The sequence below is a fragment of the Larimichthys crocea genome, chromosome III (genome assembly GCF_000972845.2).
Source record: "Larimichthys crocea isolate SSNF chromosome III, L_crocea_2.0, whole genome shotgun sequence".
Lineage (NCBI taxonomy): Eukaryota > Metazoa > Chordata > Actinopteri > Sciaenidae > Larimichthys > Larimichthys crocea.
Window position 1 is genome coordinate 15,370,293 of NC_040013.1, and position 122,972 is coordinate 15,493,264.

Sequence of the window (122,972 nt, forward strand, 5' to 3'; positions counted from 1 at the left end):
AATACCCTTTCTTTTGTAGCCTGTGCTTTAAGGTTTCAGGAACAGTCCACAATGTCCTCTTGTCTTTGTTTTCCTTCAGTTCAGATATCAAATTTCAAAGGAATATACTATCATTTTCCCCTCATGATAAAGGCAAAGAAAACAAACAAACAATACAAAGGTCATAAATCATTAACTTAGAGGTAGCATGGACTGTATATTGGATGGTATACACATGGCTTATAGGTCTCTATGGGGGGAAGACTGAAATTGATTAGTAATGGTTAAGATCCTCATCCCATGGCTGTGTAGTGGTTATTGATCAGACAGTGTTTGTGCCCTCTGGGTTCCAGCTTTGACAAGGGATGTCCTTTCATATAAACTCATAACAGTGGGAACACAATATGTGAACATGCACATGGAAATGCCTTGTTATTCGAGATCACATGTACAGTGCACACAAATTAAATCCTACTTAATCTTTACACCTGTGAGAGATCACTGTGGGAGTAATCAATACAAACCTGTAGTTGAATCTTAACATCTTGTTTCTCAGGGAAAGCATTGAAGTAAAGAGTGGGAATGAGAGTGAAAATGAAGTAATCTCAGTGGCCTTATATCCCGAGCTAAAGAGCTGAATATTCCACCTCTATGGTCTTCCAAAGAATCCTGATGAATTATTCCCTTTATGCCAGGAAAAAGTCAGCGAGTATGCATTATCCAAAGGCCAGTAAGCACGTTTAGTGAGTAAATGCCATATGTAAATGGCTTTAGTGTATGTCTGCCATGCCATTTTATCTGAGGGGGGGCAGGGGGAAATGAGCCCTTGTTTCCTTCAGGCCAACGCGAGCTGGCAGACTGATCAGGTGAATGCATGATTGACAACTTAGTGGGTTCGCCCCACAGACTGCCAGACAGCCGGGAGGAATGAGAGGTGTTGGTTGTAATAGCTCAAATGGACATGCAATTGTTGACTGAAGGATTGCTGCCGACATTTACTTATTTGGATGCGGAACATTTTGATTTCTATCCAGCCTTTAAAAACATTGTGTATTGATGATATAATATGTGATAGTATAATAATGTTGCATAATAAGTGACTGCTGAGGGAACAAGTTTGCCAACATGCCAGATGAATGTGCCAGAGAAAAAATATATAAATTGGGCTCTGCTGAATGGGTTTAGTTGCTTTTTATTTTGGTTGATCGGTCGTTTGGTCCACCACTTTGGTCTAGACTGAAATCTCAGGAAATTTTGGATTGATTGTCATGAAATGCATCAACATGTCACCATTGTTATTTTCATTTTCTCGTTTTTCAACCATGCATATCTGGACTGTTTAAGCCCCAACCTCAACAAACCACAGCCATTCGTTGCACTCTCTGTATTTCACAGGCCACCACTTTCATCTGTGAAAGCAGCTGCTATCTGTTCCCTCATTCCACTCTTCTTCATCCACGACCTCATTCTCTCCTTGTATAATAGTCTGCTCTTCTCTGCACCACGTGTAGCTTTCCTCTCCTGCAGCTCGTTTATCAAGAGTAGGGGGAAGCCTCTGCTCTACAGGCTTTCTAGGGGAGGAGAGGGGATGAGTGGGAGGGAGAGGAGAACTGTTGATGGCTAAAGGAATTGTGGACTTCCACTTCAGGGTGGCTGCAGTTTAGCAGAATTAGGGCAGGATAAGTACTGCATTTAAAAGTATGCCGTACAAATGCCGTACCATAGTAGATGGTAGATATTAAGTTGAATACTCTTGTATGTATTTTTCATATTTTATAATAATTAATTCACAGTTCATTTTAACAGGTAATTTAGATTTTTTCTTTTTGGTTTGTGTATTATTTGCATTCGTTTGGGACACTATTTCTTTATTGCTGGATTTCATTTTTGCGTTTTGCTTGGTACTCATTTTTCCTTGTGTTTTGTTTGCATGGTTGGTATTTTGGTTACTCCACCCTTTGTTCAGCTCACCCTTAATTAGTCATTGTTTACAGCTGTGCTCTCCCTAATGAATTTGATAGGCATTTTGCAAAGCCTATGGAAGAGCTGGAGAGGCGGACCTGTTGCCCTCAGGTACAAGATAAGTAGCAGTCAGCAGCAGCAGTGCAAGCTGCTGACTGCTACTTAGTGCAAGTATTTTAAAGTTTCTCTAAGCGCTTTAAGGCCATGTTAGCAAGTATAGTGAGCAAAAAGTTAGCAAACAATTACACATCCAGCAAGCATGGAGAACATTTACTTAGATTTCTGGCCTCCTTACAAAAGTCCCATTGTTCCTTTAGCCCTGTTTTGCTCTCTACATATCCCTGACGTGTCTTTAACTTGCTAATTGTTGTGTTTTTCAGAAGTATTTTTTTTTTTTTTGCTGACAGCTACCTGCTGCTGCTGGGTCGCTGAGGGACTGAGCAATGATGTAAAATTTCAAGGCATGAAAAACAAAAAGCCATAAAACCAAAGAAAGGCAAAAGAATTCAAGGCCTGTGAGGCTGCAGGGTTGGTAGCCAACGCCCTGTTTCTGCCACGGACAGCAACATATATATAGTGACATATATTTCAGTTACTTATTGACTTACTTACTGAAACATACTATACAAAACATCAAAACTTTTTGCAGGAAGCACTTTTTATATAAACTTTACCGATGGATAGAACTGATAGGACAGTATTCAATACCTTGATATTGGCTATGGACATACTGACTGTCTACTCTTGCTACTCTGTGTTTCTGGTCTCTGTTTCATTCTTCATTTATGCTCTGAAACATTATTCCCCTAGCTTTTGTTTGTGGAAGCATTGTTCACAAAACAGCTTATTGTTGAGGAGACCAACCTGAGTGTGAAGCAAAATGATGCCGAACATGTCGGAAATAGATACAAGGCAAATACTTTGTTTCCCTTTTTTCTGCTATTTAAGCTTGTCTTGTCTTAAAATGTATCAAAGTCACCTGTACCTCTTTCATGTTCTCTTTTTTCTTTTGTCTGTCATTCATCCACAACCTCAAGTTCTGCCTCTCAATAGCTCCTGATGAGTTCCTTTCTCTGCAGCTCTTACTTTTCAATTTCCCTCTCCACCCACCTTGTCCCTGCATTGTATCACTATTCTCTTTCATTTGCTCTTTTCTATTCTCCTTTTCTCCTGTCTGTTCGGCTGTCTATCAGCGTCAGACCCAGGGTCAGTGCCACAGGGAATGCTGTCTGGCTTTAGATGAATCTAACTCAATTACGAGTTCTAGCCTGTCCGTATTTGTAGCTCTGCGTTATCTGTATCATTCTTTAATGTCCTCTTATTTGGTGTGTGTCCTGTTCAATTTGTTTAGTCTTACTCTTAATGCATTGTGGCAAGGAATTGGTCCCCTTTTTGAAAATGAGTTGTGAAAATGAAGATTTAGCCCTGAAGGAATTTGGAGTGTTTCCAGAAAATGAATAAAGTGACTCCACTGGAGAAACTTAAGTTCTCCACAGATAGGGTTTTAACTTATGCCTTGTGGTTCTAGCAGCATAGGAGAAATGGCTGGAGCAGTTAACCATTAGTCATGTTCATTTAAAAGCCACTCCATATCCTCTGAACTTGCTGGTCACCTCAACATCCCCTAAAAATAGCTTTGTTTTCCATTATTTATCGAATTCCCTGCAGCCGAGTGACTAAATATGAATTGCAGCACAGCTTTACTGCAGTATCATTAGCTCAGCTATGATTAAACACTCCTTCCACTCATTGTTTACCTCTTATAAGAATGGAAAAAAACTCCCATTTGATAAGTGGTGCTTGCAAAGTGTAAAAGTAATAGCCTGACGAAAGAAAAGTGCAAAGTTTACTAGGCCTACACAACTTCTGAATGCTTAAAATGAAGTGCTTGTTGGGTTGTTGAACAGCATCAATCCAACAAGTTCTTCACCCCACACCTTCCTGACATCAAATTTGGGGGGCTGAATCTATAACATGAAAGTTGTTGTAGCTTTCCAAAACCAGTAATCAGGTCAGAGTGAAAGTATACAGGGTTTAAATGTTCTCTTAGGCTCTCTTTCTTCATCCTTCACATTCAGTCAACACTTGTTTTTGCTCCCATTTCTCATGAGTTTAAGTCAACAATCTAAGACTTCTTCTAAGCAAACAAAATGGTTTTTTTTTTCTCAAATTTTGCACAGAAATTTCTCAGAGGCAGGAGTTGGGCAGGTCATGACTTTGCCTTCCTTCTACAGTATCTGTAGTTTTATGTGTAACAATTCAACATGTGAACTAATAACTAATGAAAAATGAAGTCAAAATCTAAAGTGTTTAAGTTCGTTTATATTTTGGCCATTCAGAATGTATTAAAAACTTCATTGGCTGTCATTAGACATGGTTGCTGTGGATGCCAGTGCAAAAGGCTTAAGGCGAAAAAAGTTTCTTCCCTTCTGGACTTGATGTCTGTATCACTTTGGGAAAGTGGCTTATGGAACAAAAAACATGAGATATGATCAGTCCTAACTGAAATCAGATTGGATATTATTAAACCAGTTACTGGTGCATTAATAATGCTGAACCTTTAGTCCACCAAACCTCTTCATCCTACATATTCCCATCCATCGGGGAATCAGCAACTCTACATAAATGTCTCATATCACAGATACAAAGATCTTTGTACTGTATATTGCCCACTGCATAAAAATTATTATGTTTAGTCCAGCCTACTGCTAATCTATTGGAGATGTTCAATAATATTTAACTGTTTGTGACTATTCAACCTGGTTACATATTGAATTTTAATCTCCAGAAATATTGTACCCAAACAAAAGCAATTTAAAGACATGTTCTTGAGTGTAAATACTTTTCCAGGTTAAGCTCTGTCCCTGCTTAATCTTGTATCTGTGCAACCAGCTCATACTGCTAGATGCATATCTTTCACTGCTGGTCATGGCTCTGTTCCACTGCTGTGCACTGCTTGAGTTTGACCTTCAGCTTCGCTCCAAGCTGAGAAGTAGCTTTTGCCCCTGCCCCTCAGACACAGGGGGGATTAATCTACACACCTTCATGACTGATTTCACACTAGATTAGAGAATTTCATTCACTTATCCTTCACTCCCGTCATCACTCGTTTCTCTGCTGCTGAGGTGGAGGGCGAGGATCTCTGAACACCTTGGGATTAGAGGGGCAGTCTTTATTATGTAACGCCTGCAACAGTGTGAGTGCGGCTGTGTGTGAGTGGACATTTATCATTGCATGTGTGTGACAGTCTTACACATGCCTTTAGACATCAAGTGTGTGTGTGTGTGTGTGCTAAGTACTGTACTGCATTTCTCTGTATGTGTAAGTGCGCAGGTGTGCCCTAGCAAACGTAATCCCTTGGAGAAAACTCCATGATGGTCTGATTTATTTGTGGAGTAGATTCATCTTCCCGATGGCACATCTGCCTCTCGCCAAGGGCACTGTGCACACTCTGGATTTGTTGGCCCTGCGCTATGCAAACCTAATGAGTATGCATGTTCAGTGGCTATGTGTAAGGAGTTAAAGCCCTGCCTAACTGTAATTGCGCGTATATCAATGCACAGCAGCTCATCCTGGCTTGCCTCAAACCCTTCAATGTGGGTGAGATTGAACCTGACTCATCAACACTCACTAAATATAGAACCATCATCCAACACATAATCCAGCCAAACACTGTACATAAACTGGGGTTTTAAACCCTCAGGAGCTTCTGAGTATTAACAAATCATTTCTGAGGGGAAAGTTGCTGTTTCCTCTCACTTGATATTTCACTTATACTAAAGCCGTGACTGTAATTTACAATTGATAATGTTTATCTTGTTGTGTATGTGTGTGGGAATGCCTGTGTGTTTGTGTCACTTTGAGTGCTGTTGCTTGTTTGCGTGGGGGATCTTTTCTTGACACGTTTCTTGTGCTGTCAAAGCATATTGTGTGTGAGTGATTACCTGTCATCGCAAGCCTTGAGCTCTCCACGCCCCAATCACGCCACTGCTGTTGCTTTTCCATCACTCTCCCTGTCTTTGTCTTTCTTTCTAACCTCTGCTAACCCTCTTTCTCTCCTTTTGTCTTTCCTCTCTCTCTCTGGGTTTCTCATTTTCTCCTTGTCTTTCAGTCGGTGTATCCTGCCAGAAAGGTGATATCTGGGTTTTGAGGTTGGTGGTTTCTTTGATCTGTTTATTTTATTCTTCGTTTTCATTTTATCTTTCCTGAAGGCATTCAACCACCAAACACCCAATGTAGATCTTCATGAAATTCCTGTCAAGCCTGGCTGCAGCTTCCATTTGTAAAACATGTAACAAATGGGCCCATAGGTTGTCCTGATGATGACAAGTCCGCTGGCAGACTCCTTCCTTGGATGTTGCATACTACCGCCTGGAAAAACTTCTTTTTTGTTTGAGGTTTCAGAGACATACTGTGCAATGTGGGATCATGGCACTTTGTCTGCTTTTTGAATTGATCAGGTTTATTTTCAATAGTCTCTTCTTGATTTATTCCTTTTCTTGCTATCCTTTTACGGTCTACTCTCAGGATGATAGTATGTGTATACACAGTACTGTGCACCGGGCAGTTTGAATTATGTTTCCAGAGAGTGAGTGAGATTTTTAATTAACCTCTTTTCCACTTCTCTTTGGCTTGGATGTTGCTGTGCAAGGGTACTGTTGCATCTACATTATAAGAACAAATGGCCTCAGCTTTGTGTCTCAGATAACAATCAGACATAAATATCTGCAGCTAATAGGAGGTAGTGCAGCGGCATTGGTGTATTGATTGTGAGGACCACCCTTTGCTGTGACACAGTTCCTACAAATCTCTGCCTAATTGCAGAGTCTAAATCTCATTACTGTGTATGTGTCTGTTTGTACTTTTCTAAAATACTGTGATCATTAGTCTGTAATAAGTCAAAATGAGAATGTTAATTCATCTTTGGCAAGAGCAAAACTATGAGTGTGGAGTGTGTGTGTGTGTGTGTGTGTGTGTGTGTGTGTGTGTGTTTGTGAGTGGGGTTGACCATGCCATCTGTGTCAGGTTTGGTGCCAGGTCGACCTCATGCTAGGTGGTAAGAGAGCTGTCTTGACTGTGTGTCTGATTTTGTGACTGACGCTGCCTCTGATACTTTGTGACACCTTCTTATTGTCTTCTGGGTAAAGAATGTCACCATCTGTGTTAAAAAGACTCGGATCAGTGATTTGCTTCAGGCAAAATTGAGGAATGTGCTGATGATGGGAATGCCCGTGCCTCATTAAGGATCTAGGCCGGCTCAATGATATGCTACAAGAACAAACTTAAGGTTCTTAAGACAGGAATATAGACCTTAGGTAGACTTTTATCAGTGAAGACATGTACAGTAACAGCAGGAAAAGCATTGGTGTAGATGATGAGTTCCATTTAGCTGCTTTTGTTTTAAGGTTGCAGCAGTTTTTATGTTCTTCGTCTGTAGGTGGCATTGAGTGCTTTTATTATTACTTCATTATCCGAAAGGCCTAAAGGTGACATGTGGAACTGTAGACAATGACAGAACTATAATTAAGTCATTTTTTCAGGTACGGGCAAGGAAACGCACTATGAGCCAATGAAAACCACAAGGAAGAACATGCTGCAGTAGGCACAGGTTTGGCGCAGTGACTGCACTGACTAGAATAGAACGTGGGTGTTGGGAGTATGGAATAAAAATTTGGAGAAACAGAAACCAAATGGAGACAGATTGTGCCTTGGCCTGGCTGTTTGTTTGCAGTGCATTGGGAGAAATTTGTACTAATGACATGCAGGTTTTAAAAAATATTTTAGTAGCTTTTCACAGACAAAAAAGCTGCTTTATCTGTATAGTTGTTTAGAAAACAAATTGCCTCAGTTCTATTCATACTTTTTATCATTTATCAGAGAAATGTACTTTCATGGAAGAAAATAGATATCTCCTGCCTGTAAATTGCATTATAATAATGCATTAAACATCAATGATACTATCAGTAGTTTTACTTGTAGTTGAGTAATATGTCAGTGATCTATAAGTTATTCTACTTGAGTACAGATTTTCTGTACTTTTTGCTTATTATCCACAGACTTTAAATCGATAGCCATTGTTCTGGGTGGTATGCTTCTTTGCTGTCACTGTTTCTTAGTTGTGTCTAAATGTGCAAAATAAGCAGTAAATCTGCTGTTACAAATTAGGTACTCATTGACTCAGTTTTTAATTTAAACCAGCCACACTGTCGGAAATGAAAGTTATGTCACTGCTGAGAGCATCAGCCAGTTTAGATAATTAGATATTTATCTCTATGAGGAAAATATAATCACATGTGGGTCTTTCTTTTGCCTATCTTACATGGTCACAGCCAGGAATCAGCTACACCATGATTGTTTAACTCTTTCTTTATTTACTGCATTGTTCTCCTGCAGAGAATATGCATCTTTTGAAACACTCCTTCACTCGGTGCTGGCTTTTCTTTGCTGTAAGTTGTTACACTAGAGTGAATACCTATTTTGTCTTTTTGTGTTTTGATTGGTACTACATGGTGAGGGCCACCATATACATCTGGACCAAAATGTCACTATCTTGCTCTTCAGTCTGTGTGGCCATGTGGCACTAAACTGTTGGTTAGGCGACAGAGGGGGCGAACTCCACTGAAGCATCCCTGTTTGATAACTCTGCCCTGTGGGAGGAAACAGCAGGCGCCTGAGACAGCTTGGCTCCGGTGCTGCTCCTCTCTCAACAGGTACAGGAGAGTAATGAGTCGAATGCTGATTATCTGGTGGCATTTTGTGTGAGGCTAGAAATAACAAAATAATAATAAGAGCAAACACCTGGGAAAAATGAAATCCTCAGAGACTCAGTCAAACGAAGGTCAAATTACTAAAATATTAATCTTGACTTATTTAATATGTTTGAATAATTTCTTTGATTTTAGGAGCTCTTTAGGATATAATGGAACCATTTCAACAGGCGAAGGATTTGTGAGTGCCAGTGGGATATGAAAAATGTATTCTGCTCATCCCATCCTTTATTGCTTGGTCATTATAAGTCTCGCACACACACTGTCAGCCGACATTTAGGGACAGATGGAAGCCTTGGGGCAGACGTTTTCTTGAATTCAAACAATGGCTGGGGAATCTGTTTTCATTCCTTGTGTTGATCAGGGACACAACTCGCATAAATTAAAATTGATGACACTTCACTAGTTTATAATGGTATCGACCACACAGAGTAAATGCCAGTCCTAAGTGGGAAGACACACAGAGATGGAGACTTTATGGATGGCAAAGCAGATTGATTACAGTATGCACTGTGATTTGAATCAATAGATCACAGAGGTTTGGAGCTGAAATTTCATGCATAAGTTGGGATGCTTAGAGAGCTCTGTGATTAAAGGTCCTGTGTCTTACAAGCCCAGCGTTGCTGTTACGCCTCAGGTCAAAGTAAACAGCAACAACACATCCTGTGTTTTACACCTTATCCATCACAGTAAATCCGACAATTGCCCGGCCACACCTGATGATTTTATACCCTAAAGGCCTCTTTGTGTCAGTGTGCATGACTGTGCACCTTTACTGTATGAGTGCTGTTCAGAAGGTTATCATAGTGCTACATATGTATTGCATTAGGAGACCAGTGGTGTGCTTCGGTGCCTGACATAAAGAATAACTATGGTTGGTAGTTTAACCATGTCTCAGGTGCAGCTTTATGCTTCTCTGGGTGGATGTAAAGCTTAGATAACCTTATACAGGTTGTGGTTAGGTTGTGAACAATAAAATCCACCGTGCATCCTCTCGTAGGCAATACAATAAAAAGCTGTGGTCTCCAGATGTCTAAGGGTTGTTATTGGAAACAGAAATCAACCTTGTACTTCTAAGTCCTGTTCACACTTTGCATTGTTAAAAGTATAAACAAGGGGAATCAAGTTGTACTGTACACTTGGCCCATCAATCAAGTGTACAGTATGAGCTCTACTTTCTAGCCTTTTCCTGTGTAACCCCCTTCTGTCCTCTAGTTTCCCCCATAAGTTTGTCCCCTGTGGTTTTCTCCTTTCTGCAGATTCTCCCCCGTGTGCTGCCCTGCCTGTCCAGCCAATGTCCTCTTCTGTTCCCCATGTTTCTGCAATCAGATACTCAACCCACTCCCATTGTGTGTCCTTCCCATTTAGTCTGTCTACCACAGTTAGTCTCACAAGCTTGTTTGCTCTGCATGCTTGTGTTTTGCTGAATTGTCCTGTGTACCTGTCACTCGGACATCCCTGAAGTCTTTGAAATGGGATTCCTGCCTCTTATTTCTCTTGTGATTCAGTCTATTCTTCCTGGATGTTGACCCCTTGTTTGCTTTTTATCCAGGAGCTTAAAAAATGGAATTGATTACTGATTGATTACTGTTAAATCTCTAAAATAGAGACATGAAAACAAATTCCTTGTAAGTGAAAACCTACTTGACAATAAACCTTTTTCTGATTCTAAATTTGAAAAAGTGTCTATCACAAGCTCAGAGAGTCCAAGACAACCTCTTCAGATGCCCAACCTGAAGTCCGAACCCAAGAATGTTTAACTTGAAATATTGTAAAACACAATAGTTGTAGATCAACTGATGATAAACTATTCGATCAATTATAAATGTAGCTAACTTTTCCTCAAATAAATCATGGCGCACACACATGCATACACTATTTTTATCCGTCTCTCATCCCACACACTGCTGTATTTAGAAATATTACATCTCTGTTTCTCTAACATTAAATGATGCCCTGACTTATGTCTGACCTCTCCATCTGGAATTCTTGTCCCTGCTTGTGTGTGTGTGTGTGTACATATTTTTTTACTCAAAAATTTGTGCATTGTCTTGGAAGTTTGAGCCACATTTTCTTTACTGTAAATTACAGCGACATCAGCACTCATTACTTCCAAGTATTCAGAATTATTCCACAGCAGCTCGACCCCACTGAGGAGGAAAGCTGTTGCCAAGATTAGCGGTAAGAGCTCTTCCTGACGACGACGTGTGGTGAATAAAGCAGAGGCTAATCCTCCCTCCATAGCTGTTGGCTACATGGCCATTTATGGGTGGTTTGGCTGTTGTGTTCTGTTTCCATCTCCTCTGTTAATCCACAGGCAGCTGAAGTGGTTGATGAGACGCTTCAGCACTTGGTATATACACAAACAAACCGTCGCATTCACTGGCGCCCAAGCTCAGTCTGAGCATAATGCACTCGCATTGAAATGCTTTTGTATTTTCTGTTTGTGTGTGCATGTCGGTGCACTGTATGTACACATGAGTGTGCGTTGATATACTTTGTGTGCAAAGAAGTAATATCCTCCAGTATGAGTCACAGGGTGGAAATTAAAGCTTGGGATGATCCCTTCTTCAATGAGCAAACACTTCATTTTGACAGATCATTAACTAGACATTATCTTTCATTAGGCGCCTCTGCATTACTTATTCAACACCCCTAGGACACACATGTTCATCCACAAGTGCCGACTCATACACACAGATAACCCCCTCACACAGAGCTAAATCATGGACCGATTCGATACAATGCATTCGAAACATTCGAATTATCTGTCGCTGGATTTGACACTTACTGGAAGTATCTTCTGCCCACTGATAAAAGTCTTCATGCACCTTGCTGTGGTTAGACTTATCTAATATACACTCAAATCTAATTTCTGAAGCTCCCATTCATCTCATCCATTTCCCACTGGTATCATAGCACACAGATCACGCAACCACTTTACAGATGGGCCGAGTAATTAGATTGACAATGAGTTTTACAAGAGAAGAGCAGGCAGAGTTGTAAAGAGCATCCAGATAAAAAGAGGGACGCTCTTAAGAGCACCACGAGAGAGGAAATGATCGCATCGTGTAGTGGTAATTCAGATGCCTGCTGCTCACAGTGGAGACAAGTGGAGAGGTACCGAGCTAAAACACCAGCAATGCAAACCTCCCCCTCCTTTACAATAGTATTGGCAACGCAACTTTTGTTTCAGCTCAAAAACAACCCTCTGGCGACAATAATGGGACAACACATTTCAGGGTAGAGGCTGTGGTGGTTTTCGGCCTACAAGACTCAATCCATCTGTCTGCTCTGCACATCGGCACTCTTCCTGTTTACTCTCTCCATCATATCCTGCATCTACCCACCAGCCTCTGCTCTCAATCCATCTCCTTAGCAGCTTCCCACACCCCCTCCCCCCCGCCTATAAAAACCCCATGTGCCTGCCTCGGCCAAGCACACCCCAGCGATCTATCAGAGGCTGATTTTATGGGCTTTTCCCCCTACTGATGGCTATTTAGCCGGCCTCGCCCAACCCTTGACAATTTGTTATTGTAAACATTTGTCCAACACATTTAGGCTGTTTGCTTTGACGGCACACTGATGAAAAACAAGGACGCTTTATGGAAAGTTATGACAATTCATTGCACGACCGATCAATGACACATCAGGGAAACAGGAAGTGATAATGAGCCTTGTTGCGAAAGCATATTGAATAGATAACAAAACGAGATGAGGGATGTGATGAGCCATTGAGATAAATGGGATTCAACAACATGTCTCTTGATTCACCTTTTAGTCGATGAGATCTTAAAAATGTCTCCAGACTTTAATCTCACCTCTTCCTCTTTATTTATTGTTTTTCTCTCTGTTGTTGACCATATTGGTTTTCGTGAGCGTGAGGAGGACTTTAACTGGATTCTGTGCGCTTGGTTGCTGTCAATGCTTCAATACACAAGCCCGGGTTGCATCGCGCTGATGGAAGGGCGCTTACACACACGAACACTGCTAGCAGAACATGAGAGGCTGTCCCCTCAGAGCTGAAGACCATTAAATGTCTATGAAAAATCACTTTAAATCAGCTGTTATACCTTGTGAAACATTCGTAGGTGACTATGGGGTGGGGTTTCCAATCGTGTATGTCAGTGTCGAATTTCAACTGTGTTTTCATTTGGAAGGATGGTATTGAGAACAATTCAATCAGGTATAGAATAAGCAAATCAATTTGACTGGTTTGTAGCGGAACAAGCCTCTTGGTTCACTGAGCAGTACTTTTCATTACACCGGGGCAGCGATAGAGGTGCATGTGTAAGTCTGAATACACAAGTGTATACATGTGTTTTCACGCAATGTGACTCTTGAATAAGAGAAGCAGAAAATGGGTTGAAGCAACTGTTTTTTTCCCCCTCTCTGTACAGGCACATTAAAGCATTATGATGCACTCTTTCTAAAAAACAACAACTTATCTTCAGCAAATAATGAGGGAAGAGAGAGAAGGGCACTGACGTACAAAAGGTCCTTAGCGGTCCACAAATCCAGGACATTGTGGTTCGTGGTCAGTGCCCTAATCCTGAGACCTGCAGGACTCCTAACCACCAAAAACCTTTTAAAAGCAGTGTAATGCCTCTTATGTCATGTTTTTTTTTTTTTTAATTAACCTTATGAGCAATCTTTTTAATAAACACATCTACAATACAATATCTGCTCATTGTTAATGTTTTTCTGGTTATATTTAACCAAATTAAAATGCTTTGTCAAGGTTAGGGAAAGATCATTCCTCATGGATAAATATTTTAAAATGTCAATAGGAAGAAAACATTGTGTGACAAAGCCCAGTCCTTCCCTGACCTTAATCAAAAAGTTTTAATCAAAGTAAAGCTTGATCCCGAGCTCCTGCTTTGTAAAAGAATGTCACACTTTCTGTACTGGAGAGCTGCTGCCCGTCAATGTGATCCAGGCAACAATAAGGTGTCCTCCAAAAAATACTGTATTTGACAAAAACATGCAACAGTCTATAAAAAAATGTTTATGGTACTACGAAACTATGAATAAACGCACTACTGGACATCTTATTTAAACTGACACCCCACCAAACTAACTTTGAGTTTTTCTCTGTCAGACTGTATTTAAATGATGAATGTGGCACATAGCAGATGGATGATTTGTGTCAACACCAATGATCTGTTGATTAACCGTCATAGAGGGCACCTCTATGGGATAATATGCTCCAGTATGAATGTGTGTGGGTGTGTGAGTCTGTTTGTCTGCCTTCCCACAAAAATGACTTCACTGTCTGAATGGAGAGGACACGTCTAGGACAAACTCCACAAGGACACATGGCAGGAACAAAGAAGGTGGCAAAAAATTTGAAACAACATAGTAAGAGGAAATGGAAATAAAGGCGAGAGAGTAAAAGAGAGAGAGAAAGCATGCACTTTACTCTCATGAGTAATTCATACAGGTTTCTATTATGCCTGATTTTTCCTTCCTCCAGGCCAGTAAACATAAAGAGACATTATTCAGCTGCTCTCTATAGTAGACCTAAAACACAGGCATTATACACTGTCATTGAGATCCCTGTCTGTGTGTCACTCTCTGTGGTTCTCGGTGGGTGTCATCCCTCAGGCAAAAGGTGACGTGGGTAGCAGCAGCCCAGCTGACATCTGTCAAAAGCTATCACAGGTTTTAAAAGCTCGCTGAGACAGCAAACGTACCTGCGAGAGATCAGGGGTTACATTATCCTTCTTATCCTGAGACAGCACCATAAAACAAAATAAAAACAATTACAGTCAAGGGAGAAAAATCTGACACACGTGGAGACGGAATCTGTTTATGATTTCTGAAGGTCACACACTCGTCCTGTTCTAGATGGTGTTATCACATATCTCTGGCTTAGGGGAGAAAGATGGAGATAGAGGAAAGAGAAGAGAGTGTGGACAGGCGCAGAGCGAGAGCGGACAGTCGCTTTGGATTAGAGTTACAGGGGGTTTGATGGAAACAGTTGAGATAGGAATAAACACACAAAGAAGGGGAGGATGGAGAGAGAGAGAGAGAGAGAAATTATGATTCTTTTAAAGCTCAGATGATGGTATGTGGTTTGGAGCCAGGCGGTAGCTGTTGTTATTAAAACTGTATATAAGAAAATGAAGTTTATGGATCTAAAGGACATATTGTAGATAAAATGCCCTGCAGAAATACAGTCGTTTAGTACAGTTTGGGGTTTTATGGTCAAATGATGGCATGATGCCTTTTCATCACTTTCCTTATAGCCAATACTTAGAATATATGGTTTAATCAACATAGAGGTTCATACAGACAAGATAGGCTTTGAAATAGAAAAAGAAATGCACTTTGCTGTTATTATTTTTTTTACATGAAGACCCTAAAATAATAAAAACATTTGTTATTATATTTTTGTATAGCCAGACACTTAGACAAAGAATATAAATGGCTTTTCAGTTGTAAGTCTCTGCTTATTAGGTGCTATGCAGCAATCATTTGTCTGGCTTTTAAACATGAATATTAATAGCAGTCCTTTAGTGGTATTTAAAAAAAATATATAATCCCACAAGGGATAGCCATTAGTCATAGTATGACTCAGTGCTATAGCGATTATGAAAACAAATAATTTAGAATTGAATTGTATTCTTGCATCTAAAATTTGTATTTTTTATACCAAAACCAAAGAGTTTTCACAGAATATGATTTCTGTTTTCATCCATTTTTTTAATTTCCATTTAAAGTAAGAAACTTTATTGAAAGACCACAGAAGCAAAATGAACTAAAAGAACAGATGCATAGTTTATATTAGTAGCCTTAAAAGCTGTTTACTGTATATTATTAGCATCTAATATGACAACATTAAGCAGTAAAAACAAAAATGGTTCCATATATGCACCATAAAATATTTAGAACAACAAAGATCTACTGACGGACAAACTCGGACAAAGTCATATTTATTAAAACTGACAAGGCGTGGATCATTTATTGTTTGTTCACGTGTTGTTAATGCGTAGTTGTGTGTGTATATTGTGTGTATATTGTTTGGTGTGTGTGTGTATCCAAGTCTCGCTGGACATCATCAATCAGTCACTCAGCCAGTATTGGCTGTGTGACTGAGGCCAAGCTGACAGCTCTGTGCTGGAGGTCGCGGGCTGTGGTGAATAATGAAAGGAAGTGTCATTTAGACATATGAAGTGCTTTTTAATGCAGCTTAACAAGCAGGGTTTTCCTTTAGCTTTGGGAAGCTTGAAGCTATGCAATATCATCAGAGACAGTTTTTTTTAAGTTAATCCTTTTTATTCTGTCTTTTCCACTGAAGAGCAGAATTGTTCTGGCAGTGAATCTTCACCCTTCTCTCGCATGATCTCTGAGAAACCGCAAATATTGAACAAGGTGTTTGAAGAAAAACGTTAAGCTTTACATAGAACATTTCTGCTTTGTTTTGCTGTTACAGTGCAATATCTGACATTCACACGCACACACACACACACACACACTCGCACCTTGGTTTGGGAATCCCGGAGTTTTGTGCTATTAATATGCACAGCACATTTTGGCTCATGAGAGAGTTGCCAAGGACAGGGGACTAACCTTGGGGTTGCAGTGAGAGCCAGACGGTGCATCTCAATACTTTGATGAGTGTGTCTCCCCCTCCTTTTCCTCTCCATTGTTCATCTCTCCCACTATCCCAGCTTATCAATTACTTGCAGGCACCAGCAACCTGTACGTCGGAGTGTCTGTTTGAGCTTTTGAGTAGGCGTGATTAATCCGGTTACAAGGTGCTGGTGGTTCATGGGGAGACATGGGTGGATATTAAACGGCTAATTCGGACTTGACTTGAATTTTAGCAATGTGCAGCTGCACTCACCTGCACATCGACAAGTAGTTTTTTATGGTAAGTTGCAGCTGAATAAGGTTATAGGCTAATGCTGTCATGAGAATAGCTCAGAAAAACTGTAGGAAATTATCTTTAATCTGGAAAATGACAAGACCCCTTAATGTTTTGTGCTGGTAAAAATATTGATGCAAACAACGTCTTGCTGAGAAAACAGCAGACCTCCATACTGGCATCATGCCCGGTATCTGCAATTCTGTTCTGGGATACAACAAGGTTGTCTCTGGGTCACTGCACAGCTATAAAGTGTATGTCCACATCTAGGTTTGTCTAGAAGTCCCGACCCTCCAACTAAACCCTGCAGTCACAGGCAGCCTCTTCAACAATGACTCAACCGATTCCCTTTATTTTGTCTCTGGCTCGCTAAATCCCCTCTAACTCAACATGAATCGATCTCCCCATTTCCCCTATCCGTCATTCTTGCACACTCCTCCTCGCCTTCATTTAGAATCCACCTCTCCTTGTCTCCTTTCATTTACCACACACAGAAATCCAATCACTATTCAATCGTCCGTATCTGTGAAATATTTTGTTGGTATTAGATGACAGAAAAAGCAAGCTTTGTGGTTAATGTGGGTCTCCCTTTGTTTATTGGCAGCACACAGGGTTCAAATGAGGCTTAGCAGCGGGAGCATCCAACTCCTCATGACCTTAACTCACCTCTTTTTCAGGGTGTTTTGGTGCCTTTCAGTCATACTATACACTCAAAATTGTAACTGATCACAAAAAAACAACAACTATGTATCTGGGATTGAGACGGGTTGCCAGGCTACTATCAGGACATGGTCATCCACCTGCTGCTTCTGAAAGGGTAACTTCAGTATTTTCCCCATGTTTTTGTAGCAAAATGACAAATGGGGACAACAAGTTTGGGATTTATTGACTGAGAGAGAGAGAGCACTGTAGCCTGCAGCTAAATGGACTACAATATAATCCTTATGGACGACTGTGCCCTGTCAAAGCACGCTGGCTTAGATTGTTATTAAGAATGTCTGACAATACGACCCTACAGACAAATAAATCTGTTCTGTTCCTTTCACCTGATCCGCTCAAGGAAGAACATAAATGTTCAAGCGAACAAGAGTGTTTTGTGTTGGAGTACAAAAAGCGTAGCTGATGCCTTGACTCTGCTGGGAACGACTCTGTGATGTTGAGGCCGCAATGCTGTTTTGGTGCTTTTTCCACACTGCTTCATGCCCCACCAGTTTCAGAAGATGAGCGTTTTGCCTGCCTGATTTTGTTAACTTGCTCTGAATTGGTTATTTTTCCTTTATTTACACGCTTCCACCATGCATAAGTAGGCTACGTAATTAAATTGTTACCCTACTATCTGTTTTGTTTTTAATGATCTGCACGGGTATTTTATTTCGAAATACACTGGATTCTCTATGATGTATCTGTGTCTGACTTCCTGCCAGCTTGAAGTACTCTGTGTTGCTTGACTTGCCTGGTCACGGCTTCCATCAAAAATCATCAAGTCATGGCTGAATATTTAGCTGTTTACAAAATGGGGATAGGTGACTGTATTCAATTTGGTCAGGAAATACTCATACTAATAAAAGACCACCAAGCAGTCTGTGAAGCTTTGGAGGCTGGTGATGTTCCTTTGGGTGCTGTGACCCTGTGCCAACAGACTACTGGAGATTCCTCAAACTGGATCAAGCGTTTCCATAATGTTGTCAAATATGTATAACAATCTGATAGTCAATGGTAAAGACAAAAACATGTAATGGATGTTCGTAAATTGACAGAATGCAAGGTTTATGTGGTAGCCTGTTTTGCAGCCTCAGCAAACTTGTCTTTGGCAGGTTTGGCAGAAAAACCCTGAAGTTTCATCATATAAGCAACGCCAAAACAGGCGAGATTAAGGTTTCCTGTTGTGTGATCAGTAAAAAAAAGTAATCATAGATCTGACCAAACAGAGTTGGCCTAATGTACCAAGGGAAAAATCATTTGTGTATGCATCACATTATTAATGCTTGTTTTCAGCAGCAGTTTTCAGAAAGATTCTTACCAAGTCAAACCCACATGTCTTCCGGTCTGCTAGTAAAAGGCAAACACACAAGAACAAGATAATTTTAAATGTGCTGTATAATTACAGAATTGCGAGTTCAATCAGGAGTGACTTTAAAATGACTTTCTGCTGTAGCCAGCCTTAGTTCATGTCAGTTATTGTGGATTTAAAAAGTGTCCAATTGCAAGTAGTCACAACTAATCACATCTGATTAGTTGGGGCGGCTGTGGCTTGGCGGTAGAGCGTGTTGTCTACTATTCAGAAGATTGGCGGTTCAATCCCCTTCAATCTGAATGTCGAAGTGTCGTTGGGCATGATACTGAACCCCAAATTGCTCCTGAAGGCTGTGCCATTGGCGTATGAGGGTTAGCTCCTAAAACTGATAAGCTTTTTGAGTTGACACCTTGCATGGCAGCTAATGGCACCAGTGTATGAATGGGTGAATGAGATACGTACTGTAAAGTGCTTCGAGTGGTTGGAAGACTAGAAAGGTACTATATAAGTACAGTCCATTTACCATCTGCTACGAACCAGAGTATTTAGCCATACTTTTGGCAAAATCATTTGAACATACTAACCGCGATGAATAAAGAGGAGGCAGAGGTTGACAGTCCACCTTGAAAATGTGCATTCCATCTTCACAAAGGACGGAAGTTCTGATGCTGTATGATGCACAATTAAACATTTTCAAGGACGGAAGTTCTGATGCTGTATGATGCACAATTAAACATTTTCTGTACCTTTTGCGATCCAGTCTGAGAGTCACCCACAGGAATCCCACCAGTCTCCAGAGCTTCAAAGCCTTGTTGGTTCACCCCCTGCCTACCGCCTCTGTCTCTACTTGTCTACTCTTTTCGGAGCTCTTCAACTGTATACTACATGACACAAAGTTGAAAATGTCATACGTAACACTTAGCTATGCTTTCTGTATTCCAACACAACAAACTCTTCCTGGCGGGTGCGTTACTACACTCATTTCCACTGTAGTCTTCCTGCAACAAGTCACCTTGCCTCTCAGGACGAGACTTCTCCTTGAACGAGACTTGGACACACACACATACAAGCAAAAGTAACAGAAAATATTTCATTTCTCTGTAGGGTTGTGTTGTCAGACACTTTCTGAGTTGGTTATAAGCAAAAACATGCACTTATAGTGGACCTGTGACGGTGCATAATTGCTGCAGCACACTCACTCAATACTGGACCAAATTCAAAACTTATTGTCCCCATTAGTCACTTTGACACAAAAACATCCAGGTTGAAAAATTCCAAAGTTATCCTCTAAAGGCTTAGTGTACTTCAGATTAGAGTTTCCACAGGCGCCCTTTGCTTTCTGTGGAGAAACAAAACCAACCAACCAACTTTCACCAATAGTCTCTGAAGGCATATTTGATGGCAAAAACAATTTTTGCTGTGGTATCACTCACTCTGAGACCTCATGAGGAACGAAATTAACAGCATGTTATCTCTCACAGAAGCCAAACCATCATCAGCACCATCATCTCTTTGAACCAGTCTACATATCACATTGTACTACAAGCTCTCATGGTAGTTCATGGGCTACATAACATATGTATTTTCATGTAGGCACTGCATGTAGGGAGTGCTACATGAGACATGCATGGTTGAATGATAATTTCAGTGACAGATATGACACATAAGGCAGCCCCATCTGAAGACAAGGTCTTCTGGCCAACCTTTTAGTAACATGTGTCTGATTCAGATGCCAATTGATTCCTGAGAGATCAGGATGGATGACTGAGCCAAGTGGTGAATGAGGCGGGAATCTAGCACCCAGCACAGTTTACACCCTATTTTAGCAGGGCGGCAAAGGGCATGAACATCTGGAAAAAAAGAATAACTTCTCCACACAGTAACAGAGTGACCGCTCATGCTTGAGATAAATGAATGAACGGATGGATAGAACGCCCGAGAGAGCGTCATTGATGCAAACTCTGTTATAATGTAGGGAAAATATGGCATCAAAGACAGATTGCTTGACAGATTGTGACCAAATGTCATGCTGTAGTACGCGACTGAAGAGTGAGGCAAAATGAGGCGAAGACACAGAGAGGGAAAAGAAGTGAGGAAGAAAAGGGATAGACACAAGGCTTCCCAGAGCCAGTGAGTATTTATAGATCAGATATAGTCAGAACCTCTGCCTGGCAGCAGCAGTGTGCTCCTTGTTGATGTCTCTGTACACATCCGACACGGCTCTGACTCAGTGGAGAACATTAGCAGAGGATGTGATGGTGATATTAATGGCAGAGAGGCAGTTCTGACGACCCGCTCACTGAATGAGATTCTGCACATGAATGGAGACAGTTAGTGCCGGTCATACTTTACAGTACTGTACAGACACACGTGAGTAAGCATAAGGAGGAGGGAATACCTGATAATTAATTAAGTCATAAATAGTTCATGGATAACTCTGGTGTATGGGCTGTATAGTAAATGATGAGTTATTGGAGAACACACTGGGAAATACTATATTAGTAAATTAATTATGTGTAAAGTGTTACCATGTCATTAGGACATTTCATTGTCATATTCATGTTTTGGCTATATTTATGCTTATTAGAGCTCCAAAAAATGTGAACAAATACGTTTATTATATAATATTTCGCTTCTTTCTGAGTCTGTTTCTCTCCGTCTTTGTGCGTGTGCGCGTTCCAGCCCATGTGAGAGAGTGGCGCGCTCGGTTTCCTCAGCTCCTGGATGCTGAGAGCGCACACAGAAACAGACACGGGAACTTACATGGCTTACATTTTTTTTTATCCACGACATATCAACTATGACTTGTTAACGTTTGTATACCTTTAGCCGTCCTCTCTGAAGGCGAAAACCTACTATCATTTTAAAAGTCGCCAACATATCAGCTGTTTCTCACAGTTCCACATTCCGGCGCACACACGGGGGGAAAATGAAGGCGAAAAACCGTGACCAAAGCTTGTCGGACTCAAGAGAGCTGGACGGATCCTATGACCAGCTTACGGGTAAGTAAACCGGTGTTTGAAACACCGGTGGATGTTGTTGCCTGCAGAAAAAAAAAGATTCACTATGTAAAGCTGATAATCTGATCCGCATAACTTCAGGTGGCTTTAAAAATGTCACAACCTGTCCGTCATTCCTCTCATCACCCACAGAAAAAGGACTAAATATTTGTTGGTTTATCATAGATATTGAGTTTATTTGTAGTGCGCCCCCACAAGTTTATATGCAAGTTTATATAGTCTTTGTCGTAGTTTAATTTTCAGCTTCCATGGTAACACATTTTTTCTGTTTTATTCCTGTAGTTGCCGTGTTACCCTACTAAAGTGGTGAAGCATTTCTAGTTCTTTACCATAAGGGATAAAAGAGAGAGTTGAAAAACAAATTTTAATCTGAAGAAACACACATATTGAATCTTTTTAATGCCTGTGTTGCATGTCGGTGTTGTTGCATAACGTCGTGCGTAAAATTGGTGAATGATGGTTGGTTTATTCTCAACAATTAAAAAAAAAAAGAAAAGAAAAGAAAAAAAGGTGATATTGCTGGATTGCTCAGCTATGGGAGACCACCTTGCTTACTGTCGTCTGCTATGAAAAGCGCTGCGGGATAGATAACACCTGTCTGACCGATGTGATGCCCACATTGTGGAGCTCGGACAGATTCCACTGCTTTGGCGTGTTATCGCTTGAATCTCTCATATGGTGGTGAGCTTTACCAGATGAGTCTGGGTCTGTAGTTTTTGTTTTTAATGGCTGATATTACATCTGAGCGACACTTAATAATGCCATGTGGATTTTCAAACGGGGTAAATTCGTGCGTAATTTTCGAGTGTCTGCTGTGTGGTTTGAATAAAATATGAACTTGGACCTATATGTGTTCGAGCTCATGACAGTACTTCCACTTTATCAGATGAGACTTGACACACATCAATGTCAACGCGATAGAATGAAGCCGATCATTGACACATACCTGTGTTCCTCTGTGCGCTTGAGGTATTTCCCTGTCACCACAGCCTCCCTCCCAATGTCACATTATAGCCCGCAGCTCTCCCCGAGTATGTGAGCACCGTTTGCCTCTTAAGTGCCAGCTGCCTAAATGAAATGCCTGCTTGTATGCCTAAACACATCTCAGGCCTGCAGAGGCAAACTGTGCCTGTCCAGACAGCTGTGTGCCTGGAGCTCCAGGGGACACCCTAATCTCATTAGTGCTATAGTCCTCATATTAGCAGCACAAATTTGATGTATCTGAAATTAAGGAAAGATTGCAAGGTGTCTCATTGAATCCACGAGTGTTTGCAGCAGATGTGCACTGTGTGGATCTTTTGCTGGGTTTATCTGTGAATATCAAAGCGTGTGTGTGGGCTATGTGTGTGTGGGGGTGAGTTAAGAAGCAGCGGCTTCACTTTTCTACAGCCCATTGTTGAAAGTTTAAAAAAAAAAAGAGAGAAAGAATTTGTTCTGCTGTATTCAAAAACATCCATCAGACTTCACAATTCAATATTGTAAGTCACGTCAAGCAACCCACATAGCGTGCTGACCGCCAAGCTTGGACAAACACTGAGCTTTGCAGAGACACACTTCAGTAGCTCGACTGTCTTTTCTCCTGGTTTGCTCTCTTCAGATTGTCTTCGCTTTGCAACTTTACCTTTTGGTTCTGTAATTAGATGCAGATCAGTATGCAATACACACAAGATGATCAGTGAATGTGACAGTGGAGGAGAGCAGGCTGTCTGTAATGTAAATTTTCAAACAACAACAACAACAAAAAAAAAATCTGCACTTTCCTCTTTTTATTTTCTTCCTCCATCGCCTCCTCTCTCTCTTCAGTCTAGTTTGTTGAAATGGTCCCTTGTGTCTTACTGTCCACAAGAAGTCATATTGCTTTTTTAATAGTTGGGAGAGGGAGAGAGAGGGGGGGCCAAGTCACTCAGTGTGGCGGAGCAATTTACTCCTGGCATAGTTTTTAATGACTTTTTCAAAGCTGTGAATTGCATGGTTAATTCATCTTTTGTGAGACGCTGTCAACTCTAAAACATACTTAGCCCTGATATAGTTTGCATGGTTATTAAGGCTGCCTTTTGCCAATACGAGTCAGTGTAATGAAGATGTGATTCAGCTAAAGCTGTGGAGAAATATTGCTGCTCTTTTGTTTATGGCATTTTTCATATTATTTAAGTGGCTGACTGTAAAGTGGCCCAGCGTACACTGTGTGTGCATGCATGGATGACAGAGAGAAAACAGGTGCACAGGTGATATTCTGTGTAATCTCCACTCAAGTGAAAAAAGTATACAGTGCCATGTGAGGCCATGACTTGTGAGAATGGATTCTTAAGTGGGTTTTTGGGTGGGAAGGACAGCTACAGGTGAGTCATTCTTCTTACTTACGCGCAACCTGTGTGTGCTAGATGAGAGAGAAAGAGAGAGTATGTGTGTGTCTGTGTGTGTGTGTGCTTAAAGCTGACCTACGCCGCTTAAAGGTAGTGTGGGTGGTCTCCAATCACCATTGGAGTGAAATGTAACCCTGTAGAAATGGCTCGCTCTCAGCCTGCTACATCGAGCCGACGTGCGCCCCACTGTGTGTGTGTCGGAGTGTGTGGTAGCCTGGCATTCCCCCGTTGTGTTAAAGAGCACCGACTGAGATTTGAGAGGTAATTATAGAAGCGTGGTGCAGTAATCTCCTCATCCACCTCGCAAGCTACACTCAAGAGGAATCATATCACCTACACACACACACACACACACACACACACACACACACACACAGTGGCTTTTCTCCACATATGCATATTATCTGTCATGCTTCCTTATCCTCGCTTCAAGTCCAGAGTATTATCTAAAGTTTAAATCGGTAGTGGTTGTCAATCATCCCTTTGTCCTGTCTGACAGTAATAATGTGCCTCACCTCATGTGCTAGTGAAGAAGATGAGAGTGTTTAATAAAGTTCACGTTTTAAATATTTCATCGAACCTTATACTTTAATAATGTGTGTAATAATGATGTAGTGATGATGACTGTAGAGGAATAAGAAATACATTTTTAGAAATGTATCTGTGTTTAGCTGTGTAATCTTTAATAGTTGATTGACAATCATGTAAGTCTGTATAGTGGTTCTACATCCTTAAATACAATATTATACTGTATATGTAAAAAATATATTTTTTTTAAAAGAAGTAAAATATAATATTTGATGGTTTCCATAATCTTCTACAATATAATTTGAGTATGTCTGGGGTTTAGACTGGCGGGATGTATTAAAACAAGACATTTATAGAGGTCTCCTTGCTCTCTGAGAAACTGAAACGACATTCTTCACCATTTTATGGACAAAATCCTAAAATTATTATTAAGTCATATAATAATTGTTGTATTTTATGAAAATAATTAAGCCCCATCTGTGTTTAATGTTTTATTTCTGAGATATTGCACTCTTTGTTTTGAATCAGACCATATGAGGATTAGCTGAATGTTGTTCAAACATTGACTTGTTTGTGTGTTTGTATTCAGAGGGTATAAAGTACAGAATGCGGAGGACAGGTTAGGTGATGATGTCCGTCTCTTAGATTAACTCGTTCTTGGCAAAGAGAGCTGATCGCCCACTTGCTGACAGTCAGCACAATCCTACAGATGCACCAGTCTTGCGCACACAATAACAGACAAAGATTCAAAATATTATTGCTCTTACAGTAATTTCATCTATGGTAGGTGGTGCTGCACAGAAATGATCTCATAAGGTAACTTGAGGTGAGATCTTTTTTTCCTTGACTCCTAACTCAACAAATATAGGGAACTTCCACTACAGTTAACTTGTCTCATGCATCAGCTCAGCTCTCAGCTTGCGTTTGATAGTTCTGGACAGTTTGTTTCTCACACACACGCAGCTCTTAATGAGCAATGTTAAAAGCACTGGCATGCTAGAGTCTAGCCAGGCTTGCGGCCAGGATAGACCTCTCCTTTGGCTAGGAAAGATAGCCATGAGAGAGAGTAGAGGTGTTGAGGTGAGGTGAAGGGTATTAGCTAATCTGGGAGCCACATGACACACACACACACACACACACACACACACACACACACACACACACACACACATCAACAGATGAAAGCCCCCATGGTGAAAATAATAATTTACCCCTGCTAGACCGATTCCAGAGCTAAGATTGGCTTTATAATTGAGCCTGTCAGAGGTAGTTTAGTCTAGAGTCACCTTCATGGCATGACAGTTTTTCTGTATTTAGAATTATAATGGCCACTGGCACTAATTAAAAGCCTTGATTTGAATGTGTCATCTGATGTGCCGTATGACAAGTTTCCTCATCAGGGATCCTCTCTGGATTCACAAACTCAGTTTCCTCCAGGAAGTGCCAGAATTGCTGATGTGAAATGACTGGATTCCTACATGGAGGGATGCTTGGAGTGGTTCACTTTGACTTATCTGTCACATTGGTTACATCATTGAGGGAGAGAAATAAAAAAAAAAAAGAAAAAGAGGGATGGCATAACAAAAGAAGATGGGAAGGGAAGGGACAAAGGAAGGACAGAAGCAAAGAGCAAGAAGATGAATTATGCTGCAGACAGGATTGCATTTTCAGGCAAATCCCAGTGATGCTCTTTGGTAGTCTGTAGGTGTTGTTTGCCCTGTTATAAAATAAAATAAAAAAAATCCTCCTGCCAATCATTTTCTGCTAATGCACAAGTCCTATCCATCAGGATAGTCCTGTAATGATATGCCCACCTGAGGCCGGAGTTTGTTCGCCATTCCCTTACAGTAAAGTGGATTAGATGTTTGCTTGTAAAAATGAATAAGTTCTCTTAATTGCCCATCCATTCCTCACTGTCCTCGCCCCAATGACCCCGCTACATTTCTAAATAATCTGACTGACAGTCCCCACTTAAGCTGCACTCTCCTTCTCTCTTTTTCTCTAACTCTATCGCTCTATCACACTCCACCCCCTCACTCTGTCTCCACTCTCACAAATCAGATTATATAATAATATCATATATATTTCTGTCTCTAACAGAGTGTCTTCAGTGTCCTTATTCATCCCGCCTCCTCTTCTATGCTCTCCCCTTTGTCAGTGTCTGCTCGTCCATCCACTCCTCTTCCTCCCTTCTCTCAAACTCTCTCATGCAACAGCGGGACTGTAGCTTAACCGGGCCTGAAAGCCAGAGTCAATCCTAACGAGTTTTCATCGTTGACAGAACCTACGAAGGGCCGGGCAATCGTTAATTAAAATAAGACCTGCTCACCTCTCCCTTGCCGCCACCCCCCTCTCCTTCCACTCTACTCTGTAAACACATTCAGTTTTAAATACCTGCAGGGAGATGGGAAAAGGATGGAGAACAAAGCAATGGAAAATGGGAAGACAGGAAGGAGGAGCATAACTTGGGAACTGGGAAGATACATGGTCTATGCGTGTCTCAGATTAAAGATGAAGGAATTAAGAGGCAGCGGGGAGCCAAAACTCAAAGACATGTTTGATTCTAGTCAAATATGTTCATCAATAAATTCATCAATGAGTGATTGACTGATATGTGCCATTCCTTGTGTGCGTCTCTCTCGCTGTACAGTCACCTACAACATCTGATGTGCATTAGAGGGTTATTTTCTGTTCATTAGCTCAGCCATTTTTCATTAGACTGATAGTAGCTCATCAGTATGGTGAGGAGGAGAGACCTGCCAGATAGCCAAACAATGTTACCATGTTTTACTATGTGGGTCACAACCTTTTTTGCTTTCCTTGCACATTTTGACTCAATGTGTATGTGAGGGTTTGTCTAACAGAGTCCTGTGTCCTCAGAGATCGGATTAAATGTCTCAAATGACTCAAGATCGAGGATCAGTGTGGGTGTCTGTGTGTGTGTGAAGCTCTAAACATGGGTAGAGGATGTCTGAAGGTCATGTGAGACTGCCATCAACAGAGGGTTTCACGGGATGTCAGGAGGAGTGTCTGGGTGTGTGCTGCTTTTTTCCCCTTTCTATTTACTAGAGGTGTAACGGTACGCAGTTTGGTATGTACCTTGGTTTTGGTGGTCAAGATTTGGTATATTTTTTTGGCACAGCAAGAAAAACCCACAACATTTTGTGGCCATAATTCTTACTTTAAGAATTTAGGCGCGGATACTGGCATATTTTTAATAAAGATAAATAACACACTCCGACCTGTTGATAATTCCTGAACACCTGCATCTTCCCTATCCTCTTGTGTGTGTGTGAGTGAGAGAGAAAAGTACAGACGGCACAAACAAGCAGACAATAAGTGAGTGTAATTTAGTTTTGAACAGGCCTGCCGAGGCTCCATTCACTGAAGCTTCTTCGGTAACAACTTCAGTCTAACTGACAGCACAGCAGAGAGTGATAAAGAAGGAGGTGGAGGTGATTAGAGGAAGCCTGGGGTTTTCTCTTGTCAAAAGCAAAATCTCTCACACAATATAGGCATAAAGACACACACACACACACTTAGACACACACACTTAGACATAGGGTTTTGCCCTGGGGCTTGAGGGATGGCAGTGCGAGAGATCTCTGCAGCAGGTCTAACAATCAATCAGTTCGTTTTGACAGAAATTTGGACAAGATGTAGTCAATAACACACACGAGTGCACATTCACTCTAACACGAATAAGTACACACACAGACACACACACACACACACACACACACACACACACACACACTTACAGACTCACATATGCGTGTGTACAGCTGTGAAACAGGACAAAGCCTGGTCAATATCCATCAGTTAGCCTACCAGTCAGAATAAACTAAACGTCTCCCACTGCACACAATGTCTAACTGATAGCCTAATCAAGCCAAGTTTGATGGAGGTTGCTGTCTGCAGTGTCTGGTCTGTAGTGAAGAAAAATGATATGGTTTCAACATGGTTCTAAACAGTCAGGAGACTTTAACCTGGACTGTAGATGCTGAAGCTATGTTTTAAAAAGGTCACTGAGGGTAAAACTTGTTCTGTTGTGATTTAAGGGAAAGACTGAGGTTTAAGGGCAAACCAACTTGTATCAGCTTTTTACTTATGATTTTGAGGTTTCCTTCCTGAAGCTTGAAAGAGACCATACAGAACTGACTGATTAAATACAGAGGATTACACACTGGATGACAAAAAGCAACCCCCAAAAAGCCCACAAGAGCATGACTTTTTGCGGAAAAGTCAAACAGATTTAGAAAAAAAATTATGTACTACATGGAGAAAATCCAGACCCAATATCTATGATTGCTACATTGTATGGTATTGTCAATCGTGCTGAGTGCAGAAATTGTTAAGCCAGCTATTAAAAATGTCTCCCAAACAATGTGATATTGTCCAGCATCATTAGCTCGCTGGCAGGCCTGGCTGCCCTTGCTCTGGCCCCAAAATGGCTGCCTTCATCATCGCTGCTCTGTCAGCCCGGGGCCAGGTTGTCAGAGGGGACACTTCCTGACAGCTTGGTCTTTATCTCTCCCAGGAGAGACGCTGAAGTCAGCCAAATCCTAAACCAGTTAAATATGCACAGTGTGACAAGGTAGAAGGAAACAGGACCCGTTGCATTTTGTAGGCTACGATATGGTTCAAGGTATTACAATTGTATGAGAGACGGTTATTGAGAAAGGTTGAAATGCTGAGGTAGGAGTTTTGCGTTCAGCTTCACAGAGCTGTGCCACCGTGTCCTGACTCGAATGTTGAACCAGCCCGCACTCCTTCTCAGGCAGCGGCGCTACACTACACACTTGTAAATTCTGAAGACGCGGACTTTAGAAGTCCAACAACATATTTGTGTGCTCGAAAATCCATTTGCTTTAATCATCTCCATTGCACACTGCTCGCTCTGGGTGTTTGCTTGTTGGCTGCAGGGCTTGAAAATCCTATTTTCCCCCCTGCTATCTCCCTCTGGCACTGGTAAACCGATTACTCACACAGCAACCTGACATTCCATAAGTGCTTCTCCCCAGGCACCATGGCCTGGCACCAGAATTTCATAAGAGTTAATGGAGTCTACTAATCAACACACACGCGCACACACACACAAACTCACACACAGGCAGGTTTGATTGATTGGTGGCGTGACAGCCATGACAGCAATGGGATCGTTACCGACCTGGAACAGCCACCGAAATTACCATCAAAGGTGGACCCTGAACGTCATATATAGAGTGAAGAAAGGGGAAGCACTGATAGCCAGAAAGAGAGGTGATGAGGCAGAAAGGACAAGAGAGAATACCCGGCGGAAGAAGTCAGATTGTCAAATTCTACTGAAATATATTTGACTGATATGTATAATATACGCTTAATCTCACTCAAATCTCTCGCTGATATTTGATTAGATACATTTGATTTGATCATTGTTAATTGCCAACTTATCTTACAAATGCAGAATCATTATACACCTGCCGACACTTGAGTCTTGAGTCACTTGAGTCACTGTCAACATGTTGAGCACCTGCTCACAATCACGAACAGCTCATTTCTGCTGCGATTTGACATTTTGTTAGCAACGCTGCAAGTTTTGTCACGTTCACTGGAGATGGCTGTACTTTGTGGTACTTGAAGAACAAAAAAAGTAGTTCCATCCTTCCAGTTCTCCAGACAGATTTGACACTGGACTTTGTAATATTAGCAAACAGCTTGCTTGGTTGGATAGTATTTCAGTTAATACCAGTTAAAACCAGTTTCTGTGTGATCCACCTCAGCACATAAATATGATTCTCTTCTCTCTCAGAGTTGGATGGCAAAGTTGGCAACGCTTCTTTAATCTTTAGTTGATTTACTGGTCTTACTGGATTTTTTCATTGTGGCAGGTGTCACCTCAAGGTGAAAAAAATGTTGTTACTCAAATTCCTTGTATTACCAGAGTAGTATTTTATTTCTGTAAGGCAGACAAACAAGACAAAGTATCACTGTTCCGGGTATTATCGCGATACTGCAGCCTTTTTTTATTATTATTATTTTAAGTTATAAATACTTAATTACTTATAATGTTTTTTGGTGCATGGTAAACATAATACTGGTGAAGTAAGAATTATACTGAAACAAGTTTGAAACAATGAGTTTGGTTTTTTGAGCAAAGTTAGTGGAGCCACTGATGACGACACCACAGCAGACTTGGTGCCATGGTGAGTGTGTTGTCTCGTGTTTGTGACTGTAAGCCGACAGAACTTTAGCTTGTTGTTTGTTTTGAAGCGAGTTTCTATGGAAGCGGAGCAGTCTTCATGGAGTTCGTTCTTGCTGGCAGAAACACACAAACAGCCAATCAGCTAACAGACAGGCGGACCCAGCGTGTGGAAACAGCCTATCATATTCCCGGACATCACCATTAACAGGCAAACAGCCAATCATTCAGCAGCTGTGTAGTTCGGTTGCAGTAGTTGCCATGTTGGTTTGTTTACAAGGGAGTAGAATGCAGTAAAGCCGCTATGTAGCGGAAACTGGCACCGGTAATATAGTAATCCACGGTAGTACCGTCATGTAGAATTTCTAGTATAGTAGAAACCGTTACGATTTGGTACCGTGGGTATCGTGCAACTCTAGTAACTATACATCTTAATTTACCGGACAAGGCTTAAAAAAATAACCACCAATGTTAGTCCAGTAGGTTATAATTTTATGTAAGCTTCAAATGTCTAATTATATTCTGTCATTGCAATGATCTTCCATGTCCATGTAAAATGCACAACTAGGGTGGAATATTAGTGTTCACGCGATACGTTCATTGACCTTCTTATGAAAAGCTTTTTTAGAATGTATGGGATGCTTAGGGAATTTATTTTCATTTATTTTGTAATATAACAGTCTGTCTCAACAGTAAACAGTAAGTCTCAACCCGTGGACACCAAACTTGTGGCACAGTGCAGGGCTGTCCTCAGTGGCCTACTGGGGCTGTGTTGTCAGAAGAGACACTTTCTGACAGTTTGGTCTTTATCTTTCCCCTGGAGAAAAGCTAATGTCAACCCAAGTCTCAGCCAGCCTTCCGTTAATTATATTTTTTCCTGGCATTTCAGGTCATTTTCCAAAGCTTAGGGTTGACGGGTTGAAATGAAAACACACAATAGGATAAACTTAGAGGAAATGAGTTGCATTTGTATTCATGGAACACATAAAAGATAAAAGCTGAGCTGAAATGCTTTTATTGTATTTGTAAAATCAAGTTTTGCATGCATGAAAAAGCGTGATACTAAACTGTGACACCACATCTTGCCCAGCAGCAATACTCATTTTAAACCAATATTACATGTAATTTTAAAAGCTATGATGAAGAGTGTACATGAAGAAAGTCATACAGTAGCACCTGCGTGAAGGTTGTTTTTTTCGGTCACCATCTCTTTTAATTTTTTACAGCCGCAAGATGTTTGCTTCTAATGAGGGTGATTTTAGAGACATGGCGCACACATTCTCAAGCACACTCAGGGAAAGTCATTAAGCAGGCTAACGATTATTAATGATGCCAGTATAAATTTCATGTGCTGAAATATGGGCCTATTGATTCCTTTCTTGCATGTTCATAACTGAGAGAGGCTCTGCTGGATTTTGGCATCAAAGGAGACATTACTGATGGTATAATGGTACTCCTGACTTACTAAGCAGGATGAGCACCATTTGGGGCTTGAACCAGTTAATTAAAGTTTCATTTTTACGTACGTTAATATGGCGGGAAGGTTCCCACGATGCTTTAACCTGCCAATCATGTTCTTATTTGCAGTAGTCTCAAGCACTTCCAACCCTCTTTCCTCCCTTGGTCTCCTTGGTTCCTTACTCCTCACTTGCCACCATAATTACTTTCATCCTTGTGAGTAATCCTATGGCTTTAATGGTGGAATATTATATTTAACTGTCAACTGTCAGGACATTTCTTTCAGTATTACTGGCATGCAGTAATAGCTAACACAGTAGTATCCTGTGAGATAAGAAGAATTTGGTTCCAGTACCAAGTTTTATTTTGAGTCCTGTTACAGGGTGATAAAATATACATTTTTAGTTCAGTCCAGAGGCTAACAGATCTCTTATTGAATTTAATCTCTCTTGTTTCGAAAACGAGTAATGTAGAAACATTCAGGTAAGCAGGCTTTTAATTTTTAGCCAGTGCTGACTGTCACTGAGAGAAAGACGCCACCTGTTTGATGACTCTGTAATGTGTGCTTCTGCAGTTAAACAAGACTAACACAAGACTTTTGGGACTTAATATTTGGAGAGAAGTTAGTAGGCAACAGTGTCAGATACACATTTAATTAACACTTTATATCTTCTGCTGCTTATGTGATTTTCAGGTTTTGGCTGCTTGTCATCTTATACTGGACTACCACTCAAACCTGCAGTGTTTTTGCCTTCTCTTCTAAAAGCTAATATAGCTTATAAGTTATTTTTTTGGGGGGCTTTAGCCTTTTTATTGAATAGGACAGCTTGAGATAGATGGGAGGCTGGGGAGAGATTGGGGGTGGCATGTGTGCAAAGTACATGGGGTGCTTGCTCTACCAGGTGAGCTACTGTGCAGTTATAATTATGTATAACTTTTAGAATGGATGAGGGATTGGAAAGGAGTTGGAGATGATAAATAGATTCAACCCAAGCCTTATTCTAGGCTGATAAAATATGAGGATAACCAGTGTCTTTACAAGTCTTTTATCTCATCTCTAATGTACAAAACATACAGCTACAGATATATCAGATATAGCAATAATTCTGTCAATAACTTGCCTAAAGACCAAAAAGATAATTGGCTATAAAGTCTAGTAACTGTAGTAACACTCTATAAGTCTGTACTCAATCAAAGATTATTTTATTTCTAGGGTTACCACTCCGTAACACGATTCTGAGAAGGTAAGGATGTCTTCTCTGGTGAAACGATTTTACTGATTTCATTTTTCAAATGTCAGAATCTACCAGTTTTTTTTTTTATCCATACACTCAAAACTTTGTTTCAAAACTTGCTCCTGCCTTCTCAGCAACCAAAAAGTGATTACATCTCAAATCTTCCAGACATTGAGAGTCAACGTGAGTGGGATCAATAAAGGATTCAAAAGGATTTTGATTCAATAGGCAATGCTTGAATTCATTTTATTGCACTTTACTGTATTTAAGTTTTACTTAGTTTACTTGTGGTAGTTACATTTAGAGGTCAGTGAATCTGCAGTACAGGGAAACATCTTTGTGTGGCGTGTGTGCTTTTGTGAATGTGTTGGAGGAGTGTTTGTGTGTGTCTGCGTACAGTACTCATCGATATTCCTGACTAGATCTTGACATTAGGGAATCATTAGAGTTCGACAAAAGAGAGGCACAGGGGCCACTGCAGATTCTTCTCGCCAACACTTTTCAACCTCCTTCATGTCTCCTTCCAAGTTTTTCTCCTCCTCCTGGCATGCTTTTATGAAAGAGAGGCAGTATCATATAATGGTGTTTTCCTACTTAACCCTCCTGTCTTCTCTACTTTCCACTCCTTAGAGGTGGAAAAGGTGATTAAAGTGGATGTTAAATTAATAGTTTCAGCTCCAGCTCTCATGCCTGGGTAGGCACAAGTCGTAAGTGCATTGGGCACCGTAATGGAAAATAATGTGTGCAGGGGTTGTTTGTCACTAAGGGAGATTTATTCATATTAGCACCTCAGTTCATTGAGGGCGACAGGGTGAAGTCAGATCAAGGTCGCGATATAGTTAAAGTAGTGAAACTCAGACATCGTTCTGCCTGTCAGACAACAGAGATGAGTCAGTTTTAAAGAACACAAGAGAAAATAAGAACTTTAGAAAAAATGTTACCTCCCATGCATTGAGCTTTTTAGTGACATCAACAATACAGACAGGCCATTTGGGGCTTTTCCAAGGTATCTCATTTCTAATGCAGCAAGCTGTCCTTTATTATCAATCCAAAGTCCAAAATAAATTTTTTACATTTCAGTCTGAGTGCCAGTATGAGACATCATCACAGACATCAGCACGATTGCACAATTCAGGGTTTGTGTTTTTTCATTATTTTTTAATTTCTCTTTAATTATCCATGCCCTCTTAATCTTAGCATGCACATGTAGCGTTGCCTCTCTCTATTCAGCTCCATGTCATAGCTATTTGCATCATCAGCTTGTTTGTGAATCCAACCTGCTTGAAGTATTGTTGTGTGAGAGCAGACACCAGTAATTACCAGGCTGCTGTCTGTATTTGTGTTTTCTGCCCAAAGTAACAAATATCATACTTTGTCCTTTTTGCTTTCGGTTTCTAAACTGAGCTAAATTTGAGTTGACAAGGGAACAGTAGGTGTTCTCAGGCCTGAAAAATTAAGCTTACGACCACCCACAGAGGAAACTGCATCATTAACATACACAGATGCTGACTATCTGGAGCACAAACACACATACATACACACACTGTGCCACATTTTTCCACTATTTCCATGAAAGCAAATTGTCCCTGTTTTCTAACTTGTTTTTATTTCAGGTTATTTGAATGAAAACTTTTGTAGACAAAGTTAGACTAGAAGTTAGACTAACTGCCAGGTATTCAGCCGATCTGTTGATATTATCTTTTTGCAGATAGATTGGTATTTGGTATTGGTCAGCATGCAACAGGAAATTGCAGAGCAGAAGTTCTAAATGCTGTATGTTATCAAAACCATTAATCTCAACGTAGTTTGTCGATCAGTTTTCAGCTGTAAAATGTGCCCCAAAATAAACAAATTTAAGGGATCCTTGATTAATATGTAAAAGCTACTGGCCAATATTTACTACACGTACTGTATGTCTCTTTTAGCATGAGAAAAAAATTGAATAGAAATCAATAGAATACTGTTCAATTGTCTGTTTACATAGATGAAGACAGTACAACCAATCAAATATTCAGTAAAGCAACGACATCAGCCCGTGACAGCAGCTACACAACACAAGATCCTCAGATTCTGAACAGCAAACCACATTAGTTTTCCTGCTAGTCTCCTTCCTATGACTTACAAACATAAACACGTCTTGCACTTTAGCTAGTTGAATGAGCCACCAAACATTGAGTTGGGAAAAGTGCAGTAAACATACCTGAAAATGTCACTTCAGAAAGACAGAAAGAAGTTGAAAATCTTTTAAAAATCCTCTTTAATTTGGTACCAAATATGTGGCAATAGAGCGTTTTAAACTGAATTTGATTCAACACATCAGAAAGAAAAAAACAAATGGCACTGAAATGTTTGTAAAAAGCTATTTCCTTTATAACAACAGTACAGCTACATGAGAAAGAATCGCTCAAATATTTATATGTGGGCCCACCTATTCACCCAGCTGAGACGATATTGCCTCCAGAGTAAGAGAAAGGACTATTGAATCATCTCTCCAGACTGTTTGTGATAGTGACTGTGGTATAAAAACTGAAACAGAGTCTAGCTATCTGAACGTCTCCCATTTCTATTAAACACTTCCAGAAAAGTTAAAAAAATAACAAACATCTAACATGCAGTTAAATGTGATAAGGGCAAGCAGCCAAACAAAAACACACAATACTACACAAACACACAGACTATGTGCAACAGCGATTTAATAAGCTGAAAGACGACCCTGCAGGTCAATTCTTTCACAAAAAATGAAATAACTTGGCAGGCACTGATTATAATCTGGTCTTGTATCTCCTGTTTTTTTCTTTCCAAGCAGTGAAACCAAATCAAAGATTTATGGACTAATGCAGCATCCATTTAGTGAGTACAGTTTCTAGCCGTCATTTAGTTGAGACACAGCAGACACACATGCAATACAAACACACACGCACTCTGGAGGTGAGTTTGATGCCTGTTGATCTGTTGATCCAGAACTATAATACCACAGCTGCTCTCTGTCAGCACCTCCAAACAGCTAGAAAAGAACCTCTGTCACCACTCACCTGCCTCTTAGTCCGGCGTTATGTCAGCGCAATGCTTATGGGAAATATTTTTAGCACCTCTCTCATTTTGTCCTTGACTGAAATGCAGTATTACCAAGGCTGGATGCGATGGGTTATTGCATGAATGCATACAGGAGTTCCTAATAAACCGGACAATTTGTGTAAATTTCCCTTAAAAATAGGCAGAATTTCATAATCTGATGTCATCTTGTGCAATGCAACAGTAATGTTTTCACTTCACAGACATTTGTTGACTTCAGCCAATTTTCTGTCAACAAACTGATGTAATCCTGTCAAGTCTGCTAACTTGCAGTTCAGTGACTCAGTGAAGGAGAATTCACTTTCTATATTATGATGTGTCTGAAAGCTAATGATAGGATGTCAGCCTCTGTCAGTATATTTATTGGTAGTAATGTCAGTCCATCAGTTTCGATCATATCATGACATTTGGTCTCCTTCTGGGCTGCACAGTCTTCACAGTCCAAGATGAAGATGATTTTAACAGTAGGTATCATTGGCTTAAAGACATTTTATATCTCAAGTTTGTTACCAACAGTTTTGGCCTGACAACTTCACAACTCTTCAATAAAACTGCAGTCAAATTGGTTCTTGAGCTGACCTCTGCTTAGTAAGGCCCCATGATAAGACGCAGTGCACCACTCTGGCAAACTGTGACGTGTATGCCTGTTGTTCTTTGGGTTGCTTTTGGAGACAACTGGATGCCATTGTTGAAATGTGTCAGAAAGGACTTGCTGCTAATACACTAGCTCGGTTCCCCAAATATAGACTATGTGGAAAGTAGTGAAGTGAATTTAAGTGTGGACTGTGTGATGGGGACAGTGCAGGATTCTGTCAGTGCCGGATGTGTCTTACTCCCAAACTTAGTCCCACTACTTTGGTCCGTCAGGAATATTTTATATAAAATCTTTATGGGGAGCTTCCATCAAGATATGAGTAACATTGATGTGTGCAGGCACTTCAGTCCTAGGAGTCACTGCATCTATTATGTGTGTGTGTGTGTGTGTGTGTGTGTGTGTGTGTGTGTGTTTGTGCCCTTAAGTTAGTGACAGAGGCCATGTTACACCTGTAGGGAAACTGTGCACCTCCTTGTTACTCAAATCTCTATTTCCTTTGTGTTTTAAGGGAGACAGTGACAGAAGAAAAACAGACTCAAAGGAAAGCCTGTGACAGATTGTGTGTATATATGTGTGTGTGTGTGGTATGCCTTCAACAGAGATGGAGAGAAAAACAGACAGGTGTGTGTTCCTGTTTCCCAAGTGCCTTTCCAGCAGCTGAGATGAGGTCCCTCTATGTCTTCGTTTCTTAGCAGCTACTTAAACAATCCTCTGTGTTGCTCTTCACTTAGCTTTGAGTTAGACAGGCAGTCTAAAGATAGAAAGGAACAATGAGGACTGCTCTGCTCTAATAAGCAGTGATTGGTACTTTGTGTTTTTTTTTACAGCTAAACTTTGAGATAAGAAGTGCTGTAGGCAAGCCTGTTGATAGGAACTGTTCCTGCTGCTGACTATATATTATGCACAACAAGGTTCTGTCTCCGTATCATCACTTATTATTATCTGTAATCATGTGTAGCTATTCTGTTTAATTGTGGTGTAATTAGAGAATTTGTTTTATATGATTTACCACTCATCATTGGTTAATACAGTGAAAACATCTTTAGCACTTTACTGGTATCTTTTCAAGTAAAACATATGCACCACAAAGGAGTAGCATCAACGGATTTGTCTGTAATAAATACAGAAAAAAATGGTAGTTAGCATGAGCAGTGATAGTCATTATAGTGGACCAGACAATAAATAAATAAATAAATAAATAAATAAATAAATAAATAAATAAAAAGAATATGATCGTGGAGCTGTCTTTGGAAAATGCAAAAACACCTTAGCAATGTAAGACAGGATCACATAAATTGCCACTTTAAGTGTGTGGGTGTGTGTGTGCGTAGAGAAGCGATGAGAGGTTTTGGCAGCTGCTAATACAGTCCTGATGGCGTGTGAGAAAGAAAGATTGAGATAGGTAGAGAGGGACATAGTGTAATGCTGGTCAGTGCTCTCTTGGCACAAAAATTAAATTGCCGTGTCTTAAGGATTAAAGTGGTCTCTGTAGTGCTGATGACGCCTTTGGCCTCTCATTTGTTAGTCAAAGTGCAGACTGTCTCGGCCCAGCAGGAACTCCTCCTCCTCCTCCTCCTTATCCCACCCTTCTCTGGTGAATTTGCGACCTGCATTGTGGCAGTGATGACAGGAAAACTATGACAATAATCCCCTTGCCTCTGTTCTCCTCCTCACCTCCTTCATCAGCCCTTCGCCCTCAGCCAACACAACAAAGACTGTTTTCTGTCACAAGAAGACAGCTGCTGTTTCAGAGTGTCAAAGTATAGGTTTCCACTCAGCTCACTCAAGTGGGAGCACTTCTCGCATTGTATTATAGTTGTAAGCGATATGCTCTTGTGCAGTCACAGATACTTCTTTGTATGTGCACACGAACACATGCACAGTTGATTAAAAGAGCACATTTTTACAGGTTATTTTTTATTTTTGAAACTTTATTTTCAGTGCATGAGCTTAAACTAGAGATTTTGTGCAAACTAACTTCACTAGCATTCGTCATTACGAGCTGTTCTCACGAAAAGAAGAAGCATCTCTTACTGATATCAACTATTTAGTGGGCAATTGCTACAATACTCTCAGCTTTGCAGCACATGTAGTGTTAGCAGAGTAACACCATAGCTGAGCAGATACTGGTGTAGAGTTAGCAGTGTCTTCGCGGTAAGTTGTGAACTAGTTTGTGAAATATGTTGCTGGAAAGTTAATAAACAGTGACCCCATTATTTTCCCTTTTCACTGTAACTCTAGTATAAGCCTGTCCCTGAACACTATTACATCTGTTTGCTATGTTAGTGAGACAGCTATCCAGTAAGTAACATAGCAGAGGTACAAAGCTTCATTTTGATCCTCTCCTTTTTCCTCATTAAGGTTACTACGCTATGCTGTTAATGCAAAATGCAGGAGCATCCATCAGAGCTTTAATAACCACCAGTGTGAGGAAATGATCTGAAGAGAGTTTTCACTCCGGTGGAACTCTGCTGAGCTGAACTTCAAATGAACTTTATGCATTGTATTTTGTTTCTCTACATTTTGCAGCCAAAGCTGTTTTTGTCTGAGGATGCTCTGCTCTGTACATAATAGGCAAGTTCTTGTTATCGACTCTTTCTAGGTGTGAGTCATACTTGTATTGTTTGATTTACAAATGGAGGACTTTTTCTTGCCAGACTTTTTTTTTTCTGTCGTTGTATCTCTCTGACCTTGTGGAAGTTTGGCATTTTGAGTATAGCGCTATACCCCATATATATATATAGACAGATAAGGCTGGATAATGACACTTAATGGTCCAATATGAAAGTATGATTTCAAACACACACCCACATATGCACAGACACAGTCCCTGTGTAGGGTTTATAAAACTGTGACATTTCCCCGCCGTTCACCTCCCCCTCTCCTCTCCACCCCTCTTCTCCTCCTCTGCTCCTATTCAGCAGCATCCTGATGGGGGAGCCTGTTTGTCTTATCGCTGTCCGCCAGCTGGGGTTCGGATTGGAGATCTAGGGGTCTCTCCTTCCCCCAGCTCTCTCCCCACTCTAAAAGAGGGGACAGTGATTTGGCATGCTTCACACACACTCATAAACAATTACGGCACGCATGAGGGGCACACAAAGACACACATGCACACACACACACACTTGCAGAGCTCATCCAAATTTCATGGCTGCAAGTTGCGTGGACCTTAGAGGCAAAATAATAATATTGAAGAGGAAATATTGCCTGACTCCTTTCAGCTGGCACGTTCCCCTTTACACTGTCATTATTTGCTCCGTTTGCTAGAGTCTGTAATGCCACCTGCCTGTGACTGTTAATGACTACAGCCACTCTCTATTCCCCCGTTCTCCTCACTCACTTAAGCACCTTAATGAACCACCTGTACAGTGTGTTTGTGTTTGTCTGTGTATGTGTATATGCATGCATGTGTATGTGTGAGATACCTAAACTACCGCAGGGTTGTCCCTCGTGTATACGAGACAGTTATCTTTACTTACTTCTTTCCTAACGACTACTTTGAAATGAGCACAGAGGAGGTGGAATAAAGATAACTCTGGCAGCCTCAAGGAGCACATAGTCTGGTTTGTTTATGCGAGAGGCCAGAGGTTCGGGCCAATCATTGAGACTAGTCTGGCAAAAAAAAAATCTGCATAGTTTAATTGTCTGGATCGCAGCTAATGCAGCGGACAATTTGCATTGTTATTGGTTTATGATTTCAATTATTGCCCATTTCCTTTTTAGTGGCCCCCATTAAAGACAGTGATCCTGATTGCTCCCTGACCCTGCAGATAAATCCCAGTTTTATTTCTGCACTGCACTCTCAAAAAGGATGGTTCAACTTGACACCGTGCATTGCCATATTTCAAAACAATTTATGACAGCAGTAAACAAGATTAAAATTGTCTAGTGACGAGAAGAACTGTGCAGATTGTCAGGTTGTGAAGCAGACATCTGTGATCGTGGAAACTGGATATTGATACTGTACCTCAAAAACAAAACATGCAGTACTACCAAGATGTGCAAACATATCCTTGCCTCTTGAGCTTCAACATGGTGGATCTCTTCTCTGTCCTTAATGAGTCACTTGGAATGAAGACTTGGTGTTGTATGAATAAGCGATTAAGAGCTTGTCAGAGCCACTTTTTTACTTTTTGAACTTGGCTGACTCGTTTCAATGTGTCTGTAAATAGTCAGTTGATGCTGATTAGGTAATGGACGTGTGTCTGCTCTTCCATCCTGACATGATGCTGCATTTGTGTAAACTGAAATGAGTCACTCATAATGAATGAACTACAGAGAATCTGTGACAGACAGCTGTTTTTGGCAAAGAAGCTCTGATTTTGCCATACAGTACCAGCACTAAATGTCAGCTCATTTAAACCCGCAGTCATTGATTTGTCCTTCAAGCTCTGTTTTGGTCTCCACCAACTCCTGAAAGAAATATCCGATTCTTTAGCTGCTAAATGTTTCACTCAGTTGCTAACTGTGTCTGTCTGCTGTTTGGTGGAAGGCAGGTAACATGCAGTGGGTTTTTGCTACAAACCTGCAGAGGCTGAAAATGACATTGATGGGGAAGTTGTGGGCAGAAAAAAATCTAAACCTTTACGCACCAAAACACTCAAAAGAGCAAATAAACACAAGCACAAACCAGCCACGATCCAGACAAAAATTTGTTGTGATGAGTGTTGCTGCACAGGCACTGGATATGTTTTGTGTATCATCTTTTTTTAAAGATGTTTTACTGCCCCCTAGTAGCCAAATATCGCTTAATGATACTTCAATTTACAGCATCAGTGTGTGCAACAGGATGGAACAGATTGCCTTTTTTTAAAAAAAAGCCCAACTTTTTGCCTGAACTGAAGTTAGTAATTGGACTGTCTCTCAAGATTTTTTTCAGACACGCTTGCCCAGACCTTCCTAATTAAGTCCACACACCTCTTGACAGTTTCTCATCACTTACGCTGTTCTCTGGCCTCTTCTAATAACATTGAGGTCTTAACAGGTAGTGGTTCTGGTGTAGCTGACAATAATGGCCATGTTTATGCTGCTCTCCACGTCACTTTCAAATTACCCGACCACCAGAGGCAGGGCTCCCAATCCACTTGAATCTCTGTTTAGTAAACAGCATTCATTCCCTCTGTCTCTCAGCAATACCACAGGTGTCAACGGGGCTGTGTTGTTGTTGAATGCACAGGGTGTCCCAGCTTACTGTATTTTATTCCTCCTAAAACCAACTGCGCTGCACACTTTTAGTTCGTTTTCTCTTTCTACATTTGGATGTTAAGTGGTTAACTTCAGTTTTATTATTCAGCTTGTTTATTTGACACCCCTTATATTAAAGAGAGCCAACAAAACAACAACAACAACAACAACAACAACACAAAGAAGTCCAACAGCTGCCAAAAATCCAGCGATGTTTAATACTCTGACTGGCCAGCACATCGCAAAATCTAATTCTGTCTCTTGGACGGTTTCATGACTCCATGACAAACTCTGAGATCAGTGTCTAAACAAATACACACATGTTCTGTTTGTTTATGTGTTCTCTATACTGATGGCATTGCCAGGTTTGTAATGTCTCTGAGGTGGTTGCTTAGATAAAGGTCATCTCAACAATTAACCTTGTCTGACAAGTGTGGGAGCAATACAAACAGCTCGACTGAAGCCCCTCAGTAATAGGTAGACAGTCTGTACCTAAACAAACACAGACCTATACGCTTGGCGCACAGTCACCAGGGCTTTGATTTCAGCTAGTCAATAGCTCCGAGAGTTGAGGTGTGTGACCCAGTTCATCGTAACCTGAATGCCTGCATGAGCAGCAGATTCAATCCGACAAAAACCAACGGAGAAGAGCTGTACCCACTTTGAGCCCTTGAGAAAGGACAATACAGCTGCAGCCAACAGCTTGCAGGCAAGTTAGCTTTGTTATTGAACACCTGCTGAGCTGTTACAGAGCAGTGGCTTCCAGGTCTCTGGGGTGGAGAAATCTGTCTGGGGTTAGTTAAAGGAAAAATGGGATGTGAAAATGAAGACATCTGGAAGCTAGATGTGCACCTGTTTTAAATCCACATCTGAAGAATAGTATACATTACTGTTACTGGAAGTTTGCTGAAGTTAAAGGGACACATCGAGCTGAGGTAGCAATCATGTACAAATTCATAAACCACCTCTGTCCCGCATGCCTCTGAGGTACACAAGACCCAAGTTGTTTTTGGTTTGAACCCTGGCTCGTGACTTTCTGTGTAATTTGCATGCTCTCCCTGTGTCTGCATTGGTTCTCTTCTGGTCCTATGGCTCCCACAGTCCAAAGATGTGGAGATTAATTGGCGACTCTAAATTTCCAAGTAGGTGTAAATGTGAGTGTGAATGGTTGTCTCTATGTGTCAGCCAGCTGGGATTGGATCTCAATGATAAGGATTAAATTTATGGAAAACTATTGGACAGACATGTTGTCAGTCTATCTTTGACTTGACTGAGGGGTAACATGACTGGCAGGTTTAACTACTGTAGCTGACTATCACTGAACATACAGTCAATTACATCCTAACCAAGTGCATGACAACCCAACAATGACACAACAAAATACAGGTTTTCTCAAGCTTCAACTTCCATTTTATTTATTTACTCTTGTACCAAGATATCAGATCCTACTTGGGCCCAACTTTTTCTCTTTAGGTTGCAGTATTTGTAGAGTGTAACAAAGTGGTGACATGTTGGTATGTTTATTAGTAACAAACACAGCATTAGTTTAGAAACTGAAGTCACGCTTTTCATTCATGCTTCAGCGATCAGCTCATTTATTGCTGTGTGATATGTAACATCTAACACGAGTCATTCAAGTGTGCAGTGTGGCCATTATAAACTCACACTCTCACTATTCCTCTGCTGAGTCACTCACGCCAATGCCATTTGCTGTCACAGCTCCCCACACCATTCCACTTGATGCCTTTCACTGAATTATCCATGTATGTATGTATGTATGTGAATCAGTGTATATGTGCATGCTAAAATTATTTAATTGCTGTGATAACTTGGATAGTGTCTTATAACACTGGAGGGATGAGTAAAGTTTTTGCAAGTGGAAACAGTCATGGATTGCTTTTCATACAACAGTGCATGAACATGCAGTTGTTGAAATGTGTCTTGGCGGTGTGAATAAATATTTGGAGGATTGCTATTTTTATATTTCTGCTTTGTAGTGAATTAAGTAACACTGTCGCTCTGGGTCCAGTGAAGGACTTTCAGATATTACCTGTATCTATAGTTTTTACGAGAAAGCAATGTACACATGGAGAGCTGTATTGTTTAGTCACATGTAGTAGCTCTTCTTTGTTTTCTATTTCCTCCTACACTACACTACAGCATGCTTTGCTATACAGACAGTGTGCAGGAAGCCGCCCCACAGGGAGTTGATCTCCAAAGTAACGAGACGGCAAAGTCTTAGAAACTCTGTCCCACACACAAAGTAGAGTACTGTAGGTGGCCTTTGTGCCGAAATGTCACACTTCTATGCTTTCCTGCCTTTTAAATTATAATCTTTGTGACATCCAAATGGAGAACCGCACACCTACATGCTGTGTACAAAGAGCTTTTGTGATATCTGTGCTTTGTACTTGTCAAGTATCACATTGTTTCTCTTATTATAGTGTTACTGGAGGATATGTCTTTCACTTGGGTTTAGGGTTGTTATTACAACTTCAGCTTATTAATACAACTGCTTGAACTTTAAATCCTCAAGCTCAAGGCGGTGATGGGCATAAGAAAACCCACAGATAAACCTCGAGAAACTGGCTGGTTGGTTTTATGTGTGTATCGTCTTTCCCTACAACAGGACTATATATATTCTATTTTTATTATTATTTTTATTTATTTATTTTTTACAGTCAGTAATGCTCACTGTCAGAAGATGACACTTATTCCCTCTGTACTGGATCATGTCTTCACTCCCTGAGCGTCTCTCTGCTGTCATTTCTCCTCATTCACCCACTCATTTTTAAATGTAGTTTGTGTGTTTGTTGTATGTGTGTGTGTTGTGACTTGAGCGTATTGGCTCGGGTGCATGTCTGTTTGGATAAAACTAATTTCTCCAGAGAGATATAAGAAATAATAGAAACTTCATTCCGGATTTATGAGCGCTATACAAACAAATGTTCACACAAACAGGGTCCAATCCTGTTAGCTGGTCAGGGTCAGAGTCATATGCCATTACTCTGGACTGCTGTTTCTATTTTTAGAGATACATGTTGTAAATCTCTCTTAGACGCACAAATACATCAACCAGATGTCCACCTCAGAGTTATAAGGCTTTTGCTCAGCATCAGCCATTTGCTGTGTAGATAGGTTGCTGCACATAAATGTAGAGAAAATGAAAAAAAAAAAAAAACAGAAATGTCAATACATCACATCACAGTACAAGTCAATGGATCACCAATGTGAGTAGGATTCATCCTCTGGGGAGCATGACTGTATGAATTGTCATGGGAATCCATCCAATAACTGTATGTGCCGATACAGTCTGGATCAAAGTTTTGGATCAATTGATTGACAGATCAAGATTGCCATCCATAAAACCACTGCACCGGTGTGCCTATTAATCATTACACCGTGACGAATGACAAATGAAAGACTCCAAAATATCACACACATGAGTCACATCTATTTTATCGCCATGCAGCTGCTTACCTGTTGCTCTCTTTGTCCAGTTTTCCAGTCTTCCTGGGCTCTATCTGATGATCACATCATTATTCCGAGCCTCATCAACATCACTATTTCCCCCAATATATGATATATAATATATGTTTCCTCCTTATGTATCATGAAGTGACTTGGTGCTGTGGTCACCTCAGCACTCAGCACAGAAATAGCAGTTGTTCCCACAACGACAGTTCTCCTTATCCATCCTTGTTTGGAGACTGTCAGAATATTTTGCTTCATGATATGCAAACAGAAAGTGTCCTCTATCTATGTTAATATAGAGGTTGGTTAAATCAACCATTATATAAAACTCTCAGACTTCCTCTGAGGAAGTTTGTGTGTGCCTTTTTTCTCCACCTGCAGAATATTTGTATGTGATGAAGGATTTAAGAACAAAAGAGGCAGTGGTGGAGCAACAGACTGCTGCTCAAATTGTGCATATAATTCACTGCATCATTCATCTTTGCAGCTCTTTATGAATGCTTGTCTGATTTTTTTTTTCCTGTGTTTACTCTAAATTAGACATTCTTTCTAACGGCTTTTCCATTTTTTTCACTGTTGCCTCCCTGTCTTGCTCGTCCCTTGTCCTTGTTCATCTCTCCAAACTGTGTGTCAAGATTTACTGTAAGATGCTGAAAGAAAAAGGATCGGAGAGAGAAAAGATTGAGTCAGAGATAGTGGGTGTAATAGACAAAAATTGTTGGCAGAGATCTGTCGATAAAAAGGGGATGGAAAAATGAACATTAGAGGAAAAAAGTCAAGGCATCCTTTTTAGAGCTGCAGGGTCCGGCCTTTTCACAGGGAAAAATACTTTCAGAGGAGTTTCAGAATGGAAATGGTTCAGAAGAGGTATACTTCACAGTGAAGACACGAGACTTGGTGAATTGGGAACAAGGAGCAGTACCGCTGCATTTATTATGGGCCACGCTATATATTATAGATAAAGGAAAGTTGTGAAGCTGGAGAGTTTCTTTTTCTCCACTGCTGCCCTGCATGCTTCACCTCGCGCGGCTTCCTTTTCTCTGTCACCTGAGCAGCATAAAAGAAGAGGGTGAGCACAGCAGCAGAGAGAAGCACACAGTATATATTTCAAAAGAAAACAGTGGCAAAGTAATGCCGAAAAGAGGTGTGCTGACAGACTGGGAGAATATAACTGAAAGAACACCATATTAATAATGCACTTTTGTACAAATGTTTGAAATTTGTTGACACAATCAGAAATAGTACTTTGTTAGATTGTTCAGTATGTTGCTGTATCTCAGATCAGTTGCTTCTATACACTGACTTCGGCTATTGTGCACATACCAGAAATAACAATTGTGTCATTTTAGCTTCTTCTTCACTGAATTGCAACTGGGCGAAGCATTATTACTAATATGTGACCACCAAAATATAAATATAAAACACATGTATAACTTACATTTGTATGCTGTGGTATTCACAAATCAGCTCCAGCATCTTAATTGGTTGTCATTTTTACAGCGCCTGTGGTCTCTCCCCTTCCACTACATAGCTAAAATGGAAACCACTGACGGTGAAAAGTGCTCCGAGTTCCACATATAACTTTTTTACCATTCTGAGTGCAACCCCCAGGTACTCACATAACATAGCATTTTGCCATCTTTGACAATATGAACGCACTTTCATGCTCAAAATTGCAAGTGAATTTAAACACAGTCCTTGTTTTACTTTGTAATGCATGACTCATCATATTATCCCCGCAGCATTACATTATTTTGTAGTGATTGAGACAATTAGCCACTTGACATAGTATTCTGGAAAACAATGAGCAGCATGTGTCAGGTGTAACAATTTCCATTGTGAACGGTCATAGTTCTTACAGTTTCCCCTTTCCACCTGATTTAATTTGATGTTGGTGACTGACACGTGCCAGTGCCACACAAGAAAGATGCACAGATAATGATAAAGGGAACAGACAGAGGGTGTATTTTATTGTATTTTGTCCAGCCCGTGTAGCAGTTGAGGACAGAATGAATGAGAAGAGATGAGAGCAATAGTGAGTCATTGTGGTGTTTGAATTAACATATAGACACAGACACATGCACATATGAGCACACATTTTTTCATTACCTCCTGCGCGGTTTGACGAGACCTTCATAGAGTTGTTTCATGTTTGTTTGTTTGTCTGACTTTGTGAAGCACACATACACGGGCTTGTCGCAGAGACTAATGAAAGGAGAAAGCACTGTGCTTCTTTTCTTTGTAATTTTGGAAAGGAGCTGCTGTTCTCTTACAGCTTGGGGTATCACCAGAGCGATAATGCATGCCTGCAAGTGTTGCTTGGCAGGTATCCTGGCTGATCATTTGCTCTGTGCCACTGACATTAGTCAGGAAATAAACCCTGGTTACATTTATTCTTGGAGTTTGAGTAATGAGGTGTAGATAATACATTAATAGCACACATTTTGGTTGAACACAAAGTGCCAAGAGAACTGAAACTTGATAAAAGTTTCTCTTTTATTACTTAGTACTTACTTAATACTTTAAGTTGAAAGATTGCACTGCTACACTTATTCCATCTTCAATGAGCAACACTACCCTTAAAACATTAGAATAGACATACAATTACTGTGTGTTGATCAAGTGAGTAGAATGCCACATAGCAGGAAATGTTTGAAATTAGATGAATTATATTTACAACCTCATTGGTGTCTTATGGCCCTTTTATAAGCAACACAATCATTGTATTTAAAGCTTCTACAAACTTTTTTTTTCTCCAAAAAATAATAAGACCTTTTTAAACCTTTTACGAACTTAAATTGACAATTTGAGACAAGGCATTGGTGTTACTGTTCACTGCCCTGAGCAGTTTTTCATCCGCAGTATGTCCAGATAATGATGAGTGTTCAGAGACATGAGACATGAACCTCTCAAAAGAAGTTAGCCACTCAGAACAGGTGTACAGTTATTTTGAAGAGGAGACAGAATCCCTTTGAGACGCGGCGAGAACAAGAGCGTTAAAGTGTGTTAGAGAGCAAACCTGAGCCAACCTACCCGTCGCCTTCCTCCTCCTCCTACCTCCTCCTGACACCAATCCATACCTGTCCACCCACTGATTTCCCATGAGCCTTTGGGTGATTTTGTGAATTCAGCCAAGTTGCTCCATAGAGTTACGTGCAAGCGCACATTCATGCGAGAACATTGTACTGTACCCAAAGTCTCACATTAGGAGGCACTCCCACACGCACACACATACTCGCTGTCCTCTGTGTCTTACATAATCCTTGTGTTTACAGTGATGGAGGATGGATGAGCCACTAGTTTGGAGAAAACATACGGGCAACGAGTTTTGCGTCCTCTAGGAATCAATGCAACATTTTTTTATTTTTTTTGTGCTCTGAAAGATGTTTGTCTGTGTAGTGTACGTTTTGTGTTTACATTATCAGGTCTGTCTAAAGTCTGCTGAGTGTCTAGTCTTTCATCATTTGTGTTGTTATAGTGTAGTTCACCCTGGTTCACCTCTGGCTCCCAGCCCACATGGTGAGAGGAACAGAAACAGAGGAAAAAGAGAGACAGGGAAACAGAGAAAAACTATTTTCCATTGCCTCATTCGCCAGGATCTCTGTTTTAGATTCCGTGACCCCCCACAGCAACATAGCGTGGGGGGTCTCTGTCATTAAACAGAGGTGTCTCCTCCGACAGTGCATACACGCACGCATACACACTCACTAAGCAGAAATTGAAGAGTGGAAGCACTTAAGAAGCCCAGCAAAAGCAAGAGAGTGAGCTCTGAGTTGAGAGCGAGGTGGAAAGTTCAGCGGCAGCTCTGCTGGAGACACGGATGGGGAGAGCTCCTTAAGAAAGCTGGCGATGGTGTCAAGAGAAGTGAAGGATTACATTATGAGAGTTAGTGATTATAGTGTAGTGTAAGTGCTGCACTTGTCATGATCAAAGCTGCTATTAGTGCTCTCAGTGAGGATCAAATCTGGCTCATGAAACATGTAACAAGTGGCAAGGCTGTCAAGTTAGAGAGTAAAAGGAGGTATTTGACATTTTTTGTTCTTTATTTGGGTTGTTTGGTTGCTTTTTGTCAGTGCGTGGGAAGGTGTAGGTTTGAGATCTTGCTCAAGGAGACTCTAGCAGAGCTGTTTTGGGATTAATGATTAATCTCTCTCAGTCTTGGGAGAGTCACTCTAACCACCTTGCTTAGACTCAGGTTCAGCATGCCGGTATAACCTTTGCACTGACAATTTTTGATGAATTATGTCCTCGGGGTGCAAGGAGCAAATACCTTCCCATCAATTATTCCCATCCACCCCATCATTTTCTGAGCAGAGTCTGTGGCAATTTCCAACTTTCTACACCGCAGCGCAGAACATGAGCAAAAAGTTTTTGTAAGCTTGCCGAAAGACAAACGACACTCTTGACACTTTATGCATGGCTGATACCACGGGTGCACACAGTCCCTCACACAAATAGACAGTTGTTCAGCTTGGGGCGAGATTCCCAATCAGGTGGACTGTGCCTAAATTATAGTGAAGGTGACCTCTTGTCCTCTTGATGGTTGACAGCAATGGGACCGGTCTGTCCCTGTTCTATTAGAACTGATTATATCATTTAGATACAGATGGGTCGTTTAACCCAGCAGCTGTCCTCATCAGACACACCAGACTGAGCTCCCTGGTTAATGGCTCACAAGAAGCCATGAGGCGAGCAGAGGCTGGCAATGAAAAGGATACACACAAATTAAACACATGGGCACCCGGATGGCGGAGTGGATGGAGTAGCCAACCTGTTGACAAAAAGGCTCAAGCTCATTCTGTGCCAAAACTATGGATGTGTGGTCCATGTCGGCAGTAACCTCCTGAACCATTTTGTGTTCACTCCAGCAGTTACTGACTCTTACAACAAAGTTAAACTTGTCCTCACCAACAGGGGGCATAGCAGCTATAATTAAAATTCTGAATTGTTTGTTTGAATGTTGGATAGATTTCTGCCATGTCATAAATTTGCATCAGTTGTCCTACATTTTTACCAGTTCCATCGTCTGATTTGTCACATGGTTGCCATCAAATAAGTTCTGCTCATAGAAAGTAACTTTTTGTCAATATTTTTTTGGACTCTCTCGTCTTGTTGGAATTAACTTTATTGGCACATTTGAGTGAGTTGACAGTGAGACATATGCATAGGATTATAAACAAAGGCAGTGAACTGGAAAAGAAAGAGGAGATGCTTTTCTTTAATCTCTTATAATCATGCAATATTTTAGACCAGCTGGTCGAACAGTGGTGATTGGTGGGCAAAAAATTGGACTATTGGCATCTTAAGTATACAGTAATACTTTCTTTTTTGACAAATTAAGCAATTATTTCTTTGATTGAGCAGTAACTTTTTTTGTCTATATGTTTAGTATGAAAATGTAGCCATCACGAGTTAGAGACCACATTGTCTTCTTCAAATGTACCATTTAGTCTAAATCAAAATGATAAAATACTGTGCATGTAAGAGGCAGAAACACCAACATGTGTAGTATTTTTACACGAAAAAGACTTAAAAAATTGTCAGTTATTTCTCTCAGTGCAGCATTTTTCTTTTCCTTTTTGTTTTTACAAACCTTTTGGGGCATATATAGTTTGTAGCAACCATTAACTGTGTGTCAGATAAATTCTTAAAACAACAAACAAGCAAGCATAGAAGGGATTCAGAGGAGGCCAGACAAGATGTTTTCACAGGGAGAATTATGTCAAACAGAAATAAATTTTGCACTCTGCACAGTCATCCACCCACAAATTGGAAGCTATGCCGTTTCAGTGAATGTTTCATATTTAGAATACATAATCAAGGTTGGTAAGCTACGTAGAGAATGCTCGGGACATTTATAGTACTCTTGCAGGCTGACCTAAGAGGAAAGGTGAGAGAGAAAGAGAGACAAGAAGTGGTCTACACATGATGTTGTTCTGGCATTAAGAATGTTCCCTTCATTAACACAGGACTCGTTTCTACGGCTACATGGAGCCTAATGAAGTGCGATTCACAAAACTGCTCTCAGAATGAAACAGAGAGAGAGAGAGAGAAGGGGTGGTAATGGGGTGTTTGAGTCAGCATCACTGAATCTAGTTTTAGGTCAGAGAGTGGGGTGTTGTGAAATTGGGTTACCTCAAAAAGGTCTAATTTAATCAGTGCAAAGTGGTACTGTATTTTAGTGTTACATCTATTCTGTGCATATTTCATGCACAGAATGGACCTGATGACAAAACTGTTTCTACTTCTCCCTCTCCCTCCTTTCAACTCATCATTTGCCATATTAGTCCTTACCATGTGTGCACCCACACTTCCTTTCTCCCTAGTGACACCTCAACTCAGCAGCAATAAGCTCACATGCTCCCTGATAAAACTCACTCAGCCTGCAGGAGACATGTAACATGGATAAGACACATGCACTGGTATTGAACCGGTGCGCTTGTGGTCCGGGGGTGGGATAAGCACTCTCTCCTGTTGCAGAGAGAGAGAGGACAGACTCTGAAAATGGAAGCGTAGATTTTCTCTCCTCCTCCTACACAGGCAGCAGAGCTCAGAGGGGCTCCGTCTCTCCGAGGCTCTCTGATCTTCAAGTCACAAAACACCTGCTGCCTGCCTTCAGACAGGCAGGGAGCAGGGAGAGAGAGAGAGAGAGAGAGAGAGGCGGAGAGGGGTGGGTAAAGCAGTCAAGCAGCCAAGAGGTTGGGTGTGACAGCGAGAAGAAGAGAGACACAGGCTTCAGAGGAAATATAGAGTGCCTGTGTTAGATGATAACATGTAAAACAGGAGTGGAGCAGGATTTAGCAAGAAGGCGAGGTAGTCACGTCGACACAAGCACTTAAGGAGTGTTTGATGCCTTCAAGGAGGTGCAGGTATTGTAGCAGTGTGTGATTTGGTGATCTATTTTTTCAACATTAGTCTTGGCTGTCTCCGCTGGTGGTTGGTGCCATGGCAATAAAAACATTGTGAAAGCCACAGAATGTCCCCTGTGAGTTATTTGTAGATCTTGTGGCCCAGTGATCCATACCTCTGCTCATCTCTAACTTTAACGGCCAGTCTTGTCTCCCTCGCTCCCCTTGTCTCTTTTACTTTCTCATATATCCATACAGTAGCAGCTTCATTCCAGGCTTTATCTAAAGGAATACATAAGGAGCTCCCACAGGGTATAAAAGCTGAGAACCGTAGGAGTGTCTGTGTGTGCAGCATGAATGTAGAGTGGAAGAGAGTTATGGCTTAAGTCAAATATTTATTGGTTCATTTCTGTTTTAACTGCACCACGGCAAAGCTAAAGATTAATTTTGACAAGTGTGACAAGTTCTTATTAATTCTGTATCTTCTTATTCCTTTTCCTGTATTCCTGTAAACGCTCCAAATTAATCCTTGATGACACTATGTCCTCTCATGAACTTTGTTCCATCAACACAGAGCTGATACAGATTGACACATCACTTTGATGCCCAGAGCAAAGAGCAAAGCAGAAGTCTGATCCTTAAATCTGAAGCGGCTCGGCTGCGGGCCGATAAAGATCAGTAAATGTGTCTGCATTTAACCTCCAACTCTGTCTTCTAATGGTTCAATTACACTGTGGCAATATTTTCTGTTGGTGAGATAATTAACTGTATATGAAAGCAGTCAACAGTAAACTGGTGCTACACATTCATCCCAGCACAAATAATTGCTTTGCTAAGATTTGTCTGAAGTCATTACCAAGATATAAACTGGTTATTTCCATACTCACTTAAATATTAATTTGGAGCCGGTGCCAACCTTTCTGCTACCTGACTTATTTGTGCTTATTAGTGCTGAGTTGAGGTAATGCATTGGTCAAATGTATCTATAATTTTAATTTCACTCGTATTTCATTAGTCTGCTTCCTGCAGGGCATTATAACTGCCAAAGAAAGTAAAATGTAGAAAGAAATAATATTTCTTTCTGTGACGGGCAGTTTTGAATTTGTATGCATAATTTGTTCAACCTAGAGTAGTTGTGGTTTCACTGGTCTGTATCTGCCCTCTACTGGTCTCCACTGTTTGGTACAGCGAGCTACAGTATTTTAATGTCACTGGACACAGCAGTGAACACAGTTAACACACATAGTATTTTCATAGATCCAGCTGCAGGTTTCCTTTCTCTCAGTCTCTAAGAGTCACTTGTTTTATTTTATTTTGTAAATAAAATAAAATAAAACAATTCTGACATGTTATTTATGTTACAATATAATTTATGTGCAAAGTCAATATATAAAAAATCACCTGGCCATGGGAAAAAAAGTGTTGATAAGTATAATAATAATACAATATGGCAAGAGTTGAGCTGAAGTTCTCGATGGTGTGAGCATGTGAAGTAAAGCATCAAGTCTGTAATAGTTCAGGTTAAGATTTATGATTCATTTTTAGATCACCTTTTATGATACTGTAAGTAATATTATGACAAATCATCTTTCAAGCTTACCTTCCTTGTTGCATCGGGGTCACATTGGGGTTTTCACAAGAATTAAGTTTATGGACAAAAGTCAAAATAAGATACACTCAGCACACTAAGTGGCCTAGGCACTTTGAGCTTGTGCTAAATCTATATGCTTAGTATGTGTATACAAATTGTAAATGGAAAAACATAATTATGTAGAACCAGCACTATTTAAGTCAGATGAAAGTTGTTCTGTTGTGTCTCTAAGACTAAACCGGTAGATATCAATGGTGTGTCAGATTAATTTTTCATGAGACTTACTGAAGCTCATTTATATTTTTGAATGATTTTATTAATGTTTACCTTATGTTTATTAAGACATCCTCTATCCTGAAAGTGACACAGTGCCTCATCTTGTCTTTCTTCTAACTTCAAGGCCCCTCTTCCTGCCATATAGTGGTCAGATTGTGGATGGAGAAACCATGTAACATTTGTAGCAACTCATGGATGCTTACAGACAGACATGCACATATTTGCTCACACACATATACAAATAATTATTCTGCAATCCATATTTTCACATCCTAAGAACAGCTTTCAATGAATATTCATAATGTTCAAATTAAAGCGCTCTATAGCTGTACTTCTCTTCCAGCCGGTAGAGCCATGCATCATTAGTTACTTATAGTGTTTCACTTCATTAATATCCCCTCTTCCTCCCTGGTCTTCATAAAAGTTAGAAGATAAAGTGTGTATATGTGTGTTTGTGAAGTTAATGAATTTCTTTTACCCCGTGCCTTCTCTCCGTCCATCTGTTTGTCCTCAGAGCAGCTGACTGCTCCTGGATTGTGGCTGTATGTGTATCTGCCTGCAGATGGCAGCATCATCATGGAGCATATATTCCAGTGTTTGGCTGTCCAGCCATGTAGATACCAATGACTACAGTGCTGTGTTTAGTAAAAAATGTCAAATTTACTAGTGATACTGATAAATAATAACAAGAGGCAGACACTGATAGGGGCTTTCTTGTTCTCTTCTCAAATTTTAGTCGCTTAAACCTTGCGAGCAACAACAACTCCAAACGCCACCCTGAAATAGAAAATGAGATGCTAAATTGTAAGATTATGGTATTTTATTGTTAAATCGTTATTAGATATCACAAAGGTAAAGTGTGGAATACTGGAGAGGCTGTCATGTCCAGTAAGAAAGTTTATGGTTTGGGTTTGTTGTGACATTACAATACAATAGGGTTTCAACAAAATCTACAGTTAATTATGGCCATATAGGATACTGATGGACTACTAGGAGACATCTTTTGGGATTGAGTGAACTGTTCTGATTTTATCAGACAAAGTCAAATAGTGTTGCACTGAGATCTTTTTTTCTTCTAATAAACCATCCATCCATTATCTGTAACTCTTTATCCTCATCAGGGTCACGGTGGGGTTGAAGCTTATCCCAGATGACCTTGGGTGAGAGGCTGGGTACACCATATACGCCAGGTCATCACAGGACACATAGAGACAAACAACCATTCACAATTACATTCATTAAGTGCATGTCTTTTGGAAGAAGTCGTAGTACCCACGCAGAGACAGGGAGAACATGCAAACTCCATACAAGCTGAGGTTTGAATCAGAAACCTTCTTGCCGTGATGCGACAGTGCTAACCACTATGCTGTCCACTAATAAGCAAATAAACAAAAAATAAGTCAAAAAATTACTTGTGGCCTGGTGAATCAAGAGCGTGTGATATTTGAAGGTTTGCAGGAGTTATTTTGTGAGGAGATGCTGCAGTTTCTCCCTCAATCTGGCTTATCCTTCGGACTTACTTCACTGTGAAGTGTCATTCTGAATTAAGTCATACTCGAAGCTGTGGAGAGCCCTCACAGAACATTAAAGGGGAGGGTATAAATAAACAGGTAAATTGTGGGACGCACTCGCTGCTCTGAATGAGCAGAAAACGATCATCACCATGGATACAGACCATTGAATCACTCATTCAGCTGTTGAGATACCCAAAATTATTATGGACTGTAACTGCATAACCTCCCTGAATCAATCTGCACGTCATGTTCATTTTAATCGAATGATGCACGCATATACAAATCAAATCATATTAAATTTGGGACTAATTAATATTCTGCGAGTTATGCTTGAAGCCGCTATCGTGTTAGCAAATGATTTGCATGACCAAAATAATGTAAGATGGAACTTTATATTATAAAATGCATATCACGTTTATTTCACTCTCTGTCATTTGTGCTTACAGTGAGGGGCAATTCACATAATTTAGTAAAACAAAACAAGGCTCTTGTGCTGCACATGCCACTTTGCTCCCTGTAGGATTCTTTGCAGGGCAATCTGGGCAGCCATATGTGGCGTAGTCTGATGCCACTGTGGGTTCTTCAGCAGAGAATTACTCAGAGAGCGATGACATTTTAATTGTTTTATTTCAGTTCACGGCACAATCACACCACGCCCCCTCCACACCATATTTTGGTAAACAGCAATTTGCAAATACTTCATTAACTGTAGCAGCAAATGTTTTTAGTTTGGACTGAATATAGTGATGATTCTTTATTGTATTTGATAGTAGTATTCAGAAACAGTCACGCTCACTGCTGGGGTCAAAGTTCAACAAACTGGAGCTTTCATATAAATACAGTACAGTCAATGTTTTCAACACACCACTTACATAATGGAGAAGGCATTTCTATGATAATGCAATGCAGCTAAATTTAGCACCAGTGCAGACTTACTTTAAATAGTTTTATGGTCTACTTTCAGTCCAGACAAGCTATTTTTTTTACAGCCCTAAAGAGGCAAACTTTCCTTCATTTATGTTTGTATTTTAGGTTGAACTGCGCATCCCTAAAGACGAGTGTTTCCACCTGTGCCTCTTTCTCGCTCCTCCTTCTCTTTCCTCTCTCTCCTCTCTCCTCCTTTTCTCCTCTCTCCTTCCCTCCACAGTCACATGTTCTCAGTGAATAGAGTGTTGAGTGGGTTTCACCAGCTGGTGCCTTTGCCTGCCACATAAATAGTGTTAAAAACAAATGTGTGTGTGTGTGTGTGTGTGTGTATGTGCGTGTGTCTTTGCCAGATACTTGAGAGGATTGTCAGTGTCACATCTGCCCTCCAACATTCCTGTGTGCCTTTGTGCTCATATGGCAGCCTACACAGAGCGCTGCACCGATTCCAAATCTTTGGGAAATCATTATGTTGTCCCCTCGCAACACAGAGACCCAAAAACTCTATTTCTCATAACATTTTTATTCTGCATCCGAATCTCATTCAGTGCAAACCCTAATATGCTATCAAAAGTTTAGATGCAGAAGAAAAGAGGGAAGCAGGTGAGGTCAACCAGGCAGTTGGGTAGATCTATCCTCCTATTGACCTGCCAAAAAAAGCCCTTCTTAGCTGCTTGATGATGTTTCCAGCAGTGACTTCATGGTCAGGGCAGGTCTTAGGCCTCAGGGGTCTGCATCTTAATGATGGCAGCCTGCAGATCTGGAGCTTCACTGTCAGGTCAGCAGTGCAGTCTATCTGCTACTTAACTCATTTTTCTTCTTGTCTGTTTGACCTCTCTGTCTGTCCGCCAGCATGTTCCCCCTTCCTTCCTGCCTCCCTGTAAGCTCATTTTTTTTATGTAGTTTGATCACTTCACTGACTTTTAAGACACTATTTTTATTCCTCGCATGAATATAATTAAGTTCTGCTGACATTTGATTGAAGCCTCAATGAATACATCAGTGCTGAAGATTTTTTGGGCTAACAGTTGGTGCTAGAAGGGCCTGCCACATGAGGTGTTGTGTTCTTTGTTTGTGTTGCGTTTATTGGTAATAGTTGCTAATGGACTGCAGGCTGGATTTGGATCTGCTAGGTTCACACCCTGGACATCTTGCTGCTGGTGGTGGTGACTCAGACTCCTGGATGGAAAGAAAAACATAGGATGGAAAAAAAAACACACATACACACACATACACTATGTGAGAACAGGCAGCTGAGTCTTGGCACAAATCCTGGACGTGTGTCACAGAGTTTCAACAACAACACATGCAGCCCTCTCGTTCTGGAGCAGCCACACCCCTCCCATCCGTTTCTTCTAATCACCTCCTTCATACCCCCCGCTGGAAATCTTCATCTCCCTCCTTGATAACAGACAGCTAATCCTGACGTTGTGTAATTTTATCACTGCTTCTTACTATTTCTGTTTGTCTGTCTGGTTGGCTCAACTGATGGCGCAATGTTGCAGACAAGCTTCTCTACATCCTCCGTAAATCTGTCACATATCTGCAGAGGATCTGACATGCTGTACCCACAGTGTCAGAGCTGGAGGTAAAAGAGTTGAATATGTAAAGCTTTTCTGGAAGGAGGACAGGAAGACACCCTGAGTGACAGCTAACATTCAGGGGGAAGGCAAAAATAATTCTGACGTCAATTCTGAGTGGACCTACACCTGAAAGAAAATTACATGTGCATAGACTTTTTACACCAAGTTTTCAAACACCTAACAACAGTGACCAGACAGATCCAAGAACTGCCATCAGGCATCAACATCTGTGATATCACTGTGGTAAAGTAAACACCCACAATCAGCTTGTCACTCCGTTTACCAGCTGCCCTGCTTGTCATACAGCTCTAGCCCCGATGCTAAAATTAAAAGTTGATGTTTGTGTGTGTGTGTGTGTGTGTGTGTGTGATTAAAAACTGTATTGCAGATTTTCAACACACAGGAACAAAAACAGTGCCACAGCAACAGTTTCAGTTTGACTTAACTCAAAGGCGAAGTTGCTGGAGAAAAACAACAACTTTATTTTTCTTCTAAAAAATGAAACATGACGTTGTTGCAATGTTTTTCTATCTTAATATAGGATGTAGCCTTTAAGTAAATCATATGATCTTGAGGACATTTGTCAAGGACAAGACAGCCTATGTCTGGTCAAGCGAACCTAATTTGGATCTGTCTTAAGTTCCAAGGAGAGAGATACCCCAACATAGTTTCCACATGACATGGTGTAAGCTCCCAATATAAGAGGGAGTGAGAAGCTTATTCTTTATTCATTCCTATTGCTCAATCCAAACTTTTATCGAAGTACGTTGAACCTCAGATCTTTGACTCATCTCTTCCCTGAAGCATCAGCTTCGAAAACAACATCATTACAGATGTGAAAAGGTGCTAAAGGTAGGGAGAGACTCCAGTATTATCCAGACTGACTGACTCTGCCAAACTGGTTATGTTCTTCAACACCTTTGACTGAATCTTAAGCAGACACATAACCTGCATTGAACCTCCTGTCTTCCCTTCAGTTCATTCAGTGTTCTGAAGTTAAACTTTAAATAATGTTTTATCAGTTTAACTTGTCTTTTGATCTTTTATTCTTTTTTTAATGTCTTTATGCATTATGTAGTTGTGCTTGTACGCACTGTACTTGCCTTTCTTAAAATTTACACACATAAATGCTGATTAGACTCTTTTCCTTCCAGTTCTTCGCATCCTGAGAACAAGGCAACCTTTATTATAACTTGTCCTTTCACGGTCAGATCACACACCTCTGTGTTTTGTTTCTGTGTTATTTGTGCGTGTGTGTGTGGCAGGCGATGGTGTGTTGTAACAGCCACCATTGCGAGTCTGTAATCCTTCATGCTACACTGATCACTCAATCTGTCACCTCACTTCTTCTTCAGCTCCTACCTCTCAGTGCGTGTGATGTGTGAGAGTGTGTCTATGTGCTGTCTTTTTTAAAATACAATGAGACTCAGACTGTTTTATTCATAGGCTTAGGGAAATGAGAATTGTGCATGAAAGCCTGTGCAATAATAAAATAATAAACAACGTTGATCATGAGTTTGTCGCTTCACTCACATTCCTTTTTTATTGATTTCCTACAATCCTGTTCATTATCATTTTAGGTTTTTACCAAAATCTTCAGATACAGTCCATAATTTTAATGACAAGGTCAATGCACTGAGGTAGATTATGGCTAGCAGTCATTTGAATTCTCTTGAATTGAGAAACGTGTAATTCTTAGTAAAAGTACTTGAACAGTAAAGTACTTTATGTTGCAGTTGACTACAATTCTGGGATCATATATAGTAAGTGGAAAGAGGGCAAAATGATTCCCTTACTTAAAGATGACAGACATTTAAAGAAGACATTTACCAGGCAGAACAGCAGTATTCAGTAAAAGAGAAGTGTCTGTTTGCAAATGCAAGATTACTTTGACAGTTGACAGGTTAAAGGAGATGGATAACTCTAAGATAACAGGTGCAGGGTTACCGGTGTTTAGCATGGTATTTGATGCTATACTTATACTAAGCATCATCACTTTTATGAAGAGTTGTCTTTTGTGCAGAACACAAAGCGTGTATTACAGTGACACAGCAATGCCGACCACTTAGCGTGTGTGTGTGCATTGTCTGAGAATGTGAGGCAACCATGGATATATACAGAGGCAACTTATTCAAAGCCTAGGGACTCAACGCCCCACTAGGGGTCACCAAGGCTTCATGGGGATAATGAGGCATTTTTGGTTTTAATGGGTATAAGAAACCATACTTTAAAATATACAGTAGACCCATATCTCAGTATTTCATTAATTTCTGAAAACTAAATGATATTGTTTATTTTAAAGTTTAGATTATTATTTAAGTTAGTAACTTCCTAAAGTTTAAGGGTGCTTTGAAAACATGAACACAACATCTCACTAAACAGCTTCACCTGCACCAGAAACATATGCAGTTAAAACAACTAAAGAGCCAACAGAAGAATTGCCTAGTGTCAGGGAGAATAAAAAACACATAATTTTTCATACAATATACAGTATATTAAGCATGTATCATTTTTCTGTTCAAAATTTATTTGACACAAACGTCCTGCAGTGACAGCATTCATTATCTGGGTCAACTTTAGCGTTTATCAGTTGTTCTGAACTGTTATTGTCATACATTGAATATTATATGAAATATCCATATAATTTGTCACTTAGTCAGTGGTCATCAGTTTACTGAATCATAGAAAAAGGCTCATTTAAGGATAAAGGTTGGAAACCACTATTGTATTATGATGTACTGGATGATGGATCCCAAACAGACTAGCTGTTGTAAATAAATCATCTGTCTAAGATCATCTAAGAACTTTCAACAGATTATCTTTAACACTTTTATGAGAACATTTTGCACCTTAAAAAAAGGTTTTAAATTTAGATTAAATGGTTTGGCTATGAATATTCTCAGTACTTCTCAATATAGAATGTGTTATTTCTTCTTCTTGATCAACTGGAGTTGAGCATTGCAGCATGGATTACCTAATATTTCGTAACCTGTTGTCAGAGTCAGACATACAGAATACTGGCAGGATGATGAAGACGGGGGCTGCAGGTAGCAGACAGGTTCAGCTGACTACTGTCTAGGCCATTTCCCCACCAACGTCAAGATGAATCTACCTGTAGTCTCTGTGCTGCAGAGAGATCCACTGTTTTATTTGGCTCGTCACTGTGTGGCAATGGGGGGCTTTCCTCAAATATCTCTCATAGAAATAACTAGTGGCAACAGATATGACAGGGAACTAAACTTAAAAGTTACTGTGACCTAATGCAGTAGGTGATGTGTTCTGAGTATCTAGACACAAGATATGGATCTAGCCGATGTTACATGACTTCCTGGACAAATGTATATTTCTGCTGGGTTGTCTTGTGTTTAAACATGCCTATGATGAAGTAATAAAGTAAAAGAAATGCTGCATGTCTGGCAGATTAATTGGTGGTATTTAAAATATAATTGGTATTGATATCGGTGATCCTCGTCCTGGTATTACTTGGTATCGTGGAAACCTTCTGCACAACAGTGCCACCATAGTGGAACCAATATAATAATAATTTTTAGTATTAGTTATAATACTAATACTCTGTTTGTTCACCCCTTTCAGATATGTGTAGTCATGTGATCTGTTGTTAATAAAGAAACATTGATTATAGCCACTCTAACATGACAACTTACCAATGAAAACCTCATGTATACATGGTGGTACTGCAGTACATGTAGGTACTGCCTGCATTCACACTTAGAGCTAATAGGGGCATTAATCCTAACCTGAATCATTAGAGATCCCTAAACCAAGAAGCCAGGAGTGAAAGTTAATAATTAGTCAGTAATCCTCATACGTTCTTTAATACTGAGTCAGAAAACCCATCTAGTCTTTCCCACCTGCTCTTCCACATGTTCTTAAATGTCTTTGCTCAGACAAAGTGTGTGTCTTTGTTATGTCAGGGCTCTTTACTCTGCCCAGCAGAGTTGCATCGACTCTTTCTTAACAGTCCAGATCAGCTCGCTGTCAAACACTCACCTGTACTCTGACCTCTTTCTGTAACTTCTAAATGAGAACGAAAGCGCAGAACCTGGTGAAAGAGAGCATGAGCGTTTAGAGGTAGCATCTGCCTGACGTTTGATTGATTTTCTCTTTGACCTAAAGAACAGAAAGGAGTGTATGTAAGTGTGTGTATGTGTGTGCCTGCCACTCAGACTACCAGAACAATACACAGGGTCTGGGGTTACTGTGGTAACGGTAATCACTTTTAATTCTCCATCAGGGAGAAAAAGAGGGGATAAAGGTGGAGTGGCAGCGGTTTAGTAGGGTAATGTGGGAGTTGTAGAGGTAAAGACAATAAAATGTGTCAACAGGGAAAAACGAGGCGAGTTTGTTTCCTTGTTTAGTGACTCTGCAAGCGTGCAGAGTGGAGACAGAATGATAAGGATGGAGACTTCATATAAATGCCTTTCTTTCTCAAAGCCACATGATTTAAAAGCTCCTCCTCTCTCCTCTCCCCCCTCCTCCTTGTCTGCTGGCAGATCCTAATCCGTTCATCAGCTGCTGGTGAGGGCTGATATTTGTCCAACCTCTTTCTCCTGTCAACCTTTTTTTTTTTTCTCTCGTTTTAAATTTTACCCCAGTGGAGAGAGGAGGGATAAGATATTAATTATGCATTCCCATCTCCACCTCCCTATCTGTCTCTTCACTTTTCCTTTTTGTTCCTTCTCCCCACCTCTTCTCCGTCCTTTTTCCTCGCTCTGTTATGAATACCATTAATGAGCGAGCGAGCAAACAGACAGACGGACAAGAAAGGGACGGTGTGTGATGGTAATTAATGGGTTTGGTTTATTTCCTCTGTCACTTTACTCAACCTTCCTGCTTGCTCAAACACCTCTCAGATGCTGTCTTCTGTATGAGCCATAAGTGGAGGAAAAATAGGGAAAACCAACATCAACAACATGTGAGAAGCGTGCAGCTAGAGAAAAACCACCACCTGCCACTCAAGCCAGCCTCCTCGTAGTATATTGCTCACACACATACATATACACACACACACACACACACACACACTCATGCACTCTCAAATGTGCGCCGGTCCGTGATTTTCCTCCACGCTTCGCTTCCAGCCAATGAGTGCCCAGAACAGGGCTTCTTAGAATGTAACGGGGGAGGGAACAGAGTGCTGCGGGCTGATTGACAGCCAGCGCCCTACAGGTGGAGAGAAGAGCGGAGAGACAGAGAGAGGGGGGAGGACGACAGAGAGAGGAGAGAGAAGGGGGTGAGTGAGGAGGAGAAGAGAGGCAGCAGCAGTCAGACTTCCATATATGCACACAGACACACACACACACACACACCTACACGCACGCTCCCTCACAGAGCTCTGTTCCTCCCCTCCTACCTTGAGAGCTTGCTTCCCACGGCAGACCAGCCGACTAAACACCACCATCACTATCATCACCTCCACCTCCTCCAGCACAGCTGCACCAAGATGAGCCAGTGCAGGAAAAGGTGCAAGAGGCAGCTCACTAAGGTTGCTCGCTATTTCTACCACTTCCTCATGGGAACGCTGACCCAAGGTAGGCACCAAAAACTTCTACTTCCAAACCCAGAGGTTTGCCAGTGGGTCTTTTCGTGAACCAAGAATGGTCTGGAGTTTCTCGTGTAGGACGTGTTCAGCTCAGGGAGCTGGTTTGTGATCTTAAATTGATGGTTTCTTCTCCATCAGTTCAGTGTCCCTGTATCTGAGGCTCACTTTGTTTTCTACCTGAATGATGGCACAGCAGATGCTCTTCTGATTTGCATAGATCTAAAACAAGTATATTTTTTCAAAGAGCTTGAATGGACTTGTAGGGTTTGTGTGTGTGCCCATGGTGTGCATCTTGTGTTTGTGTGTGTGTGTACAGTACATCCGAGTGCTGTGATTCATCTCCAGACAGAGGAATCATACAAAGCGAGCACATCAAACATCTTAAAGATTCCACTCTTTCTTGTCTGCATAATATATCTTCATATCTACTCATATTTACATGTATGTATGTGCAGTATGCTTGTGGGAACATGTTTTTTTTTTTTTTTTTACACTGCTCAGTTCCTATGCATAATAATAGAATCAATGATAAGTATGCACAGTGAAAATTAGAAAGCTGTTGGGGATCATTGAATTCACTCTTTGCCTCTTTCTCTCTGCCTTTTGACTCCCTCACCTCCTCACAGCTCTGTCCTCCTCTCTCCTCCTGCTCCCTCTCTAGCAGTCAAACAGATTGCCCTCTGGAAGCATGTGGCTTTCCATCTCCATTGAGAATCTCTCAGTGGGAAAAAGACACACACACACAGCCTTTTATCCAGCCCCTTCAGCAGGCTCCCAGTATGACATCAACTCACCCATCCTCCTCTCTAGCTCTCTCTGTACAGTTAAACTTAACTTTATGATGCTAATCTATGCATTGAGATTAGAATAAAGTTCTTTAAGCTTGGTCATAATCTTTTTCTTGATCCTTAGAAGGTCTTATTTCTTTCATGTCCTCTTACTCTTTGTGCTGCTGAGCTTAACGTTGAATAAAGTATCTTTTGCCAGTAACACCCTCTATAGCTGCTATTGATAGCCTGCTTCTAAGCTTTACAAACATTTTCCTATTTTTTCTTTTCCCGTGAGTGATATTGAGCAGCAGTACACATTGCCTGAGGGAAGACACAACAAAGTAAGGTGGTTCTATTGAATCTGATCCTAGAAGGTGGAGATAAAGCAGTGTTTGGATGACCTTGTCAATAGAGCAGTGTGTGAATGCTAATTTGACATCCGCGCTGCTCATCTCCACCTCGGCTTTTCTCCTCGTTATCTCTTCAGACTTTGACGTCTGCAGAAAGCAGACATTGGACATGCACGTGTGAAGAGGCATGTGCATACACACACACACACACACACACACACACACACACACACGTCCCATATAATGTGCCTTGACCAAAACAATAATATCAATTAAGATAGAAACGATGGAAAAGAAACAATAATTAATATCTGTGCTGAAAAATATATATATTTTCTCTTAGGAGGCAAATGTGTGATAAGTCACCACATTACAAGAGTGAAGCCTGTAAGTCATGGCTAAAATTATAGTTCATGAATGGTTTAACATTTAAAAACTGGGCTAACATGATAAGATAATAAGATATAACAGCCAGGGTTGAAATTGGGCTGGGGCTGTCCGGCACATAACCTACCCTAGCCTACGCTCTCATCAGGCTTGTCACTGTTTACATCTTTGATGAGAGGATGAAGCTGAACTTTATTTCACATCACAAAAAGTAAAAAACAACACGAGACTGAACAGCAATCAGGTAAACTTGTGTCCTCTCCTCTCCAAGTTTGATGTCAGTAAATAACAGTAACATTAAGATGACGTGCTGGCTTGCAGTGTATCTCTCTCTAGTCTTGTCTTGCTAAGGTAAATCTGTGCAGTGTGGCATCTCTTGATCTGTCTGTGTGGGAAGTGTTCTATGTCTTTGTGTCCAAAGGGTCAAATACAACAACTTATTACGTTTTCAACTCACTGCTTTCCAGAGACAGCAAACAAGAGCAAGACAATATACATGTATGACTGTGATGGCACTCTTAAACAAGACAATAATTTCTCTCAGACAATTATGCTAATGCAGGATGAAAAATGATGGATTGACACTGACTATTGATTGAATAATGAACTGAAAATGTTCATTAGCTGGGCACACTGGACAATATGGATGCACATCTCTCAAGTATATTTAGCCAAGCCATAGTATAAATAGTATTTTAAAATGTATAATATTGTTTGCCAAATAATCAGATTTAGTTGTCAATGCATACACACAGAGCCAACCCACAAAACAAATAGAATTCAACCCCTGGTAACAGATATCGCGTCATGTTAAAAATGAATGTCTCCTGGAATTAGTATGCAGTATATTAGTTTTTTGTATCCATTTATTTCAATTAAAGGTTTTTGTCTGATCTTGTAGTAGCATAGAGCTGTGGGTGACCACAGATGCCATCTCTGTAGCTCACTGCTGCAGACAGGGTGAGAAGCGAGAGTGAAGAAAAAAAAAACATTTTTAATGCCCAAAGTTTAAAAAAACAAACTCTGAGCTCTCCTTCTGCTGGCAATCAGCTACAGATGAGAGCAGGATCCAGCATGACTCCAGGTGTTTATTCGCTCAGCAGGCGCGATGGTTCTGCCCCTGGGTTTTGCTTTCACCAGGGCTGGAGACTGGCCTCAGCAGCACTCTCTGTTGCTGGCTCCGCTCTGCTGAGTTCTCCGCGTCTTCGTCCTCGTGTTGGGCTGAGGGCAAACTTTATGTAAATGGACTTGTATTTATAGAGTACATTTCTGGTCTACTGACCTCTCAAAGCTTGTATTTATAGAGTACATTTCTGGTCTACTGACCTCTCAAAGTGTTTTTTACAACACTTGTCACAGTCATCTATTCACACACTATCGGCGGAGGCTGCCAATGGCTCATCAGGAGCAATTTGGGACACTTCAACTTAGCTGGGGCAATCGAACCCTCAGCGACCCTCTGATTACAACTCAGATGACTACAACCCGCTCTACCACCTGAGCCATAGCACCCCTAAATATATCAATAACTGGTGAATGAATTGACTTTGATCTTGCTAATTTGCTCATTTGTACCCATTAGAATGTACGAAAGGGTCGGAATAATTGTAATTAATTGATGTTCCGGGCATCTGCATACCACACACACACATACACACACACACACACACACACACACACACATCCATTAAGTCTGATAAGCAAATAGAAACATTTGTAAATCGTGGCGTTTGACATTTTGCTCGAAAAAAAAAAAAAAAAAATCACTGTTCAGATGGCTAACTAGCTACATAGTCTCAAAGCTCCTTCACCAGCTCCCTTCCATAAAGTATTTAATAAAAACATTGCGTGCATGTGCATGTGTGTGTATGCACGTACACATCCTTAAGTTTACTCAGAATGGAGTTACCATGACTACTGGCTCCTGTGTGTCTGTTCCAATGGGGAAGAGAGAGAGAGCAATGTCTGCTTCAATACGATGGGAGCCAGTAAGGGCTGAACTGTATAATGGCTGTGCTACATAGGGATTTCATCAAGGCCATTCAGAGTTTGGTATTTGGCTATTGTGGCATTTTTGGCTGAGCCAAGGTGCTGAGGGACGTGCCATTTAAGTCAAGCACGGAGGGACAGAATTCACTCCACCGTCAAACCGCGTATGAACTGTGATTTAACCTGTGCAAAATAAAAAAAGGACACATGACATTAAGAAAGCCTCCAGTTAATTGGCATTTTTATTCCAGCTCATTGGATAAAGTCAGTAGACCATGTCTGAATCTTTATGCCACATAGTGTGTTTCTAGATAGGCTCTCGTGTCTATAATTAGTTCCATCACTATAATCATAACCCCCCCTGCCTATACTGCATAGACCTATACAATGGTTAGGAACCTGGCTGTGTCTGGTTATAGCTCCTTTGTATTTGTGTCTGTGTGTGGCCCATTACTGATGACAGTCATTTGTAGTCACCCTCCTTCTTGCCCCTACTTTGCCCTCTAATTACTTTGTTTCATTAGCCTCTGTAGGGGAAAACAAGGCCATGCTGGTGTGTGTGTGTGCGTCCTCTTCTCCTTCTCTGCCCTAGAGCATTGTTTATGTCGATTTACCTAATAGTGGAACTAGCTCTGTTTAGTGCAATTACGATGTATTAAATACTATTCAATTCATTTAACTGCCCACACACACACACACACACACACACACGTTAAGTATACAAGTTTGTATACACCGACTGCACACACTCTTCCTTTTCCACTTCACTCGGTTGCATGACACTATCTGTAGATGTTGTGACTTTGGCTCTATAGAATCTCTTTGAGCCTTATTGATCTGTCCTTTAGCCGTTCTCTTATCTAACATAAACAGTCCAAGCTGACAGCGAAGGCCTCCTTCTTCTTTCTGTACCTTCTCCTATAGTACCGCCTGTTCCCATCACTGTCACATACTGTACCTTTTCTTTGTGCTTTGCTACTGTAGTGTCTCATACAATACGTAAAGGAAACATGGCTGCTTCCGTCATTGGAACCGTTAATTGTGTTAAATAGGATTGTTCCACAGTAACAAGTTCAACAAAACTAACATAAAAGTTTGACACATCCATCCATCCATCTCCCATAACTGCTCATCCTTATCAGGGTTATATAGGTTTGAAGCCGAACTCATCCGACATTGGGCAAGGGGCGGGGTACACCCTGGACAAGTCAATGGCTCCTATGGGAATTTTCAGTCAACCAATTAATCTGCATGTCATTGGACTGTGAGAGAAAGCACGAGAACCTGGAGAGAGCCCACGCAGAGAACATACAAACTCCACAGCCGAGTTCAAACCAGGAACCTTCTTACTGTGAGGCGACAGTGCTAATCACTGACAGACACAGACAGATGTCATCAATCTTTACTCACTGATGATGTGTCCCATGCACACATTGTCACATGTCCATGTTGTGCACTGTTCCCAAAATTGAGTTTGCACTAATCTCATATAATCCCTTCACAGGGGAGAAACTACATTTGTGTCCAAAACATTGAATCCGTGAAAAAAAGACCAAGTAGCTCTTTTGCATCACCTCATCAATGATACATTCTCAAACAGACATGTTTGTGTATTTCAAACAGGTTTGTAGCGTTGACCGCTGAATGCTTTCTGCTTTTAATTTAAAATAACAAATGGCTTTTTTACAGTAACTTCGCAGTGACAAAGTGCCGTTAATGTTTTTTCTAATTATTTAACGAGCAACATTTGCCCTAACAACTTTACTCCACAGTAACTGCACACAAACACATCGTAAATTGCTTTAGCTAGTAATAGATGTGTTCAATCAATATTTCATGTCTGAAGATTAATGTCTGGCTGTGTAACGAGCAGAAATACATGCTGGTCTTCATTTAACACAATTAATGATATAATATACTACTATAATATTTGTTCCTACAGAGACTCGTGACTGTCATTTTATAAAATGCACTCTGCACCACTACACCTACAAACTTTTACTGTAGGAAACACATGAGCACCAAGAAACAGTCACATTAATTTCCTTCTCCAGAGTCATTTATTAGGGGTTCTGACATTTTTCTAAATGAAACTGGCTGTTAGTCTTCCTCCAGCGGCCGCTCGAACTTCTTACATTCTAATTAATAACGCCCGATTACCTCGCCCATGTGCTGCTTCACCTGCTTCCACAGCAGTCAGGCTATAATACACATGAAACACAGACTGACAGAGACACACACACATTTCCACACACTGTTTTTTTTTTTTGTTTTTTATTTCAGTGCTAGTACCTTGAAGCTGATTCTCTTTGCAGCACACTCATGGACACGACCAAAGAGATTTTGTTATCAACCGTTCATCTATGAATAAAATATGTCGGGGCTGAGCCTTGGCCCCAGCACAGAGATGCTGTGAGTTCTCTGTGTGTTTGGTGTATGAGATAGTGCTGATATTATATTTTCTATTTTATTATAAAAACTTTTGCTGTTATTTGGCATGGAGTCTGTTTACTGTGAACTAACTGGTTCAAACTTCAAATGGTTGTAAATACTTCACTGTTTGATTAAACTAGAAGGAATGATGCTTCATCTTGCTGAAGTGAGGAGTATGTACGTGTATATTTCCTCTGATCTTTTTCAAGCACCTGTAGAGTTTAAGTTTAAAACAGTCTTTCTTCCCTCCCTCTTGTGTCTGACAGATGTCATTACACACCCGTCCATCACTTTCCTCCCCTTTTGACAAAAAATGAGATTAAACATCAGTTTTAAGCTTAATGAATAAAACATGATTTGCCTGTGGTGACAAACTCTGACGAATGCTCCCAGGGCGACTGCGCGTGCATGTCTGTTGCTGTATTTTTGTGCATGGAGAGTACTAAGCCATATCACAGTGTGTGGTAATGGCACTCTCAGTGGGAAGGGAATTGTTCATTACCATGAGGATAAGTTACTCCAAGCTAAAGTCCCCCGCTTGTGTGCCTTACCATGGGGTGAAGGGGAGACACTCTGTTGTCTCATATCAATGCACTATAGGCAATATGAAAACCCAGCAGGAAGCAGAGCTGAAGCCTCGGGTTAGACTTGCAGGGCGATATATTCAGATTTATTAACACGATTTTGTTCCACTTCATTTGTGAGTTGTGACAACTGTTTTGTCATTCGATCTGTTGTGTGAAATGATCAAATAAAGGATCTTAAAGCACAGGTTGGGAAAGATAGAAAGCAACAAAGTGAGAACAGATAGAGAAAGAAAAACATCATCACGTCTGAGTGCTCACATCCATTTTAAGAACACACTTGTTTTGTCGCCAGACATGTGAAGATTCTCACTTAAATTATCTTGCATGCGCTGATTATTCGCTTCTGTTTTTGTCTGTTGTTGACACCTCATGACTCGTACATTCACAGTCAAGATAAAAAAGGTGGCCTAAAAATAAACTCCCTCTGGAAGTTCAAGGTCAAAGTCTGTGCAAAAATATTTCCTCTTTTGAAGAACTATATTTAAAAATTTTGGTTTCCCACGTGCTGCTAATTTTATGCACATGCAATGGCATTCCAGATCAAGTTATTAAAGGAAAAGCGACAGTTGGTTTGTAGTTATTTGTGCACTCCTTGTATGCTATGATAAATCCCTCCGTGTATCTGTTGCTTGCTTTCTTATCCTTTGTTTTCTCTGGAATCTATCCCACTGTTTTAGCCCTAATCTGCTCCATGCTGTTCACATTTCGTTCCATCCCAAGCTGATTGAGTCAGTGCTCTAGCTTACTCTGCCCGTCAGGTGCTGTGCTGTCTATAACCATGTGGTATCTACTTCTAAGATCCACTTCCAACATGATTTAAAGCAGGTTCAAGGCTGGCTCACCTCTGGCCATCTCTCAGACTTCCTCCCAAGAGATACTGAGGAAAATACAACAAGCTAGAAACTGATTCAATTTCAGTTTTTACCTCTAGCTAAAGCCGGTGTGAGCTGTATTCTAATTGGATGGTGCAGTATATCAGGCTGTTCCTGTCATCCCTCATCTCTCTGAAGATGAGCACTATCATCTGGTGCAGCAGGCGTGTTGATCTTCAACTGCTTGTAGGTCAGTTTGTGGTTCCAGGAAGGATTTCAGGTGTCTCTCTCACAGCCCGACACCGTTCTGCTCAACATTTCCCAGATAGTAGCAGCATGTGTTTGCTCAAAAGCCCCCCTTTCAACCTTTGCTCCCTTCACCTTCATCTATCCTAACTACGAGAGAGATGTGAAACATCACCTTCATCCATCATGTGTATACACACACATCTCACACGTGCTAAAAATAAACCCCTATTAGTAGCAGTCTGGGGCGGGGGGGGGTTGGAAGGGGCAAAACTAGGTGTGACTAGGTGGAAAGAGAAATTCGATCCACTGTGCGGAGAAGAAGAGGTGAAACTGAAGGAACAGGTTGGATATTTTTGACTGCATTTCGCTCACTAGAACACCTTTTATGACAAGAAGGGACTGATAAATTTACCCAGAGTTAGACCTTGAGGTTTTCTAATAATGTACACACAGCTTTGATATATTACGTCCACAGAATAAAGACATGACCTCACTCATAGGTCTTTGAAGGATGCTGTAAAGCCTGATGATTGATTTTTATCAGAAAACCCAAATCTCTGCAAAGACAGACTCGCAATTCTAGATCAAAGACTCTTTAAGAATTTATAACTTTTCTATCTTGTTTTTTCAAGTTGTATTTTACTCTAGCACCAATATTTAAGCCCAAATTAAAGTGGTAAAACAATATTTGACTGGAATCAGCCTACAATATCCTGAATATGTCATTTTTAAATGGATAGGAAACACCAGCAATAGAAGAGGAGAATAATATTTGCTACTCTTGAGGCAAAAATATATTGACTTTGTAGTTCAAGAGAGGATGTGACTGATTTTATTTCTTATACCAAGCTTCTAGTAGCGATTATAAAAACTGCTTTTGAAAAACTTTCACACTTTCAGCATTCACCTGTGGTAGCTGCTAACGGACAGGCAAAACTTTTCTGTTCAGCCAGTATTAAATGTATAATATCATAATCCTCTATTCTGTTTATCTTGAACAAACATACAGTGCAGAGCAGGCAGCAATAGGCTGCTCGGGGTGTCACTGTATCAGTGGTTGCAGGGCTGCAGTAGAATATCTCACATGTTGTCATAAAGCTGCGACTACTTTCATCTCTGACCTGAACTGTAGTTTCACAGTAAGTCAGTATGCCCTTTGTTCTCAGAGATGCGTTATTGTGTTATAAAAGTTGAGGCATGTTTTTGTTTGGGTGCCTGGGTTTTCTCTATTTCTTTTGTCTGGCACAAATCTAAAAAGAAGAGGCGAAAATGTCTCGTTTGATTACATGTGTTTAGATGTCGATGATGTGGAAAGTACCATTGAGTGCTTTTTAGTTTTAGGTTTTGTGAAATCTAAAGGTTCTTTTGCTTGTCACAACGCAACGGGAAAAGTCTATTTGGGGACATCGCTATGCTCATTTCAAGAAGAGGTCTTCTAGCAGTTGCATTTTTTTGTGTGTGTGTGTTAAAATGAATACAGAGACACAGGACATGATAAGACAGTACATCAGTTTTTACTTGTTTGACAAAAGTTTGTTAAATATGCTCTGCTCCTTTGTGTGACTCTGTCCAACGTGCTGAAATACGCCTTCAGTCACAGCGTGCTCATTGTCCTCTATCTGTTCCTTTAACCTTCAGCTTATCAAGTAGTCTTAATGGAAAGTTTCCATGTATTAAGCAGTCACATTGTGTTGCTGTGATTGGCTTTTTCATATTCAAAACTTGCAGAGTATGCACTTTCTTTTTTGTAGTTAATAGGCTGTAATGTCTATTACTATAAATGATCCATTATGATGTGTATCAAACTCACAGAGGCAATCGAGAAACAAGAATGCAGCATATGCTAATCGTGCATAATAAAAGTAAAACACATAAATAAAGTTAATGTACTGTACAATACGTAGGCCAAAAATAATAATAGTACTACAGCTGCACGTTTTGCTCACGTGGCATATTTGTATACACAGAGGCATGCTCTCCAAGAGCTGTTACATCATTGCCCAAGTAACTCACACACACACACACGCATATTATTAACTCAACATACTGTACATGCAGTGAAAAGACCCCACCACGCACACATACACACCCACATATGCACTCATACGTGAAGACTTATAGCCCTGATTTGAAATTCAGAACGTTCAATTTACACCTTAATGACTTGTCCTCAATTTTTCAGTTTTCAGGGGAAATTTTTAGTAGTATTTTGATAAATAATTAATTTTCTAATCAGCTCTTTCCAGCCAGTCCCTCAGTCATTAAAGGCTAAGTAACTCAATGGAAGTGTATTTTCCATCCTTCGTTGACAAGTTCCCTTGGCAGGTGGATAAATTTACTGCTAACTATAGCTATCAGAGCAGTGAATAAATCTAAGCTAACTATAGCTATTAAATGCCTCAGGGATCAGTTACACCCCTGCTGCTGTATGGATGTGAGCACAATGTGTGCACCTGACTCTTTACTTTCAACGCAAAGCTTTCTTGATGGTAAATTATGTGTTTTTTTGCTGCCTTAGTGTGCTGTGAACAGATTATTATAGAATCGTGTCGCACACCATGCATAGTGTAATAAAAGTCTGATCATGTAACTAGTTAAGGGCAATGTGTTATTTATGTTCTCTCATGCTATAAAATGGTATGTTCACATTATGTTTCCATTCAACTAAACCCCAGGAAAGGGGTTCGTGGCTATGATGAGGTACTAAATAAATATTGATTAGAGTGGTGGTCTGGTAGTGTGATAATGTACTAAAAATAGTGAAGAAACAAGCTGGAATAATAACTTATCTGTCACACCAGATGAGGCAGCAGGAAAGGGATCCAAATGCAGATGAAGCTTGAAGACAGGATCAGTGATTTATTGCTGAAGTCACTTCAGTTCAGTCATTTTAATAGTCTGGATGGGAAACTTGACTCAGTCAAGGGCAAAAGATAGAAATCAACACAGGTATAGACAAAAAGTTGTACTTTTGTTTGACAGAAACACAAGTTGTACTTTTCTTTTGTTGTTGTTGTTTCCTGTACGTGCATTATACAGAAGATTATAATACAACAACAATCTCTAAGATGCTAAATTACATGTGCAGATTAAGCAGAGATATGCAAAGAAAGAAAAGGAAATGAAAGGAAGTTTTTCATCAAAATTAACCAGCACACACTTAAATGATTTACTTTAACTTAATTAGGTTTTTACAGCTTTCGTGAAGTAAAAGTGAAGGAATTAATTGTCTCACAGGCAGGTAAAAAAAAGATAGTTATCCAGGTAGGCAGGTACAGATACAGATACAAATATAGACAGGCAGGCAGGTAGTCACAGGGTCTGAGACAGGGTCAGGTTCAGTTCTGGTGATCCACAAGCAAAAGCACAAACAGACTATTCTGACAATCTGGCAGAGAGTGAGTGGAATAGGCCTTGTTAAATATGCACGTGATGAAGTGTGTAAGTTGGTGAGACAGTCAGATGGAAACTGGCAACGAAAGGAGCTAGGGAATAGGGAATGTGGCTGGAAAGGAGGCACAGAGAGACAGACTGTGACATTATCCATTTCCAAACACAGCGCAGCAGTATTTCTATTGGCTGACCGGGCACATCCACTCTGTCAAAGATGAAAATGGATGATCTCTGACCTGCAAATCTGCTGGAGCAGGCTGGCGATCACAGTGGAGGAGGAAACACAGGCTTGAATGAGAAACAGAGCGAATATTCATATTCTGGAAATGTAATGTTACCATTCTTTTACTTGTGAAGAGCACATAATGGGCTGAAAATGGTGCTGAAGTGATTTGAGTAAGGCAACTGGATCATGTTGTTTATTTTAAAAATACTTAAGTTACAATCTAAAAAAATAATTTTGGTACTGATTAATATAGTGTAAGTACTTTTACTTATACTTATCCATCACAAGTGCCCTGTGTCTCATATAACATCTAACAATCGTCATGGATCTTCAAATTAATTTTCTTTCTATTTCTTTTCTTTTTGCTTAAAAAGAATATTCAAATGATCACTCATGTTATTGTGTCAGCTCTAACAAAGAGTGTAGATGTTTGTATTAGAAAAACAACACTCCATCATTTGGGTTTTATATTCACAATGAAAAGAAAAGACAAAACAAGTTAAGCATCTGACAAGCTTGCCATAATCTAATAATAATCTTCTGTTTTGTCATGATTGGGCCATGTTTTTTCTTACCATGAACAAACCACACTTCAATGCACCTGGAAGTTGACAAAAAAAAACAACATTTCTAGGTGTCTATTAGTATTGTTTGACTCATTTAAAGGAACATTTTTAAAAAAAAGTATTCCATCATTCTTCCAGTCACTCCTTTATTTTCCTCCCTCTTTCTCTCCATGTCACACTTTTTGTAACGGACAGCGGTAGATGTGAACAAAGAAAGGCTGCACATCGGGTCTATCCACCAGGGAGGCCGGTGGTCACAGTCACTAAAAGTCTGATGGTCCCCAACTGGGACGGAGCTGTCTGTTTCACTCAGCCATCCAGGCATGAGGATGTGAGACCTCAGACAGGGACGACCTTGAGAGACTACGCCATTGACCTCTAGTCAGCATGTCAGAGAGGGAGCGAGAAGAGGGTGAGAGAGAGGAAATGAGGGGGAAATAGAGAGTGAGAAGGAGATATTGATGGAGGTGAGGATTGTTGATAAGAGTGTGTGATACATGAAGAGAGAAAAGGAAGTAAAGTCACGCAGGAAGAAACCTAAACCAGGGGAAATGGAGGAAGCTGAAGGAGGTGACAAAGATAAAAATAGATATTCATATTTAGTATAGTTTTTTCTACACAAACATACCAAACTTGAAACACAATGACACGTCAGAGTACATTTGCATTTAGTGTAAAGCATGTTTAATAAACCAGGGTTCTTGCAAAGTGTTACACACACTAGCAAATTCTAACTTAGATAAAAGGGAAGACTTTATTTTGTCACTTATATCAATAAACATGGTGGTTATTAATACAACACTAAGCAACCTTAACCTTTTTGGATAAAAAAAGGTGCAAAACAAACTTAAAAAACAACAGAATTTATTAAATAAATGACTAAATAGATGAATAAACATATCTTTTCCTGCTCTGAGACTTTGTCACTGTCGCTCATCGTCTCTCTACTACTGTAAATATGTCACTTGCTTGTCAATATCTCGAGCGGCACTCGTCTGTCATCTTTTCGCTGTGCATCAACTTGACGTCTGTCAATCAGCGTGTGTGCTCTTGGTAACGTGTTCGTGTGTGTCTGTGTGTGTAACCATGCCTGTGGGTGGTTGTCTGTGTGTCACAGTTGTGAGTGATATGTCTTATAGTTTGGGGAACAGAGAGTTCAACATACAAGCAGACAAGATGAGGAGGCATTCAAAGACTTTGTACCACTTAAGTCACTTACAGTGCACACACACACACACACACACACACACACACTAAAAATGATGGCAGGGAACAGGCATTTAAAACCTTATTTGATGTGTTGTTTTGTACGCAAATGAGAGCAAAACTTTCACAAAGACTATCATTCAAAACAAAAGTCTCTGTGATGATTATGTCATACTTTTGAAAGAAAATGAAAATATGACAAATCTACAAAGGTCATCATGTGCGGGTGTTTCATGTAGGAACTATTTCAGATCAGTGGATAAAAGTTAATTATTTTATTTGCACAAACAACAAAAGGGCACAAAAAGGGCATAATGGAGCAGTGATTGGCTTCTTTAAAACATTAAAAATAAGCAACTTGTTCCATCTTAGCACTCTTGATCATCAAGCAATGTATTAGTTTGTATGAGTGTCTGACATGTTACTCAGGAATACACTCCATCTTCTCCATCCTGAGTGTCGTCATTTGACTGTTTTCCATAAACAATCCATGTCCTTGGAGAAAGTCAAACATATTCAAATCCTATTCATATGGAAAACAGAATACACACCACAAGACTGATCTATTATACACAAGTGTTTGGGTTTCATGTTATTAATACTGTGATGTCCTTGAAAGGCTGCATGTTCAGAGCACACATGAATATTACTTCAACACTTCACGCACCCCCGTACTACACATACAAGTGTGCCGTTACATCTTTGGTTTATTTTTGTCCCCTGTCGTCATCATTCACATCACAACTAATAATTAATAACCAGGTTCACCATCTTGTCATCATCCAGCTCATCATCACCACAGTTAGCTTTTTCACCAGGTTGTCACCTTGATGCCACTTCACACCCCCCCACTCATAGTCGTAGTGGTGTTTTCAGTCTGTTCCCACTCTCTGTTCTGCTGCCTTCCCGCTGTTTTGTCAGCTTGTCTGTCTCAGAGTCTGCATGATGTCAGTCTGACTCCTTTTCCTCGGATTCAAGCCTTTTGTGTGCATGCATGTATGCACGCTCACACACACACACACACACACACACACACACACACACACATACAGGGGTATGTGTGATCTCATCAGTTCCCACCTCCGGTTCTCCAAACCTGATTCCTCTCAGTGCTATTTATAGCTGTGGAGGCCCACTCCACACTATGTGACACATCATGACCTGTGTTCCTGCCTGCCTTTGTGAAAAAGAAGCACATGACACTCTAAAGTCATTTTTATCAGGTGTGTGTGTGTGTGTTTTTCCAGGAATCTCAAATTTTTGTACTCATGTGCTTTGAGGATTTTAGTTAAGGTTCACTCATTCTGTGTCAGCTAAGTGTAAATCTGTCACATTCATTGTTCCTTGCAAAGCTTGTGAGACATACGTGACTACTGTTTTTCGAACAAAGATTGAAGACAGGAGTTGGCTTTTCAAGTTTTTACTGAAGGCAAATATAAAATTGAAAACAGTATGAAATAAAACGTTTTAAAAAATGATGGTGTTTAGAGTTTAGAGCAAAATGTTGTAGAAATATTAAAACTGTTAAATTAGTTACACTGCCCCTTATTCTGGACAGAAACCATGTGAAACCAGTCAGATTTAGCCCCCTGTTGAAGTACAATACATTAGTTATTCCTATTAACATATACATAGTCATAAAAGGTAAGCATAAAAAGAGTAAAATAAAAGTCTGGAATCACCTCCATTTTAATAAAGTGATACTTAAAGCGCCCTAAAAATTCCACTTCATCCATTTAAGAGTCCGTGGCATGAACACTACATTTTGTAGATGTAAAACTTATTGTTACTGTAACAGGTATCTCAACATCAGTCAGTGATGATGCAAAATGACACAAAGTGTCCAAAATCTCTCCTCACTATAGAGTAAACTCTCTGTCTATACAGAGAGCTGTGGATGAGTGATTTTTTTTTAGCTTCAGTCTGGTTTTATTTGCAGAGGTTTTGAGATATTTGACTTCAGTTACACATACAAAGAATGCAAAAGCATTTGTTCTATTGAAAATGCTTTAAAAAAAATTCAACATCTTGCATAATCACTGTCCTTGTTAGTCTGGGTAATCCACACAGCTCGCTGTCAACATTTTATAGGAGTTACAGTATTTTTTCAAAGTAATGGAGACACTGTTTATACGTCACGCTGTGAGAAATCATTAAATGTCATTTTTCAATGCTTTGATCATCACAAACTAAATTCTATGCACCTACAGTGTGTTTCATGTAATTTGAATGAACCAACTCTTCATGCCTGGAGGAACTAGCCTAAACTATGATAGTTTTATTAGCTACAGTACAGCAATGCACAGAGAGGACAGCCAATGGGTCACATTAGAGGACAAAGAATGAGGTCAATAGTAAAGATAATGAGAAAGCTAGAAAACATTCGCTGATCATGATTATGTCTGATCATGTTCCTGCAGGCGAGGATTGATTTATCCAGCCCAGAAATAGAAATCTCTTCAGACTACAGTATATTTACTTCAAAGATGGGAGAGAGGCAGGAAAGTATTATAAGCAATTATCGTCTGGGAAGCATATGCAACTCTTCTATGAAATGACCCCACTCTGTGTGCGTGCATGTGTTTCTGTGTGTGTTTGTGTGCGTGCTGGAGAGAATACTAATGGGCGGCGTAGCTTGCACAGCCATGATAATGACGTTTGTCATGTCCACAAGATCTGTTAATATGAGAGAGACTGCAATGCAGAAACTTAACTGTGTGTGGTGAAGCGTATGCTGTGCTATATATGTGTGTGTTTGAATGTTTGTGTTATGTATGCTGGATCAATATGTTCACTGGCCAACATATAATAGATGAGATGGGAATCGTTTTTTACCAATACACGGAGCTGAGTGAAAATAGATGGGGAAGGTGTGTGTGCGGCTTTGTGTGCATTCAAACCTGGGGAATTGATGCTATGTGTCGTGTCCATGACGACAGCCTCGCTCTCTCTCTCTCTCTGTCTCCCTCTGTCAGTCTACTACACTCTCGCTTGCTCTCTTTCTGGTGACAGTTGACAGGTTTAACACAATAGAGCATTTGACTTTGCCTGGCTGTCAGAGACAATCACAGCTTTCACTCCTTCCTCCTCTCCTCTCCTCTCCTCTCCTCTCCCATTTACTGTAGTACCCTAATTCATTAAAAATGAATTAGCCATTTTAATAGCATCTCCAATCTTTCTGTACTGCTCACAATCATATCTCATTCCCTAATGTAAACAACTGGTTGCACATATTGGCATGCGCTGCTATAGATTACTGATATCATCATGCTTGTGTGCCTAAAGACCTTTTTATGTTTGTTCATCAATCATGTGCTATATACCCTCTGTGACTTTGCAGGGATTTGTGTGTGCAGTACACTCAGATTTGTCCTTCAGTATAGGTTGGATCATTCTCTGCTTTTTGATTAGCTGCTGAATCAGTGTGTAGCAGCAGCAGTTCCACATGCTCATTGTCATTGTCCTGTTGTCTGAGACACTGAGACAAATAAACGGATGGGCTATGAGCCTAGCAACAGTATTTGTCCTTAACTAGAGTAGTATGAGTCAGTCAAAACGATCAGTGATGAATTCAGTTGGCAGATGGTTTCCGAGAAGATGTAGCACATGCTGTTATTAGTAGTTCGTATTCTGCGTGCATGCATTTCAAAGTTTGAAGTCGGACATTTTGCTCTACTGCTGTAACAGGTCAGCCATGTCAGGTCAGCGTACTGCTCAAGGACTTTCACCTGTCATGCAAATTGAACCTGTGACTCTTCACTTGAGAACCCGGCCATGTGCCAGGCTTTTCATGGTGCTCTCTCAAACGTTCGATTAAGGACTTTCTGCTGATGAGTTGGTGGTACAGACTTGGCACCAACTCAAAACTGACCCCAAAAAGGAGTATGTGAAAGTCACATAAAAAAACAGGCTATATAGGAGCATCTATCAGAACCACTGCAAGTCAGTGTGTGAAAGCAACTGTATGTACAGCATGTGTGGAAAAGAAATCCAGAGGCAGAGCGTGTGCATGGGTGTGTTTGAAATACTTTGAAATACTTTAAATACTTACTAATCTACACTGACCTCTAGTGGACGCTGTTTGAAGTTGCACAATGTTCAGTCACTAGTGAGCGTCTGTTAATAAGAGGTGTTTTTCAGTACACTTCTGTTTTGTGATTCATGTCTGCAGCCTGAGTTTTCCTAATCCATCCTCAACTTCTTCATTTTTCCTCCAATTCAGACTCACGCTTGTATTATTTTTTTTGTAATTCTCTTTCCTCTCTTACAGTCTGTTGGTCTGTCTTTCTTCCCTCACAAACCTTCTTTCCTATTCTCTTTCTTCTCTCCCAGCAGATTTCTAGCCATCCAGCACCTGCTCGCCGGCACTGTGAAATTCAAAGTTCAATCACTCTGCATTTGATTCGCGGTATAAATAATACATTGTTTATTTCAAACCCTGCATACAAGACTGTTTTGGTACTTTCGTGCGTGTGTGCAGAGTGAAAAAAATTGGAAATTTCCTTTCTTATCTCTGTGTATCTAAACAGCTGTGTTGCCATTTACTGTAGCTGCCCACATTGTTTGTATGCTTGCCCACCCATGTTGCTGTTCAACGTGTATTATATTTTGTCATGTGGCATAACCTAATGCAACAATGCTAGTTTATAAGACATATTGTCAGAACACAAACTATACAAAAATTACTGACATAAAGGGCCTCATTGAGACTGGTTGAATAGTTAATTCATAGTGGGCTGTTTTTTTGTAAACCTTTACAATAGTAGCTAGATCATGGGTGGGAAAACAACACAGGCCTTATCAAAACAGCTGTTGCATGATGATGTGTGATGTGTTTGTTCAGGGTGTAGTTCAGTGGTGGTGGAAGAAGTAAACAGGTCTTTTACTAGAGAAAAAAGCAATTCCAGATTGTAGAAATATTGTTATGTAAAAGTAAAAGTCAGGCATTCAAAAGTTGACTTACTAAAAGTACATAAGTACACAAACATAATAGCCCATTTCAGAATAATGTATATTTCTAATAAATTATAGTCACTAACGGCATTAATATGTACATTAATTTAGGGTTGCAGCTGGTAAAAGTAGGGCTTATACTGCAGGTAGTAAACTGATGTTTGATGATGATGTTTTATGTTTATCCAATTTAAAACATCATTGTTTATTTGTTGCCTGGATTATGTATTATTATATACAGTATATTTATTATATTAGCATAGTAAGGTGGAGTAAAGTAGCTTTACATGGACATACTCAAGTACAAGTACCTCAAAATTGTGTTTAAGTACAAGCACAAACTTACGTGTGTGATTACGCCCACAGAGGGAAGGCTAACCCGACTGTGTCACTGATCATCTCTGAATATAGTGTTCTCATAACGCACACACATGCTGAGCAGTGATCGTGATCCCTCACCTGTGCTGGGTATGTTGTTCTTGATAGATGATGACGAGAACATTGGAGGTTATTATGCACTCGTGTTGATATTCCTACTGTCTTACTGGCTACTTCAGAAAAGAGGTGAGTGGCACTTTCTCAAAGCAGGATTTTAGTATTTTTAGTTGCCTCTTTTAGTACATGGTCATAACATTAATATAGAATATTACCAAGAGGAGACAAGTGAGTGACAACAATGCAAGAGTGTATATTCAAGTGTAAAATGAGTTATAGGAGACAAGCGAAGCATAATGCATCAGAAAGTACTAGTTGGAGTTAGATATCCTCTTGTAGTTTGCTTGTGTAGGGAAGTGTCTATCAGTCAATGCCTATTAAAATGTGAATGTATAATGAATTAAATGGTTTGAATTGGGGGGGAAAGTGCAACAATACTTCTGCGTTCAGAGTTTTATTTGGTGCTCCTGTGTCTGATCTTTGCCCTTTGTGCCCACTAGATGTCCCAGTGTAGCTGACCCAGAATTCAAGTGCCACCTCCTTTAGTTTCCCAGTGTAACCGTTTCTTCTATCATTGTATTAAATCTGTATTGATCACATTTGTGGCTCAGCTCACAGTGTGATGCGGAGACTAAAGACGACATGTTTGGCCAGACATCCGCCTTATTACCCATTTCAAACGTATTCTGTGTGTTCATTCGAGCCCTCTCATGATGCCATAGCATCAGGTGTAATTGCTACATGTGACTTCTGGGGAGTGAGTGTGAATCATTTTCTCACGCACCCCTCTGTTCTGAGAAAGCATTTGCAGTGTGTGCCTGTAAATCTGTGCTCGTGTGTGTGTGTATTTGGGAGTTGCTCTCTCTTAAGCATGGCCGGCCAAGCCTTATTGAAGCTGAGATCAATATCCATGTTCTTCAATTAGCACATTCTGAGGATTAGAGTATGTAACATGCAGAGATCGATACAGCGAGATGCAGCTATAGCAGATTAACTGTCATGTAGTTTCGACCTTCATCCCTGTGAAAAATGCATTTTTATGTACTAAATCGCTGCAGGCCAGAAATCTGTCATAAATCCTTTTCCCGCTGCTTCAAGTCACAATCTGTCTATCTGAGATGATGTGATGAAGCTCAAATGTCAGATCACTGATTCATAACATTCCCCTGAGGCCTTAAATTTGAAATATAAACGGTACATGTGAGTCAATAAAGCCGTTCACTTCAGTTTATCATAAAATCCTTGAACCTATCAACAGAAATGTGAACAACACTCTCCACAGTTTGGTACCTATCAGTTGACTAGCTTCCCTTCAATGCTCACTGCCTAAAGCATCTCTTACCGTATATTTAGCAACAGAGGAAATTTGGAAAAATCAATAGGAGCCTGAGGGGAAAGAGAGAGGAAGGTAATTTCTGTTTTGTATTTAGAGCTGAGTGACTCTGATTGTCTTTTATTATAGGTCATATCAGACACACAAGACAGAGCAAAGGTTTGTGTGTAGGAAGATTTGTTGCTTTTAAACGACGCCATCTGTCTGGTATGTCTCAGCAGTCAAGAGAGCAATTTCAGGCACCGTATATTTAAGGGACTGTGTGAAAATGATCTGGTTGGGGAGAAGGATTATCTATATTTTACTTGTTGAAAAAGCAAGGTCTTCCTCATTGTTATTAATAATTTATTTGGGCCCTCCCCATTACTGAAAAACATCCTGCCCTCAGTATTTCAAAATAATATAACTTCTACTGGGACTAACATGATGCTGATGTTGCCCCCAGGTTTAGAATGCAATATATAAAACTGTACATATATGGAGAGCAGCTGTGCAAGTGTATTTGTTATGATTGCAGTACTTATAATCAAAAACTAGCAAGTTGACAACTTTACTAACAACCAAGCATCAAGCAAGTGCAACAACATAAGACATAGCAGTCAGCTAATATTACTTACTAATCCAACAGTAAGAAGCTCAGCTCCGCATCTGTCTTAAAGCCTTTTCTTTCATGAAGCTTTCGCCAACAGCTAAAGTCAGGCCAAGATCTCCTCTTCCCTCAGGAAACTCAGCAACTCACCAGAATCAGTAAAATAGTTGGTTTGTGTGTGACTCAGTGTCCTAAAGCACTATGTACTTGTTGCGGGTGGTTGTACTCAGAGCACAAAGTATAGTGCAAGAACAGATGTACAGTGAGAATGAGAGACACCATTGAACTGGTTACACGTCATTGTAGCATCAAAATTATTATAAAACTGCTATTTTATGGTAGAAAAGTTACAGAATGTTGTTTTAATGACTAATGATTTTTTGAATATGAGATGTGTAGGATTTCAGAGTACTAGTTTTATTGTGGCGAGGAAAACAAGCTCTGATATATACTGCATGCTGCTTTTATTGTGTTTGGCATATTACAAAACAATCTTGTATGTCATGAAAAGTCATATTTTTGTGTAATTGCTATATTCCTTTTTTAATGTAATGCATTTCACAAGAAAAGGCTGACACAAATATAAACCTTGTGTTAGAAAAAAAAAAGCCTGACAAACTACCCTCCCTTTACCTTTACAACAAACTTTTTTTCTTAACAAAAGAAAACTTGTGCGCACAAAATTTGTGCTCACCCCCATAAGTGCTACAGAACATACCGAAACAGTATTTTCAGGACACACATCTAAAATTAACGTTTTTTTTTGTTTTTTTTCCTCTCCCCTCCAAAAGATCTTGCCAAGGAAGACGTCAGAGAAATATCACTGACAATAAATACAACTCAAAAAACATCAGAATACTACGGTATCTGTCTCACATCACACAAAAGAACACAAATATTTTCCAGTTAAAATGCACATAAAGGTATTTGAGTTTTCAAGAACCATCCGGATAAATTACATATGGTACTTGTATATGTCAGTACGGCACCTCGCTACAGACTCTCTAAAGATTGAAATGCTGTGTTGTCTGGAAGGCAATTCGAGGCAATAATGTCCTGCAGCACTGTCAAGGGGAAAAGGTTGAAGTGAAAAGTGTGTCTGCTCATTAGCTGTACCTACAGAGAGAATATGTCAGAAAGTATTTGCTCTCAGATGTTGGAGGAGAACTCTGAGTTAGATGATATACAGACCTGTTGCACTGAGTTTTTGAACTTATTTGAACTTTCAGATTCAGACAATTGTTTTTTTTGTTTTTTTTTAATGAAATTAAAGTCAGTTAGTCTTGCCTTTGACCCTGAAACAAGTATTATATGTGCTTCTTGTTTTTCTAATTTGATGAAGAATAGAGGAGGAAGTAGGGAAAGAGAATAGCGATAGAGTAGAGGACACATCTGCAGGTCCAATTTTCTATCGTGACAGCCAGAATGAGGTGAAAAATCCTCCAGGAGGGGAGCGATGCAAGAGGGTAATAAAGAATAGATGCCTCTTTGCTCTGTGCTTTGCAGATCGCTACACAAAGGGATCTGACCTTAGTCGCTCTGGCTCTACACTTTGTCCTTCCTTTGTTCCTTCATGTTCTGTTTCTGTCTATCTTCCCTTATTTCTCATTACTCTCCCCTGCCACCATGTCTCATCCAACAACCTGCCTTGCTTCTTCTTTCCTTCCTCCTCTCTGTTTCTACCCACAAATGACAACTCCTCAATAAATAAGTGGGCAGAGAAATCATTTCTAACCAACAAGTCAGGCTCAGATTTCTCGTTCTCTACCTCTCTTTCTGTCTCGTTTGTGAGTGTGTGTTGTTCGATATTTCTCTGTTTACATTTGCGATGTCTGCAATCGGAGCTCAGCTTCAATACAGCCAGTATACATTACTGCCATAGAGTGAGGAGAAATGAGTCTGCTGTGGCGTAGTGTTTGTTCGCTTTCACACCATGTATGAGCCGAGTGACATTACATAAGATTAGGTTTCCTGTCACCTTGCCTGACTTGTGTGTGTGTGTGTGTGTGTGTGTGAGTATTATAGTGATCCCGGGTGATACTGTTTATGTGACAGACATCTCCGTAATGAGGCATGCTGCTGTAGCCCAGTTGAAAATGCAGGAGAAGGAATGTCAACAAAGAAACAACAGCAGAAGTGGATGCAGACACAGCACATTTGTCAAACCCCCGCTGTCTTGGCTCTCTCAACCTTTCCTCCATCCAAAGAAAGAGGCAGAAAGGGAGACACAGTGGGGGAATAAGACAAAGAGGGAACATCACAGCTTTTTTCCATTTTTGTTATTTTTGTAGCACAAGGCGAAGTGATACCCTCATTGGGAGTCGTGCTGGGAGGGGCAGAACACTGGATGGTGGCTAAGAGTAGCAGCCTGCACTGATCCTTGTTGATGCTTTAAGTATCTCAACCTCACCTGATGGCTGACAGATGATACTAAGCATGTTTGACACAGGAAATGACCAAACCACTCTCATGTATGTGTGTATTGGATGTGCAGGTGAATGTGGTTCTGCTCGAAGAAGCATTATGAAACGTATAAACCAGGTATGAGTTGAAAGCCTCAGCCTCACTGACTTACAACAGCTGACTAGTTGGCTAGAACTGTAAGGAGAAAATATTTACACAAGATAAGAAGTTACTAATTAAAAAGTATACTTATATTTCTGGAATGAAATACCTTCAGCATCTTGCGTTCTTTTTAAAACTAGTAATTTCACGAGATACTTTTTAACACTGTGTGACGGTTCCCTGGGAAATTTGAATGTGTGTGTCCATGCCCAGCTGATTGTAGGTGGAAACACCTGGGAGTTGGGAAGAGTATAAAGCTCCACCCAACTTGTCTTTCTTTCTTGGCTCTGTCTCTCTCTCTGGCAGGCTCCACTTACCTCTCTGGGCTGCCTCATGGGTTTTTGGTTTTGGTAAAAGTTGTTTGTGTTGTTGAGTTCTTTACAATAAATTACTTTAATTTTGGCCTTCAACCCGCGTCCCCCTTTGTGTTTGTCATGGCTCTAGAGCCACTTTATGTCCACTATATGTGAAACACTACATAGGCAAACATAATGAACGTGAATGAATGGTGAACAGCCAATTGTCTGCAGAATAAGTATGAAGTATAAAACTTATTTTTCAATAGAGTCTGATGTATGGAGTCCACCACTCCATACATCAATAAATTAATAATGAGGCACCGGGTTATACTGTAGTGAAAGTCAGGATGGTGACTAAATACATCTAACTATTTGACAAAATTGCTTTTAAATGAGCTACTTATGTATTATGCTTGCAATATAACTGATATGCAATATGATATTCAAGTCAAGTAACAGTATCCTACTTGAGTGGGATAGTTTTCCTGCTTTGACTGTATGTATTAAGTCACGTTTGACAGTCTGCCAGGAGCGATAACAGCATCAACAGCTACTATAAGGAACTGAAATTGTTACATTTAGCTCTCTTATCTTTGATATTTGTCTCTAAATATTACATTTTCTATATTAAAGCCAAAAATCTTTTGCACATCGAGTTCTGATAGAAACTAATTTTAAAAAGTTAATGAGACATTGCAACCCGTCAGACATACGGGCGGCAAAACAGATGCAACGATCTCCATAGAGTGAAAACACATATTGGAGATGGCATTTGAATTCACATGAACATAAATATATATTTTTTTCATTAGTTAAATCTGGCTTTAAACGCTGTCTTCCAGTTACCAAGGAAACCACATTAGGCAAATCAATGGAGGTAATGTCACTGGAGAAGCAAGGCATACCTCAACCCCCCCCAAACAATCCCTGTCTCACTGTGTGTGTGTGTCCAGCCCACTCCCTCCCCCCCCCCCCCATCTATCCTTTTGCTTAGGCTTTCTCCCTGTCTCATTTTCTATGCCATCTCCCACTCATCCTCTCCCCCTCTCTTCATCTGCTGCCTCTCTCTCACTCACTCCCTCTTTCCCCCTCACAACACTCGCTTCCTGACAACCACTGCCAAAGGACTAGCAGGCGCAGCACATCCTAAGTTTCCATCACTCGACGGGGTGCCCGGGAGAAGAAAGAGAGAGGAGAGGAAAAGAAATACAAACCTTTTTCAACTTTAGCCCTGGTGTTGTGACAGTCTGGACACTCTGTGTTGCAGCCTGTAGCTCCAGAAGTATGGCCTCCAACAGGGGATAAGAGGTGTTGACTGAATTTTTTGAATCATCATCATCAGTTATTTTGCAACATTAGATTTGGATAAAAGTGGATAAAAGTGAGGAATTAGTCAGAGGACGACTCAGCTGGGATAAAGTGGGACAATCTGCTCAGGTTGGGTACAATCACACGGGTCTTGTGTTGGTGGCCGGACTCGGTCCCAGCCTGACCTGGCCTGGCTCGGTGGAGCAGTGCTGGGCAATGACAGACAGTGGTCTCCCAAGATGTTGAGTCTGGATGGCTTGGAGATGATTGCTGTACTAGTGGTCATGGGTCTCTTCATCAAAGTCCTGGAGCAGTTTGGGATGTTCGAGCCTGTTGGAGGGGAAGGTAATGGATTTTATCAGAGATTTGTTGGTTTAATAATTGGTTCACAATAAGTTCACAGATTTTAAAGGCGGTGTGTGTGTATGTATGTCTGCAAAAACTGGAACTTTCATCTGCAGTGCTCATTCCCTCTGGTCCTGAATGGGCTGCAGTCCTGTCTGAGGGTTTGGGTTACCAGTGCAACAGTGGGCCATGCAACACTCTCTCCCTCCCTCTCTCTCACACACACGGTAACTTTAGCTGTGTGTGAGGCCTCACTCTGCCCCTGGGGTGTGTGCTTTTACCCTTTAATCGATAACACTATGGACAGAGTGGGTCTGAGTGCTGTGTAGAGGCACTTGCCTCACTGAGGGAATGTCAGCCTTGCTCTCAGTACACTCATTAGCCCATAGCCTTTGCATGGAACTGTTTCAAGAGAGACAATATGGCTCATTTTCTTTGCTGAAGATCATAGGTCGACATGTTTTGTGGTCAAGATGGACTAATGTGATTTGACAAACATTATTCACTTAATTAACTATGTAAAAGGGGCAGCGCGTTATAGAAGCCCTCATTAAGTTGTGGTAAATCAATAGTCAACCAGATTTTCAATTAGAAGGTTAGTTCACAGATGTCATGTTTAATTATAGTTTAACAAAGTGAAGCATTTACTGAACGATCCTCTTATAGTATTTCAAATAGCACCTACCTGTGAATGAAGGGTTGACTGAAAAGGTCCCTGTCCTGCTTTGGCTCACCACCAGGACCTGTCAACATGCACCAAGACCTTGTGTGACCTGTCTTATCTGGATGCCTTGTGTTTTGTCCCCCCCTGTCCAATCTACTTTACCTTGTTCACACTCGCTTATCTCTTCTCTCTTAGTGACAACAGAAAAGATGGGATTCTTATCTCCTTTGTGTTTTTTTGTTTCTCTCTGCTTATTTCCCAGGATGTCCTGTACACTTTGGGCGTCTGGCAACAGTGGCACCATGACAGGGTTTTAAGTTTCCTTCTCATGACAAGAATACACTCTTCTACTCTCATTTTGACTCACTATGTACAGGGCAGACATGCAGTTTAGGGGAAAACACTACATGGTGTAACGATTTGCTCTGGTAGATTTTTCTGGATGCTACACTAAAAGAGACAACCTCAATCCCTGATGCACCTGCTGGACTGTGCCCAGTAGTCAAGGTGTGCCAGCAGCCTCGTCATCTCGAACAAGCTCCCTCTGGGAAACCTACAGCGCTCTGTATACACATGCATGAAACAAACACACAGTCTCCATTTTTACTCTTATTATACCCTGAGCATCATTCAGCCTATTTCAACCGTTTTTTTATGGTAAATGGTAGACGTAGAAAGTGCCTGTGTGTGTGCCAACTCCCTTGTGAGTACTTAAGCTGATGAATTTTCTCTTTAATGGAAGAACTTAGTCCATATAGCAGAACAACTGTATTACTCAGGCTATCAGCAGAATCATGTGCTCACTGGAGGGCTCTGAACTGATGCACAGTGGCTGTGTGTGCTTTCAGTGTAGTAATCCCCCCCCTTTACTTTCATAAATAACAGGGAACTGAAAAAGTTGGCCAGCTTTGGAAGAGAAACAAAAAAACAACAGTTAAGATATTAATTGTGGTTGAAATGCTCTCCCTCTCTTCTTCCAGACTCGTACTGAGTCATTTTCTGGTGAGACAGACCGAGACCAGTAAAATAAAGAGACCGCGAGACTCCCATTACTTTAATGAGCTGTGTTGCTGACCTTCTGCTGATGAAACACACATATACACGCACACACGGCATGCACATAATTGTGTGTTCTCCATAGAAAGTGGGAGAAAAAGAAAGAGCTCGCTGTGTGTGAAGAGGTGCATACAGTCTGGTCTGGAAGTTTACAACGCTCTGATTTAAAGCTAATGGCTAATGGCTGGAGTGCGTTCTTTAGAAGTTTATGAGGTGGAAATTGAAGAGTCGTACGATGGGATGTTCTGGCCTGAGCTGGATGGCAGCAGGCCCGATAAAACGAGTTTCTACAACATCCACCTTTCTCTCCCTCTAAAATCACTTTAACTTACTTGAGTGTTATAATGTTTTTTTCTACATAATATAGGATGTAACCTTTACATGAATCATGAATCCAAGCTTGTTTTAAAGTGCATTAAACTTCAGATCTTGGACTCATCTCTTCCTTGACGCATCAGCTACACAAAAAAAAAATCATTACACTGGAGATGTTGTGTATTTATTACCGTTTGCCAGTAATAAATACACTAGTTTATGTCCTCCGACCTGTTCCTGTAACTGAGATTTACTTACTGCTTTCTCTCAGTGGATATATGTAAGTAATTAGGGACTGCTGTGTGTGCTGCAGTGTGCTCCTGGTCACTCACTGGCATGAAAGTTGTGGCATCTTGCCATATGCGCTACAATCTCTTTCAGCCTTTAATTTTAATATAAATTGCATTGGCACTGAGATGGTGAGGTCCTGGATGTCAGGGGCATATTCCAGTGCTGCTTCATCACTTTGAAAGGCCTTTGATACTGTTCTGTCTCTCATTGCCTTCATATTAACTCGTGCCTGATTTAGCAGTGGGATGTGAGCCATCTGTCAAACCTGCCTGCAGAATCTAATCCTTTACTTTTCACAGTGATATTTTACTTTGCTCCCTCTATTTGCTTCACATCAGTTCACTGGGAATTTGATGTGTGTCTATGATTCTTGTCATTCAGGTGGCACACAGTAGAGAAACAGTGTGAAAGATCATTTGATTTAGAGCGCTGTGGAGGACCAGGGATCTGGACGCCAAGATATTGCAAGATATTGCATCGATTTATACAGACTATTCTCAAATTATGCTGTTTTTTTCCTCCATATTTTTGACGAGACAGCTGCCACAAACTTTTAATATATGTTTTCAGTACATCTCTCTACAGCTTCTTCATCTGTGCAGCTCTTTGATTGTAAAAACACTGAAGTCATTACTCCATTAGGATATGTAGAGCATAGACTGTTTTATGTTTGTCACACAGAAATTATATGTTTAGAAACTTCAGTTTATTTGACACAACTAATATATTTTTTTTAGCCTCACTAGCAACATGGCTCTGTGGATGTCAGTGTCAGTTGATTCACTACCTTAGTCCAGACTAAAATAACTATTGGATGGATGGCAGATATTCAAGGTCCCTAGACAATGAATTATAATGTTCCTGTTGCACCACAAGCAGGTCATGTTTTAACTTATTTAGTGAAAGTTTTAATCCTTAGGGGTTTAATTGTATTGACTTTAGTGAATTTGTGTCACCATTTGGTTATCTTGAATTCTGAACAACTATCGGATGGATAGCTGTGAAAATAATAACATTTTAATAAGTTTGGTTCCCCTGTCATCATCAGGTCAGAGTTTTAATTTGTCCAAAACTTTTGGTTTATGACCAAATACATGCAAAACTATTGACATTCTATAATACTTTGTTTTAGTACTACTTAGCACATTTGATACAACATGTATCATGCTGACACGCCAAAATGATGAACAAGGTAAACACTATACATATTAAACATCATAACTCATGTTAAACTCAGCACAACTTGAAGAGTTGTGCACTAAGATGATGGATTAGCACTAAATGAGACTAAAAGTGCCCTAAACACAAAATACATAATTTTCTGATATTTCTGATCTCTCTTCCTCTGTATGTGTGTGTGCATCTTCGTTTTGCTGTCATTAGACAGCACATAATGCAATAAAGCTCAGAAAATCATTTTTCTTCTGTTATTTTGCTATGATCAGCACTGTGTGTGTGTGTCTCTGTGTGTGTGTGTGACGGAATAAGGCAGTATGAGGGAGGGGTATAAGTGCAGGTAAATTGCTTCAGCGGTCAGCAGAGGACCCATTTGTGTCCAACACACATACACACACAGACACACACACCCTCATTGTAATTGCCCTTCAATAGATAGGCACACTAATGGGGAATGCAGTGTGTGTGTGTGTGTGTGTGTGTGTGTGTTTGCCCATTTAGCCTTCAGCTGCATTGCTTCGCACACACTTCAGGGGTCTGAGGTCATTATAGCTGTCAAATGTGATGATATCCTATAGCAGTGCCTCGACTTTACACCAAATAAAAAATGTCATCTGATTCTAATGATTTTCACAAAAAATAAATTGTCCAATGTTTTTCAGTTACCAGAAAAGTCATGATTCTACTCTGTTGGGGAAAGTTGAAACAAGGGCAGCTGTATAGATACTGTGGCAGTTCGAACAACAAGTATCCTGCTTGTGACAGACTTTATAAACAGTAATAAAATTACAGAGTGTGGAGGAGGCTGTCCTTGTTGTCCTTGTCTGAGGCTTGTTCCCTCCATGCCCCTCTGATGGCTAGCCAGCTAGAAGATGAGAGCCTGGGACGCAGAAGGATCAGACAGAGGATATTTAATACACAACTCTCTCTATCCTTCGCCATCCCTCTCTCCCCGCTTCACTCTCTTTCTCTATTTGTCTCTCTCCCCCCTTCTCTGTCGCTGTCTGTCATCTTTTTTCCTCTGGTTCTCCTTCCCCTCAATTTGATTATAGCAGTCGTGTGTGTGTGTGTTGGTGTGTGTGTCTGTCTGTTTGTGTATGTGTATGAGAGTTGTATTCGTATGGCAGGTGCTCAGTGGATAAAAGAACAGAAGTTGTTGACGTTCCGCTGCTCTTCTTCTGACACATCTGCAGAATGATGATAACATTGAGAATAGACTAATGAATTCACGCACATACACACAAACACATCTGTCCTTGAAAAGATCCCCCGTTAACTTAGAGTTTGGAAGATTTGCATTAACATAGCTTAGCGTTGTGTCTGAAGACCTTTTCCCATATGCGGTTTAATCCATACATGTTCCGGCAGTTTTTAAAATGCCACACTTTGACTGTCTGTGTAAAATGTTCCAGCAATTTAAAGGCATGAGACCAAGTAACAGTCCATGGCCCATAGCTGTAGTGGGATTAAAGCAGCAACATTGCCTAGCAAAGTACACAATGGGTTAAAATAGTGTCATGTGTTGTTGGAAGCCCCAATATCTAAAGGCTATTGCAATGCATATAGATATTGCACCGGTGGCAGAAAATACATCTACTCAAGTACTGTACAATTTTCAGGTACTTCACTGTTTCGTTATCCAGCAGTAATTAGCCCCACCTTTACCAACCCTGAAGTGATACTCCTCTTTAACATTTCACTCATTGTAGTACAATTATTATTTTTCTGAAACAATTTTAAAAACCAGGGTTTGGAAATGTTTTACTATGTTTGCATCATGACTTTCTGTGTGCTGGTGTCCCAAAATGCATGTTAGTGCCTACACTAGCTCTGATGTTCGTACAAAGGCATTTGATGATTGATTAAAAATAAAGATGTTATAAATTACTCACATTCTGCTGCCAATTGACATAATGTCTCTCATTTTTGATCCTTTTTATTTTTTACGCTCTCTCCCGATCACGCACACAAGCCTTGCAGCAGACTTCACTAGGATAAAACATTTATGTTGGGCAGACAGTGCTATTATTCACCCTGTTTTTACAACAACAAAGGAGGGCTACAGGCTGCTGTCATTCTGCCATTGATTTCACTGCCAATTTGATTCTCATTCATGGCTACATCCCAGTAAACATTTAGGATAACTCTTCTGTGCACTGCTGCCAGCTGGTTGAATTTTGCTCTACATATTGTTCCAATATAGTAATGCTTTGTTTGGCTGGAAAGGGGCGTTAGATTGCTCTGTAATACAATTGTTATGTCGGTAATTTTCCCTTAAGATTTGTTGCAGTGGTCTTTTTAGAAACAAATCTTTCAACAGCTGAAACTAAACCTGCAGAGAGCCGAGATTCAACCCCTGTTAGCTGCTAGAAAGTTTTCTGTTTTTTTCCCCTGTAGTATCGACCCATTCAGGATGTTTACCTGATTTGGCTCCTGGCAGGAAACAGCAGAGCAGAGTGTTTATGATTTGATGGAAATAAGTTTAGAGGGTTGTTGTGAGCGATACAAACCCAATTTCAATTGACTACTTGACACCACTCAAAAAAAACAGGATGCATTTTAAAAAGCATAAACGCAGTCGTATGCCAGAAAAGAAGGTTATAGGCATTAAAGTATTTTAGCTTTAATACTCTTTGGTATAGTTTTCAGCTGAAACACTATCATAATGGCAAACATGAGTGTTCTTCTTTCCCTTTCAGTGTTTGTGTGTGTGTGTGTGTGTGTGTGCCTGTGTGTGTGTGTGTGTGTGTGTGTGTGTGTGTGTGCGCGCTTGCGTGTGTGTGTGTAAATTGTTAATGGCTTGTGATCTTTCATTACCCTCCCACGGTTAGTCTGGTCTCTGGTGCAGAATTTAAATGAAGGACAATAACAAAGAGAGAAAGGGAGAATAACTTGAGGTGATCGTCAGTGTTGAACACAGGGCTGCTTACTAAATGTCTTACACTGCACTGCCCTCTTCAGGTGCAAAAGTTAATTACTGCTATGTGTTGTCAGAGGTTTTCAGCCTCCTGTTTAGCCTCAGTAGTTTATAAATGCACTACATGTCATTGAGAAAATAAAAGAAAAATCTTATATTTAATCATTTATAATGGAAAAAAGAAATGATATTCTGTTTGGGTCTATGGTTAATTTTACTGTATATTCCTGAAAAGCAACTATTTATCTAAATTGCAGTATAGATGCTGTTCATACGAAATCCAGTTTGTCTTGTTTCCTCAAAAGACAAAATGTCTTTGATCCTTCTGTCTCGTTGGATTGTGTGCATTTTCTAAAGAAAACATGTTCATTAGCAGCTCTCTGTAGTTTATGCTGAAAGGACTCAGTAGAATGAATCTGTTTTTGTCCCACATCGCAGTATTAAAAATATCCTCAACAGCTAATGATCTATGCAAATGGATCTCTGCTTTCACTTATCTAATTGGAAACACACTACCCAATTTTGAGCACCATTTGTCAATGACCTCCTCTGTGTCTTCATCGCTGCACGCATTCACACACACATGCACACACACACACACACACACACACACACATGCTCCCCTCCCCTCTCTCTTAGACATTTTAATCAGTTTTGAGAGGAATAATTGCTCAGGTAGACGTCTAAATATGGAGGTATTTCAATTACTCTGTGTGTCTGGCTTCAGGCAAAATATGGCTCACAGAGACTAATCAACTAAGACTGATTAATGTAACATTTCATTACAATCTGGGTGTGTGTGCGTGCATGCCTGTGTGTGTGATAGTGACAGCACTGTAGATTAGCATTCAGGTGAACCTCCATCATCATATCGAGATCAAAACATCTCGTGGGATGGATTACAGATGTCGTTTCCTCGTGTACGCCGGGCGTAAACAGTTTAGGCTAAATTAAGATCCTTTGATTCACCTGTGATTTCTCGCCTTGAAGGAAATTCACTGCTCTTGTAAGACTTTCTGAGGTGACGTGTAGAGGTCAAGAAGGAAGAAGCATCTGAGGAACTTTTTTTCTGGAAGCTGTTTGCACGCTCACCACTGCTAATTATATCACACGGGCTCACAATTTCCAAGAAATTGGAGCAACATTTTCACTCTGTTGGACACAGACGGCGCAGCTAGAGCTCATATCTGATTAGCACTGATATGACGGCTGTCATGTGAAGAGCTTGATGTGTGTGCAGAGCCTCCCAGTATCACATATTTAATTATTAGCAAATGAAAAGACACTTATAGACGCTGTATTTGGTTAGTTTTTTCAGACATGCCTATCAGCCTCAGCTACACTAACAATGACTAATGATGAACATGGTGTGCATGACACCTAATTACTATCACATGAGCATTTTCACTGTCAGTACATTGCAGACTAGCATTTAGCACAAAGTACTGAGCTTCTACAAAGAGCTCGTAGCATGGCTGTCTTGTTTAGACATTAAGTCATTGTTATTTTAAAGTCATGTAATATGAAGCAGCATCAAAAATACATGCCAACAGATATTGAAATGAAACAGAGCTAATATGTTTTCTAGACACCTAAAACAACTCACATAACCAAGTTTAGCCACATCTAGACATATTTTGAGTCACCAAATCTATACACAGTGTATTACAGTGAGTACTACAGATAAGTAGGCACAACCTTATGTTGCTATTAATAGAAGCAAAACACTAACAGAAAACTTAAAGGTCAGTGCTTTACAATATTCCTGAATTTGCAGAGCTGTCAGAACGTTTTTTTTTGTTTATTTGCGCTGTATTGATCTTACATTTCTGTCTCAGTATATGACAGACATCTTAATGATTTATGCGAGACACAATGACAGATAAGCGCGAGGCACAGCCAGCCTTAATCTCTCACACTTTCATCCTTGATCTGAGTCTACCAACTGCAGACTGTGTTTGAGAATTTACTGGCCTGAAAATGTCATTGTATTTAGCAAATTATGTAGCCTGTTTAATTAATCATCTCCATAAATGCATGCAAAATATAGGGTGATGTGCTTTATGTAGACTAGGAATCTCTAGAAAATGACAAGCTGTGAAGTCATTCCTTTAATTTATTTGTTTAATAACCATTTTTCTCGATTGTATTCTATTTAGTCACCTCAAATCACATAATCATGACGACCCTTTTGTACTAATGTCTGATCCTTCAGTGGCTTTTTAAGGCCTCCCTTATTGTACTTGGAGCAATGTTTATTGCCACTACTGATGCTCATATTAAATGACAGTCATTAGAGGTTGCACACCGCCTCGTGTCCATGGGCCTAGTTTATGACTTTGAATATGAACTTAGTGAATGGCCGCAAAATCATCATGTTTGTTACCTATTTGTTTCCCACAGAGCTGCGTCTGATTGCCTCTGATTAAGTATAGGTCTCACAAGTCTGCTCTCAGATGCATGCTCCCCGAGGCTCAGCGGCTATACTGTAGCTCTAGGTCTCATTTTGACTCTGAGAATCATTAATCACACAAGAGACAGATCAAGCCCTCTGTAAACCTCCCTGTCTCCCACAGCCTCCTTTTTCCATCTCCTGGTCTCTTTCGTTCTGGCGGTGAGCCGACCTGCTCACAGGCACAGACAGACAGACACATGCATGTCTATATACAACAACCTGAAAGACAAAATGATACTTTCAAAGTTCTATAGACTAAATACCGCCCCTCCCCTCAGCTTCCTGCAGAGCATTCACTTCCAGTTTTTGATAGCAAGGTGCTATTAAACATTGAGTGGAGGATGAAAGTGATGGAGGACTTTGAAGCCAAGGGGTGTCACTTTCCACTTAAGTTGAAGTCTAGCCATTTCTTATTTAGGGATGCAGTAATCTAACTTTTTCTCTCCCAATTTCAGACACTGAAAGAACAAAAGCATCAGTCATTTTGACAAATGCACCAAAACAACATATGTTTATGTTTGAGCAGCAAAGCCTACTAGCAACCATAGTTTTCTGACTGACTTGCACACTGACACTCTTGAGAAAAGGAGAAATTTCTATGATATATGCTGTAATTTGTATGATTCACATTAACCAAGTCTACCCCCGCCCCCCTCAAAAAATTTTGCTTAAAATAACCAAGTTTTGTGCCTAAGCCTAGCCAAACCTGATGTTGGATCAGATCCGTCTATTTTAGCAACAGTGATTTGTAACTGTAACTGTAGGCTATCCAATTAGAAAACACTTCACTTGATGATGGATGATGTTTTGTGATTCTAATACCTCAACCTAGTACCAATCTGATTCTGGTGCAAGGAAGTCATTAGAAAAAATGTAAGTTAAGTGAGGTTTGACAAATAGTATTTAATATGAGTTGTTCACATCTGGCCGATACCCCGATAAGCTTGCAGTAATAAGGTTGGGATCAGGGTCCATTCTTGCACAGCATTCATCACATTAGTGCCTTCTTATTGTTATTTGAAATGATCATTTGGATGCTTCGTCAAACGGCACCTCAACATTATATTTCAGATGATGTCATACCCTGGTATGTTAAGCCCATATGGGACATCTGAAAAAAGATGCCAAACTCCATCATCATAATTTCATTCTTCTAAATCCTATTTTTTTGTCAGGATGTCAGTGTGCCAGATGTGACATCATATCCCGCCCAAACTGAAATATCCCCCGCTGCGCTGGATTGCATATGCAATATATGTTATAGCCAGATTTCACCTCCAGGCTGTGTGTTTCCATGTGCATGTGTGTATTACACTCAGGGGAGATTGCCACATCTGTGAGTTTGTCCACAGTAGCCGCTGGGTCAGACGCTTCGCCTCCCTGTCGTCACAGCCTCCTTTCGCCCTTCTGTTAGTCTTTTTCATTTTCCCCCTGCTACTTTTTATCATTTGTTTTTGGATTCTGTCCTTTCTATACCCCTGGTTGCTGTTATGTCCTGCCTTAACCATTCCATCTTGCCCCTCCTTTCCCAATCTCTCTTCCTTCCTCATCTCCCAAATCATTACTCTCATCTGTCTTGTGTCCCCCCCCCCCCCCCCCTCGTTTCTCCTCTTAACCTACAAGTAGTACTCCCTTATGCCTTTCCCTCCTTCAATTTCCCTTCACTCAGTCCCATCACTGACCCAATTAAGCATGGGGAGGGACAAAGCAGGAGGAGAGTGACGGAGGTAAGGCAAGAAAGAGAGGGAGAGGCACGACAGGCAGAGAGTATAGAGAGAGTTTCAGAGTCAGTAGCTGGAAAAGCAGAGAGAGTCAGAAAACAATTGCTAGGACAACCTGCCAGGGCACACATGAATTGTCCGAACTTCACCTGTAACTTAAACAACCTTTGACAGCCTTGGAGGAGGCGGGGGTGAAGCAGCAAGTCGACAGTCCTGCTGCCACGCATTTACCGTTGTCGATGAGGGAATGAGGAGAATAACAATCTACCTTCAGTGAAGAAAGCCGACGGGGAGCCGTGCGGAGTTAGGATGGCCAAATACCGGCATATAGAGGGAGACTGAGAGGAGAGGCTGAAGAGACGAAGGCGTGCATCCCTTCTTGGAGCTGTTGGGGGGTTGGGTGGGGGGGACGTGGCTGTCCCTGGGCAAGGAAAAGATTTTTGTAGACAGAAACAGAGAGAGAGGAAGGGGGAAAGGATGCATCTGTTCTTCCAAGACAAGTGGGAGGTGGAGGGGCTGCAGACTGTGGGCATCCTCTTGGTGGTCTGCAGCTCCCTCAAACTGATGCACTTTCTGGGGCTTATCGACCTTTCCACGGCAGGTAAGACAAATGGTAAGAGAGCAAGAGAGAGGCGCCGAGTGAGAAGTCAAAATGATAAATATGTTGAGGGAGCATTAGGAGGAAAACACTGGAAAGGGGAGTGCCTACATATGTGTTTGTGTGTGTTTCTGAACTGTTTATTATGGTTAAACATAAGTAGTTTGGCCTAATTTTGTCATATTTGTCACACCTATTTCTGGTCCTGTGTAGCGGCTGTGTGTATGTGTATGGTTGTGTATGAGACTGGAATACTAAATTATCCATACCTAACCTCACATAATGTAGAATGTTATGTCTTTGCAGCAGATTTGACACAAAGGAGAAAAACGTCAATAATACAAATACTTTATTTAATATGTATAAATTAAGTATTTCTGGAAAAGATCTCTCACCATTCATTACTTATTACATCTAAATGATTCTGTTTATCAATTATTATAATGATTGATGATAATAAATATAATATCAATTTATGTTCTACTGTGGTGAGGATGAGCTTTTTCTTAAAGGGGCATTTCACCAATTTTATACATTGTTGTACCGTATTATCTTCTGGGTTACCTAAGCCTGGGCTTGGAGAGGATATAGTTTTAATCACTTTGGCATTTTACCTTTATAGGGTACAGTGGGAAAGCAGACAAAAAATGGAGAAGGAGAAAAAAGTTTGCATGACATGCAACAAAGTACCTGACTGGAATCAAAGCTCCAGTTCCCCCGCGACCCTGATGAGGATAAAGAAGTTAGGCTGGATAAAGTGTCTTAACCTCAAGGTTACCAGGGCACCTTGAGGCTAAATTCTTAATGCAGAAAGCCTGTATGACAAAGCAGGAGTTTTAAAGCTGCTTCTCAAACAAAATGCTATTATGGGAAATAACTATGAGAGGAATTACGATACAGGTACAGGTCCCAGACCTCACTCGAACCAACTGAAACACCAAGATGTATCTTGTAACATCTAAATGGATGCTAATATTTGTCAAATGTTTGTGATCATGGAGATCATGTTCAATGATCTGCACAAGCAATCTGTATCCCCATCAGCAGTATACTTCATCACTGTGGCTCTAAACTGTAATTCCTTCATGCCTTGACTTCACTTGAGGTATTACATGGTTTCCTTGTGCCTCAGATCTCTTGGGTTTATAAGTCCTGCAAAAGTTGTAAAAAATGTGTTGCCATCAAGCTAAAAATTGAGTTGTTTTTCTTATTTCCTGAAGAGTTGTGATGGTCTGTCAGTTTGTCCTGGAGGAACCTATTGAACTCTAAGTGCACAATCACTACAGCTGGGTAAAGTCGCTTTTCCTCCCCTTGACTGCTGAGAAACAGACCTTTTTTAGGCAAGGCAAATTTCCGGTCTCACAGTTATCAAGTGTTACTTCCATTTTCTTAATATGAGACTTCTTCTTACGTATTAAATACTCTAAATCTTTCTAAATACTACGCTGATGGTATGCTTTAAAACAGCTGTGAAAAAGAAGAAACAGCTGCTTAGATTAGGATATTTTGGGCATTTTTTAGTCAAATATAGGAGACCTCATATGGAAGTGCTTGTATTTCTTATCCAAGATAAACTTGACAAAGACAGCCGGAGCGTATTTATTCAAAGACATCACAACAAGCAAGAAATTGCATGCAGCGAAGAACAAAAATACAGAGAAAGAAACAGAGGAGATGTGAGACAGAAAGAGAGGAAAATGCATCTCAGCGCTAAAACAAGCATTGACAATTACCAGTAGATCCAGCTTTCATGGTCCTTACAAGTATTTCAAGCTCAGTGGAAATCATCAAGTTTCTTTTTACAGCTTTTTTTTTTTTTTTTGGCCTATCTCTGTCCAGGACTTTAGAACAATCAGTAGAAATTAAATTTGTTTGCTCGCACCTAGAGGCAGAGAGCTGTAACACAATAACCATCAGAGATGTGAAGGTTATTTTAAAAATGTATATTATAACAGTTTCCAATAGATAAATCATCAAAGCTGTCGTTTTTAATGTTATAAAAGAGACTTTTTTTAAACTTTACATATACCCACGAAATAGTCCTTGACCACTGGTGGCATGTCTGATGTATTCAAGTATGCAGGTACAGTTTTGATGTATATTGACTTTTCTGAAACATATGATGAAATGAGAAAACATAATGAATTGCTATGCAGTAAATTACACTAATAATATATAAAGATGATAAGATAATACATAAAGACAACGATTTGAAACAATTTCACTACATTCATGTTCTTCAGCTTTCGATCTGATCACATGATCTTTCTCAGCAGATGGAGTTACCCAGTCATGAAATTGTTTTCTGGGCATTTAAAGAACTTCTTGTCCATGTTGGCTTTCTTGAACAGCAATGGAGAAAACAGTCTCACCTCAAGGTCTATTTAGTAGATTAGTCCATTTAGTTACAATTAGCTTTACCACAACCAGTTACACCATTAAGATACTGCATCCACCACTGCTCAGGGATGCATTGTGATTGCTTTGCCATCACTACTTAAAGATTGACTTTTTTATGTTTATTGTTAAACAGTGACAGGAAAATGTACAGTATTGTGTGCATACAAACTACTAGTCTCCTGCACCTTACTTCAGGAGTACTTTACCTTTGACCATTTATCAAAGCATTTGATATTATTTTCTGTACTGTGGTGAGCTGTTGGGTCCGCATGGAAAAAGATAATTTACTCACACGCACATAGATAGAGACCCTGGGGCAGAGGAATAGGCCTGTGCAAGGCAGCTGGATCTATTAATCTGGTATCCATTGGACAATATGCTCAGCCTGCTCTGGCTCCAAATGACGCCAGGTCGGCAGAGTCCCTGTGGCTACAGGGAGCAGGGAGACAACAACTTGACACATCACAGAGGCTTGAGAATCAGTGGAGGGTCTGTGGTTCTATTGGTTTTCACCCCATCATGGCCTTCATTCCTCAGACTGCTGGGGTCCTTCTAAAAGGAGTGAGGGGATTGTTACCATGGAAACTAGGAGGCAAGAGTAAGTATGTGGGTTCATATGTGCGAATGTGTTTTACTTCCCCTATCTGATCGTCATTATCATTCTGTGAAGTGTTTGCCTTTTTGATGAACTGGCACTGTGGCGGTAGACGTGATGGGCTCGAGGTGGTTTTGCAGCACATTTGTCTGGCAAATTATATTCTCCTATGAAATGAAGTTAAGCTCTTGTTTAAGCGGATTGTGAATTAAAACTGTTGATGTTTGACTTGTGTTTTGAATTGAAACTCTCTGCTGGTTTTTTACACCGTTTGCTGAATGTGGCATTGTCATATGAGAGCCAGTCTGATTAGGGTCACTGTGTGTTTCTAGGGGTCACGATCTGTTGTGTGGCAATATCTACTGTTTGCAGTGGTACTCGTGGTCTCCCATCGCTAAGCCAGGTCAGCAGGCAATTACCAATTTGACTAAACGGCACATCTGTTGTTGCATCTGTCCGTTGCATGGAGTGTATTTTTTTGGTTTTTATAGGCATGTGTGCATGTGTGGAAACAAAATTAAATCTTCAGAACTTGCCTGTGTGTGCGTGTCTAACCTTTGTGCTATGGTTGGTGATTGCAGGTAATCCTTCCACCAGCCAAAGCAAAAAAACCATAAAGCAGCGATTCCTCAAGCTGCTGCCATGCTGCAAGCCCTCGGCTGCCCCCTCAATCAGTCAAAGCAAGTGCTCCTTCACTCTCATATACACACAGCCACCGAAACAACTAGTGTACACATAAATCCACATACAGAGATACTCTCAGCTCTTAAACCTTCTTTGATTTGAAGTGTGTTCTGTCCATGTTCTGGCAATGGAACATGTGTGTGCGTGTGATGGCTTTAACAGAGATGCCAAGTGAGGTCAAAACTAGCGAGAACTTATAATATATGACACATATGAGTTGTCAGTCATTCGTGGAGAAACAGATGGAATAAGAAGGGGATGAAGAATATGTGTTTGCGACAGTCTCACACCTTTTAAAGTCTACCATTTTCATTCACCTTAAAAGTATTCCCTCCCCACTTTCTTTATTGTTCTTGAGCTTGAGTTTTTAGACAAGACACATTCATTTTATAGATCATTTTACAGTTGTCACAACCATGTTTTGCTTTGTGATATGAAGTACTATAGCTGGTTCAAAGATGTGTGGAAACTGCTTGACGTGGCAACCTCACGATTATGTATAAAAAATTGCATCTGCTTAGGTTTTGACATGCTTTTCAGTGAAATAATGAAAACAAAAAATATGCACATAATATTCTGCCCTGAAGTATAAGACTTATAGGTCTTATGAGGTCAGTATTAGTTTGATGACTTAATTCCCAGGTCATGGCTGCCCTGTACCCTGCTGAGGGTGTAGTGATGATAAATGCTAACTAACAATGGTCTCTTCCTCACACAGACAGCGTGGAAGATGACTTCGAGCTATCCACTGTGTGTCATCGCCCTGAAAGCATGGACAAGCTGCAGGAGCAGACTAAGTTCACCAAGAAGGAGCTGCAAGTCCTCTACAGAGGCTTCAAAAATGTATGTTTGGCAGAAGTATAGAGTAAGACGGCGGGAGGGGGTGAGACTGCAAATAAATAGAAACCCTAAAAAATCTAGTTACATCATCGTGGGAGTTAAAAGCAGAATCAATCTGCAGAGAACTGGAATTACTGCATAGTCCATTATATATTCTGTACTAGATGGGAACTAATGAGTTTTCTCAATTCACATTTGTTTCCCAGGAGTGTCCAAGTGGTGTGGTGAATGAGGAGAACTTTAAGACCATTTACTCCCAGTTCTTTCCACAGGGAGGTGAGTTGTCAGCTCCCAACACTAAACCTAAAGAGCTCCAACTGCATTCATAATACTTACATTCACGCCATTCTTTCTATTCTTTCTAAATTTCACATTCAGGTGTAAATAACCTAATTTATTTAATTCTGTAGAGTTACACATGGAGCTTTTTAATCATCACAAAGAAACGAACTTAATTAACTCATTATAAATCTACTCTGTTGAACTATAGTCCATGCACTGCAAAGAGGCATGGTAATTTTTCATTTTATGATATTTAGGTTGATGAAATGTTAACCACTTGCCTCCAGTTGTATTTGAAATTATTCTTATATCTTGGCTATATTTAGCTTGCTGTGAAAAAGTGTTCAAAGACTTTGCTTAATGTTTCGAGAGCACACGGGTCACTGTAAGTAAGTTTCTATCTTCGCAGATTCAAGTATGTATGCACATTTCCTGTTTGAAGCCTTCGACACTAACAAGAACGGCTCAGTTAGTTTTGAGGTGAGCTCTATTCCTATATCAGCTTCTTTTGAGAGATAAAAGCAAAAATGTGCTCGAGAGAAATTTGCCACCACGGCTGTATCCACCCAAATATGTATTCACTCTAAATATCTGCCCACAGAGATTAGTGCAGTGATAAGACTTGACTTGACTTTACTATGTCTAACTAAGATTTACGTAATGCCCAGACAATGCCGCAAATTGTTTCCCCTTCTATCTCAGGACTTTGTATTTGGCCTGTCTATCATCCTGAGAGGGACCATTAATGACCGGTTAAACTGGGCGTTCAATCTCTATGATCTGAACAAGGACGGCTGCATCACCAAAGAGGTAACACACACACACACACACACTCACGTTAAGCTCTTCTTAGGTTGCTTTGAATTACTTGCTGTAATGGCTTCCGAGCAGTGCTATAGCTACTAATGAGGACTATGAGGTCATGCCTTCAGAGTTGTGGAAGTTTTGGCAATGTACAGTTCATATTTGTTGGTATTCAAGTGTGTAAATTGACCACTGAACACACCAGCTTGAAATTTAGGACTTTTCTCTGGTATGACAGACACACATTATATATACTATATACTGTATATAGGCCTTATACAATCATGATATAGCAATGTTCTTTTTTTATGGAATGAGTGTATAATATACTTTTCTCAGCTTCAAAGTGATTTTTTATGTTGTCCAAACATTTCTCCATCCTCAATAATATATGTTTGTCACTTTTCAGGAGATGTTGGACATCATGAAGTCCATCTACGACATGATGGGGAAGTACACATACCCCACTATGCAGGATGATGCTCCAAGAGAACACGTGGAGAGCTTTTTCCAGGTTAATCTGAACCCCTCATTATGAATATTACTAGTTACTAATAGATAAATTATGTAAAATATGATAATGTACAACATTATTGAACATACAGCAGTATTTTAGCGAGTAAATCTTTTGCTGTCTTTATTTTTTTTATTTTCAGAAAATGGACAGGAATAAAGACGGTGTGGTCACCATTGAGGAGTTTATCGAGTCATGCAAAAAGGTGGGGCAGAAAAGTGGAAAGGAACAGTTGAATATTTTTGGAAACTTGGAGTTAGATAAGAAGATTTCATGTGTGTACATTGAGCATGCGCCAGAAGCTGATTAGCTTGGCTTAGCATAAAGACTGAAAGCCAGTCACTCCATGAAATTTAGAAATATTTACAGCACATAAGTCCTCATAAAACAACAACTTGTCGCTTTGCTTTTCTCTTTGTTGATGGATAAAAGCAAACAAGATATAACATGTATTACTGAAATAATTTGATTCTAGCTTTATATTTAATGGACAGACACACGTGTGGCATAAATCTACTAATTTAATTATCAGCAAAAAAGCAAAATGTCTGACTATAACTTGAATCCTCACTTTGGCTATTTCAATCATTTGGATAACACACCAGGATAAAAAACATATATACTGGCTCCTTATTCAAACCTCTTGTCTCCATCTAGGATGAGAACATCATGCAGTCCATGCAGCTGTTTGACAATGTCATCTAAGAGTCTGGACCAGACAGAACGCTGCCACCAGGGAGGGGAGTGTGTGTGTAAGAGGAATCAGGATTGAAAAGGGAGAAAGAGTTTGTGAATGTGTGTGAATGCGTGCGTGCGTGTGTGCGTGCGTGCGTGTGTGGCCGTTTTCTGACTTGCAAGCTTATGCTTGTGTGTCTGTTCAGAGCTGTGAGTCCCGAGGGCACTGAGAGGGCCTTTCCCTCGTCCTGGACCCCCAGTGACATTTCTCCAAGCAACAATGGAGTTTTCCCAACTCCCTTCCTCATCATGCCGAACCTTAGTTTTATCCTAGAGACACAGAGAAAGAAGGCAAGCAGTGGGCTCACCGGCACTGACACACTCAACACCCCCCACTTGTTTTATTTGAACTTTTATTTATTACTATTACTGATGAAGGAACTATGCTGGCCTGAAATGGCTGAACTCAGAGGGAGGAAGTTGTCTCCAAACATTGTGCTAATAAATTTTTCTCCTTTTCCCTGTGACGGCTGAGATTTGGATTTGTGAATCTGATCCTGCCTCTGTGCATGTGGGTAACACCTCCCCAGAGCTGCAAGACTGCTCATGCCCTGGCCATAAAAATAGAGTCTACCACCATCTAGTGGGTGAAAGAGAGAAAGAGAGAGAGAGAGAGAGAAGACGACACTTCCTGAGAAAACAACTAATGAATTGGAGATCCAGGCGATCACGTATTATGGAGGTTCAAACATATTTTCAATGAGGAACTGATTTCAATATCGCATGATGATGTCACTAATATCCAATTATGTATTTACAGAGATACTCCAAAGTCTGCTTGTCTGTCTGCTGTTCCTAGTCATTCACAGGTGCCTCACCCTTTGTGTATGTGTGTGTGCATGTTTAACAGAAAGAGATGTCCTCCATCTTACCAGTGTACGACTCTAATGGGGCAACACCCACCTCCATTCATGGGATTCTGGTAGAATAATTCCTGGCCTTCCAAACTATCACAGTCCTAGCTGTAGATGTCTATTGACTGTTGTACATTTTCTAGCATTCCCAGTGGTGTGATATTAGGCAGTACAATGTGGGGATTGCACTATAGTTGACGAGCTGTTTTGACCATCTCTTCTCTCAACACAGGACTGGCATACCATAGTCGTACTAGTCTATCAATATACATTCAAGGGGAAGTTATTAGATTGCAGATCGTATTTGTGAACTTCTTGTAATCGGAAATGTTGTGGTTGTAGCAGGTTCTACCACTTCAAAAAAAAAAGAAAAATCTCAAAACTCTTGTTGCATCAAATTAGGCTCATTCAATTTCAAAGAGAAATAGCATGTGTGTGTGTGTGCACTGTTAGTGAGAGACATGTTTCAGTAACATTTTTTTTTTTTTGCCCCCTCCCACCCTCCGCCCACCATTCTGTATTCTCCCTCTCTCTGTAACACCAAAGAGAAGACATATATTAAAGAGGTCCATAAAGCCACTCTAAGTTAAGACATAAAGCCCACCCGTGGGTGAAGAGAGAGGGGGATGCTATGTGTAGTAAGCAGAGCAAGGGGCAATCAGAGATAAAAGGTTGTAATTTGGAAAACTGACAATGTGGTTGACCTGCACACTGTCCAAATTGAAGTGTAGCTTTAGGTTGTAAACCCACTTTACGCTCTGATGAATGAATTATTTTTAAGGGAATTAACAACCACGTATTAATTTGCTTCTTTTTAAATACAAATATTTTTAAATGTAAGGTGGCATAAGTACAAGAGGCACTTGTGCTGTAATTAAACAGGCTGCAGTGTATTTTAGATGCAGAGAGACTAACATGGAATAGCAATAATTTTCTCTACCACAAATCAGCACCTTTCCACTCATCCAACCTCTCATTCCTCTCAGAGCACAGTATAAGGGTATACTAAAACCCTGATGAAAATATGCACTTCCCACCCTGCAGTTATTTCTGTCCTGCATTTTTAATTTTCTGGGGAAACAGTGGTTTGGCTCTGATTGTTCCTTGCCAACAGTCTTTAACTTCCATTCATGACCAAGAGTAAAACCTGTCTATACCTGCATGTACTGTGTCTAGAACAATGAAAACTACTAACCCGTTGTACTGACTGTCTAGTTAGCTAGCCTCAACTGGTTGCATTACATATTCAAATTGTGTATATTTTGTACAGAGACAATAAAAAAAAAAAATCACAGTTACTATGCAAAATGGACTGGAGTTTGAATTTTAAAGACTGTACATAATTGTCTTTATTAAATTAAGACAGTGCTTTCAGCTTGACATTTCTAAAGATACAGTACAAAGCAATGATCAAAAAGCTCATCATTCATCACAAAGTCAGAAAGAAACGGTTCAAATTTTAAATATACATAGTCATCTAATCCCAACAGCCACATCTGATTCTACTAACAGGCAGTGTTTGACAAGGCAACAGTTGAGTAACCACCTGGTAAGTAAATTTTGTACATGAACAAAAACAGTAATCGAGTTTACTTTTGATATTCCTGACTGCAAAATATGTAGCCTTCAATGGAAATCCTGCTGGAATCTTCTTCTTGCATGTCTCCAAATTCAAAACAAAAAACTTCAGAGTTGTCATCTTCTGATGACAGCATGAATTCACAAATGGTTCAGTCAATTCCTCAGCCATGACAGATTGTGTTTTTTTTGTTGTTGTTTTTTTTACAATTGCACCACTGCTGTAATAACTTTGTGGTCACATTATTCACCACAGGACAGATACTTCATATGCATAAAAGTCCAGTGTTTAATGCCTCTTTTTGTCACTTCAATGCCTCGTTCAAAGTCAATGCTCACTCTTAGAAGTTTGAGGCGTGGCTAGTAGGGATTGTATTTATCCATAAAGGAGCAGGCCTTTATTTGGGCATCTTGCGGAGCTCTGCCAGAACCCAAATGGCCAGTGAGAGAAGAGCTACAGAGCCTGACTGGTGAGTTGCTGCCAGAGGAGTGGGGACATACAGTAACAAGGTGCTGATTCCAAGGGCAACCTGAAGAGCACAAACACACAGAGTTTAGTTACACTGAAGAGTAATAGACTGGGTTTACATGTTTCTGAGTTGACTGATTGCTTACCTGTCCATAAGCCATTGCTGTGAGAAGGCCGATGGCGATCTTAGCCCTCCTGGGTAGGATCATCCTCCTTGAGAACATATATAGGCCTGTAATCGCAGCCAAAGAGGAGATCCCCTGGAAAAATTTAAACAATTGAAATAACATTTCACTTAAATTAAATGTTGCTGATAAGATTATTTCACTTTAGATATAATAAAATACCAATATTCTGTGGTCGAACTGCACAGTTGTGGGATTTTCAAAGAAGTTCTTGAGGGCAGGAGAGAATGCCAGCAGATCATCAGGGATCCACCGTTCTCCCATCTTAGGGAATGAGTTATACACCAGCCCAGCATCCAAACCAGCAACAAAAGCACCTGTGTAAAAGCACACGTACAGATCTTAACAGTCTGCAACATTAGATTTCACACATTAACTTTAAATGGTCAATTATTAACTTCACTTTCACATGTTTTTGTAACATTCCTGTTGACTGAATATTCTCTACAGTAAACTGTACTACATTACGTTACATAGCTTGAAAGAGGCTTATGACTGTATAGATTCCTTTAGAAAAATAATTCCCATATTTATGTTTGTCATTTAATTCACATCAGAACAAACAGTACCTGAAAGAGCAGTAAGGAAGACGAGTCCACCAGTGCCCTTGGCAAACCTCCGAAGCTGCAGGAGACGTTTGGATTCTGTCAACTGTGAAAGAAATGCCGTCATGAATAAAAAAAAAGAAAAAAACTTGCAGCACTAAGACTATAGAGAAGATGTATATTAAAAAGAGGTATATAAGGCCACGCTAAGTTAAGACATAATGCCTAGCTGTGGGTGAAGAGAAAGGCAAGTAGAGCGAGGCGCAATCAGAGATAAAAGGATGTAATTTAGTTAATCAGCAATGTGGTTTACATGCACACAGTGTAGCTTTAAGTTGTAAACCCACATTATGCTCTGACGAATGAATCATTTTTAGGGGAATTTAAAAACCATTTATTAATTAGCTTCTTTTCAAACTATAAATACTGATGTAAGATGTAAGTAGGAGAGGCACTTAAGTTGTAATTAAATTAAATGGAATAATGTTCTCTAACAATCATTTCACAGTAAGTGAAAGATGTGCTGTCATAAAGCAACTACCACTAGAATGAGTGTTTGATCTGTAGAAAAGAGACACTAACTGTACCTTGGGTGTAGGCAGCAGCAGAGTAAGTCCTGTCCAGAGACTGGCACAGTAGAGCAACAAGGCTGAACCAAGGTGAGCACTCAGACGATACTGGCTGACCCGTGGGACGTCATAAGACTCAGGCTTCTCCTCCAAACCACTCTTTACCATGTACCACCCCAGAAGGCCCTGAGAGGACACACACAACGTTACAGCCATTCATGTGTTTTTGATATTATTATTATTTTGTTTGGCCTTTTAAAGCTTTATTTGGATAGAGACAGCTGGAGAGTGACAGGAATGCGGGGAGATAGAGTTTTTGATATTAATTTGACATACATCCTGACAACTCTAATCACAGCAAATGAAACAATGCTCCCAACATGCTCTACAAAAAAAGACTACACTAATAATGATCACCACAGCTGTATTGATTCTTACCTGGAAGAAGACAAATCCACAAAGCCCGAGCACTTTCCCCTTCATGGAGCGATTGAAATATCCTTTCCTCCAGAAGTAAACGGTGGGGAGAATGTATGCAAGTCCAACCAGCCTACCCCACATCCGATGACCCCACTCCATGTAGAAGATAAACTTAAACTCAGGCAGAGTCATGTCACGGTTCATTCTGGAAAATTTAAGAAAACAGATTATTAATCTTTAAATTAAAGACTCAAACCATTGTTTTGTTTCCTACTTACCAGTGAGATACTTTACATTCAATTATAAAATTGTGAAAGATGTTTGTTATTAAACAGCAATACAGGACACTTTTTATTCAGTGTTTAAAAATCACTGGAGATGTGAGGAAAACCTTTTAAAACTTTAAAAAACAAAAACTTAAAATTGTGTTGTTGTCATGTTAGTTGTAGGTTGCTTTTAAAAGACTATTTAAGTGTGTGTCTTGATAAAAATAAAAGGTTGGGCCTTACATTTTGAATTCAGGAAACTGTTGGTACTTGGAAAACTCAGCCTCCCACTCTGCTTGTGACTGCGGTGGCTTCATTTCCCTCACCAGATGCCAGTCAACCATGGAAAGCCCAGACTCTGTTAGCCTGATTGAAACAAACGCACATGTACAGTAAGCAACTATTAACACTACTTCAATATAAATATGACTATTATACACATACTTCATATACATTCACTTCTACCTTGTGACACCACCTAAGACAACAGCCCCAACCACCAGCCCGCTGCAGCCGACCAACCAGCGACCTAGTATGCGATTCGAGGCTGCGTTGGGGACAGTAGTTGCTGCTGGGGCGGAGGAGGCCCCCGCCTCCGCTGTGATGGTGCTCTGACCTCTCTTCACAAGCCATTGTCGTAGCTGTGGACTCCGCTGAAGTTGTAAATAAAAGGAGAGAGTGGGGACTTGAAATAACAGAACTTTGAAATGTATATCCCTAAAAACTGTCAGATTTACCTCGCTAAGAAAAATATTTATAACCATGCTGCCTGACTGTGCTGGGCTTCCTTAAAACCCCCCACCCCCGGTTGCAAGTGATGTCTCATGTTGTAGAGTGTACTGAATGTGTGCTATAATTGCTGAGGTGTTTTTTGTCCTGCTCCCAGAGTGTACTCCTGTAAAGGAGCATAGTCTAGGGGCTGTTCTTTTTTTCTCCTCCCCTGCCCTCATACTCTATCCCTTCTTTTTCTTCCTCTTGGCTACCAGACCCTGTCCCATCTGCCCCTACACTTATCATATTATATGCATGGACAGACTGGTGTTGCAATTTCGTTGTACTGTACTTGTACTGCTGTAATGACAAATAAAGCCTTCATCTAATGCTAGAGAAATATTAATTCTAGAGCATGAAATGATATATCACACAAAAATGTTTTAACTTTGTGACAACAGTTTGGTGAGGACTTTCTGTTTCTCGATAGATGTATTGTGGAGGTAATATACAGATGTCCACATATGCTATGGTGCACTTGAACCTACATGATACTTTAAAGTTGTCCTGGCGTACCATATATATATATATATATATAAATATAGAGATATTCAGGACTTCATGCACATTAGGATTACAGGCTGATTAGTTAGTTAGTTAGTTAGTTTAACATCTCTCTGGTTGTTTTGGAAATGCAGTTATTGGAAATTACAATAAGCATGCATGAATTTTACCAGGTTTTTCTTTAATACATATATTTTTTTAATACTTCTAACTCGGACTTTCATTTGACAGAAGACACAATGATGACGGGAGGACTGACAGGACATGCGGACGTGACTGCTGCCGAGTACACCCAGCCAGGTAACACCATCGTTCACAAACTAAATAAATGAATGAAATGAAAACGGCACCAACGTGGGACATAATGCAGCTGGTTGTCGGGTTATGTTTCTGTCATAATTATCTTTATAGCTCAGCAGTGCACTGTCTGACCTTATTAGCCAAAGTTAGCTGAATACTCACAGTGTTGCTGTGTTGAAGTCCCCTGCCTGCATTTCTACAGCCGCACAAAAAAGTGGTCCGTAATGACGAGAGTAACATTTCTGCCTCTTGATGTCTGCAGTGACGATGTTAGAGAGATGAAGCTCAGTGTGAAAGCTGTGGCTGTGCTAACTGCTACACAACCGATCAACTTTGACCTCCTGACGTCACAACAAAATAACCGCTAAATATTTTTTTTTTGTTAGACGGGAAACACGATACAAAATAACAAATATAGATATATATAGTATGTGTTATTTTCTATTTTTATTTTATTAAAAATACACGGAGCGTCTAGGTGGTTGGTGCATGTTTTGTCTCCTGGCGTATCCCGAATGGGCGGTCACCCTTCTCCAATGCTGCATAAGCATAACAGCACCGCCCACCCGTCAAACAGCGTGTTTAAAATTCAACTACCCGGAAGACGTCGACCCCACTGGCTGTAGTGGTTGCAGTCAGTCAGTGAGTAACAACATGTAGTGACTTCATGTCGTTTCCAGTCGACTGACAAGGCCCCGTGTTTCGAGAGGAGGTGGATTTGACAGGTAGTTGTTCAAATTGTTGGCTAAAGGATTGGGGACGTGCTGAGCAACAAATTCACAGTGATTCTCTGTCTGTCCCTGTCTGTCTGTCCCTGTCTGTCTGTCTGTCTGTCTTTGCGTCTCTCTGTCTAGAGACAGTCAGTATGGCAGATGGCTTTTTAATGGAGGTGTGTGTAGACTCTGTGGAGTCTGCTGTCAATGCTGAACGAGGAGGTTTGTGATATGAATTTTTTTAATAATAATATTTTTTTTCCACGTTAAACCCAACATGACAACATATCTGCTAAAGAGGTGATGACTTTAAAGTACTTGAAAGTAAAGGGGCAAAGGTAACAAGCAATCAAACACAAGTGAAACACTTTTTGTTCTGTACTTACTGATTAAACGAACATGCACTCTTTATTTATCAAATCAGATTAAATCAGATTTTATTTGTATAGTCCAAAGTCACAAAGTACATTTGCCTCGGAGGGCTTTACAATCTGTACAGGGAGTGACACCCTCGGTTCGAGTCAGGAAAAACTTTTAACAGGCAGAAAAGGTGGAAGAAACTTCAGGAAGAGCCACAGAGGAAGGATCCCTCTCCCAGGACGGACAGGCGTGCAATAGATGTCACGTGTACAGAACAAATCAACACAAACATATCAAAGGTCATAGATCACAATTGTGTTTTTTTTCTCGGGACAGGTGCAGGTAGACTTGAACTCTGTTCTAGTCTTTTGGAAGGAGGGCTCACTCCCAGTCTAGGTGAGAACAATTCAGTACAGATATTCATACAAGCTGTAGAGTATCTGCTGAGACCAGATGAGGCTTGCCTGAAGGATGTAAAATCACACTTGCCACTATTGTTTGCCTTGCCACAGGTCTGCTTCAGATAGTGAAGCAGTATGTAAAAATCCCAATCTATGTGATGATACGGCCTCGTGGGGGGGACTTCCTGTACTCAGACCAGGAAGTGGAGGTGATGAGGAAGGATATAGAGCTAATGAAGATCCATGGGGCCGATGGACTAGTGCTGGGAGCCCTGACAGAGGATGGACGGGTGGACGCAGAGCTTTGTATGGAGCTCCTGGGTAATGTCTGCCTGTATATTTGATCTCATCTGTATGTAAAAAAAAAAAAAACTCAACCAAAATGCTTACTGTGCAGTTCCACAAAATCCTAAAAGAATGATAAAAGATCAAGTTTATATTACAGAAATGTACTATAATCAAAATGAACACCTTCTCGCTAAAATGGCATTTCGAAACCCACACACAGCCACAAGAAATCAGGATTCCTTATCTCTTTAGGATATTATACATGTGGCAATGATACACAAAATGACATTTGTCCGTGAAGTCACCAGAATTAAAAACACAGACAAACACTGCCTTTTGGAAATAGACTTTTTGAAATCTCACAATATCACAATAGATAGATAAAGGGAAATTATATTTTTCACTCAAGTTTTTACATGCATTTCACCCGAAATACAAAAACAAACACAAAACAGTCACACGTTATATAAACAAGGCATGAGGTAGATACAGTGTAAATAGGATATAATCTGAGTGAAAGAAGAACATATTCTTCTAACTGTGTAAAAATATAAAGTCTGAGGTACAAAAGAAAAATATACACATAAACTCTAAACTAATTTGTGCAAAAATCTGCATTGTGGGGGTGTCATTTACCTCAGTTGGTAGAGCATCCGCCCCATGTACAAAGGTTCAGTCCTTTCAAATCCAACCTGTGGGTCTTTTCCGCATGTCATTCCCCATCTTTCTCTCCCCACATTTCCTGTCATTCTTCAAGCTGTCTCTGTCAAATAAAGCTCAAAAAGGCCAAAAAGATATCTTAAAAAAAAAAATAATAATTGCATTGCATTGTGCAAAACAATTTGTGTGATGTATACACATATGTGGCCTCAGAAATAATGTGAAAAAAAAAATTGATTGCAGCACAAATTTTTTGCTACAGTAAGATCAAAGACAATTGTTACAGAATGGTTCTCCTCTCTCTGCACAGAGGGAATTCATTATTCAGTGTAATAGAAGTGGGCAAGAATGACTGTAGCTGACCTTTTTACAGTGGCGCTGAAGGAGTCTCTGACTGAATCTCGTGTGTTGTTTGATCAGGAGGTCATGTAGTGGATGTGAGTCATTGTCCAACAACCAGATCTAGGGGCTCCAGAGCAGTCCCCAGCACAAAGCCAGCCTTCTGGATCAGTTTATTCAGTTTCTTGGTGTCAAAGGCACAAGCGTACTTAATAACATTAATGATGGCTGTATTTAGGTACCAGCGGTCTATATTCATGCAAGGTGTCATGCTGGAACACCTAAGTTAAATGTAGACATTAATGTTATTAGCAATGCCTGTGATGACAAGTCAAAGTGTTTGCACTAAAAAATATCTGCAGGGGAAATACACAAGGCCCTTTGTCATCTTTCTTATTTATATAAAATACACAATATGCACAATGTGTGTAATAATTGATTTATTCCAAATGTCATCCTGTCATTCTTTAATCATTTGGACATTTTTTAGACTACACTAAAACTTTCTGAAAATAAAATGCAAGTCAAAAAGACAACTTATTGGACAAATAACCCATAACAAATATAATTGCGTGCTTTCTGCTGTCAGCTTTCAGCTTTTTCTGTGACATAAATAACAAAATTGCTCCATATCTTTTCACATCTCAGCACAACATGACATGGCTCCTTCCTCATATCCCCTTCAATATCCCACATATATTTCTCTGCAGCATCATGTGAAATTCTACCTCCTATTGAATCATAATAGTTAAAAAAAAATGAAATAAATCTATTTTTATTTTATTCACCACAGCCTAGCGCTCTTCCTGCAGAGTCTGCCAATACTTTTGTACCCTATTTGAATCACATCACAAAACAAAGACATTTCTAAGACCCGATATGTTTTAAAGGCATAGGTCCAAACCTAATTTTATGGTTGCTCTGTTGTTCACATTGCTTTCAAATGTCTTACACTGCATACAAAATTGAAGGATTTAAAAGCTGTTATTACAGCACATACATATATAGTGATATAGTGTTCAGCATGCTAAAGTCTGATTTGGTGGGCTGATGAGAAACCAGTCCAGTCAGATTAATTGAAATCTGAAAGGTAAAAGCATGTATGTACACCTAAACGTTGTGTTGTCAGTTACTCACAATACAAAAATAAAATTAATGTTTCAGTCTTTGAAAGAAACTGTACAGCTATGCCTTTAAATAAACAACCATAATGAGTGTGTATGCTCACAAAGAGAGGAAAACCTTTCCAAATGTGCAACTCTTTTTGTATTCCAACTTTATTTGGTTTGAGGTTTTGTATTGTTACTGTCTGATTGTCACTTTTTGCTCATTAGCTGCTGCTCGACCTTTGCCTGTCACCTTCCACAGAGGTAACATTGTCTCCTTTGAATCACATAGAGCTTTTAAAATCCTTTGCAGCTGTCAGAGATTACACCTGAGAAAATGTCACCCTAAATAAAGCAAAAACTCTTTAGAGTGCTTTTATCAGCATGGTACCTAAAAGGTGCAAGAATACATTTAACTATATTTTACAAGTATAGTTTGAATTCATGTTATTAAACTGACATTGATCCTACTACAGCCTTTGACATGGTTCATGATCCAACGGTTGCTCTGGAGACTCTGATATCATTAGGGTTGCAGCGTGTGTTGACAAGTGGCTGTGACACATCCGCTTTGGAGGGACTCCCACTCATTAAACGGCTCATTGATCAAGTATGTGTAAATTATATGTATGGATACAGTGTTTGCATGCAAGTATATGAAAAAAAGACATGGCTATTTATCTGTCATCTCCACCTTTTCCTCCATTCAACAGGCTAAAGGGAGAATTGTCATCATGCCAGGTTAGTACTTTTGCTTTTCTCATGTAAGCAGTTAACACATGTTTTTTTTTTCTTAATTGTTTATGTTGTTTTAATACAGGAGGGGGTATCACAGAGAGGAACCTGCAAAGAATTTTGGAGGGGTCAGGGGCTCAAGAGTTTCACTGCTCAGCCCGCTCCAGTAAAGATTCTGCCATGAAGTTCAGGTGTGTTAAAATCCAGCCTCAATTAATTTAAAAGCCGAGAAATGGGATTCTGATGCTTGAATACATTGTGCAATTTCTTGCAGCTATAAGGAATAAAACTAATATATTCTATATGTTATAACTTATATGATGTTTCCTTGTGCAGAAACACCTGTGTGACGATGGGAGCTGCTTTCTCAGCACCTGAGTATGGCCTGAAGGTGGCAGATGTGAGCAAAGTCCGCACTCTTAATGCAATAGCCAGAAATACTTTGTGAATGGGTACTGGACAATCATGACAGAAACAACAAAACGGGTACCTCAAAAGTGATCATGAGTAATATATACTTAAATGTTATCATTGATTGTTGTTTTTTTTTGTTTAATCATTGATCAGCCAGTCTTTGTAAAGTTAAGAGTTCAGGGACAGCCCTGCAACTGCTTGGGATATGCAGTCTAGCAAAAGTATCTCACAGTGGAGAGTTGTATACCCGTATGTGGCCTCAGAAATAATGTAAAAAATACTAAATAGATTGCTACATTAAGAAAAAGCACTGATCAGTGTTGTTGCTGTTTTCAAAACAGCATTTTTTCTCAGTTGCCATATAGTTGATCTACATTTATTTACAGTAGTGGAAGATAAAGCGAAGCTGTGACCTCCTGTAATATTTTTATTAGGACAGAAACGTGACTTCACTCAGTTTGTTAAGAATTTAATAAAAAAGAAAAAAATCAACAATTAAGTGCGTTTTATTTTGTTTTCAAATGTCAGACAAGTAGGCAAATACACACAACAGACAACAAAGTGATCTTCAGTTGACGGTTTAATGTTTGCGCTGAGGAGACCACAGATTATCTCGTCGAAAGATCTCACCTGACCATGAAGGATGTTGACAACATTATCATCAACGAAAAAGAATCTCAGAATATCAGGGATCTCATAGAAAGATACAGCCTTTATATACTCTTGGCACGCTTCACATCTGGAAAACCTTTACCTGTCTCTGGACCTCCTCCATTGTCACTCTAAACAGCATTTATGGTCCCTTTCTGACCCTGATCCTTTACTGATAATAGGTTGACATGAACAACAATATATCTGTGAATAATGCCAAATTGATTCAGGTATAACATACTTCTACACAGAACATAAACCTTCATCATATACATTTTAACACAAAAGCATCCTAACAATTGTCTTGCTGAAATAAGTAAAGCTGTCTCTGAAAAAAAAACGTTGCCTTTGGCAGCACATGTTGCTCCAAAACCTGTAAATATCTTTCAGCATGTTCAATGATGCCTTCACAAATGTGTAGGTTACCCACCATGCCATGTGCAGTAATGTACCCCCATATCATCATAAATGCTGGGGCCAGATAGGCTGCTTTGCAGGGTACGGCATCCATGATTTCCAAACAGAATTTAAAATTTTGACTCATCAGACCAGGACAGTTTTCCACCTCACATCAGGGTTTTTCAGCTGATGCAGTGATGCCCATTACAGAATCATGTCTGTTTTTAATGAAGTGCCATCTGAGGGCCCAAAGATCACAGCCATCCAATATTGTTTTAGGCCTTTTCCCTTCCATACAGAGATTGTTTTTCTGATTCACTTGAATCTTTTTAATGATATTATGTACTGTAGACAATGAAATTCACAGATTCTTTGCAATTTTTGCATTTTCCAAAAACAATAAAAAATTCTAGTTTCAACATTTAAGTTGTTTTGTGCTATTTTAAATTAAATTGGGGATTTCAGTGTTTTACTCATTGTCATATTTTGTTTCTATATAAAACACAGTTGAAGCATGGTTGCAATAATCTCTATAAATGGATAACTGCATATGAATGCATAATCTGTAAGCAAAGAAGAAAAGTTTCTGGTTTCAGCTTGTAGTCCATAGAGTATTAACCAATCACCTTTGAGTGGGCTTTGGTTGCATGCAAGTAAATAGTTTGTGAAATGCATTGATCCAAATTCAATCAGCTATTGTCTGATGAGCATTTAGCAGATATCTGTTTGTATGGATTAGCAGAAATGTGACTTTCTTGTAATTCTCATGTATCAGTAATCTGACTGCACAGGCCCTGTATTGGCCTGGATATCTGTTCTTTGTTTTCTCGCTGGCTACACTGGAAGCCCTGAAACACTGGCTGATGTCTTCATAGTGTAAATCTGCAAATTGACAATGCCAATGGGTTCAGACTAACATTGACTGATATTTAATCCTATTGAATTCATTCTTAAATGGTTGATTCAAATCTTGTAAATCTCGCACTGAAAACTAACATTTTCTGACTGAAGTGAGAGAGTCAATGGATCTGTGATGTCATACAGTCAGAGGGGCACTGACATAGCAGAGACATAAGATAATGTCTCATGGTAAATGGTAAATGGGCTGTACTTATATAGTGCCTTTCTAATCCTCCGACCACTCAAAGCGCTTTACACTACATATCTCATTCATCTCATTCAACATTCATACACTGATGGCATTGGCTACCATGCAAGGTGCCAAGTGCTCATCAGTTTTAGGAGCTAGGCATTCATACGCATTCACACACCGATGGCACAGCCTTCGGGAGCAATTCAGGGTTCAGTATCTTGCCCCGAAAGGACACTTCGACATGCAGACCAGAGGAACCAGGGATCGTACCGGCGATCATCTGATTAGTGGACGATTAGTGGATGTAAAGAGTTTTTTTAACATGATTTAAACCTCAAAACAACCAACCAAATATATTGTACTTTACATCACAAAGGCCAATTTAAACTAACAACACTACAGATTAAATCATCATGGGCTGTTAAAACTATGTGCAACCAGTAACATGTTCGTATACAAGGTAACATAAGATACACTCTGAAGAGCCTGCGACCCAAACAGCTGAATATCTTGTGGTTTCTTTGTGTCTTTGTGTTTTGCTTAGTCATCCGGATGACTAGTCATCACCCTTCAAAACTGAAACATGGACTTCTGATCTGTACAGGGCTTCTCTGAGCAAGGGTTATTCAATCACGTCATAAACTACTTCTTAGTAAAGTCCCTGCCGCTCAGCTATTGCATATTGTTGTCTTTCATCTTTCAACTCCTGACTCTGTACAACATTGCAATTCAATATCGGTGATGAACTGTCCCTTTATAGGATTTGTCTTGCTCACAATATGTTGAAAACCTCATTGGCTTTATTCTCCTCTCAATTAACATAACCACACCTAAATACCCACTTCAGAATAAACCTGTCTGACTTAATTTAGCTCATAAAACGTGGTGTCTCTTCAAGGCATGTATTCACTGAGAGCAGAAACAAACACATGCAGTTGAGCTGTGTTTAATATTTGTGCTGAGGTTTATGTATACACAGAAAGTTTGCCCAGTTCACAGACGGTTGTATTTGCTATGAAGAAAAATGAATGCAGCAGCTGAATAGAGTAGGCAAATTTTATCACCTATTTCCTATATTGGGTCCAAATAATAATTATTTACTAGATTAATTGTTTAGTCTATAAATTCTATAAATTAATAATAATAATTAAAAAAACACACACACACTCACACACATTCTTCAGAGCCCAATGTGCTGTATCCAAATTACTTATTTTGGGTGTGGGAAACCTCCAAAACCTAAATATATTCTGTTTTTATATCTGAAAGGTTAAGAAACAAGCAAATGTTAACTTCTGAGAAACTGCAGCCAGGGAAATGTTATGATTTTAGTTTAAAACATTACATAAACATAATAATACTATTGTCATACTAATTGTAATTGTTACCAATTCATTTTCCGTCGATCAACAAATTATTTAATTGACTAACACTTAAAATCTTACCATAGCCTTCTGCGTATTTCTATATGGTGACCTTTGCCTCTTCTATACCATGGCCTATGCCTTACATAGCAGTGCCATAAGCAAGCATCTAATGCCCTAACCTCTGTTTGCTGTAACCCTCTGCATATTTTTCTAGCTGCTCATGTTAAAGTAACTGCACTTCACTATCTTAATAAGCCCTCACAATGAGCTGATAGCTACTAATGGCTCATTATAATAAAACATCAACCTCACCTTTATACACCAAAGTTATAAATGAGACATTTACAGTACTCTTCGATTATGTATAGGTTGATTTCACATGTGTCACATGGCTGTCCTTGGAGTTACACACACACACACGCAATTCATGTGGTTTACACCCATATTGTGTTATCAAACATGTAATGATTAACTATAACACAGTCAGAGTAATCTGTTTTAGGACCATCACAGTCAGGTGACAACTAATAACGGTGAATGACTTCACTACACAAATCTGCCTGGCTCATGCTGAGTATTCATTTTACACTATGGCAGTTTAAGTTTTATCCCAAAGTCTGCTCGTAGACACTGCCAAGAATAATCTTGTTTACAAGGTTATTTATGAGCTGTGTTTTTGATAAAGTTGAAGTATGAAATTTGACACTTGGGCACAGTATATAGCTGAAAGGATACTTCTGTGTTTCCACCTAATCCGCTCGATGGGGAGATATATAAGGCTGGATGACTCTTACACATGGATCACAACTTCAACAAAACAATGCTGTTGATTGATTTGTGTTTCAAGTGTTTCTTTCTCTCTTACCACGCTGAACTACTGCTGCTGTCTGGTAGCAATTTATCTCTGGTGTATTCTTTTCAAAAAAGTAGCCTGACATCAACCTGGCATAAAAGAAAGTCCATGCTTTCACATAGTAGCACAGTTTCACTTTTGGTCATGTACTGTACCAGTTAATTGCTGCAGGTTAGAGATGAAGGAAAAACATCTGTTTTAGATTTTAAAAAAAGGAAACAGAAAGAAAGAGAAAAGCCAAACAGTCACCACCCTCCTCTCTCCCAGAATTCCCACCGGTCAACAG

General features: G+C 40.2%; 3 protein-coding genes across 7 annotated transcripts; 2 read left to right on the plus strand and 1 right to left on the minus strand.

Moving 5' to 3' along the window:
• Nucleotides 1-21,235: 21,235 nt before the first annotated feature.
• LOC104929806 (Kv channel-interacting protein 2) lies at nt 21,236-109,008 on the plus strand. Of its 5 annotated transcripts, XM_019260832.2 has the most exons (9): nt 21,236-21,597; nt 103,569-103,667; nt 104,390-104,514; nt 104,718-104,787; nt 105,203-105,273; nt 105,496-105,603; nt 106,007-106,111; nt 106,254-106,316; nt 106,769-109,008. In XM_019260832.2, exons 1-9 carry the CDS (start codon nt 21,525-21,527, stop codon nt 106,814-106,816), a joined length of 762 nt encoding a protein of 253 aa, XP_019116377.1. In that variant the 5' UTR covers nt 21,236-21,524; the 3' UTR covers nt 106,817-109,008. The 5 variants fall into 5 exon arrangements, with proteins under 5 accessions (XP_019116377.1, XP_019116380.1, XP_010742749.2 ...); XM_019260835.2 differs by lacking the exons at nt 21,236-21,597; nt 103,569-103,667 and adding an exon at nt 63,565-63,993; XM_010744447.3 differs by lacking the exons at nt 21,236-21,597; nt 103,569-103,667 and adding an exon at nt 88,265-88,799.
• Nucleotides 109,009-109,031: 23 nt separating this feature from the next.
• On the minus strand, nt 109,032-113,657 carry cox15 (cytochrome c oxidase assembly homolog 15 (yeast)). Its single transcript, XM_010744488.3, has 9 exons — nt 113,470-113,657; nt 112,198-112,385; nt 111,976-112,098; nt 111,485-111,671; nt 111,065-111,232; nt 110,502-110,583; nt 110,095-110,249; nt 109,894-110,007; nt 109,032-109,808 (listed from the first exon to the last, which is right to left on the minus strand). The coding sequence occupies exons 1-9, from the start codon at nt 113,545-113,547 to the stop codon at nt 109,677-109,679; spliced, it is 1,227 nt and encodes a 408-aa protein (XP_010742790.3). The 5' UTR covers nt 113,548-113,657; the 3' UTR covers nt 109,032-109,676.
• A 219-nt stretch (nt 113,658-113,876) lies between these two features.
• Nucleotides 113,877-118,803, plus strand: cutc (cutC copper transporter homolog (E. coli)). The gene is made up of 9 exons (XM_010744468.3): nt 113,877-114,032; nt 114,162-114,242; nt 114,717-114,776; nt 114,893-115,102; nt 117,403-117,438; nt 117,651-117,784; nt 117,888-117,915; nt 117,995-118,100; nt 118,246-118,803. The coding sequence occupies exons 2-9, from the start codon at nt 114,173-114,175 to the stop codon at nt 118,355-118,357; spliced, it is 756 nt and encodes a 251-aa protein (XP_010742770.1). The 5' UTR covers nt 113,877-114,032; nt 114,162-114,172; the 3' UTR covers nt 118,358-118,803.
• The last annotated feature ends 4,169 nt before the right edge of the window (nt 118,804-122,972 follow it).

Coding starts and splice junctions, on each gene's coding strand:
- LOC104929806 (XM_019260832.2), top strand. CDS start 21,525: ATGAAGGCGAAAAACCGTGACCAAAGCTTGTCGGACTCAAGAGAGCTG. Junction 21,598..103,568: donor ATCCTATGACCAGCTTACGG/GTAAGTAAACCG, acceptor TGGTGATTGCAG/GTAATCCTTCCACCAGCCAA. Junction 104,788..105,202: donor CCAGTTCTTTCCACAGGGAG/GTGAGTTGTCAG, acceptor CTATCTTCGCAG/ATTCAAGTATGTATGCACAT.
- cox15 (XM_010744488.3), bottom strand. CDS start 113,547: ATGTTACTCTCGTCATTACGGACCACTTTTTTGTGCGGCTGTAGAAAT. Junction 112,099..112,197: donor GTCTTAGGTGGTGTCACAAG/GTAGAAGTGAAT, acceptor TGTTTCAATCAG/GCTAACAGAGTCTGGGCTTT. Junction 110,250..110,501: donor CTTCCTTACTGCTCTTTCAG/GTACTGTTTGTT, acceptor GCTTTTACACAG/GTGCTTTTGTTGCTGGTTTG.
- cutc (XM_010744468.3), top strand. CDS start 114,173: ATGGCAGATGGCTTTTTAATGGAGGTGTGTGTAGACTCTGTGGAGTCT. Junction 115,103..117,402: donor GCTTTGTATGGAGCTCCTGG/GTAATGTCTGCC, acceptor TTTGCTCATTAG/CTGCTGCTCGACCTTTGCCT. Junction 117,439..117,650: donor GCCTGTCACCTTCCACAGAG/GTAACATTGTCT, acceptor ATCCTACTACAG/CCTTTGACATGGTTCATGAT.